The sequence below is a fragment of the Gadus morhua genome, chromosome 16 (assembly GCF_902167405.1).
Source record: "Gadus morhua chromosome 16, gadMor3.0, whole genome shotgun sequence".
Taxonomy (NCBI): domain Eukaryota; kingdom Metazoa; phylum Chordata; class Actinopteri; order Gadiformes; family Gadidae; genus Gadus; species Gadus morhua.
The window spans coordinates 33,739,064-33,883,242 of NC_044063.1; the positions used below are offsets into that span (position 1 = coordinate 33,739,064).

Genomic DNA, 144,179 nt, shown 5'->3' on the forward strand with positions numbered 1-144,179 from the left:
CACCATCCGCCCGGGCAAGCTGATTGGTAAACTGACGGACCTCGGTGTCCCGACTCCCACCTGTAACTGGATCCTAGATTTCCTGATTGAAAGACCACAGGTGGTGAGAGTGGGGAGGCGGGTGTCTGCTGAGCTCATAGTCAGTACAGGTTCACCACAGGGCTGCTGCCTCAGTCCCAAACTCTTCACCCTGTACACGCATGATTGTGCCTCTACACACGATAACACCATTGTCATCAAATACGCTGATGACACCACCATCCTGGGCCTCATCAAGGGGGGTGACGAGTCAGGCTACAGGAGTGTGATAGAGGATATTCTCATCTATGGAGAGGAGAATGACCTCATCCTCAACGTAGCCAAAACAAGAGAGGTGATAGCAGACTTCAGGAGGAGTCCTGCCCCCCTACAGCCCCTTACCATCCAAGGGACTGAGGTGGAGAGGGCGGAAAACCACCGATTCTTGGGACTGCAGGTGATGTCTGACCTGAGCTGGTCTCTTAACACTGCTGCCACAGTGAAAAAAGCCCAGCAGCGGCTGTATTTCATCAGACTGCTGAGGAAATCGGGACTAAACCAGCGTCCTCTCACCCTGGCCTACAGTGGACTTGTAGAGAGCATTCTCACTTCAGGTATCACTGTCTGGTACGGGAATACCACACAGGCAGAGAGGAGGGCACTCCAAAGGGTCATAAAGACTGCTGAAAGGATTACTGGGACCACACTTCCCTCCATGGACTTTATTTACAGTCAGCGCTGTCGGAAAAGGGCAGTGAGAATCATTAGAGACTCCCTCCACCCAGCTCACCCTCTACTCATTAACAAACACTGCAAATACAGACTCAGACACAGTAGAGCGGACAGTGTCATCACACACACAACAAGATTCTTCAATAGCTTCTTCCCTGCAACAGTGCGACTGATGGCATTAACAGAGAACATCTGAAAAATACAATGTGCAATATTGTATTTTACTTATTTATTTTATTTATTTATTTGAATATATATATACTCACCACCCTACCCCCACTTCCTACCTGCAATAACGCTGCTACATGTGGTTATACAGTATGGTTGCAATGCTGATTTCAATTTAATTTAATATGTATATATATTTTTAAATTTTTAAATTTTAAATTGTGGTGCTCTCTGCAATGCAATGCACAACATGCAATTTATCCTTATCTACATTTTTAAAAACTCTTTATACTTTTTTATTATTACTATTTATTGTGCTGCGCCCTCTCTCTCTCTCTCTCTCTCTCTCTCTCTCTCTCTCTCTCTCTCTCTCCCTCTCTCTCTCTCTCTCTCTCTCTCTCTCTCTCTCTCTCTCTCTCTCTCTCTCTCTCTTAATTGTATTAATACTGTACTTGACTTGGGAAGCCCTGCACAAGAATTCCAATGTGTTTGAACTGTTTGGTTTATGCACAAATGGCGAATAAAAACCTTTGAATTTGAAAAATCTTTGACTCATTGGTTTGCGAATTATCACAAAGATGCTCCCATAGGCAGATTGCTGCATGGCATGCACCGCTTATTCAAATTGAAGAGGTTGAAGCAGTCTTCCTTGTGGTCACTTGCCATAACAATGTCATGTGTTTTATGAAAACACCATCAGTAACATTTAAATTGAGTTAATGTGGACGGCTCTTTTTTTTGTCCGATTTCATCAGTGTTCAGTGCCTGTTTGTGAGATATGCATTGTTTGAAAGATAAGCCTTTGATTTTGTTTAATTTTAATATGCCTTTCATCAACAGTGGTTTGGGGTTTTATAACAACAATTAAAGTGCTTAACTACTGGTGAACGATGTTGCAGAACATATATGGTTTGTGTTGATTGCATGGAAAAGGGAATAACCAGTTACAACTTATATGGTAAGAGCCTGGTAATACCATGGAAACAAACTAGGCTTCCTTTTACAGTACAGTTTCAGCTTACTTACTGGGTAAATTGTCGTGTTTTACTTGGTAACGTTGCAGAACGTACATGGTACAAGTCTGTGTTGACTGCATGTAAAAGGGAATAATGTATTACAAATTATATGATAAGAACCTGGTAATACCAAGGAAATAAACGAGGCTTCCTTTTACAGTACAGTTTCAGCTTAATTACTGGGTAAATTGTCGTGTTTTACTTGGTAACGTCGCAGAACGTACATGGTACAAGTTTGTGTTGACTGCATGGAAAAGGGAATAATGTGTTACAAATTATATGGTAAGAACATGGTAATACCATGGAAACAAACGAGGCTTCCTTTTACAGTACAGTTTCAGCTTAATTACTGGGTAAATTGTAGTTTTTTACTTGGTAACGTCGCAGAACGTACATGGTACAAGTTTGTGTTCACTGCATGGATAATGGAATGTATCTGTTATAAATTATATGGTAAGAACCTGGTAATACCATGGAAACAAACGGCTTCGTACCCAGTATTTAAGAAGATGTACCATGACACTAGAGGAAAACAGATTCCTGCAGAGGTTGTTACCAGGTAAGTAATTCCATAGTGGTAAATCGAATAAACCCTTTCTAGATGGGTGTAGCTATGAATAATAACTAAGAAAAAGTATTTTATTGTAAAGTACTATGCTAATTTCTAAATTGTACATCATTAAATTTGGGCTGTTGCCAACATAAACCTTGGATAATAGGTGTTTCTAAGAATTGGTTGCCTAATTTCGTAGGAAGTACACAATATCGGAGTTATTACCAACCTAAAACAGTTACAACTACACGCTACTTAGTTGAGTTGATGGGTAATAGTGAAGGTTTTACTTGGTACATCAGCTGTAATTCCTCTGTATTTACCCTCTTATTACCAGTGGTAATTACACAGTAATACACTATAATTTACCGGATAATTCCTCTGTATTTACCTTCTTATTACCAGTGGTAATTACCCAGTAATACACTATGATTTACCATGTATTTACCGGGTAACTACCTCTGTATTTACCTTCTTATTACCAGTGGTAATTACCCAGTAATACACTATAATTTACCATGTATGTACCGGGTAAATACCTAGTAATTAGGGGACTGTAAAAGGAAGGGTTACCAATTTTTCATACAAAGGAAACTAAAATTTATCGTGAAGAAGTTTGATGACGTTAGGTTTTGTGTGAGGCCGCTTTGTGAACGTGCTGTGTTCCAATAGCCATATTATTCGCATTCACTATACTTAGTTTGAGTACGTAGGGCGTTCCAACTAAGATAGGGGCGAAAAGAAGTGTAATGAAAGGCAGTATTGGGAACGTTACTTTAAAAATGTAATTAGTTTTAGTTACTCACTACTTGTTCCAAAAGATAACTGAGTTAGTAACTGAATTACTCTATAATAAAAGTAACTACTTACCAGGGAAAGTAACTATTTGCGCTACTGTAAAAAAAAGGGGTTGCTATATGTTGAAGAATTTGGATTTTTCTGAGCAGTTTTCACTTGGCCTTAGTGTGTTAAATGGTTGAACTGCCCATTCAAGTCCCTGATATGCTACCAACTGAGGCCCCGTCCACACTAACCCGGGTAAATCTACAAACGCATAAATATTCATCCGTTTAGCCCTTCCGTCCACACTAAAACTGAGAATTCCGACTCTGAAAACGATAGTTATGATATTATAACTCTAGTTCTATGATTGTAGGCGTAGCCGTCTAGGCTTCGCCTTATGGGCTTCTCCCGTGCGCGTGCTTGCGCGCTGAAAATGTTAAACTATGCACCAATCAATGTGGGCAGTGGCACCGCCCAAATTCCCACGGCACCATGTATATAAGGCGGCGCAAACCGCCGCCCATCCTCCACGCTATTCTTTCAGCATTTGGAGGGTACAGCAGGTGGGAAACTAGACGGCTACGCCTACAATCACAGAACTAGAGTTATAATATCATAACTATCGTTCTATTTCATGTAGGCTACGCCGTCTAGGCTTCGCCTTATGGGCTAAGGTGAAGCTGCGATCGGAGCCCAATCAATGTACTCCGGCTGGACCCCAGTCAAGAAACTTAAGTCACCAGGGCACACAAGACTCAAAAAAGCCGAGGATGTGTAAAACACAACAGCTTTATAAAAAACGAATTCCTCAAGGAAGGCGATGATCAAGAGAGAAAATGAGTCTGCAAAGACTCCGGCCCCAATCCGTCCTTCATGGAATCCATGAAAGTGAAGGGAAAAACCAGAGTAATACGGTTTCCATTAGGTCCGCTACCACCGGGGGTGGAGCAATGGAGTTCGACTCTCCAATAAGGGGCTTCTCTCGTCCGTTTCTTATTTGAAAAAACGGTGGGATTGCTATACTGGCAGACAAAACCAACTTGTCAATTGGTGAGCCAATAGGAACCCCTCTAGTCCGTTTTTCATTTGAAAAATGGCAGGAGAGAAATACTGGCAGTCAAGTCGAACTCGCCAGTCGGCGAGAGGAATTTAAACGATGCCGCTTAAAAGAACATGCCTATATTCTTAAGCCGTAGAAGGGGCCCCGGTGAGCCCCTAGGCATGTCTAACATGTAAAAACGGACAAAGGGGCCGGGGGAAGACCAAGACGCAGCTGCGCAGATGTCTTCCACTGAATCGCCTCTGAGTAGAGCCGTTGAAGGGGCCACGCCCCATGTCGAGTGAGCTTTTTAACGCCCAATGGTGGCGCGAAGCCCTGCCGAGAGTAGGCTAAGCAAACACCCACACATATCCAGCGAGAAAACCGCTGTTTAGAGAGAGCGCGGCCCCTACTAGCGTCGCTATAACACACAAACAACTGTTATGTGGAGTGGAACGCGGCCGAGCATTTCACGTACAGAGCCAGCACCCGCACCGGGCACAGGAGATGCAACTCCGCCTCCGCCTAACTAGAATGAGGCGGGAGGTGAAAAGCCTTAAGCACAATATCTCTCGAACGGAAAGAACTATTAATGTTCTCTGGGAGGAACGCAGGATTAAGTCTGAGCAGCGCAAAGGAGCTGTCCTTGTTTAGCAACAAGCAGCTCGGGCCTGACAGACAGAGCGGTCAACTCACAGGGCTAACCCTCGACCGCCTTTTGGGGGAGAGCAGAGGAGCACACTCCCCCCTGTCTGTTTATGTATGCCGCCGCCGACACGCTGTCTGTCCTGATCAGAACGTGGCGGCCACGTACCAGGTGAAAGAAATGCAACAGCACTTTCCTCACAGCGGCGAGTTCCAGCACATTTATGTGAGCTGTGGGGGGCGTGCGCCACTCGCCTCCCACCGAGTGAGAGAGGCACGTCCCTCCCCAACCCGTCAACGAGGCGTCCGAGAAGACCACTACGTAGGACGCCACCCTGCCCAGGGGAACACCCCTGAGAAGGGTGGGGGGGTTTCCCCAATATTCCAGGTCTGGTGACACTGAACGGGGTACGAGGAGCACCCTGAGCTTGTGTCGCATGGGGTCCAACCGCTGGCGAGCAAACCACAGCTAGAGTCTGCACATAAAGAGCAGACCCAGGGGAACCACGGGATGGGCGGCCATGCCATCAGCCCTAACAGGTGCATGGTGACAGTGCGGCCACGTTTCTGCGAACGCGAAAGCGGGAGAGTGCCAACAGGATGGCGTCTCGCCCAGGAGGCGAGAGCATCGCTGTCATGGTGGCTGAGTCTATGCAAAGCCCCAAGTAGACTATCTGCCGGCTGGGAAGCGGGGAGCTCTTTTCCCATATGATGGCAAAACCTAGGAAAGAGAGATGGTTTATCACCGTCATGGTGTCCCTTCTCGCAGCTTCCTCTGAGTTGCTCAGAATAAGTAGGTCTTCGAGGTAGAAGAGAACCCTCTTTCCCTGACGCCTGAGCGGTCCCAACGCCGTCTTCACACACTTTCAGAAGGGAGTAGCCGAATGGCAGGCACTGGTACTCGTACGCCACCCCCATAAAGGCAAAACTGAGAAACTTTCTGTGCGCCTGCCGAACAGGGACGTGGAAGTAAGCATCCTTGAGATCCAGGGATGTGAACCAGTCGCCCTCTCTCACACATCGGTGCAGCGCTCTGATAGTAAGCATTGTCAATTTCCTCGCGGTAACGAATCTGTTGAACACGCGAAGATCCAGAATAGGTCTCTTCTCCCCTGACTTCTTGGAAACCAGGAAGTAGGCGTAAAACCCTAGGTGTGACTCGTGGGGGGGAACGGCAGTGATGGCCCCCTTCTCCAAGATACGGGCCACCTCTGCTGCCAGAGCCGTGCTTGGAGCTGGGTCCCGTAGCCTGGTCTCCACCAAACCCATCAAGGGTGGGGGACGGCGCTTGAACTGTATGGGATGGCCCCATCTTAACGTGTTGTCCAACAACGATGGTAGAACGCACCGCTCTTGCCAACACGCATAGCGGTCGCAGAGAGGACGAGCAATTTCCTCGTTACCGCGAGGAAATTGAGGCTGGCCCGCTCTCGTTCCGGCACCACAGTGTGAGAGAGCCATATGGCCCTCTGAATAATGGTGAACCATGACATATGCCGGCCGGCCGAAACGGCTATTGGCTGGCATAGCTGGAGGATGGCGCTGGAGAAGCGGGAAACCTTCAGCCATCTTGCGGCTTCCTCCGAGCCGCAAGCCTCCCTGCCAGCCGACAAGGAGACCAGGGCAGAGGAGAGCAGGGCGAGGTTGTTGACCGCCGTCGCAGATGTGAGGCACAGACGAACACTCTGTCCGTCAGGCCGGTAATCTGCTTCCAGTGGCGGCTGGTGGTTTTTAAAGTGAGGGAGGAAGGACTGCGCGCTTGGTTGCCATTGGCCTGCTTGCACTGTTGGTGTATGGTGGCATAAGAATGTGAGACTCAAGTTGTTTCAGGGTGTTTTGGTGAACTACAAAATAGCAGGGAGGGAGTTATGTGAAAAAATGTACACAAAGCCACCAGTGGCATCACTGTAATTTGAGAAGGAAAGGATGCAAAGCATATTAGTCAAATCAGGCCTACTATTGATTTGTAAAAGTAAATAAAAAAATCTGGGCCTATTATTGGGCCTATTTTTGCCCTCACTGACTGAAGTTATTTAGCTATGTTTATTTTCAGTTACAATTGCTTGTAATGCTACCAGTAAGTCATGCGTACCTAGCAAACCATGTAGCACTCACAACACTGACGTTGCCATTAGGCTACTTCTGATGACCTTGATTTTGGGAAGTGGTCTACCTCTTTCTGAATGAATGGAATGGTTTTTGTAATAAGACGTTAACAATGTCCTCCGTTTCCAATGTTTCCATTGTGCATTTAGGATCTCGCTATCGCAGATTTCACTTGCTCTGCGTCTCTCAGACTGAGCACCGCGGCAATGCAGACCGGGTTTGTTATCGACAGCGTTGCCAGATTGGGCAGATTTCCCGCCCAATGATAATTTTTCCAGCCTAACATGGTTAAAAGTAGCCCAATTGGGTGGGAAATCGGACCAATCTGGCAACACTGCTCAACATCCAGGGATCCTGCTTATTGGTTCATAGCGCAGACGGATAGATTTTTGCGCGAATCAGACCCCTTAAGGTCCCACCCACTCAGAGGAGGATTTTCCTCCTCTCTCCCATTGAAACCCATGTTATCCACCGGCCGCCAGTACTTTCGGGAAAATGAATGGGAGTCAACGGCGTCGGAGGGAGGACGTTCCTCCCTGAAGTAATTGTCAATAGGCGATAGGGGGTGCTAATGTCCCTTTACCTAGGGAAACGAACATTATATATTCAAAGGCAATAAAGTAGTCATATTTAAGGGCATTAATTCATTACAATAGTCGGGGCAATCTAAATTTTTTATTCTCAACAATGTTAGGGAGGATCTTCCTCCCTCTCCTCAATGGAGAAACCTCCACTGTCTGCTTCTGGAGGCGGTCGGGGGGCAGCGGCTTCTCGTTAGGACGCCATCCGGCGCCCGGACGGAGAAGCAGTGCCAGGGGAGGCTCCAGGCGAGGGATCCCCCTTGCCTGAGTATCAGCCCACCCCTCCACGTTAGTGAAGTCATTGAAGGCCTTCACCTGGGCCTTCAGGGTAGAAGGCCCTCCACCAGCAGCGGTGAAAAAGTCCTGAACCGGTGGGAACAAGGGGCACTGTCTTCCTCCCGGCGGGAGGAAGACAGGGTGCGAAAGCACTCGCCCTGCATGTCATCCGACATGGGGGCGAGAGGCGGGGCTGGCATAGGGATGCCCTTGATGGCCGCTGCCTCGCCCATGATCTCGCCGAAAAGATCGGCCATCCGGCGTGGTCTCTCCTTGGGGACGACAGTGGCGGTGGAAGCCCTGAAGCGGGAGAATCCAGACGCAGGGTCCGCAAAGACGTCGTCTAAGGAGGCGACGTCGTCCACCTCGATGTGGTCGTCATCGACGTCCTCGATGTCTGGAACTCCGGCCCTAAAGATGTCGATCGCCTCAGAGAGGTCCACCGACGGGGAAAAGAAGAGGTCCCTGGAGAGGATCCCCTCTTCAGGCAGCGAGCGGCAGGCGGTGCAGGAGGCGGGGGTAACCATGGCAGCCGCAGCGTGTTCTGCGCTGAGGCACCTAAAACACGCCAGGTGCCCGTCACCCGGCGCCAGGGAAGCGGGACAGGAGGCGCACTGAGGCCGTGTAGAGAGCCTAGCTCTCATAAATGCGCTCTCCAGTGGCCCTGAAAAGGGCCGTTGGTCCGTCGCTTCGCCCACGCCGCTGCCAGCGATTTGAAGGTTCAAAGTCATTCTTGTTTCTTCTTTTTCGTTTGATCAGTACAATTGCTGAAAGAAAAGGGAGGATGAGTGGCCCACGTTGATTGGTGCATAGTTGAAATTTTCCTTGAGCGCGAGCATGCGTACGGGACAAGCCCATAAAGCGAAGCCTAGATGAAATAGAAGCCTTATATTTATACTATATATATATATATTACTTATACTATTAATATCTATGAGCTCTGCCTAACGCCCCGTGCCCACTACCTCCGTCCGTTGCGTGATCCCCATTGACTTTGATGGGGACGGACGCGCAATGCATTGTGGATCCGTCCGTTCCGTTGGAGCCTTCGGCTCAGTCAAGAAGTTGAAAAATGCCTCTGCAAAGACTACTCCCCCATCAGTCAGCCACGCCTTCCCACGACCGTTGACTGAAGGAGGTAGTGGGCACGGGGCGTAACGCCCCGTGCCCACTACCTCCTTCAGTCAACGGAGGTGGGAAGGCGTGAGCCAATCAAATCGCTTCGCCGAGTTCTTCCCGCTACTTCCTGCTTGTTGCGATGCAAGATGACCCGCTTTCCCGCTTTCCAGTATCGTCAGAGCCGCGTCACAGTCAGAGTCGCGTCACAGTGCTTAAATTTGCAGACGCGATCTGATTGGATGACGGATCCGTCGCTGCCGAAAAAGTTGAACATTTTTCAACTTCTTGACTGAGCCGAAGGCTCCAACGGAACGGACGGATCCACAATGCATTGCGCGTCCGTCCCCATTAAGGTCAATGGGGATCAGTCAACGGACGCATGTAGTGGGCACGGGGCGTAACACAAAAGTCGGGTCGTGGAGAAAAGAGGCCGAACCTCTTAGGATTCATCGATTAGGATTTATAGACCAATGAAATCAGATTTTCATGCCAATCGTTTGACCGTTTATTGTGCAATTGTTCAGTTAAACGCTGTAGAGAAAACACAATGAGAAAGACTACACGTCTCGTATGTGACATCACGCTCCCTGCGACTGGCGTCAAGTTTGATTTTGAATTTTGATTTAGATCTAAGGATATTTTTCTGGAGTTATAACTGAGAATTAACGCAGTTGACTTAAATTATTCTGATTACATAGATTTAACGCATGATACGGGTTGAAATAAATTTACGAAGGGCGATGATGAAACATAATCGTTCTTCTCTACATTTCTTCTGTCTGACTTCAGTTCACCACAACACCGTCTGTGTTGCCAATTCTACTTTTCCTCCAAACCATGCGTACGCATGGGTCAGAGTTTGCTTAGGGCTGCACATTCTCCCGTCAAGTTAGTTTTTTATAGATCACAACCTTAGCGTGGAAAGTCGGGTACGCCAATTTCAGCCCCGTTTTGTGCGTACGCACATAAATTATACATAAATGAGACCCCAGGGGCCTCATGTACTAAGACTTGCGTGGATTTCATACTGAAACTTGGCGTACGCCAAAAACCAGAAACTGTCTTACGCACAAATAAATTCAGATGTATCAAAGTGTGCGAACGCATGGATCCAAGCACGTTTCTTTTGTACATCTCAATCAACGTGGAATTGAGCGCACATGCCGAGGTGCCAAACTCCTCCCTGTCCACACCCTCATTTAAATATGCAATTTAATTTAAATAGGCCTCTGGACCTGAGATTCACCTCTTAATCCGATCACCTGGCACCATGAACAGAGGCAAAAAACGAAACTTCACGGAGTCTGAGCTCGAGATTTTGCTCCACGAGGTAGAAATGCGCAAGCATATGCTATTTGGAACCCTGTCAACAGGGATAAATGCAAAACAAAAGAGAAGTGAGTGGGAGCGTGTTTGCGAGGCCGTCAATGCAGTGGGGTCTCAGCAGCGCACACACTCTGAAATTAAAAAAAAGTGGTCAGACCTCAAGGTGGAGGCGAAGCGGAGGGTTTCTGCCCACCGCCGAAGCGTGACCCCAACAGGAGGGGGGACGGGAGTGGGGGAACTCTCCCCCTTCGATTTGAGAGTGGCCGCTTTGATCGGTGACACCAGTGGCGTAGCCAGAAACTAGTGGTGTTCCTGTTTTTTTTTTTCAAATTTATTAAAGGCACCCAGTGCAACTTTATGTAAACATTCAATGAAAAATAAACATTCAATTTCTAGTCTTTTTTACACGTAGTAAGTTTCAATAACTCCATACCATTACATATCGACATTCAAGGAGCAAAGATGAGACGTAGTTGTGTGGTGAGAACTGATAGAAAATCGTAAACAACAACAATCGCCGGTGGGGAGAAGCCATTTTTCCATTGACTGGAAGCCTGCTTTATTTATTGTAGGTTACAAAAAATAAAGAAAATGGCGGCATTGTTGTTGTTAGCGATTTTGTATCAGTTCTCACCACACAACCGACGTCTCATCTTTGCTGCTTAAATGTCGGCATGTAATGGTATGGAGTTATTGAAACTTACTACGTGTAAAAAAGACTAGAAATTGAATGTTTATTTTTAAGCCTCGAAAGTTGCACTGGGTGCCTTTAACTCCAAAATAATACATTAACCATGTATTTTAACAGAGAACAAATGCAACCGCTGCAAAACATAAAGGGACGCAGTGCCCAGAGATGAAGAACACATAGAACGTGTGCGCATACTCATGGAGCCATACTATTACGCATGGTTAACAAACCCATTTAATCAGTATCTGAACAACACCGCTGCTGGGTTAAGAATGTAACGTATTTGCTGCTATATTTGCGCTGCAACTGAATTCACAGGGCGAGGCGGCGTGGCTCGGCTTTGAATGCATTAAATCAAATGCATCAAATGCATCAAATATGGTCGATAGTGTTTAATTGTGGTCGATAGTGTTTAAATGTGGTCGATAGGGTTTAAATGTGGTCGATAGGGTTTACATGTTTAAATGTGGTCGATAGTGTTTATATGTGGTCGATAGGGTTTAAATGTGGTCCATAGTGTTTAAATGTGGGCGATAGTGTTTAAATGTGGGCGATAGTGTTTACATGTGGTCGATAGGGTTTACATGTGGTCCATAGTGTTTAAATGTGGTCGATAGTGTTTACATGTGGTCGATATTGTTTAAATGTGATCGATAGTGTTAAATGTTCTTTTCCCTCACTCTCCACCTCATCCCTAACTCTCCACCTCAAGCTGGTGTGTAGTGAGCGTTCTGGCACCGATTGGCTGCCGTGCATCACCCAAGTGGGTGCTACATATTGGTGGTGGTTAGTGAGGTCCCCCTTCACTTTAGGCGTCTTTGAGTGTTATTAATTCTTCTTCTTCTTCATGTTTAACCTCTGTTTTCCTTTTATTCCTAGTCTGTTTTACATAGTTTTGAATGATGACTATATGCTCTGTAAGGTGACCTTGGGTGTCTTGAAAGGCGCCTCTAAATTAAATGTATTATTATTATTATTAATTATCTCATATTAATGCATTAATGCATATGAGGCCGGTCTGGACTCATATTAATCTCATATGATGATTCCGTCCCACACAGCTGGCATGGCTCGGCTCAGGGTGGACTGGCACACTCCTGACCGATCGGCCAGCTCCCGCTGGAAGGCCCCTGTTGCCAGGAACCCCAGCGTGGTCAGCACCTGTGTGGGCACGGACAACCCCTGGCTCCTGGCTGTGTGGCGCTCTAGGGCCGGCCGCAGCTCTGCGCACAGCTCCAGTAATACTGGCCTGGGGAAACGAAATCGGCTCATGAGCCAATCATCATCATTTGCGAGTAAGTCCTCGCGTTCCCTAAATATACGTTCCCTTCGGATTTGACCATTTGCGATGTCCTCTAACAACGCTAACGCAGCCATTTTTAAAACAATTTTCTTCATCCATTGCGCATGCTTTTATAGCCACCCATATAATTGCAAGGTGTGTTAATCGTTCATTCGTGTGTCTCTGATGTGCAAATCACTCTGATGAGTCATGGTTTTCACCTTTTTTCCCAGTTTCCCAGCGTCACCTCTAAGTGTCGCCAAAGGAACAATAGCTGTAGAAACGTGCGTACGACAGCTCTGGAGCTGGCGTGGGGACCGCACATTTTTACGGTCATTTCACGTTTTGTACATCTGAACGTGAGCGTGGAAAAGGACGTACGCCACGTTTTTGTGCGTACGCAACCTTAGTACATGAGGCCCCTAGGACCGTGAATACGCCTTTAAGAAGCTTCTGTCACGCGTAGGATTAAAAGGCGGATGTTGTATTGTTTACTTCCGTTATCGCATCGTCTCCAATGAAATCCTGGAGGAGAACGTCTAACCCGAATCATCTAACCTGACTCATTTTACCCGACTCATCCATTTCGACTCATCTCACCCAATCCATTGGTCTCACTCAGCGTTGCGTGGAGCATGTGTTCAGATTGAGGTCACGTGAAGGTAACCGTTAAACCGTCATCTAATTGATCTGCTGCGCGCGGGGTAAACAGTTCTGTAGGCCAACCTAACGTCTGGTTTAGTCCTGCCCCAGTAGGCCTACCTAGGAGTGGACTTATGTGGTCCACACAGACCTGTAGGCCGACCTAACTTCTGGTTTAGTCCTGCCTCGAGTCGGTATCTAGGAGCGTACTAATGTGGTCCACACAGACCTGTAGGCCGTCCTCACGTCTGGTTTAGTCCTGCCTCGGTGCCTAGGAGCGTACTAATGTGGTCCACACAGACCTGTAGGCCGACCTAACGTCTGGTTTAGTCCTGCCTCGGTGCCTAGGAGCGTACTCATGTGGTCCACACAGACCTGTAGGCCGACCTAACGTATTTGTTAGTCCTGCTTTGGTGCCTAGGAGCGGACTAATGTGGTCAACACAGACGGGCTGACCTAATTTCTGGTTTAATCCAGCCTCGGTACCCAGTAGCGGATTTACACTAAAACGGGATTCTTCTAGAATGTCGAATTGTTTAGATAATTCCTCCGTTGTTTGAAACAACCGTGTGAGTTTGGGGTTAGGTCCTGTTGGTTTAGTGTTGTTTGGGGTTAGGTCCTGTGGGTTTGGGGTTAGGTCCTGTGGGTTTGGGGTTAGGTCCTGTGGGTTTGGTGTTACGTCCTGTGGGTTTGGTGTTAGTTTGGGTTTGGGGTTAGGTCCTGTTGGTTTGGGATTAGTTTGGGGTTAGGTCCTGTGGGTTTTGGGGTTTGTTCCTGTGGGTTTGGGGTCGGGTAGGTCCTGTGGGTTTGGGGTTAGTTCAGTTTGGGGTTAGCTCCTGTGGGTTTGGGGTTAGCTCCTGTGTTGTTTACTGTGCGGTCCTGTGGCTTCAGGATCCTGGTCGGGGTCCAACATGGACGTGAGCATCGCGGTGTCGCTGATCCGGGGCCAGATGGGCACGGTGGTGGAGCAAGCGGTGAATGGGGCAGTTGAGACGGTCCTGGCTGAAATGCTGCGCATCGTGGGAGTGAAGTTCGAGGAGCTGAAGGCCCAGGTGGCCGCCCTGCAGCGGGACAAGGCGGCAGTGCAGCGGGAGAAGTCTCTGAAGGAGAAGGAAAACGACAAGATAAGGGCCATGCTGAGGTACACAGAGCTCAAGCTGAAGTACTACCGCCAGGGGGTTGAGGAAGAGATCCAACAAAGGGCCACTACCTCGTCTCACCCAAGCAGCCAGAATGCCTCTCCATCCTCCACGGCCCGGGGCCTGGAGCCGCCGCCCGGGGAGACGGGGCCCGGCTCCGGGCTGCTTGACCGGACCGCCTCGGAGAACAGCCAAGGTGACTCAACTCAAACAGACACAAGTAACTTAGCATAACTTCACACAATCTTTCTTATCCACCTGACCCTCTACATCAGTGGTCGCCTACCTTGAGGTCGGTACCCGATACCGGGTCGGGGCTCGTGTGGTAACGTGTTGGGAGGAAAGGACAAATAACAGTTTTGATAAATTGCTGCCTTTAATGGCGCAATTCCACCGGCGGGTAAGCTTCGGCCCAGCGCTTCGGCCCTCAGCCCAGGAGTGAAGGTGCTGTATAGCCCAGCTCAGTTACGGCTTGCGTTTCAACTGCCGACAGTACCCTTATTGTAGGGCGGGCTGATAAGCCGGTACTAGCCCTTTTGGAAATCTGTCCCTTATGACATCACAGGTGGGCGTGTCCACCTAGATGTGTGACGGATAGATGAGCAACGAGCAAATAAAGTTGCATGCCATGGGACCTTTTAAAGGTCCCATGGCATGCCACTTTATGGATGCTTATATATAGGTGTTCTTGGGCCCTTAACAGTATTTGCAGACGTTCAAGAAATTCAGCCTTGGTGCAGAATTACAGCCACTATGAGCCAGTCCTAGGACTGCAGGATATATCGGCTATGTACGATATCTCGATATAATTTTCCAAGGGGATACAAGATTTGACTATCGTTTATATCGATATATGCGTTAAAATGGTCAGTTTCCGCCTCAAGCGTCTGTATTTGCCTTGGAGACTGTGAGCGCGACCCCTCCCCCTCCAACTCTGTCTTTCCGAACGTGCCGTGTGCAAAGACGCCTCATTCCCGCTAGGGATGGGCGATATGGCCTAAAATCCATATTGCGATATACATTGCAACCTATTGCGATAACGATATATATCACGATATATAAATCATAGAACCATTTCAGAACAGGTTACATAGACTCTAAGGAAAGCTAAACTGCTAAATGTATAAAACAAAAGAAGAAAGAAACTTAGTATGTCGTTTTGAGAACATTTATTGTGCAAAACTGTAATCGTACAACATAACGTAGCTGCAGAGACTTTAACAAAGAAAAAAATCTTCTGTGTAATGACGTATACTTCTCTTAATGAAATGAATACTGGTGGTGTCTTGTTAATAAAGAAACGGATACTGTGAATTAGGGAAATACGTCCAGTATTATGGCTATTTTAAATAAAGAAAAATCTTCCAAGTGTGTGCACAGATACTTGACATTAAAACATAAAAGTGCTAAATGAACGCATACAATTTTGAAATGAACATGAAATGAGCGCAATCACCAGCTCCTCCGATTCGCTTTCAGCCATATTTACTTGGATGACGATGATGCGTTGAAGCCGGTTGCAGCTCATGGCTCTTTAAATTTCGCGGGTCGCGGGTGATGCGTTGCAGCCGGTTGCAGCTCGTGGCTCTTTAAATTTCGCGAGTCGTGGATGTTGCGTTGCAGCCGGTTGCAGCTCGTGGCTCTTTAAATTTCGCGAGTCGCGGATGATGCGTTGCAGCCGGTTGCAGCTCGTGGCTCTTTAAATTTCGCGAGTCGCGGACGATGCGTTGCAGACGGTTGCAGCTCGTGGCTCATTAAAATTTCGCGGGTCATGGATAGATCGCGTCAAACATGCATTATCACGATAGAGCAATGTAACTAAAATCTCTATCGTAGGCCACTTTTTATCGTTTATATCGTATATCGCTGATATCGCGCATTCCTGATTCCCGCCCCCGCAGCCCCCTCACAACACAACAAGCATGGAGGATACCCATAAAGAAAACGAGACGGCGGCGGCAGACGAAATTGTTTCAAAGAGGAGAAACGACTGCTCCATAATATGGAAATATTTCGGGTTTAAAAAAAACTGATGAGCAGCAGCTGCAGGTCATCTGTAGAGAGTGTAGCAAAAACGTTGCGGCTAAAAGTGGAAGCACGACAATCTGTTCCACCATTTACAGCAGCGGCACTAAGTGCAGTATGAGGAATGCGTAAAACTCTGTGGCTGTACAGCTGCATCACCGGCCGCGACAGTTTCTTCTGCCCCAAAACCAGGGCCGGCGCTCGGCAAAGGCGACCGCCTAGGGCGGCAAATGTGTTGGGGGCGTTCTTAATTAAAATATACGAAACAAGCGAAATGAAAACAAACATGTTCCCAAATGGAACGGGGAAGGGAGGGGACGGGGGATTAAAGTTGCGGCACACTGAAACCCTCACCGTAGTACGCAGGACAATGCGACGAAGCCAATGCTCTTAATGGTAGCTAATGTGTGTAACCTACAGCTTTATATTGTTTTGCACAGGTGATTTTCTTTTTGTTAAGAAGATGAAAAACGGTTCCCTTTTGTTTTTTAACATGTTCATTCAATTCTGTGGAAAATTACGATGTTGAAATCACATGTTGCAGACATGCTGACCTATGTTTTAAAAATACATCTAACCCTCTCTATAGAAAATATCAAGATATATATATATCGTATATCGCCATTCAGCCAAAAAATATCGGATGTCATATTTTGCCCATATCGTGCAGCCCTAGCCAGTCCCACAATGAACTTTCCACAAACGTGCCGTTTTTAGAAGCGGGTCAAGGTTGAGGGTGGGGATGTTGCCCTGAAAAAACGGCCAAAAGCACACAGCTTTTGGCCGTGTTCTGTAAATATTCTAGAACACTCCTGGTGCTCCGGTGAGTCCTGGAGCTCTATATCTAAATAATATCAGATTATACATAGATATCGATATCATATAATGTATAATTATCACGGCCAAAAGCTGTGTGTGCATTTTGAATCTCAAACGACTGCGTCGGGTTCTCCGACGTCTCTGGTTCTTCCACAGCAATCTGAAGTAGACTGAACCACGACATGAAGGAGAAAGGGATTGTTGTCCGCGATTGTCTCCCGCCGGAGCCCCACTGCCAAGGCACCACCTTCTCGGAAGCAGGCAGCGGAGCTGCGGCGGGAGAGATTTGCGGGCAACAATCACTTTCTCCTCCATGTCGCGGTTCATGTACTTCAGGGAGTCAATGCCAAAGTTCCTTTCCCCCCAATTCCTTCTCGACCATGGCTGAGTTAAGCCCCATTACGAGTCTTGTTGTGGAAATACCAGAGACGACAGAGAACCCGATGTTTTATGCGCCATAACACCAACAACAGAACGTTTATCCAAATAACAAAGAAGTGTACAACAGTTGTAGCTCATTGTCTCATTGGCAGGCCAAATTGTATGGGCGGGCAAAACAGAAGGGGAGGTAACCTCCCCTTCTCTATTTATTGACCCCATATGTCGTCATAAGGGGCCAAATTCGAAATAGGAGCTTCTCAGCTTTCATTTATCAAAGGCGGAGCAGGATACCTAATTCTCGTTTTACACCTAATGCCATTTCTAGCTGCTGGGGGACCATAGGCAGGCTAGGGGACGCATTTTAGTGTTCGAAAACCTAATAAAGTGACATTTTCAGGCCATGGGACCTTTTAAACACTAGGCTGGCCCCTTGTCTACTCCTTAACATGAAGTAGAAAGGCCGGCAGCTCTGCAAAGACCCACGCCCTCCCTTTGTATACATGCTGTACGCAGAAGTGTTAATTCAGCATACACAGGCTATAATACAACACATTAATTACACTGAATTTGTTTTCATCTGAAGAACCTTCTAGTTATTATATGAAATACATTTTGAGAACAATACATCCTTCGATGAGTCATGTCTGAACACTTTTAATTGATCTGTTTGCAGTAATCCCCGCCTCCCAGAGTGGCAGTCGGCCCATGGTCAGAGTTAGCCACCAATCAGATGAAGGATCTGAGGTTACTGAGCTGACCAACCAGACTGACCAATCAGATGCCCTGCCTGACGGGCTGCTGGGATATGGTGGCTCTGGCCAGGAACATGGCTCAGGTATACCCCTTGGGGTGCTACATGTGGGGACGTTATTCTTGACCTTCAGGAAAGTGATGCTAATTGTTGCATTTTTGTACCATTTCATTTAATACCAGTCTGTAGCGCCCTCCTGGGTGCTGCGTAGGATAAATTAGATTAATAACACATTTAAAGAACCCAGGAGAATAGGAAAATGTAAGCAGGAAAGCAACAAACTCCACAGCATGCATTATATGTGATGCTTCATGTCATTAAACAAAAACGTAGAGCCTATTAGAGACATGGTAGACGACAAAATGTCTGTAGTTACTGGTTAATCTGTTAGGCGGCCGCTGTAGGTCTGGACTGCCTGAAAACGTTTTAATAACAGGTAACCAGTGCCCTGTACTACAAACCTAGCTTAACATACACAGGCTTTCATGGGAAAACCTGGATCAACAGAGACGCAACTCGCAATCAGAGTTAAATGGTACTACGTAGCTCACATAGGATTCGATTTGTCAATCCCGGTTTTTCGCTTTAGGTTCAATGCGCGTTGCCGTGAAAGGAAAATTATTCGCGTCATTTTACTCACCTTTACAAAATGGATAGATCAAGAGCAATTTATTTCACTCAAGAGGAACAGATAGTCATAATGAACTCCTAATTCAATAATCAGATAACAGCTAGGGGCAACACAGTTGCACAGAAGTTAAGGAGGCCTGCTGGCAAAAACAGCCGATAATGTAAATTTGTAAGTGAAAAATGTCTGCATATTGTCTTAACTGCCAAATACAGAATTGTTCTCCATTAATCCAAATAGTGAAGATGATTTCAAAATGCAAAAGCAACGTCCAACCTGCCTAAGGCTGCGTCCACATCTAGCGTTTTTTGTAATATATAGAGCTGACCGTTTTTTCAACAAAAAGAAAAGCTGGCAGTGTTTTTTTGCCCTAAAAGCGCCGAGAGCGTTTTTTCTATCGCCTATAGCAACGAACCCATTCTAGACCCGACGTTACTCGTCTACTACGTGTCAAGGCTAGAGCCCATTAGACATGTTGTAGATCTCGACATGTTCTGTAATTACAACTATTAATCGCTCCAACGGCACTTTCCCGAGTGATTTGTCTGCCATTGTTTCTTGTTTTGACAGTTGAGAGTTTCCGTTCCGCTTGTGATTGGTCAGTTGCCAAAAAGACGCGTGACGTCGGCCGCTTTCTTCCTGAAAGTTTAACTTTTTTCAACGCTCCGTATGGCAGAAGAAACCGCTGGGAGAAGCCTTTAAAAAAATGGCCGTGACTTTTTTCAAAAACACTCTGCCCATAGGAATATAATGTAAAACCAGCGCTGGCAGATTTAAAAAAAAAAAAAAAAAAAAAAAAAACGCTAGATGTGAACACGACCTTATTCTATATTTTGGGGAATTCCCTTTAAATACACCCTATCTAAGACATGTATCGCATTTGTTTTCAACCGCTGAAATGTAGCGGCGTTGGCGTACTGGATTACTATAATGCCCGAAAGCCAGCGACTGGGGTTTCAAATATCGACAGTCCATCATCATGCCTTTTACCCCCAGAAATGTGGTGCCAGCACGGCTTTGAGAACATGGGTTCAAGTTCGAAATAAGCACAAAAATATAATTCCATAATCTTTAGTGAATAGGCATTCCGTATGACATAAGAAATGGGACTTTTTAAGCTTCACATAAATGCGCATTACTTGGGAGACAAACCCCACACAGAGAAATTCAAGACTGACGCGCTACCTCCACTCTACCACTCTCTCTCCCCAAAACTCACTGCGCATCAGTAGGAATTGTCTACATAAGGTCCAACAAGGATGATATAGCGAATGAGAACCTGTTACCCTCATAAAGAATATTCTCAGGCAATGCCAAGGGTTCTGTCCGAAAGACCCTCTGTCTGAGTGACCCTTTACGATACCGGCTCTGAAGTCCACCCACAAATGGATACGCCATTGTCAAAGGAGGGACTATGAAGCTGCGAACGCCAATCTAACCTGGTAGTCTTAGCTGAAAACCTGCTCCCATGATGATACAGCAACGCTTAAAGAGATTGACCTTCGTGTCACAGCTAACCCAGGCTTTGAGCGCAACATACCTCACTAACCCACTAATCGAGAAAATGTTTCCATAATAGTAATGGGGCTTATTGTCATTAATTAAACATAAATTAAGGTGTATTAAGGCTGTCTCGGAGGTGCAGGACCACCTGCAGGGGCCCTGAACATTATACTTCAGTATCAGGCCCCGTCCACACGGGCGAAAACGATCCGTTTTCACTTTATGCGGTTCAGGAATATCTCCGCAAAGACGGATGCATTGTGAAACCGCATCGAGCTGTAGAAACGCTGTAGTAAATATTCAAGGCGCTGGTTCGTCACAAAAAAAGGAGGAGCGCATCATGCCTGCGCGCATACAGCCTGCGCGCTGCATACAAACATTCAGTCACGAGGAGATTCAACCTTTTAAATTGAGCAGAAATACTTACTTCAGAAATATTTTTATTACAGTTCAAACAACATAAAATACAGTCTGTCACACTCATACAGTATGAATTACAATCTTGCATTACTGCAATGACGCAACACAACAAAAAAGAAACAAAAACAATACAAAAAAGTGCTTTACAAGGTTGAGTAAATATAACTCAATACTGTGTGCAAAATGTTTAAAAAAAAAAATATATATAATTCTGCTAGCCACATTTTCACAATTACCGGTACTCATTTTCTTGATCCTAAATCTTTAACATATTTCATGAACGGTCTCCAGATATTTTCAAATTGTTGCTGTTTAGCTTTCAATATGTATGTTATCCTTGCTAAAGGGAGGCATGACAACATCCGTCTGATCCATTCAGTTGTGTTTGGTTTATTAACCTTTTTCCATAACATTGCAATACATGTTTTGGCATACAGCAAGCCGGGGTCTATGAATACTCGTTCATTTTTACTATAGTTGTGTTTTTCTGGGTATAAACCTAACAGAAAAAGCTTAGGGTCTAGTAAAATTGGTTTTGAAATGATCTTCTCAAGTATATCTCCTACCTCTTCCCAGAAGGTTTAGATTTTCCTGCATTGCCATATACAACTTCGAATTCCTGACATTTTGTGCAAATGTCAGGGATGCTTTTGTTGTATCGATTTAAATCAACGGGGTCACTTATGTCCTCATTAACCATTTATACTGTATCAGTTTAAGACGTACATTTATAGACTTAGTGTGAGCACCAGCAAAAGCTACAATCTAATTTTGATCGGAAAGATGCAAATTTTCCCTCCAGGCATTCAACTTATACTGTGAACTTTCAGGTGAGTAAGATGTCATCAATTTGTAATACTCTGATCTAATACCCTCTTTCAAACTGTCTTTTGTCATAATTTTTTCCAAATTGAGTGTAGGGGTCTAGTAATTGCATTGCCTTGATTTACTTTAACAAAGCTTCTTAGTTTTAGGTACTTGAAAAAGTGTTTTCTATTAAGATTAAATTTAGACCTCAACTCATCAAAAGACATGACACCCGAATCTGTCAAATAAAGATGTTTAATCAATTTCCCTAATTTAAATGTAGCTTCCGATCTACCTGGTATAAAGAACTGGTTAGCCCATATTGGACTTTATAATGATAATGATTGTGGTTCTTTTAAATATTTTTGTTTACATCATACCATATCTTTATCATATGTTTTACAATTGGATTTTATTTTTTTTCTGTCGGTATATGTGTAAGGGAAGAGGTACTTTTAGACCTTCGGATTCCATTTCGCTCCAATGGGGGTTTCATTTGTTGAAAAATGGAACATAATACACCTCAGCTGCACAGCTCAGTAGTACCATAGTAAATATGGACATTTGAATCCCCCTCGTTCAAATGGTAAATATAACAAAGACAAACAAAGTCTCGCTATTGTTTCATATGAATCCAACAAATATTTTTTAATTTTTGAAAACAAGTCTGAAGGTGGTGGCAGAGGAATATTTGGAAATAAATAAAGGAATATTGGCATTATAGTCATTTTTAAAATATGAATTCTCCCAATTATAGAAACTGGTAGCGACGTCCATCTCTCAATCAACTCACTCATTTCAATCATTAACGGTTCATAATTTGCATTAACCGCATGTTCTAGCCTAGGCAATATCTGTACTCATAAGTATTTAAACTGTTCTACACTATTAAATTGGGTTACCTAAGAAGTTGGGTTCCTTCGGTCCTATTCATTAAGTAGTAATTTAGAAGATTTTGTATTATTCACTTTCTATCCCGAAATATCACCAAATGTTTAAATTAGCTCGGACAAGGCCGGAATGATTGGATTTAGTTTGGACATGAATAAAATAACATAACAATGAAATTCGATGTTGTATCAGCCCTATTCTTATTCCACAAGATTGAGGGTGTGAACGTACCGCTATTGCTAGAGGTTCGATTTTTTAATGTAAACGGAAGGGGACAAAGAGGACACCCTTGCCTGCAACCTTTACTGTTATTTATTTATATTTGTTAAGATTTCTGCTGCAGTATTTTTATATATCTGCACCCATTTTATGAAGCCAGTTCCACACCCAAATCTTTCTAGAATATTGAAAAGATAAGGCCATGTGACCCTATCAAAGGCCTTTTCAGCGTCTAATGTTAGAAGTGCTGTATCTGATATTTCTTTGTTAGCTTAAATTATATTCATTACTCTTCTTACGTTGTGGAAACCTTGCCTTCCTGTAGTAAAACCGTTTTGATCTTTATTAATGATATTTGGTAATAATGGCTGTAATCGTTTTGCTAAAAGCTTACATATTGTCGTCAGATCAGAGTTTAATAAACTGATGGGTCTCATGTTCTCACATTTGTTCGAGGCTTTGCGTTGTTTTGGCAGTAAAGTAATTACAGCACTGTTCATAGCTGGCGGAAGACTGCCATTCTGAAATGACTCTAGAAACATTTCAAGAAGTGGTGTTAGTAATTTGTTCTTAATTTTTTTTATTTAGCTCAATAGGAAGACCATCTGGTCGTGCACTCTGGTCGTGCACCATCGATAGCGTGCCCAATTTATTTTTGGTATAGCTAAGTCATATAAAAAACGATTAAAATTGTGTGCATTGGTTTCATTTATACGATTTATACAATTCTTTATAATCTCTAAAGGCATCATTAATTTCTACAGGATCGACCACAGTATGTCCGTTTAATATAATGGTGGTGATTGATGTTCTAGTTTGTAGTTGTTTAATCTGCCATGCTAATTTACCTGACTTATCGCCTTGTTCATGAAAAGATTGCTTCAGTCATAGAAGACTAGATGCAGCTCTGAAAGCAGACAACTTGTCATATTCAGCTCTCAAAATAAGCAGATCATTTTCCAACTGTGGGTCACGATTCTCCTAGATTTTTCCCTGAAGAATCTTTATTTTATGTTCCAATTGTAACCTCTCCTCACGCACCTTTTTGGATTTAGAGCCTGTATAACTTATAATATGCACCATGAGAAAAGCTTTAAATGCTTCCCATTTTATAGAGGCAGATGTTTGTGTAGTATTAATTTCAAAGAATTATTTTATCTGTTTTTCTATATATTTTACAAATCCATCATCTTGTAACCATTTCTGCAGAAAGTGCCATCTAGGTGTATCTTTTGCCATTTGTTTATCGACATACACTAAGAAACATGGTGCATGATCTGAAACCACTATATAACCATAGTAACGGTTATTCAATTATTATTGGACCGCAGTTCTGAAAAATAATCAATTTGAGAGTATGAAGTGTGTTAGAGTCACAAGAGTAGGCTTTAGCTTGTGATTTCAATTCTCTCCATATGTCTAGCAGATTCAATTCTTTAATACAACTGTTTATAACTGTTCTACACCTGTTGTGTGATTGATCTACTCCTGTGGATCTATCCACACTGGGGTTTAATGTGCTGTGAAGGTCTCCTGCTATTATGTGTTGTCCTGCAAAGGATGAGATAGAAAGGAACAGATCTACAGAAAGGACTGTACAGATTTACAAAATTTAGATTTACCGATAACGAAGAGCCTTGTACTATCAAATATCTTCCCCCTCTATCTGTGATTAAGTGTTTCACTTTAAATGGGACAGTATTATGGATAACAATCATCACTCCTCTAGCCTGGGATGAGTAAGAAGCTGTGAATGCGCTGCCTTGCCACCTCCTGATTTTTTTTTTTTAAATTGTCCTCTAGAAGATGGGTTTCTTGTAGAAATACAACTTTAGTGTCTATCCTTTAATCTATTCATGACTTGTTTCACTTTTTTAAGCTTTTGCAGACCTCTGCAGTTTCAAGAAACAAAATTAGGTTTTACTCCTGGAGACATTCACAAAAAAGAAACGGGTTACCTTGCAATATAAAAATAATTTACAGAGAAGCGTAACAAACCCGGACATTAGAACCCACATCTAACCAACTGAACATGAACAATTCCCCTCTACCCACTTTCGTGGAAGCCTCCCCCCCCCCCCAAGAAACATTCTGACTTCTGCTATCGCTGATGACCGTTCCACACCAAGTGAGAATCAGTCAGACCACTGTTTACTTTTCACTTACCAAACTATCTTTGCTTCTGCATATTTTGACCTCAATAAACACTAATCAGCAACGTCTAATAGGTTTGCTCTAATATGTAATTTTATGTTTTAAATTTATAAAACTTTTTTTTTTTAACTTTCTGTGCCATTTATAGTTTCACCAAAAAATCGGCTTTGTGTGCACGGGGCCTCAGAGCGTGATCGAATCCAGCTCGGGTCAGTTTTTTTTTCTATTAAGAAGACAAATAATTAACATGTTATAGGTGCCTTTATTGTAGTATTCTGTTAGACATAACCATTTCCAACAAGAATGAGGTATGACATATCAAAACTAAAGGGAATTTTGAAGAATATGCTCATGTGAGCTCTGGTTCACCTGGGCAAATATGCTTATTCCCGCCACATGAAGTTTACCCCAATAATGAGGCATGGGTCTGTCGTTAATCCAGGGTGTCCGCGCGGTAGTAAAAGGTAGTAAAAAAATTAATCTAAAATGAAGGCCCTTGAAAGGTAGTAAAAGGTAACAAACGCAATTTGACTTGGTAGTAAATTTTTTCACCACCACCGCAATATAAAATGAGTTTCCATTTTTTTGTTTACATGTTTTAACTTCATCTAGCCAAAAAAATACAGTATACGGTGCTGAAAGGACCTGAACTGAGTAGCCGTTAGAGTTGGCATCGCTGGTTGCTATAGCGACGCCGGTGTTCCACCGAATTCTGCGACCCACCGAAAAGTGTGACCCCAGGGGGCGCTGTTGCATATTTTCTGCAATATGCACGAGTTTGAAGCGTAGACAGGCATGACAAAAACATACATAAAACATAAGATCTCCTCCCAACCAATTACCTTTTTATTAAGCATATTAAGCATTTTACAGACCCATACAATGGATGGGGCGTTTAGTACGGCCCTTCACCGTTGCTTCTTTACCCATAAAAAGCTACAGTCATGGTAAAATTCCGCTGATTTACCTTTGAGCATTTCCTATTATAGGCTACTATGTAAAATGCTGTTTATAATTACTGTTAGTATCAAGAAAAGAGAGACCCACCGGAGATCTTATGTTTATTTATGTTTTTGTGTGCGAAAATGTGCAACAGCGCCCCCTGGGGCCACACTTTTCAATGGGTCGCAGAACTCCAATAGTATCTGCTCATTTAAAAATATGCTCTTGATTAGCTTAATCTTGATATGCTCTTGATTAGCTTAATCATAGCCTTACTTGAAACTGACATCCCTGAGTCATATGCATTTAAGAAAGAAGCCGTTTACAATGACATGTAATTCATATAGCAGTTTAACGTGGGGAACCTGCTTAAGTTTAGCCTACTTAATCCCTTTATACCTTTTAACAAAAAGCAGATTAATAATTCAAAGAATTAAAGACGGCAGATTAATAATTCAAATAATTGTATTGAATACATATTGTTATTGATCGCATGCTGCATGTTTTCAAGGTCCTGCATGAGATAGAAAACAATGAATTAAAATAATTATTACTGATAGAAACAAGACAAGAACAATGTCACTAACAGGAGGATAGTTATGAGAAAGCCTTCATATGATAGCGTTCAAATTACAAGCCCTCATTTTATATATATTTGCCGGTCTTGAATACATGGATTTCTCAGGTACGTCATCACTGTTGCACTGTGCAAACTCGGGGAAGGAAGAAGCAAGCAACATCTACTAGCCTGTACAGTATAGAGTATTTTGTGACTTTTCAGTGTGCATCTCAAACGTGTGAATCGAACTAACTTCACAGAGGTGGCGAAAGCTGGGGTTTCTTCCAACGTTAAAACAGTAGGCCTAAGCGTTCGAACATTTCGTAAAGAATTTCAAGCAGTATCACAACCATAAGTAGTCTGCCCTAGTTCTAGAGTTCATTAAGCTTGTAAAAACAAGAAAAATCATTCTTGTTAATCCACTTCTTTTTACTTACCGACATGAATATCCGAAGACCTGACTTCAAGGAAGATCTTGCGTGGACCGCGATTTAGAAAAGTACATGTTACGCCTCCTAGTATCAGTTACGCCTCCTACTACAAGTAACGCCCACTACAGGACGCAGACGGACCCTACTCCAGAATTCGGTGTAACACCAGCAACATTTTCCTCCTTTTCCCCTCAGAGTTCAGTACGGCTGAGTTTCTAGCTCTATGAGAGAATGGGTAAATGCAAATTTTCACAAACATGGGTTGACGACCCGACATTTAAAGACTGGCTGAAACCCGTGATGGGAAATGACGAGAACCTTTTTGCTCGTTGTGCAAAAAAACGATCAATGTGACATGGAACGGCATTAAAGCGATTAAATCAACGCTTCGAGTTTTCACCAGCAGCAGCTTCGTGCGAAGGGGGAGCAGATCTCTATTGGAGGTCTGCGCGGGACACAATATTCACTCCCGCTCCCGCCTTGTAGAGTGCCGCTCCTGCAAAGAGCTGTAATTTTTAATCCAGCTCCCGACCGCATCTATGATATTACATCCCGCTCCCGCCCGCAAGGATGGATGTTTACTTTCTGTCTCAGGAAAGGCCTGTCCATTGGCTTGGAAAAAAACAAGCGTGCACATAATTCATTAGGCTACCAGTATTGGTAACATATTTATTGGTAAGCCTGCATGTTTTCAATCATACAAAACATTTAATAGGCCTCAGTAACTGAAACAGGAAACAGTCACATATTAAAAAAATAAAAACTCTGCAGGTCGGTACCAGCACGTCAAAATGAAAGGCAAAAGAATCGGCTGCTGCTTCGACCATGAAGGAAAAGTTGTTGGAAAAGTAGGTTTTGCTTATTGATGAGGGCTTCATGATAATTTGTGTATTTTACTTTACCCTCATATTTGATTTGCAGGAGTGCAGTGTATCATCCCGCACCCGCAATTGCACCTCTATCATCCCGCCCGCACCCGCAATGAGCTTTAATTTTTTGTCCCGCGCTGCACTATTTTGCATCGCAAAATCTATTGTCCTTTATGTCGTTGTTTTGCGGTGCTAGCAGCAGCATTAGGGCTACAGGGATCGCGGCATTGTCACATTTATACCTTGTAGTAAGTGGTGCTTTGCATACCCCCCGCCCCGCTGCTTGATGTCGTGTTGGTAGTAAAAAAATTTGTGGAGGTAGTAAGAAAGGTAGTAAAAGGTAGTAAATTCATCTCTGCATATACCCTGTAATCCCATTGGGCGGTGCGGTTAGGTCCGGTAGATGTAGCACAGTTGGGTGCGGTTAGGTGCAGCTCAGTTACGGCTCGCATTTCCACCGCCGACAGTACCGTTATGGTAGGGCAAGGTTTAAGCCAAATGACGATTGCCGCGGCAGCTACGTAAGCATCGTGACATCATAGCAGCGAGACATAGTGTAGCCTGCTAATAAATACAATGAAAAAAAGATTGCAACACATTAAACAAAGCGAAACAAAGTAGGAGGTCCAAGAAGGAAGGCAAACTTTTGTGGGACATTTTCTTCAATAAAAAAAATCTTTAGTTTATTGAAGAAAGCTTTCGCCGTCCAGAAATACCTTGAGGGTACTGTTTGTCTGTTATTATCCCCCTGTCGCACGGAAGTGATGATTCTGTCGACCAATAAACGGACGACATGTGTAGGCCCAACTTCTTGGCACCCTTTCAGACCGCTTGGTGGCCCAACGGAGTATTGAGAGATAATTACGGCTAATCACAGCTAAGCCCACTTTTGTCGATCGAAACATGAACCGGACCGCACCTAATCATACTTAATCGCACCTAACCTTACCTCACTGCTTGGTGGAAACGCACCATTAGTAACTGAACCCAGGGTCTGCTGGTTGAATATGTTGTGCCACTCTCATGGAGGAGATCTAGTCAGTCTAGTGCCCTATGACTTCAGACCCACTGCTCATACCAGTATCATATGCAAGGAGATGGAAATGGTTATACTTGCGTCTTCCAGGGGTCAGCTAGACCACCGCCAATCAGAGAGGGACGGAGCGGCTGCATTAACACTACTGGCCACACATCCAGCGGCCCACGGTTCATTTCGTTACGTCATTTAGTCCCTAGAAGTGCAAAAGTCCCGTCATCAAAATAAGCCCTTTCCAATGGTGGCTGGCGGATTTCGGGGATTTGTCTTTAGGAACATAAGTGATTAAATCGTGAGGCAACATCACTGCATTGGGTGAATCTTTATCCAGGAAGCGACGTGTGCTTCCCTGTCAAATTGTATTTCAAATTGAATTGTATTAGAATAGATGGATAATATAAAGAACGACACCTTTTGACGTAAAGGATAATGTACTGAATAAAGGGTGAATGAAACCATTGTTACCGGCAATGACCCCTTCAGCAGATCTTAAGTGACCACAGGGAGTTCAACCTCCACTGAATGCCTTAGTGTGTCTGTTGTTGTGCATTGGGGAGAGGGATGAACATGCCAGCCAGTGTAAATATAATCCACAGGCCTAACTTGTGTGGAAATCCATGTATGCTATCCATGTTGGCTCATCTCTCCACCTTCCCATCCCACATCTCCGCATTGAAACAGAGGACCTGCATTATTCTGGGGATGGACATGCTTCTGTTCATGAAAAAGAGGAGGAGGAGGACGGGGATTGGATAATCAGCCTGCAGTCAGGTATGCAGAGCGCGGCTCCATCTGCTGGCCATGCCCCCTTCCCAGCAGACAGCTCAACCCTGCCCTGCTCCACCCCACCTGTTCAGGTAAATACAATGACAGGCCTCCCGTACAGGTTAATAACAAAACACACCTGTACAGATAATACCATAACACACCTTTCCTGTACAGGTAAATACCATGGCAATTAATTTTAGTGTTCTTGTATGGTTCAGGTGAAGGAGGAGTTTCCTACCTTTCAGGAGGTGTTGTCCATAAAGGAGGAGCCGGAGGAAGAACAGGTGGGCACTCTGCTGCTGGACTGCCAGGGTAGACCAGCTCACCTGCTGGGGCAAGAGGTGAGGGGCAAGGGTCGCCGTATCTAAGCCTTACTAGGCATTGTGATTGACTTAAAGCAAAACCATGCGCTTTAGAAACTTGCTTTAGATGACAAGTGATGTAAAGTCAATCAAGCACTCCCGCTACACCGCCAACTGACGGTAGCAAGTGTAGACGGCAAAAGCCTGAACGACAAAATATAACCCTAAATGAAAAAAGGGTCTCCCTAAAATCGTCGTAAATGCATTTTCTGTAAAAGACGAACTAGGTATAAGCATAAAAAAATTAGGGTTGTCCCGATACCACTTTTTCACTTCCGATACCGCAGCTTTGGCTATCTGCCGGTAGCAATATCAGTCTAATACTTTGTTTTACTCTCGCATACCTGCCAACCTTTACGCATTATTCGTAACAGATACGCATTTCGACATCAAACTACCCTGCCACGATTTGTCACTTCAAAATACGCGAAAAGCCATGGATGGATTTGAGGTCAGCATTTGTCTGTACCTTCGCCGCGCACTAGGCAACTCGCACGCTGGGTGTAAGCGCATTGGGCAGCAACCTGTTGGGAAAAGAAGACTTCGACCAATCATAGCGCTTGTTTTAAAATCTTCAAATATGCTACAAGCGGAGAGCCGGTGAGCCATCGAAGCCGTTCCATCTTCGTAGGCTACTCGGTGTCTGATTTTAAAACATAGGACGGTTCTGAACACGTTCTGTTGTAAAGGTAAATCGGTAGGGTATTGGAATTGGGAATTTTGTCCATTTTAATAAGCCTTCCAACTTCTGGAAAATAAAGCAAGGACAACCGTCCTAACGTGATCTCTAAAACCTAATGTTCCGCCTTATCCAGAGGAAATATTTGTTCCAGCTTGGCCGACACAATTAAAGTAAAGAAAATGTCTCACACTAGTAATGACACATTTACGTTTGTACCATGAAAGCATGCCTTTATCAAACAAATATAAGGCATTTTGGAATTATCAAACGATCAGCGCAACAAGCCCGCGTAAACCGCGAGCACAAGTGGCTCAATCATAACTTCATAAATTCACAAAAAAGTGCATGTGTGCGTGCTGTGTGTCACATGTGTGGAATGTGTGCGATGCACGCCTTGCACGCGTGTTCCTTTGTCATAAGAAGAAGATTGGGGAATGTGCATGCAAGAATGTGCGTGTGTTTTTTTTAACTGTCCGTGCAGATGTATCCGAGCCCGATGCGGACCCGAGCATAATCATTTCAAAATATTTGTCTGGTTTCCATGCTCTTGTGTGGAAGGCTTATAAGAAAAACGCGATGATGTGTGTTTGTGTGCGTGTGTGTGCCTTGCAGTTAATAATACAAATGACGTCTGAGGATACTGACAAGGAGAGAGAATCAGAATCAGAAAGGATTTAATTGCCAAGAAGGGTTTTACACCAACCAGGAATTTGGCTTGGTGAATAAGGTGCACTGCATGCATTAAGACAATAATAATGAACAAAGAGTGATATATGCAGTGATGTTGCTAGGTACGCGTCCTGCGTCCCTGACGCATTAAAATCTGAAAGGACGCACTAAACTCACTATCCATGCGTCCCGGGGACGCATCTAATTTTCCCCATGAAAAACGATACATAGTGAACATTAAACAACTCGTGTTTAATCACAGTAACTGGCCAAACAAACCTTCATGTGAGCAGATCGGACAAGCGCTGTTTCAACCCTCTGCGCTCTACTCGGCGCAGACGTGATCCCCTGTACAAAGTATCGCGACATGCTAATTTAGCCGCTACCAAAACAACTAGCTCGTCACCGCTGATTTCATTTCAACAATTAAAAATACGAACTTCATAGTAAATAAACCCACGTTTCCACTCCTCGATGCTGTGCTCATTCGTGTCGAATGAGCAAATCAAACAGGATTTTTTTGCAATCCTTCTGATTGAATATATGTACATTTATGACAAATCGTGAGGACTAGGCTTGTGACACACACACACGCACACACAAATGTGGCGCTCGCGCTGTAATAGCTCATTGGCGCCACCTAGTGATCATTATGTGCAAATGCACAGCCTCATTAAAATGACTTAGGGGTCATTTGACCCCTCTTGCGGCGCTAGGAGTAAGTAAAAATGGCCTGGCGTTTCTAGTGTTAAACATGAACGGTTGAGTACTCCAGCTCTAACCATATCATACCACCATCAAGGAGTTTAACACTATTAATTTAATTTAAGAAATAGAATAATAATAAAAAATAAACACATTTTTTAAACTGGGGAGTCGGGACCCATTGAATTTCTCAGGGACCCACCCAACTCGCCACCTGTGGGTCCCGGGGACTCACTACATTGAAAACCTATCAACATCACTGTATATGTATAACACAATATAAACAAGCAGGGACATAAATGATCAATTAAAAATAGGATAAAATAGAATAAATTAAAAACTAAAGTAAAAGATACTTAAAAATGTGTAAGAATTTACAAATTGGTGATGGGTATCAGTGCCAGAGTCAGTATCAGTCAGTGGGGGTGGTGGTCCTGGGACCTGTTAAGGAACCCAACTGAAGAGGGGAAGAAACTGTTCAAGTGGCGGGAGGTTTTGGTTCTGATGGACCGCAGCCTCCTGCCAGAGGGGGGAGTTCCAAATAGACAATAGAAATGTGACCAAGATGGGAGGGGTCGGCCATAATCCTGCCTGCCCGCCTCAGAGCCCTGGAGCTGTGCAGGGTCGTGGAGGGATGGAAGGTTGCAGCCAATCACCTTCTCCGCAGAGCGTATGATACGCTGTAGTCTGCTCTTGTCCTTAGCCGTAGCAGCAGTGTACCAGACAGTGATGGATGAGGTGAGGATAGACTCAATGATGGCAGTGTAGAAGTGCACCAACATAATCTTTGGCAGGTTGAACTTCTTCAGCTGGCGCAAGAAGAACATCCTCTGCTGGCCTTTTTTGGTGAGGGACCTGATGTTGAGCTCCCATTTTAGGTCCTGGGTGATGATGGTGCCCAGGAAGCGACAGGACTCCACAGAGTCGACTGGGGAGCCACACAGGATGATGGGGGTGGATGGGGCAGGGTTCTTCCTGTAATCCACAATAATCTCCACTGTTTTTAAAGCGTTAAACTCCAGGTTGTTCTGGCTGCACCAGGTCACCAGATGGTCAATCTCCCACGTGTAGGCGGACTCATTCCCGCCAGAGATGAGCCCAATGAGCGTGGTGTCGTCCGCGAACTTCAGGAGCTTGACAGACTGGTGACTGGAGGTGCAGCTGTTTGTGTACAGGGAGAAGAGCAGAGGGGATAGAACACAGCCTTAGGGGGATCCGGTGCTGATGGTCTGGGATTCAGATAAATGTTTCCCAAGCTTCACACGCCACTTCCTGTCAGACAGGAAGTCTGTGATCCACCTGCAGGTGGAATCGGGCACTTGGAGCTGGGAGAGCCTGACCCGAAGCAGAGCTGGGAGGATCATATTAAAGGCAGAGCTGAAGTCCACAAACAGGATTCTGGCATATGTTCCTGGGGAGTCCAGATGCTGGAGGGTGTAGTGCAGAGCCATGTTTACTGCATCGTCTACAGACCTGTTGGCTCTGTAGGCGAACTGCAGGGGGTTCAGGAGTGGGACGGTTATGGCTTTCAGGTGGGGCAGCACAAGGCGCTCAATGACTTCATGACCACAGAGGTCAGGGCAACGGGTCTGTAGTCATTGAGTCCTGTGGTCCTTGGTTTTTTGGGGATGGGGATGATGGTGGAGGCTTTGAAGCAGGCTGGCACGTGACGGGTCTCCAGCGAGGAGTTGAAGATGTCTGTTAGGGCTGCAACAACGAATCGATGAAATCTATAAAAATCTATTGCTAAATGCGTTGGCAACGAATTTGGTCGTCGATTCGTTGTGTCGCGCGATTAATAAGTTACCCGTTGGCGCAGCACTGTTTACAGTGGCGTCATCCCTATATGTTCCCCGGGTCCTATGTTCCCCGGGTTCTATGTTCCCCGTTTTTCCCAAAAAGGGTCCTATGTTCCCCTGTAGCCATACATACCGGGGAGCATAGGACCCTTTTTGGGAAAATCAACCAATCTTTAAAAATATTTAAACTTTGACGCGACATTCGCGTGATGACAGCCAATCGGCGTTCAACAGCGTGGCCACTGAGTGACATGTGTAACGTAACAGCCAATCAGCGTTCAACCGGCCAACTCAGTGCAGCGCAGTCCGGGGTGAACGGCAGCATGGAGGAGAAAGTGATTGTTGCCGTTTGCGACTCCCGGAGCTCTTTATATAATAGTATATATTATAATTGTATAATAATATCACGGCCAATAATACCATGGGAGCTATCTTAGGGCTTGGGCTTCTCGGGTTTTGTTTACCGGCATATGAATAGACTGCGTCTGGTTCTCCGACGTCTCTCCCTCTTCCCCAAAAGGTAAAGACATCCAATGGTTTTTATCTCGGCCGGAATTTGGCAGTAATGGTGGAAAAAGTAACAGACCGGGGAACATAGAACCCTTTTTTTGGAAAAAGGGTCCTATGTTCCCCGGTCACATATCGGGGAACATAGGACCCTTTTTGGGAAAAGCGGGGAAAATAGGATCCTGTTTTAAAAAAAGGGTCCCATGTTCCCAAGTCTCGTACAAAGAGGGGAACATAGGACCCGGGGAACATAGGACCCGGGGAACATAGGACCCGGGGAACATAGGACCCGGGGAACATAGACACGCTCCCTTCACAGCCAGCCGCCGACAGGTTGGATCATGGTTCATGCATGCCCACATCGAGCTTTAGTGTGAGCGACCACGGCTTGTATTTTGGTCATATCTTGTTGCCGTCTGCGACTCCCGGAGCTCTTTATATAATAGTATATATTATAATTGTATAATAATATCACGGCCAATAATACCATGGGAGCTATCTTAGGGCTTGGGCTTCTCGGGGTTTGTTTACCGGCATATGAATAGACTGCGTCAGGTTCTCCGACGTCTCTCCCTCTTCCACAAAAGGTAAAGACATCCAATGGTATTTATCTCGGCCGGAATTTGGCAGTAATGGTGGAAAAAGTAACAGACCGGGGAACATAGAACCCTTTTTTTTGGAAAAAGGGTCCTATGTTCCCCGGTCACATATCGGGGAACATAGGACCCTTTTTGGGAAAAGCGGGGAAAATAGGACCCTTTTTTAAAAAAAGGGTCCTATGTTCCCAAGTCTCGTACAAAGAGGGGAACATAGGACCCGGGGAACATAGGACCCGGGGAACATAGGACCCGGGGAACATAGACACGCTCCCTTTACAGCCAGCCGCCGACAGGTTGGATCATGGTTCATACACGCCCACATCGAGCTTTAGTGTGAGCGACCACGGCTTGTATTTTGGTCATATCTTAACACTGGACTGTAGGCCTACATAAAAGTGTTGTACCTTCACTGTCTTTGGGTTAAAAAAAACTCCTTAAACTCAGTATCCGTCTAGTAGTCCAACCGAAAACTGTCAGCTGCTGCTGCTGCAGACGTTGTGCAGTCATTCAAAGCAGCGGTAGTAATCACTAGGGCTGTAACGATACGCGTATCAAACCGAAAATCGCGATACTCAAAGCCACGAACCTGTCTCGCGGTGTGAGAAGGCAGAAGCGCGATATGCCCTTTCTAACTCTTCGGTCAAATTGTCAGATTGAAATTTGCTAATAATTTGTCTAAATAATAGTCTGCTGACAGCGCCCCCTCCTATCGATGCCGTAAATATGTGACGAGATGCCCTCTCTGTGATCACAGCTCTCCGTGGCTACAGAGGATTGCATTTCTCCACAAACGTCGAAGTCCTCATATGCGATATGAACGACATTTATCCAGAGTGGGCCAAGCGCGAAAAAAATTGCCTGTGTGATCCTGTCTCTATTGTTTTGTGTGATTTGACTGGCAGTTTGTCTGCTTATAGGTCGGAATGAAGCGGCCACCGATTATTGACAGGATGGGTACTTTATTCTACCGGACTCGTTCGCTTCTTCACTAGACACACGCGCTACCGCTCGCTCTCCTCGCTCGTCCACTCACTCGCTGACGTCACTCACACACGCATACGCACACTGCCATTCTCGCGAACACACATATGCTACTCGTAACACTATGCCTCGTTATTGCGACGTTCATGTTTTTCCTCATCTATTGAAAGTTAGGCTATTAAACATGTTGCATTCTATACGGCCTGATTATGTCATTATTTAAGCTACATAGCCTAATAAGAAGCGCTAATAAGGATATTTGAATAAACCAACCAAACAGTTAAAGGGGCCCTATTATGCCTACCAGCAAAAAGCATCCTCCAACTGCAATCTTTGGTTATTTCTTTATTAATTTAGCTATACTTTAATAGTATTCTTTCGGTTCAAATCTGTTCAGTGTTCCAAATTATTTCTTATTAAATGTTACATTAAGATAATTGGTATTTAAGTGTTGTTTAAATAAAATGCTTTTTAAATTTAAAAGAATCGTGGGATGTATCGAACCGTGGGTCAAAAATCGTGATACAAACCGAATCGTGAATTTGTGTATCGTTACAGCCCTAGTAATCACACAACCGGACGGTGTAGAAAGTCCCGTCAGTTAAAAATAGTAATGCAGTTTTTAAATCCATGTTAAAATTGGCAGGATATAGAGCTAGTTAGCTAAAAAAAAAAAAACTGACCAATGGTCACAAATAGTGTCAAATGTGATGTGTTCAGGTCGGCTCAGTAAATGCAACAGAAAAAAGATAATAACAATTGAGATTTTGGTGAAAACTTGTTTTCCCAGTAATATAAAATAGATAGTAAAGATAGAATTATGACCTGTTTAATGTCCTATCTTGAACTATCATCATCTTATCAGCAATTAAAGCAATATTACAAGTTCTATTTCAAGGAGTCTCAAAAATGGTATCAATAGGTTTGACCGGTTAACCATGGACATCCCTTATATACATATAAGAGTATATCATACATTGTATGTTTTTTTTTTGTGTTATCCCAGTTATGTTTTTTTAATTGTTTTATTATTTAATATTACTTTTAATAGTTCCGGGACGTTGGAGTAATGTTACTGTGAATTTGGAGTAATGTTGAGTTTTTGAATAAAGATGCAGCAATTACAAATGTTTCTTTTTTTCATCCGATTCATCGATGAATCGAAAAAATAATCAACCGATTAATCGATTATTAAAATAATCGTTAGTTGCAGCCCTAATGTCCGTGAACACTGGTGACAGCTTGTCGGCGCAGTGCTTCAGGGTGGATGGAGAGACAGAGTCTGGGCCGGCTGCTTTGCGGGGGTTCTTACTCTTAAAGAGCCTGTGGACGTCCCACTCCTGCAGGCAGAGAGTCGTCACTGTGGTGGGGGAGGTGGGGGACACAGAGGTATGAAGGTGTGGAGGTCCTGTAGAGCTGGTGGTGGGGAAGTCAGTGGGATGAGGCTGGAAGAAGGTGTCGCGGGGGATGGTGTCGGGTCTGTCCATTTGTCGATCAAAGTGACAGTAGAACACATTTAGCTCATTTGCAAGGCGTAGGTTGTTGATGTAGTGAGGGGGGGTTGGTTTATAGTTGGTGATCTGCTTGAGCCCCTTCCAAACAGATCTAGACTCTTTGGCTGAGAACTGATGTTGGAGCTTCTCAGAGTACTGACGTTTAGCTTCACGCACCGCCTTGCTAAACGCGTACTTTAACTCTGTAAACCTTTCTCTGTCCACACTCCTACACGCCTCCTCCTTCTGCTGCCGTAGCTTCCTGAGTTTGGCTGTGAACCAGGTTTTGTCGTTGTTATAACTCACCCTGGTGCGTGATGGAATACAAGAGAGGGAAGCAAATGTAAAAAGAAGCAGGTCTATGCCCCTCAGAAGTCTTTGACCAAGTATCAAGATCAATGGCCATGCCTCCGCCCCTCTAAACTGCCTAATCATGCATTATGATTTTGATGTAAGCCATCAAGCAGCTGCAGGTAATAATATTGCTAACAAAGAAATGCTTTCATTTCTATACATAGGTCATTCTTTTTTATTTCTTTTTAATTAGGCCATTATGTGTGCCTATATTCGCTGCTGCTGCTGCTGCTTTTCATAAATGACAAGACAGTGCTTTCCAACACAACACATAGGTGTTGTTTTTATACTGCAACATAGCCTATGTTTCTGTGAAACATAGGCTATATGAATGTAATATAAAGGCAATTTTATATGATAGGCCATCCTATTATTGAACAATTTACAGTAAGTGTAGTTCATAGTCTACTTGTATGTTGAATAACTAGATATGGTGGTGAGTGCGAACTATGTGCTTAGTAATAAGTTGTGATGAGTGAGCATGTGAACCTAAAGCCTAAAGCAGACCAATAAGACCCTGACAGAGCATGAAGACCTTTTTTGTTAGCATACGGTTGACAACGCTGGAATTGCCTCAGCTTGGACTTGGTGATGGGCAAACAAACTTTCATGATCGTACGTCAAAAGGCCGTCAAAAAGAGGACTTATGAGTCTTTAAAGTTTTCAATTGATCGCTTTAGCGTCCCCTTTATTCCTATTTTGATTAGATTTAGCCTGGTTAACCTTGACCTATGCTTCTTTAAGTTCACCAAGTTTGGAGCTGATTGACTCAAGTTAACCCCACCTTTAGTTACCTAACAAAGCTTGTAAGTTGCATGCTTCCGTTTTTGGTATATGGATTCTCTATGATAGATTTCTCATAATGCATTTGACGACCAAATGAAAAAGATTTTCTGGTCCCGTTTAAATTGTTTCATGAATGTCAACATATGTTATCTGTGAATTTCTTATATAATTTTTCGCGCAAAGAATGCTGCTATTTAGCGGGTAGAAGTTTGATACGGTTAGGTTTTGTGTGGGAGCGCTTTGAGGACTACAACTCTTCGCTGCTCTCGACACGTATGATATACTTCACCACTCGCACACGGATCCCGTTCAGAACATTCGGGTACAAAACACACAGGCATCTTGATCTGATGTTACCTATGGATGGCTCCGAAGATAGTGGCAGATGATGCAGCATAAGCACTTTGAGTTGAGAAGTGGAGAGAATGTGTTATGAGGTGACCTCACTTAGGTGACATGTAGTCTTTCTCGTTACGTCTTTTCCACAGCCGTAAGAATCATACAATATACTGTCAAACTCTTGACATGAAAAATTATTATTTAGACCCACAGAAAACGTGTAATCCAAGGCATTTAATGACGCGACTAGAAAATAATAAATTACTTTAAATTGACTCCCATTCTAATTTCCATAGCCTAGAGGTCAGATGGGGGTCTAGCGGAAGGGGCGTGACTTGCAAGCTCTATTGTTTGGGCTAATTTAGAATCCAGCCTCCATTTTGTTACAGGTTCTGGGTTTTCTAGGAACATTTGCTAAACATGAGAAGAAACAAATGTCGACACGATTTCTTGACTGTCGGTGAAAGGGTTCAGGAAATATGACCGTCCAAAGTCAGCATTTTCAGTTCATCTTGATGTCGATGTAAGCATTTAAGTCTTTACGTGTTTTAAACCATTCTTTTCAGAATTCAATGGCTTTTGGGGGCTTTTTTTTTTTTTTTCATTGTACAAGCTTTGCTTTATGTCAGATTGAAGACATTGGTCCATATATGATATGTGCTAAAGGGATTTTGTCTAAGTCAAACAACCTAGGATCCTTTGGGAATTTAAGGTTTTTGACAAAACGACTTGACTAAATTGCGGAAAATGTATCCAGGCGGATCATAGGTTCTAGAGGCAGTTTGGTTCATCTTGAAGATATTAGGGATATTAGAAATGAAAATTCTTGGCCGAAACCGAAAACCGAAATTGAGGAAAACCAAGGCCGAAAACCGAAACACCGAAAGAAATTGTTACGCCAATTATTAGTACCATTTAGGGTTGCTGCGGTATACGGTATTACCGGTGTTACCGGTGTTGAGGCCAACAGAGTTATTTTCTTATTTTTTTTCCAGTAATAAAAAAAAAATCGTCTTCATCTTTAGGCCTATTTGATTCAAAAAATAAGTTTGCCAGTTTGTCTTTGCACTGTTTTATTTTTGATGTGTTTTTTCTAATAGATAGGCTACCTAATAATGCGTTGGAACGCAGTAGACCGGTAACCATAGCAACGCTGGTAAACATACCCTGCGAAGCCCAATCCCTACGAGAGCTCCCCGCGCTACGGCCATCCGGAGGCGCACAGAGCTTTTGGCCGTGATATTATGTATAAAATCATATTATACTATCATATTTAGAACGTTATAAGAAACTGTCACCGAGAATTGACCCGCTGCCAGACGCTGTCACCGAGTGTGAGAGGAGAGTTGACCTAGTTTCAAAGTTTATACCGTTTATACTCGGTGTAATACCGTTGTTGACACGAGTGTATTACTCGTTGTGAAGATGTCCACACCGCGGCAACCCTAGTACCATTGCATTTATGGCTATGACTGTGTACAAAGTTCATTCAAATCAAGGCATTGCAATTTTTGCAAATCGCTCTGTGTGGGTCTTTCTCAGCAACATTAAAAAACGTCCACACCGCAGACATATTGGCGCTTATCCAGACAAGCGTGTGCTGGCCGCGCTTTTTGTTTGCGTCATCACATATTTCTGTTTCGGCCGTGTTTCGGTGATAAAAGTATTTCGGCCGAAAACCGAAAATGCGCTTTTGGGCCATTTTCGGACGAATTCATCCCTAGAAGATATGCATGTGTGGGAAAGGTTTCATGACTGTAAGTCAAAGGCGTCACGAGATATGCTCGTTCAAAGTATGCCATGGTTGGAATAATGCTATAGCATCACCTTTGGGCTAATCTGTGTAATATTTAATCTCTATTAATCTTCAGGCTTCCTCTTCAGCTGTAGAAAGTTTCATAAAAAGGCTGCGTGTGTTTTGGCTGTGTAAGTCAAACGTGGCGGAATAATCAGTGTGCGAAATACGGGGCTCGACCACCTGAAAGCCTCAAAAGCGAAATTTGAGGTGGGTCTCAAATTTTGTCCAAAATATATTAGAAAAAAAAATGTCACTAATGGTGGTAACTTACATTTTTTTAAGCTCACCATGTTGAGCATTAAGAATTCAAAACATTTATTCACAAATATGTTATTTTTTGCTAAACCAGAGTGTATCAGTCACACACTTTGGGTATATTCTAACTTATGGTTATCTTTTACATCTCTTTTTCGTCAGTCACTTTGCACTGACTGAATTGTGATGATAGAACTGATTGCTCATTTGCAAGGCTATACCTGGCATTTATTCAGTTGTTGATTGCTCTTCTAAGTGTGCCAGATTGGTGCCAATTATTGTCGTGTTTGCATTGGTATGCACAACTTTGCCTCTTGTTATAAAACAACGTGCATCCAAACAACCTTTGCCTTTGCAGCCTCCTATGTCAGTACTGACATAAAGTGTTGCTTTACGAATACGCTACTATAGCATATCGAATTATCAAAAATTGTGTTTGTGTGCATGTTGTCATGTAGGCTATAGACTGATTTCTTGCATCCATGAAATACTGTAATGTTATAGGCCTACTGCATAGTCAGAAAATTTAGATCGGCATTGCGCAACATTCGGGGGATGGAAACCCCCCCCGAATATTGACGAGAATTTCGCACACTGGGAATAATAATGATAAAACTAACAATAGGTTGCCTCGTATCTTGTGCTTGGACCCCTAATAATAAAATAAATGGAAGCACTTTGCTCATGATTGCCAATAACAAAGCTGCAAACTTGTTGCTTTTCGGCGACAATCGCCGTTTTCTTGGTCAATTTGGTCATTCATGTGAATCATGTAGAACCGGAGAGTTTTGTTTTGGGGGGGGGGGGGGGGGGGGGGTGGGTCCAGAATTGCGAAAAATTATTGGATCATTCTTATAATTGACATTTCTCTGGGCCAATCGGAATCTCAGCACTTGCTTCAGAATCTTTCTTATAATTGACATTTCTCTGGGCCAATCGGAATCTTGAAGCACACAGCGCCAACTGAACTCGCCATTGGATGAGACGGTCGCCTGGCTACCGCGCATATGCATGCGGCCAAACAACGCAAGAGAGCTTGCGAAACACTTGTCCAGAGGGGTGTTCCACGAACGGAGGTTTAACAAACACTGAGTTAACGCTGAACTCTAGGTTGATTTACCCTTTGCTGACTAACCCAGAGTTTTCGGTTCCACAGCAGCGGTTATGCATTAGTTCAATCAACTCGGGGTTGGTTAACACAGGGTTGTGCACGTCCACGCCAAACCTAAAAAGACGTGATGCATGGATCATGGAAACCCTGATCGAAATGGCGAAACGGGCCGCTTATTTCAATGAAATGGAACTTCAGGTTCTCCTGGAGAGCTATGACGAGGAGGACATTATCACAAGAAAAGGGAACGCTAAAGCCTCTGCAACCCGGAAAACCAAAGCCTGGCAGCGGATCGCTGACCGCGTAAATGCGTTAGTTACACGTCAAAAGCATGATCCTTAATATTTGAGCCATGAATATATAAATATCCCAGTTAAGCATTCCTAAAGATCCCACCACATAACCCCTTTCTTCTAAAAAAAATATGTACTCCGATGGCTTCCAAGCGGTCAGCGGATCAAGTATAAAAATGAAGTATAAAAAACATACAAACTGGTAAGCTTTTCCCACCATCGTATTGGTATAAATAAGCCATTTTTTTAAGCCAATCGTGAAGAGGCCGACAGTCGACAGACTGGATCTGGCCCTCAAATTGTCTTGACGCCGGTGGAGGAGCTGTTAATAAACATAAATTCAGGGCGCCCTGGCATGGAGGGGGTACCTGGAGGTACCTACCTCCTCAGAGAGTCAGGGGCTATACCCCACTGGTTGAATGTAGGTCTTTGTGTTTTCTTGTATTTTAGATTTTTTTGCCTTCGAAGTAATGCATGCAAACCATGTGCTTGCTACAGCGCATACTATTCCAAATGTTCCTTTTTTTGGTAACTGGGTAGAAAACCTAAAAGTGACAATTCATCAACTTCACAGATCAAGATGGGATTGGTGCGTGTAACGATCAAACATTCTCCAGTGGATGCAAGTCCACTGGAGACTATAGTATAAAAGAGAGACTATGGTATAAAATAGTCCTCCACTGAGGACTATTTTATACTTTGTGCTGTAAGTGCCTCTCGGCATAGTACTCGGACAATATTGCTCTTTGCATGATAGGAGGCCGATACAAATCTTGGATGGGTCATCTGAAAGGACTGAGATGTGCTCAGCATCCCCAACATTATAGCCTAGATAAAACTACCATTTGCAAAAAACGGAGGGCTACGCAAATAGTCTGGAGTGAACTGAGGCCAGGTCCTCGATTGGTAGTGTTGGCTATGTGAGGCTATTTAAATATATTAAAGATTTGCGCGAGAATCTATAGGCCTATCTCTCCACTCCAGCAAAAAGTCATTTGATCTGACAAGATGTCGAGCCGTGGTCTTATCAATCGCTCCCGGTGGAGCGCACGTATAATTTGCACTCCGATATCAGCAGTTCTCTCATCAAAAGGGCATGCCATTGTGAACACATGAAATCTGCGGTGAACGCAGGTTTTAATTCCCAAAACCGGGTTATGTTTCAAACTTAACCTGCGCAAAACCTGCTCCGACCATGTTTGATTCAAAGCATATGTTTCTATAGCAACTAACATACCGTGATCCTTTTGGAACGGAAAACCTAGGGTTACAGCAAACCCTGGGTTAACTTACCCGGTTATGTGATAAAACCGGCTTTGTGGAACACCCCACAGGCTAAGAGACAAAAAAATAAAATTGTGACAGTTGTCAATAAAATATTTTTTATAAGCCTCAAGGATGTTTTGACATTGATTTTTGATAAAGTATGCTGAGTTTTGTTAAGTCACACTCAGACTAGTGTCATTTGCATATTACAATAAAAAAAAAATCCCCCCCGTGACACTGCCACCTTTTTTTCTCTGAGGAGTTTGCAGGTCTGCAATAAGCCCCCTAAAACCACGTCACTAAAGAAAAGTTAAATGGCTTGTGTTAAATGGCTGTGTCATCATTTGTAGTACCCAGGAAAAGTGTTATTGACATTATTCTTTCGATCTAGTTAATCGTGATAAGCTCACAAAATGATAAGGCTTGTACGGTTGGACTCCTTGGAGTCTCTTTTATATGGCATATTGTTTGTGTAGATAGCAGGACTTGAAAAAGATTGTTTAAGTTAGCATTCCGCTTCTACCGGAAGTATATCAGATATGTAAGAAGCACCTAGCCTCTAGCCATATAAACGGGGGTCCCCGCACGCAAACATCCGATGTATAATAATCGTATTTCCAATCAATTAATCATTTTAATTTATTGGACGTCCGCAATGTCCAAAATGGTTAGCTTGTGGCGATCACAAAGGGGAACCGAATCAGATCCGCTCTAGCCCAAGCTTGAGGGGGTGACCTTGAGAATGCGTTACGCGCTCGGCGACAGCCAAATTTTGCATCAGGATGTTTCTCTTTTTTCTTCTTTAAAGGTGCCATGGCATTAAAATCTCACTTTATGAGGTTTTCTAACATAAAAATGAGTTCCCCTAGCCTGCCTATGGTCCCCAAGTGGCTAAAACTTGCGTTCGGTGTAAAACGAGAACTAAGTGTTCTGCATGCCTTTTGAAAAAAACGGAGGCTCAAGCGCGCTGATTTGGAATGTGGTTTCCTATGTCGTCACCATGCAGTAAACTCCTCCTTACTCTGCCTGGCCCGCCCATAGACTTGGCCCGCCAATGAGGTGTGTGTGTGTGTGTGTGTGTGTGTGTGTGTGTGTGTGTGTGTGTTGCTGGAATGCAAGTGTTTCTTGTCGGTTCTTTGACGTCTCTTGTATTTCCCCAACGAGACTGTAGTGGGGGTTATCTCAGCCATGGTTGAGAAGGAATTGGGGGAAAGGAACTTTGGCTTTGATTCCCTGAAGTACATGAACTGCGACATGCCGCCGGTTGCCGCGAGGCACCACCGCCGCGAAGCACCACCACCGGGCAGCAGGCAGAGCGCGGTTCAGTCTACTTCAGATTGATGTGAAAATGGAAGAACCAGAGACGTCGCAGAACCCACAAAGTCGTTTGTGATTCATAATATCGTCTGGAGGCGCACACAGCTTTTGGACGTGATAATATGTATTATATGATATAGATATCTATGTATTATATGATATTATTTAGATATACTGTAACGCAAGTGTTGTACACTTCCTTGTTATTTGGATAACCGTTCTGCTTTTGGTGTTATGGCGCATAATACGTCACTCTCGTCTCTGGTATTTCTACAACGAGACTCGTAGTGGGGGTTATCTCAGCCATGGTTGAGAATGAATTGGGGGGGAAAGGAACTTTGACTTTGACTCCCTCAAGAACATGAACCACGACATGGAGGAGAAAGCGATTGTTGGCGGCGAACCCTCTTGAGCCCCGCTTCCCGCTGCCGAGGGACCACCGCCTCGGCGCTGCAGGAGGCGGGGGTGCCTAAGCACTGCCCGGCAACAATCCCCTTCTCCTTGTCGCGGTTCAGTCTACTTCACATTGATGTGGACGTGGAAGAACCAGGAACGTCGGAGAACCCAACGAGATTCATAATATCGGCTCACACAGCTTTTGGCCGTGATAATGTATATTATATGATATAGATATCTATGTATAATATGATATTATTTAGATATAGAGCTCCAGGACTCCTGTGTGTTCTAGAATATTTACAGAACACTGCTAAAGGCTGTGTGCGCCTCGCCATTACGATACATCCACTGTAAACGGAGCGCATGGTACCGTGGCTGCAAGCTGCTCAGGGCCACACCCCCACCCTCCTCCTTGAGCCGCCTCACTCCTCATTTTCATTTTAGCTACAGACACCAAAACAGCGCATTTGGGGGAAGCTCAATGTGCGACTGGCTCAGAGTGGCTGTATCTGCACCACGGCTGAATTTCGGGAACGTCTTTGAATACTGTTAGTGGCCCACTAATATATTAAAGCATGCATAAAATAGCATGTCATGGCACCAATAAGGTTGAAATACTGCACTACATGCCCTCCTATATATGATCCAGCGTACTTGGCCATTATCGGCCTGATACCATTGCCGTGGATCGGATCGGGACATCCCTAATTAGAACAGAACAAGATGCACGACAGGCTTCTTAATGACCTGGATCTGCATTCAGATTCTCTTAGGATTAGGGTTTGTTACATTTAATTGTTTTGCAACATCATTTTGACCGGTTTTCAATATTAGCGAAACGGGTCTCTTGTTTATGCTTCTGTTGCACAAGTAAACATAAATGGGCTATACCCAAATATTCTACAACTTTTCTGTTGTAGTTTTGTCTTTGACTTTAGGATCTTTGGTCTAAGGGACTATTGCAGTCAACAACCTTTCTCAGTATTTAGCGAGAATGAAAGAGGGGATCCAGGAAACGGGCTACCATGTTATCCTGTTATCCTGTTCTATGTTAGCCCGTCAATAAACGTCCTCCAAATGGGCTTTTTTTGTTTTTGTTACTGCCATGCTCTAGGGATGGGCCAATAGTCGATTCTATCGACTATCGACGATGGATGGATTTAATCGTTGGTCGTCTGAAGTTGCCGATAAAAAGGCGCTAATTTTTTTTTTTTTTACTTTTTTTACTTTTTTTTTAAACAGCGCTGTGGTAGCTATTTTTACAACTTAAAAAACCCCGCAAATTGTAATTGAAATGAACAGGTGGAAAACATACTATGTAGCGCTGACCTGCCGTATTCATTCACTGCTGCGAAAGGAGAGGGGAGGGGCTCGAAACCTACCGGTCTGCTCGCAAGGCAAAATGACATCACACCTCGCTGCACCATTTCCGGGTCACAGCTGTGGTACATGAGCTGTGTTCGAAATCGTTCCCTATTCACTCACTCACTCACTATTCCCTATAGTATTCATGATATAGTGCACTACATAGGGAACGAACAAACGAGAATTCGGACACTACGCTGAACATCTCTAAACGTAATTTGCGTCAGTAAATGCGCCGGGTATTTGTGTGACGCAGACAGATGCGCCCACATCATGTAAACAAACCGGGCACTCTCGAGGAAAGCTCGAGGTTGTATTGATGTTGAATGTTACATTTCCTTGAACAAGGTTTTTCTCATTCATTTTGAATGTTACATTTTCTATGTTAAATCCCAAATAAATTGTTGACATTTCTAAACGAAAGCCGGAGACTCCATCATTAAATGTATTCGTTTTCGCGGTTATTCAGCTACTTCTCCGCCGGAAAAACACGACCGCATTGCATTGTGGTATACAGGAGTAACACGTAGGGAACATCATATGTACACTCAAATTTGGGGTATTTTATATACTAGTGCATGAAATTAACCAGTGAGATTTCGAACAACACTACAAAATGGCGAGTGCACTATATCCGTGATGGGGAACGATTTCGAACACAGCTACGAGCTGTGTGTCATCTGCGTGTGTCATCATGACAGCGCCGCCGGCACCGAAGTATCGAAACTTAAATCAGGAAGACCAATGCAAGGGATGAGCATCCCTTGCATTGTGTCTGACTGAGTCCCTACGTCTTTGGTTTTCCAGGGTCAGCCGTCAGAATTCTCTGGAAGCTCGATGATGCAGAGGAACCTCCCTGGCCACATGGCTCATGGTTTTAACTTACCAGGGTCCAATCGTTATCATTTTTAAGAAAAAAATAGAAAAATAAAAACGCGTGTTTTTTTTTTTAATAGTGATAAATTATTTTAAATTATTATTATTATAGAATTATTATAAAGTTGCCCCCCCCGATAGTATCTCCACTTCCCAGCGCTCACTTATGATTTTTATTATTGGTTAAAGACTTTCAAATTTTATGGCAAATTGTTTAACAGTTAAAAACTGGTAACCGGGTCTCTGTTGATTAGCATCCCTTGCATTGTCTCTGACTCTGAGTCCCTGTCTTTGGTTTTCCAGGGTCAGCAGTCAGAATTCTCTGGAGGCTCGATGATGCAGAGGAACCTTCCTGGCCACATGTCTCATGGTTTTAACTTCCCAGGGTCCACTTCCTGTGAGTACCAGTGTCCTCATGTGTTTCTATACCATTGAAATATTATGAAGAGGGGAATTAGCTTCATGATTTCATGAAGTTTGTTATCATGGTTTCCATGATGAATCCTCCATTTTAAACCAATCCTACAACCATAAGAATCTGGCGTAATTTATTCTGCTTTTATTCCTTTTTGCTTTTGTAGATAAAAATATCAATCAATCGGATATCTGGTATTGATATCTGTACAACTATAATATGATTCCCTGCCATGTCTTACTAAAATATTATGATTTTGAACTACATTACTATTTTACACTACTAATTTAAAATAGGGCCAAACAAAAATGCTGACATTAATTAAGAGTGCTGCGGAGATTCCCTGGTCTCCAAATTTCCCCCGATGTAAGAAAACGTAAAGACCCCAGCAAATGATTTCATGTCTTTTCCCACCAATAGTAAATCATAATTACTCACGTCAGGTCCAACTAATGTCATTTTGGCTCATGGTTCAAGAGGAAAAAAAGGTACAGAAAGGTTGATGTAGATGTCAAATAAGACTCAGATACCAAGTTTCAAACGGGCTGGGTGGTTGGTTGTTTAACATTGAACCCGAGTTACAGCGCCCCCCTGTGGTCAAAGTGGTACCTAATTTTCTGGAGACCTGCTAAAGCGCAGTTTCCATATATGGGCTAAATTTGACCACTCCAGCTGTTCACATTTGTATTGGTTGATTTTAGAGTTTTGGTGCCCAGTTGAATTTTGATCTTAAATTATAATATTCTAAACATTGAACACAATGTGTACACTGTAAAATTAGACGCTCTGCAATACATTTTTGGTAGTGGTTTGATATTGATTCCTCAAACTGTAGGAGGAAATAGTTACGGAAATATTCTCAAATCATAGTAAATGCCAAAAGCCAAAATAACAATAGGTGATAGGATAGGTTGTACCCCCTTTCCCTATAATGAAACCTCCTCATAAACCCGGTTAATCTTCGTTTTCATGAGCTTAACACTTTTTTGGTAGAAAACGTGTTTTTGAGCAGCTGCTGACCGACTAAGCAGTTAGTGTGTGCTGATGCTAGTACATGAAGCACTCAAACGTTATGGAGGTTATAGAACGTTTTTTAAATGCACCTCGGAATGACGAAGAGATGCAGTAGCTAGCTAGCTAGCTGAAATAAAGAATGGCGAAGAAGTAAGTAAAGCATTTAATTCCTTAAATTGTCTTTCTGTGTCCCTTGGCATTTAAGAGAGAAACTAGATAGGATGATATTAGCTAGCAAACAGTACAACGTGTGATACGGTTGGGCGGCACATCTAGGTTAACTGTATGCAGTGCTAATCGGATCCTTGCTGTCCGGTTTACCCCACAATGTTCCAACCACAGGACAGTTTCCAAAGATCAACCAGCAGATAATAGGCTGTACTGCATGTGAATCAGACCCAAATGGAGCTAGAGACTACACATTCAGCCTTCCAGGGCCTCTAATATATACACATGTAGCCTGTTAAATATTACCAATACTCATTTAACCTTTTTATTTGTTTTTAGTGACAGCATACAAACACTGATTGGTCCATGTGCATTTTTGTTTTTCTTGCAGGTAATGACAACAATCTGGTGGTCAGTAGATTGTCAGCCCAAGCAGAGATGTTTTTAGCCTCTGAGCAGAAAGTAAGTGATATTAAAACCAACATGCTCTTACAAGGAGCAGTTATCCTGTTTAACAAGAGTATTAACTGATCGCTGTCTTTCGTACTTCTATCTAGCAGTTTGGGGAGCATCAAGGTGTTTCTGAAGACCCGATCCTGGGAATGGGAGAGAACCTTCTCCCCTTCAGCCTGAAGTTGGACCAGGGGGGGGTTCCTTCTCTAGAAGACCCTCTCAAAGGCTTCCTCAGTACCACGCCAGAGACCACCCAGGACCAGGACAAAACCCAATACCAAACCAGCATCCATGAGAGAAAGAACTTCTGCCTGGTGTGCGGGAAGCCTCAGGTCAAGCTGGCGCGCCACCTGAAGGTCCACAAAGGACACCCAGAGATTGCCCTGGTGCTCGGCCTCAAACCGTCGTGTCAGAAACGGAAGGTGCTGCTGGAGCAGCTGAGGAATCGGGGCAACTTCTTGCACAACAGTAGGGTGGTAGCCGGGGGCGCGGGGCTGCTGAAAGTCAAGCGGAGACCAAAGGAAGGCCGGACCAGGAGCTACGGCTGCTGTCGGTTCTGCCACGGCTCCTTCGTCAGTACGGACCTCTGGCGCCATCTGATGAGGTGTCCCTGTAGGAAGAACACTTGACATGAGCTCTGACGCTCATCTCCAAATGACGAAATAGTCAAAAATATTGTGGTGCCAAAGCTAGATGAACCTAGCCATGAGACCATCCTGATCACGTGACATCCCATGAGCTATGCTACACAGACCAATCTGGACTTCCGCCCACATTGATTTCCTGAAACCACAATGTAATCGGGCCGATCAAGGTGTCGTATAGGGTGGTTTGAACCAAATTCGGTAGTCTAGTTCAAAAAAAAGAAATGCCTTTCGCAGGTGCATTTATTTATTTATTTTTAATGTGTGCTAACAAAAGCGATTTCCATCCTTCTGCTTAGCCTAGAAAGCTTTTGTCACATCATGCCTGATGAACAATAAACTTTTCACACCTTAAAGTTAACGTCAGCCGCGATGCGAATGTGCAGCGTATTGCCACTGCATAAGTGAAAAGATGGCACACTCGACCTATAAACTATACTTTTATAGGTTGCTGGTATAACCTATATACCTGCCTATAGCCTTGTGAAGACGGGCTTTATATCTGAATATCGGATTTAATTAGACGGTTGAATTTTACTGGGAGATTTACTTTTATTTAATAATTTTAATTCCAACGTAACATAGTGTAGTGAATGGATTCATGGATAAGGGGGATTATGATGAGTGCATTCTTTAATTTATCCATGCTTTGAGACGTTTTTTGACCCTAACCCTAAAGACACAGCTAACCATTGCGGACATCGTGGACCCTAAACAACATCAATATACAACACCTAGAAACACCATGCCAAGCCTAAAGGGTTACGTTATATTTTAAAATTATTAATCGTTTGAAATACGATTGTTGTATATCGGGCATTTATCTGTGGGGACTCCCGTTTATATGGCTAGAGGCTAGTTACTTTCTACATATCCAGGTGTACTCCAGGTAGAAGCTAAATGCGAAAAACAATGCTTGCCTGTCCAATAGTAATTAGGGGCGACGGAGGGCCAACAGATCTGTCACTCAAACCTCTACCACCTAAACAGTTTGATATGCCCGGCTCGCGGAAGGTTACCGTAAGCCGTCCACGAGCCGGGCATATCAAACTGTTTATTGCCCTGCCTCTCGGTGATTATTCCTTACTTGTAGTTCTACATAAATGTAAGATCATTTTATGAATGAATATTTTGAGGATTGTTTTAGCTCATGTACCAAACATGCATTGTCTGTGGCTGTGTCACACACACGCACGCACACACGCACTCTATTTAACATTTCTTTACATCTATGTGGCTTTACTAAAACATATTTTCAACCTCACTTTGCGCTACAGCCAACGCACATTCTGCAGGAAATGCATTTTTTAGTTTCCATTGATCTAACTATCAGATAACACAAATAGAAAACATTGTATTTAGAGTTTTTTTTATTTGACTGTGTATAAAGGACATGGCAAGACATTGGAACTACATTACACCAAACTACTTTTGATACTTAAGTACATTTGAGCCTAGTACTTTTATACTTTTACTCAAGTCCTTCCACTTTTACTGGAGTAATATTTTATACTAGGTATTTCAACTTTTACTTAAAGGTTGGGTATGGGATTTGCGAAACGGCAGCAGATTTTGAAATCGCACAACTCAAATGGTCCTACCCCCTCTCCTTCAACGCTGACTCTGACTCCACCCATTCCAAGTACATGGAAGCGCAATCATCAACGAGCGCGAACACAGATGCGCGAGAGCGAGCCAGGCTAGTTAGGTTGGAGTTTAGGGTTGTCTTCTAGGTCCAAATGTGGATTACCTAGTTAGCTAGCTCCAGTAGCTACCGCAGGATAACAACAAACAGAAGCTTGCTCTGGGTCATGAGCTTTGAGTACGTGCACAAAGGGGTCACACGTGGGGAGGGGGAGTGCAGTACGACCGTTTGATTGCCGTACTACTGTCCAATGCCAATCGGTGGTTCTGGAAATCATTGGCTGAAGTTTTTTGAGCCCTGCCCGTTCCACAGATGATTGACTTGTTTAATTTTCATGTCAGTACTTCTAACTCAGTGGCTGCAAGTGGGTTATGATAGGGATTTCCAGTAATTTTGCAAAAATGGCCAAAAAAGAGAATTCCATACCCAACCTTTCAGTACGTGGTCTGAGTACTTCGTCCACCATTGTGTGTTAATACCTAAGATAAATTCTCTGGCTAGAGTCGTTAAATATCGTATGCTATTTTTGCAAAACATATCACGTTGTATGTGTACAGTCCCATTCAACTCAATGATTTATTTTGTGGGAAAAAATCACAATGAACAATCGTGTGAACAAGTCGTCACCATGGACAACAAGGCTAATTATGACGCCATGGTATATAATACCAATTTGTGCCTTATATGATTATTTACTTCGCAAGAAAGAAATGTTTATCGGTAGAATGCCCTTTTAGTGGCAGAACATTTTACAACCACATGCCGATAGTGGCATTGGCAATTCATAAGCCTCTGTTCAAAGTGTTTAGCTGCATAGTAAATATAATAATGGGCTCAATATAAGAATTACAAATAATAAGAAATTAAAGTTGGAATGGGATTATAGTGGTAGATTGACAGCTCTAGTGTTGTAGTTGATGACGTATCCGAATGTGGTTGATCATGTAAAATACTAGCCAAACAGTGATGGTGTCTCCAGAAGCAACATGCAGTAACGTTATCATTAATAGAGTAAAGCTACAAGGGCAGTGATGTTTGGATGATCGTCTGATGGGGGATGTGGGTGGAGGTCCAGGCTGATCCGTGTGGGTGAACTGAACTGTGAAGACAAGTGATGAGGATGGGCCCCACGCTAAGATTAACCTGACTAAGTTAAATCTATCTCTATTTAGCCATAGTCAAATGAGAAGCATTGAACCAGCAGTTAGTTAGCCAAGATCCATGAAAGCTGAGATTGACTAATCAGTAAAGTAAGGGCGATGGGCTATTTGAGAAAGGCACGGTACTTCCTGTTGACTGGGTAAACTGAAAGCCAGAGCACTCCTTTAAGCTCAGAAAGCTCCTGTGACAATTTGAAATGGTTTGGAATTTGTTCCAGCCATTTCCACTGTTCATAAACATGAATAAATAATTACTTTTGTATCTTGTGTTTCGTGTCATAAAATATCATCAGAATATGTTCTCTCACCTTGTGGTCTTCAGTAAGACACTGGGATCCTTGGGTTAGGGAGACTTTTGAACTTGTTCAGCGGGTAAAGGTTTGTCTTCAGCATTTGTGAGAACTGAGACCACCATCATTGCAGAGCGGGTGTCTTGTTTGAAGAAATATACTCTTTGATCTATAGCAGGGCTGTACCCTAAACGTCGAATGAGTGAATCGTTGTTTAGAGAGCCGGGAGTCTAATCAAATTCTTTCAGTTCAACAATCAAAGGTTTTCCATTACATATTAATCATGGAAAAGAGAAAATAATGATTACACGATAACTAATGCTTCATGAGGAGACAGGGGCTTATTTCATGTTTTTATGAGAGACCAACAAATATATCAAAGAAAAACCTTGATGGGTAAGTGCTGTCACAGGGAAAACATTATCTGGACCATTATTGTAAATAGCTCTGGTTGGCCTAATCACCATACATTTACTCTGATTTGTATGCAATTGATTGCGGTGATTGTGTGCAGAACAAGGACATAAATCAACAGAACTTTAAGTCATGGACTGTAATGATCTTGTCAAACAGTTAATTTTGACAAGAACTCAGTTAATTTGATATTCACACTATTAAATTGATCTTAAAGCGAGGAACTAATAGGACAAGAAATGATCTTCAGTTAGCTGAACCTGAAAAGCCCGAACTATGGTGTTAAAGTACGGAAAAAGAGAGGTGATCCCCAGTCAGGCTCTGGCTGTTAGCTCCGCTAGACCCCAGGTTAGATCCTAGGTTAGACCCTAGACCCCATGTTAGACCCTAGATCTCAGGTTAGAAACCAGATTAGACCCAAGAGCGGTATTTCATCAAAGTTGCTAATGCTTAGTTGATTAAGCCCAATTAGAACTAATGCCAACTTCCATTTGAGGCTAAAGCCCTTCCATCAACGCAATTCAGCCTTGTTCAGGTTAGTTCAAATCAGGCTAACGTTATCGTGTCCTACGCACGCTCATGAGATATGTAACCGGCCCAGAACCGTGAATGTCAAATCATTGATCAAATGTCCGAAAAGGACAGAGCGGGATCTTTTCTAGCGGCTAAAAGAAACTGCTTACAGAGGTCTATGAGGAGTACAAGTAGCTTGGCTCCGCCCGCCTGAGTACTTCCGCTCAATTTTATTTTCCCTTCAGTACTACTTTTGGGTCTGTGGTATATTTGTGGGTTGTCCAAATTTTGTGCGTCCAATCAGTAAACAGAGGGTGAGTGGCTGAGAACAATGACGTTAAAGTCAGCTCTCGTTGACGGACATCTTCATGCACAGTGTTTGGTTTGTTTACAGCCTGCGTGCAATGTGATCCCCAGCCAAACGTTAGCGATTTGTTATGGCAGATCCAGAGTGCCATTCGGCAGATCCAATAGTTTTAAACTTCAACAGACACCCGCCTTCAAGTGAATTGACGTTTGTCAATTGATTAGGTCCAGACTCTCTGTGCAAATGAAATGAAGTACGAGAGTCTGGTAGGACCAGGCTAGAGTAAAAGCATATAATAACTCAAAAAGGGAACACCGTAACCATTAATAAAAACAGGGAGGCCGCCTGGCAAAAAAAATCGCAGATCTGTTGAATGTATGTGTTGAAAGTATTAAGCGTTATATATTTTAATTGAATATTGACCATGGTTTTGTAATCGGGAAGATAATCAAGGTAACGTGTCGGACTTGCACCTGTTCATCCGGGGTTCAATCCCCACGCAATCAGTAATTTAGGAAGGATTACTGGTGAAACAAAGAACTTTTCATGCCATTTATTTTCCATTTCTTTGAAGAGATAGGGCTGGTAAATGCACCAAGAAAATAATATTCTTAATCGACTAACCATAGGATTTATCTCAACAGAAGTGGTCTCGGATGCCTGCCTTCACACCTAAGCACCCACATCTATTGGCTCTGTCTTTAAAAGGGCATGCCATTCTTGCAGATGTTTGTTTGCTCTTACAGGGACATAAGTGGTGCTGCTTATATACCATAGACCTCTTGGAAGGCTCATCCTACCAATAAATTCATACATTCACCTATTAATAAACTCGCCTGGATGGAATTTATGTGGCTGACAATTTCCCATGCAGCAGTGTGCCCTATCAGGAACATTAATAAAATTAACTTTACCATGTTTTTTTTAAGTTATATTTGGGTACTGGGGAAATTGTAAGACATATAATTATTATATAAAAAGTAAATTGATAGGCCTACCTTCTCTGACACAGAGAATTACAAAAATAAGCCAATGCCAGAAATTCTATGACATTCTCGGGGCGCGAACTCGGGCCGCCCGCACCACAGTGTTAGACCACTCACCCAACTGATGGTTCCAGGAATGCGGTAGTACACATAGATTAGTATGAAATCTTGTTGAGAAAATATCCACGATAACATGCAATTCATTTAATTTTATCTGCAATTATTTAATCGTAATTTAATCGGCTGTTTGTACTTCATATGTAAATTTGACCGATTGTGGTCTTTTACTTGTCAAAATCGTGAGGGCTTGGCGGAGCCTTCTGATGGTACACTTGTTCCCGACAGATGGACTCTCTGAAACACCGCTCAAATAAGCCCGGCAGTTAGCCTGCTACTGACCAGGGGTCTCATTTATAACCGTTGCGTACGCACAAAACGGGGCTGAAAGTTGCGTACGTGACTTTTCACGCCAAGGTTGTGATCTATAAAAAACCAACTTGACGGGAAAATGTGCGCAGCCCTAAGCAAACTCTGAGCCATGCGTACGCATGGTTTGGAGGAAAAGGAGAATTGGCGACACAGACGGTGTGGTGGTGAACTGAAGTCAGACCGAAGAATTGCAGAGTGAGAAGAACAATTATGTTTTATCATCGCCCTTCATAAATTTAATTTCAACCCGTATAATGCGTTAAATCCTAATCTGAATAATTTAAATCCACTGCGTTATTTCTCAGTTATAACTCCAGAAATATCTCCTTTAGAATAGAAATAAAAAGAAATTCTCTATATTTAATCCCGTCACTCCATACTGTCCACTGACGGCGCGACTGCATGGAATAAAGCATCTGTCCAACATGTGTCAATAACATAATATTTTTATGTGACACTGTAACGGTGCGGCTGCCCGTTACCACAGGCAATGGACACAAACAGGACTGACACCGGGATTTACAAGTACCCTTTTATTAAACGCACACAGTTAAACATTCAAACACTTTCATGACGCCACCTGCAACACACAAAAAACATACGTTAGGAGGAAGCCGGTCAGGGGACATGGCACAAACAAACAAGGACATCGTAAAAAAACACTCACGTTACGGTTGCGCTGGCTTCCGGGTGTCGGGGGCTGCGGGAGGACCCGACGTGAAGTCCGGAAGAACATTTGTGCGGTGCGGGGGTGATGTCAGACGGGCGAGACCAAGTGTGTGGGGAGAGAGGGTGTGTTGGGGTACTTGAGGAATATTTTAGGTGTCAGGGAAGTAGGGGGTAAGGATGGGGTTTAGACAAATAGGTCGGTAGTAAGGGGTGTAACTAGGGGTGGGGATAGGTAAATCAGAAATGTGTAGGGGAGGGTTAATTGAATTAAGAGTGGGATGGGTCTGGCCAGGTAGGATATATTCAGGTCCAAATCAAGTAGGTGGGGCAGAAGGGTCGGAGGTGAGCTGGTGACAACACCTGGCCCTTAGGCCAGCCAAGGGCTTCATTAGTGCCGAGGGGAAGACGGTTTTTGGATTATTGAATGTTTAGATGTTGAGTTATTTTGAATTCTTGATTTCGGTTTTTGTTCATTCATTTTTGCCTCCATACGGACCATTTCTTTGTACCTGAATAAATTCAGGCCAACGGCCTTGCTCACATCCCACCACTGCCTCCAATCCTTCCAACGCCGCAAGGCTCATCCTGGTAACAATTGGTGTCAGAAGAAACCGGAGTGCCTCAACAGGGGGCAGTGTGGAAGATGGGACCAAGAGCCAAGCCGGCCAAAGAGGGCGATGCACGTAACCAGCAGGAAGAGGAACCGGCTGGAAGAGTACTACCTGCGCAAACAGACATGGCTGACCAACTAACAGAAGAGCAGATTGCTGAGTTCAAGGAGGCCTTCTCCCTCTTCGATAAGGACGGCGATGGCACCATCACCACCAAGGAGCTGGGCACCGTGATGCACTCTCTGGGCCAGAACGACACGGAGGCCGAGCTGCAGGACATGATCAACGAGGTGGACGGCAACGGCACTATCGACTTCCCAGAGTTCCTGACCATGAGGGCGAGGAAGCTGAAGGAAACAGACGGCGAGGAGGAGATCAGGGAGGCCTTCCGAGGGTTTGACAAGAACGGTGGCGGCGGCGATAGCGGTAAACGGCGAGCGGTGAACGGCAGCGGTAAACAGTAGCGGTTAGCGGTAAACAGTAGCGGTTAGCGGTAGCGGTAAACAGTAGCGGTTGCGGAAATGGCAGCGGTAGCGGTTGCGGAAACGGTAAACAGTAGCGGTTGCAGTAGCGGTTGCGGAAACGGTAGCGGTAGCGGTAAACGGCAGCGGTAGCGGTAACGGTAAACGGTAGCAGCAAGCGGTAGCGGCAAACGCTAGCGGCAAACGCTAGCGGCAAGCAGGTAGCGGTAGCGGCAAACGCTAGCGGTAGCGGTAGCAGCTCTGGCTCCTCAGAGGGAAAGGAGGCGTGGCACTAACTCCCGGGTCACCAGGTGGTACCTGTCTCTCCAGCCATACGGGTTCACCGTGACCTACCGGCCGGGGGATACGAACAGAGTGGCGGATTTCCTTTCCTGCATCCCCGAAGTGGCGGGGGAAGGAGTGAGCATGGAGCCCGGCTTGGAAGGGCCTTTTCCTTGCCTGGGACGACAGGAGTCGTCTGTACGGGAGGGGGGTAATGTAAAGGTGCGGCTGCCCGTTACCACAGGCAATGGACACAAACAGGACTGACACCGGGATTTAGAAGTACCCTTTTATTAAACACACACAGTTAAACATTCAAACACTTTCATGACGCCACCTGCAACACACAAAAAACATACGTTAGGAGGAAGCCGGTCAGGGGACATGGCACAAACAAGGACATCGTAAAAAAACACTCGCGTTACGGTTGCGCTGGCTTCCGGGTGTCGGGGGCTGCGGGAGGACCCGACGTGAAGTCCGGAAGAACATTTGTGCGGTGTGGGGGTGACGTCAGACGGGCGAGACCAAGTGTGTGGGGAGCGAGGGTGTGTTTGGGTACTTGAGGAATATTTTAGGTGTCAGGGAAGTAGGGGGTAAGGATGGGGTTTAGACAAATAGGTCGGTAGTAAGGGGTGTAACTAGGGGTGGGGATAGGTAAATCAGAAATGTGTAGGGGAGGGTTAATTGAATTAAGAGTGGGATGGTTTGGGCCAGGTAGGATATATTCGGGTGCAAATCATGTAGGTGGGGCAGAAGGGTCTGAGGTGAGCTGGTGACAACACCTGGCCCTTAGGCCAGCCAAGGGCTTCATTAGAGCCGAGGGGAAGACGGTTTTTGGATTATTGAATGTTTAGATGTTGAGTTATTTTGAATTATTGATTTCGGTTTTTGTTCATTCATTTTTGCCTCCATACGGACCATTTCTTTGTACCTGAATAAATTCAGGCCAACGGCCTTGCTCACATCCCACCACTGCCTCCAATCCTTCCAACGCCGCAAGGCTCATCCTGGTAACAGACACTGTAAACACCTGTAATCCTTAGCCCAAGTGAAGGAGTTCAAGTAGGCTACCTCGGGGTCTTGTTCGGGAGTGAGGGTATGGAGCATGAGATTGGCCGGAGAACCGGAGCAGCGGGGGCGGTATTGCGTTCGCTTTACCGCACCGTTGTAACGAAAAGAGAGCTGAGCCGCAAGGCAAAGCTCTCGATCTACCGGTCGATCTTCGTTCCTATCCTCACCTATGGTCATGACTCATGAGGGCTGGGTGATGACCGAAAGGACGAGATCACAGGTACAAGCGGCCGAGATGAGTTCTCTCAGAAGGGTGGCTGGCGTCTCCCTTAGGGATAGGGTGAGAAGCTCAGCCATCCGTGAGGAACTTGGATTAGAGCCGCTGCTCCTTTTCTTAGAAGTCGGGAACGCCTCGGGATCCCCCCGTCAGAGCTGGTCAATGTGGCCCGGGAAGGGGAAGTCTGGGGCCCCCTGCTTGAGCTGCCCCCCCGCGACCCGACCCCGGATAAACGGACGAAAATGAGATGAGATGAGACTGTAAACACATAATCAAATGTCAATTAAATCCCAAGTGTGAAAAACCAAGCCACACTCCTCATCACAATCGTTGTCCGTTACTCTTGATGCTTTTCATGACAAATCAGCCATTAAAAAGGGGTTATGTTCAAGAACATTTTACATGGGTGATTACAAACTGATTATCCTAGGCGTTCTCGTCAGTCTTATTACCGTAACCCTATAAATACAGAGGTGAGCGCCGGGGTAATGCTGCACCATGGCACTTCTGGCGGACCATGCAAATGGCAGGATTCGGAGGGAGAGGGTATTTAGGGACCATAACGATTTATTGGTAGGCTAGATAAAAATATGTATATGTCAGACCACTTCTTTTTTTTAATTCTGGGACAGTGCGCTCCGTGCTACTGACAGAGTTCACTGCTGCAGCAACATGTTGCCACTCACTCTGCTTTTTGTTGTTGGCGATCCCAATCCCGTGACCGCCGAACAAAACTACCTTTCGGGCCTCCATCTCACCCACAAGTGTCTCCACTTCAACCTCCGTGAAATTTCGCTTTTTTGATTTTCTCAGTACTTCTACCATTGTTTCCAACAAGACATAATACCGGCATCTGAGTCTGTTTTATATGCAGACCGCATTCATGAGGTCATTTGCATTGACCATTTATGGTTAAAAAGGGGCGTGTAGAGGGCGGAACGTGAAGCTGATTCAGCTGCGCACAATTGTAGTCAGTATGTGATTTATAAAGCAAAGATTGCGTACAGGTGTGCGTACGCAGTGTTTTATAAATCCGAATATTTTTTGGAGCACGCAAAACTTGGCTTCTGGGCGTACGCACATTTTTAGTAACGATCCCACGCACAGTTTTATAAATGAGACCCCAGGTTAGTTTGGTCGGATATATTCCAATGGTTACTTAGCGGAGAGTCCCTTAAATGACGTTAATGGAACAGGGGCCGTATTCACAAAGCATTTTATCTTACCACTAGGAGTGCTCCTAAAGGCCGATATATGCTCAGTTTTAGACGTAACGCGTAAGCACGTAAGATACATAACCCCCCCTTGCGCGGTAAAATATCCCCCCTTACGTGCTTAAGTGCGTCGGCCCAAATTCCTGACTATGCGACTAAAACACTACGGCCCTACGCAGCTCGCAAAGACTGTGATTGGCCAGCTAACCACATCCTTTCAGGGGTCTCACATTTCCGGTTTTACAGCATAATAGCGCCATTTTTAAAAGGCCGTGACAGAAGCGAATGAAGAATTTTGAAGAAGGAGAAGAAGAAAACACAAGAACGAATTATGATAATTATAAACAGTACCGCGGGAAGTAGGGGTGCTGGGGGTGCTGCCGCACCCCCTGTCTGAGGCCCTGTCTTATCACAGAAAACGATTATTTCTAAAAACTCCGGCCAAAGTGGAGATTTCTGAAAACGCCGGTTATGTGTTGTGTCAACGGGGAGAAACGGGATTTTAGGTTATGAAGCGTCACATTATGCACCAGGAAATGCTTAACGTCATGTGGGCGCCCGCTGTACCGTATTGTTCCGAATATAAACACAAACCCGACCTATGTTTGGAAAAAAGATTTGAAGACCAGATCTTGTTTTTATAAATAAATAAATTGTATTCATTGAAATAATATACGAAAATTAAAAGGCATAGAATAAAACACTGCATTGCCACTAAACAGTAGTGCAAATAGGCCGTACTGATGTGTACACAAAAGACTATTCCTGACACTCCTCTGCCCCGCTGTGTTCGCTCTGGCTGTGGTCGCTCCGCAATGTTTCGGCCCGTGGCAAAGCGGGTCATCGTCGCTGCTGTCCAAGGCATTTTGAGACGCAGCATTTATTTAATGCTGATATGACCTAGTGCTGAAAAAAAGTTATATGAAAAAGTGTGAGGGGAGCGGTGGCGCGCTAAACTTGTTCTGTGAGCAGCTGGATGTGAACCATGGTGTAAACACAACGATCGATTTTCGACTGTGCGCGCATGCACTGGTGTAATTGAGCTGCTATATATCTTTTTTATCAATGTAGCGAGTTGCGAGTTTAGTCCAGGCTGAGGTTTTTTTTCCAGCACCCCCTGCTGAGAATACGTTTCCGCGGCTATGATTATAAATATAAACAAGGCAGCGATCTCCACTTCCACGCCCACAGATTCGTTCGTTGCTCCCCCTACTGTTCTGGCGGAGAATCCCCTTGCAACACGCGCAGTCCTTAAGGAACCTTACGGGAACCGTAAATCAAAACTTGTCTAAAACAAGTCCCTTGTGTAAATTACGTGCTTACGTCTCTGCGTCTAAAACGACCCTAAATAGGCCTTAACTCGCGCTAAAACATTTTACGTAGGAGTTTTTTCTTTACGTAAAAGTTATTCACAAAGACGCTGAGTCCTACTCTTACTAAGGATGAATCACTAAGAGTGAACTAAGAGTGACGCGCTGTTGCTATGGATTACGTTGATTCTCGTGCACGAGTTTAGAGGCGGTCAGTGCGGTGATTGGTTGTTCAGATGAGCCCACTAAATCACCGAAAAACCAGGAAATAGCCTAGGCTAGAAATGAATTCCTATTAAGTAGTTTTCGTGCAGTTAGCAGAATACACGGGTGATGACAAGTTTGTGTAGACTACGATAATGACGTTGTAGCTTGCACGTTCAAGTGTTGTGCCAAGGTGTTTACCTAAAATGTGTATTCACAAAGTGATCCCTAAATGCCAGTCCACTCGGTTCCACACGGCCAAATTCATTGTCATGGTGATCGCTATCATCATCATCGTGGTCATCGTCCTCTTCATCATCGTCATCATCATCATCGTCTGGCTGTGGAATGTTTCTCCGCTTGCAGAGGTTGTGTAGAATGGCACATACAGTGATGACTGTGCTTGCCGTCTCTGGGGTGAGGCGTATTTCGCCGTGGAGGACACGAAACCGACGTTTCATCTGCCCAATTCCTCTCTCCACAACATTTCGAAGACGAACACGTCCTCATCTTTTGATGGCACGATTTTTTTTATGTGCGTCCCGTCAAAAGCACCGACCACACCGGGCATACCTGCAATTGCCAGCCATTTTACGATTCTTTGTGAATAGGTCTTACTGAGTTAGGATTCCTCTTGAGGACTTTTAAGCTCTTCTAGACTTAGGTGCTACTTTTAGGCCTAAAATACTTTGTGAATTGCTCTTAGTGAAAAAAGTTAGGAGTCCTAAATTTAAGAGTGACACACCCATTATTTTTAGGCGAATTTTCCTAAATTCGCCAGTTAGGACCTACTTTTAGCCCTACGATCCTTTGTGAATACGGCCCCAGAACTCTAACTGAAAGTTGCAAGCTGTGGCGAAATAAGCTCAGCTTTGCGTTTAGCTTGGTTGATAGATAAGATCCCTAACCCTTTTGTTGACTTTATGGTTGGATTCAGCCTTTAAACATGTAACCACGTTGCTTCCACTTCAGTTACCCAGTAACAGTACTGGCGGTACCACTCGGTTAAAACTGGCCAATCGAGTGGCCAGTGGAACATTGTACCCATAAACCTGTGGTGAGGTCAAGTCTTTCCTCTGTTGTTGGATTACTTCCTGTGTCAATTATGACAACTTTCTGTCTCTCCAGACAGTGTTGCCGGCTCCTCCCTGCCAGTACTGCTTGCCCACGTTCCTCCGCGCCAGGCAGTGCGGCCCTGGCCTAAAGACCTCAGACTCTATGAAGAGTACAAACTGCGCAGGAACGAGCTGCAGCGCCGCAGCATCGACCGCCGCCGTGAGCGGGAGAAGAGCCTGCCCCAGCCACTGCTGGCCGACCTGGTGAGAACATCTCAAAGGCCTGCTGTTTCATATCATATTAAGTTTGTATAATGTTGCATATGAGAAATTCTTTCACGTCCTGAAATATTATCTCCAGGTTGGAGCACAGGTGTTGGTTTGTGTGTTGTCGCAGGTAAAAGTGCAGGTGTCTGTGTTTGTCTCCCAGTGAGATTTTGTGTGTCCGTGTCCGTGTCCCAGGTAAAAGTGCAGGGGTCTGTGTTTGTCTCCAGGTGAGAGAGCGAAGAGAGAAGACCAGACTGAGAGTTGCCCGATGGAGAGCCAAGAGAAAACTACAAGCTGGCCTCAACCAGGCACAGGTACTTTTACTTCTACTATTGCTGCTACTATTCATGCTACTGATGCTGCTACTACTGATGCTAGTACTACTGATGCTGCTACTACTACTACTTCTACTAGTGGTACTGCTGCTGCTGCTGCTGCTGATGCTGCTGCTGCTGCTGCTGCTGCTACTGCTGCTACTACTGATAAGGCTACCACTAGTACTGCTGCTGCTGCTAGTACTACTACTTCTACTAGTGGTACTACTGCTGCTACTACTACTATTGCTAATATTACTGCTACTACTACTACTACAACTACAACTATTAGTACTAGTGACGATTTTTTACATTCTCCATTGATGCAATCATAAATCGGTTGCCATATTAACAAGGCAGAGGTTACTATTACGACCACTGTCACAAATACTATAGCTCGTATAACTTTTACTACTACAACAGCAATACTAGTATTCTTAGTAGACTACTGCTTGACAATATGAAAAGATAAATTGCTACAGACTAAACAGAATAGGCCAAATTGAAGAGGTGAGTGAAGAAGAGATCTTGGCATAAAGCCATGAAAAACCAGTAAAGCAGCTGATACTGCTGCTCAGCGCTCCGGACGAACCAGAGCAGGAGACTCACTAGTCCTACACCTTCTACCATGGTAGACGGGGCAGAAGGTTTGGACTGTTGATACACTGTTGAATGTGTGGTCTACTGGAACGTCTCCACTCAGACACTGTCTGGTCCAGCATACACAATGTTGACTCTATGGTCTCCTACTAGAACTTCTCTACTCAGACACTCAAGAAAATCGAATTATTGGCTTAGTCCAACTATGATTGGATTATTAAGATGCATGTTTACACCTTAGTCAGACTATCGAATCGAGTTACTCATAGTCGAATTAACACACCTAGATTATTCGATTCTTGGTCGAATTAAGCGTGCATGTTCAAGATTTTTCCCGCGGGCCGTGATCCGGAAGTATAAGGAGATGATAGTCATGTTGTCGCCGTCGGAAAACGAGAGACGGCAATTTATTTAAAAAGGTGGCGAAGAAGATGGAGGAAGCCGGTGTCGTGCCAATGTAGTTACCCCCTATAAGAAGTGTATCATCATCAACATTTATTCAGTACACGCTACGCTTCTGTTACGTGAGTAGCGTATGTGTGTGCGCGAGAATGGCAGTGTGTGTGTGAGTGACCTCAGCGAGTGAGTGGACAAGCAAGGAGAGCGAGCGGTTGCGGGTGTCAGTTTAGTGAATGAACGAGTCAGTTTGTGTCTGTGCAAACGTGTACTGTTAAGTTAGTGGAACTACGGATGAAGTACCCAGCCTGTCAATAATCGGTGGCCACTTCCTTCCGACCTATAAGCAGACCCACTGCCGGTCAAAGTGAAGGGTGTTACCCCCGAGAGAACATCGGCCCTGAAGGGAAGGTCTCTCCTGTGCTCCTCGACTACAGTCTGGGAGCCGACAGCAGGAAAGGTGTAACACTTCGATTTCACCCAAGGCTGAAATAAAAGTACATACGTTTCTAAACGTTGGTCATCAACGAGGCTGTAAAGTAGTAACTTCGGGCACATCTGTCAAAATAAATGTTTTTTTACAATATTTATTCATTCATTGCGCCGCGGCCGAACTGATGGGGATATTCTCTGATATTATGAATCTTAAAGACTGCGTCAAGTTCTCAGACTCTCTGGTACTTCAGCAACTAGTAAAGACTCGTAGTGAGGGTTATCTCGGCCATGGTGGAGAAGGAATTGGGGTAAAGGAACATTGGCTTTGACTCTCTGAAGTCCATATTGAAACGCGACATAGAGGAGAAATAATAATAATAATAATAATAATTCATTTTATTTGTTGAGCACTCTTCATTCTAGCAGAATCTCAGAGTGCTAGTATACAATTTTTAAAAAGTAGGAAATGCCTTTATGAATAAAAAGGTTTTTAGGCCAGTCTTAAAACAGGCTAGTGTTTGTGTTGCCCTTAAGTGGTCCGGGAGGCTGTTCCACAGTCGAGGGGCTGCAGCGGCGAAGGCCCGGTCGCCCATGGTGCGTAGCCTGTTGTTTGGGATCTGCAGGGACAGACTGTTATTGGATCTGAGGGGGCGGGTTGATGTTTGGGGAGTGATGAGTTCTTGCAGGTAAGGGGGGGCATGACCGTTTATGCATTGGTAGGTGAGTAGGAGGACTTTGTAGTTGACGCGGGATGAGACAGGGAGCCAGTGCAGTGAGTGTAAAATGGGGGTTATATGGTTGTATTTCCTGACTCTCATCAGGATCCTGGCAGCGCTGTTCTGGATGTACTGCAGCTTTTGGATGTTCCTGCCAGTGATCCCAGTGAACAGTGAATTGCAGTAGTCCAGTCTTGAGGAGATGAAGGCGTGGACGAGCTTCTCAGCATCTGGCAGGGTTAAAGTGGGGCGGAGCTTGGCGATGTTTTTGAGATGGTAGAAGGATATTTTGCACAGATGCTTTATATGATCGTTGAAGGTGAGGTGAGGGTCAAACCTAACTCCTAGATTTGTTACTGTGGTGGAGAGGGGTATGACCTGACTGTCGAAAGTGAGATGAGTTATGGAGGATGACTGAACTTGGTGTGGAGTGCCAACAAGAAGGGCCTCGGTTTTGCTGCTGTTTAGCTGGAGAAAGTTGTTTCTCATCCATGCCTTTATCTCCCCAAGACAGGCAGTGAGACATGACATGGCAGCAGAGGGGTTTGGGGCAGTTTTGATGTACAGCTGTGTGTCATCGGCATAGCAGTGGAAGGACATCCCATGTCTGCTGACAACACAGCCGAGGGGGAGCATGTAGATAATGAAGAGGATGGGGCCGAGGACAGACCCTTGTGGAACACCACAGGAGACAGGGAGCTGTCTGGAATTGCATCTTCCCAGTGAGACATACTCAGTTCTGCCAGATAGATATGACTGGAACCACTTGAGTGCAGAGCCTGACAGTCCAATGGTGGTGTGGAGGCGCTCTAGGAGGGTTGTGTGATCCACTGTGTCGAATGCAGCAGTCAGATCCAGGAGGATGAGGAGTGCGGGTGATCCTGCATCGGCTGTCATCAGCAGGTCATTCGTCACCCTGAGCAAGGCGGTTTCAGTGCTGTGGGCTAAACGGAATCCTGACTGGAATTTTTCAAACAGGTTGTTGTGTTTGAGGTGGTCCTGAAGTTGAGAAGCAACTACCTTCTCTAGCACTTTGGACAGGAAGGCAAGGTTGGAGATAGGCCGGTAGTTGGCTAGGACCTCCGGGTCCAGGGTGGGCTTCTTGAGAAGGGGACGGATGACAGCGACCTTGAGAGCCGGCGAGACACAGCCTGACTGAAGGGAAAGGTTGACAATTTTGGTGATGAGAGGACTGAGAGTGGGGATGTGTGACTTGAGCAGAGCAGTGGGAATGGGGTCCAGGGTACAGGTACAGGGTTTCATTTTCCTGATGATTTCCTCAACATGGCTCTCCTGAACCTCAGCAAGATGCAGGGGAGACAACACACTTGCAGATAGGGTGTTGGCGTCAGAGGGAAGCAGAGATGGAGAGCTGGACATCTCAGAGCGAATGCTGTCGACCTTTGATCTAAAAAAGTCGATGAAGCTGTTACATTGCTCTTCTGTAGCTTCAGTTGAGGAGGATGGTTGTGGTTTCAGGAGATGCTTTATGGTGGAAAAAAGCTGTTTAGAGTTTCCAGGGTTTTCATTTATTAGGCTGGAGTAGAACTGTGAGCGAGCATCTTTAAGGGAATTTGAGTATGGCTTTTGATGCTCACGGAAGGCCAGCTTATGGACTGTGAGCCCAGAGTGCCTGCATCGCCGTTCCAAGACACGCCCAGCTGTTTTCATTTTCCTCAGTTCATGAGTGAACCATGGAGCAGACCGTGAGAAATTAACAATACGTGATTTGACCGGGGCATGGAGATCAAAAACACTGCTCAGTGAGGTATTATAGATCTCCACTAATTCATCCGCTGAGGCAGATGCTGGGCAGGTGATGAGCTGGAGATCCATGCTCATAGTGGCTGCGTCAATTTTTTTCCAGTTGCGAAAAGACATTTGACGCCTAAGTGTAGTGGTTGGCAGCATAAAAGTAAAGGCCATTGAGACACCTTGTGGTCAGATACACCAAGATCGTAGACCTGTATGTTATTTATTAGGGCAGTGTCAGTAATGAGCAGATCCAGAGTGTGCCCCTTGGTGTGAGTAGGGACCTCAACATGCTGCTGCAGGCCAAGACACTCAAGCACATTCAGGAAATCTGCTGCAAACAGACAGGAGGGGTTGTCGACATGGATATTAAGATCACCAACAATGACAATGTTTGTTGAGATACTGCAGAGTGAGGTCAGCAGATCACTTATCTCTGGTATAAACGATGAGTTTGGCTTTGGAGGACGGTAAATGAGAAGCACTGTCATGGGGTATGGATGTTTGCATTTGAAGGCCAGACATTCCATAGAGGAAAGGTCAGGCATTTGCAGAGGAGATAGTTTTAGTTCCGCCCGGTGTATGATGGCCAGTCCACCACCACGACCAGAGCTGCGGGCTTTCTCCATGTAGTTGTATCCAGGTGGGCATGCTTCATTGAGCACGTAGTAGTCCGCTGGTTTATGCCAGGTTTCAGTTAGGCACATGAAGTCAAGCCTTTTCTCTATAATATGGTCATTTATGAGGAGGGATTTATTTGTGAGGGATTGTGCATTAAACAGCTCCATGGTGATAGGAGACAGAGCTGAGGGTAGAAGTCTCTGCAAGCTCCTTAATACGCGGCGATGCACTCCATATTTTCCACTTTGCCTAGTCTTGGGTATTTTTCTATTTGTTGTCAATGCCGGAATGGGCCAGCAGAGGGCGCTAGATGCTGTAAGCTGCAGGGGGATCGTAGTTTCCACAGGAGAGGAGCGGAAGTCAGAGGCAGGAAGTCATTTCTGTGCATGGCGACTGCATCTGGATGTGTCTATGCATGTCATGGTATAGTGGATATTTGCAGCCAGTAGGCGTGAGCCTTTCGCGTTTGGGTGTAATCCATCCCTCAAGTAGAGTGATTGTCTGTTCCAGAAAACATCGAAATTTTCAATAAAGCCCACGTTGGTTTCCCCGCAGGTGTCCCGAAGCCAAGTGTTAAGGCTCAAAAGTCTACTGAAACGCTCGTTCCCGCATCCAATGGTAGGAATTGGACCCGAGACAAATACAGATTTATCACACTGCTTAAGGTAGCTAATGAGAACACTGAAGTCAGTTTTTGTGAGCTCTGACTGACAACGGGCAGAGTCATCTGACCCGACATGGACGATAATCCTCCGAATTGTGGATGGGAGAGTTGGTAGCATATCACGGAGCTCAGCCAGGACATCAGTAACCAAGGCGCCTGGCATACAACGCGTGATAACGTTGAAGAAGCGCAAATGTCTAGTGATGGAGTCGCCGATAATCAGAGTGGATGGTGGGAACAGTGGCTGAATGACTGAAATGGATTGTTGCCGTATGCGGGGACAGCTGTCAGTTCACTTCGGGTCCATTTCTCAGACGCTCCATTGTTCCTTCCTCTCGGTCATAAGTGGACTCCTCCAGCTTGACTCCTCCCGCTGCTCCGCTGCCCGAGGAGTCCGCATACGACGAGAGGTCGGAACAATGGAGCGTCTCTGAAATTACCCGAAGTGAACTGACGGCTGTCTACTGAAAACATCTATCGAATGCTGCGGCCGGCTGAGTTTGTTGTTGCTAGTGACGTAAAGAGGTCAACCGGTGGCTTTATTACCACTAGTTGAAATGGGCATAGTGCCACCTATCGTACCGGGGTAAGAAATGCTCCGGCCAATGAATCGATTTTCTCACCGCCATGGATACTCTGACAATTGCAGTTGTCCCATTGAGGAGCATAGTCGAACTATGGCCTTAATCGGATTAAGCTGTGCATGTAAACGTACTGACTGTCTGGTCCACCATACACGCTGTTGACTCAATGGTAGTATTACTACTACTGTAACAAAGTACTACTGTATTGGTAGTAATACTGATACTGTAACAGAGTACTACTGTCCTTGTAGTATTACTACTGCTCGAACAGTACTACCGTTCTGGTAGTAATACTACTACTGTAACAGAGTACTACCGTACTGCTAGTAATACTGCTACTGGAACAGAGTACTACTTTACCGGTAGAATTCCTGTAACTCAGTACTCCTGTAACTCAATACTATAGTACTAGTAGTACTCCTGTGCTTATACTACTCCTGTAACTCAGTACTCCTTTAACTCAATACTATAGTTCTAGTAGAACTCCTGGACCTCACTACTTTAGTACTTGTAGTACTCCTGTACTAGTAGTAACCAGGGATGGAAATTAACACCCGCCACACGCCATTTGCGGGTGGATTTGTATGGTGGCGGGTGAATTGTGTCACTTCACCCGCCACTGTGTCGGGTAGACTTTCCAATCAGGTCCGATCAAATTTGCATATTTAATACATTCGTTATACGGCGCTGCACAGTTCCACAACCATTACCGTCAACATCCGGCCCCCTTCTTCTTCTACGCCTCTTTTGCTGTATTGCGACTGTCGGAATCCGGGATAATGTATCAGTAACAGGGCTCTCAAGTCTCACGCATTCGGCGTGAGACACACAAAATTCAACCCATTCACACGCCACACTTCGCATTTCTCAAGCAGAGAAATTACCAATTTGGGCCGCTATTTAACAGTGTTACAGGTAGGGATCAAATCGGTTTCCCATACGTAGGGTAACCAGACGTCCTCTTTTGCCCGGACATGCCCTCTTTTTGAGACACTTTTAAAAAATGTGTGGCGGAATTTCAAAATCGTCCGGGATTTTATTAAAGCCTCATACATGTTGAATTGAATTTGCGTTACGTTTCTCTGGGTCGTTCACAAACTAGTTAGGCTACGCCCTCCCCTACTCAGTTCTGTTCGCTTTGCATTGGTGGAAGTGAGTAGAGGGAGTGGTTAGGTAGAGCCTTCGGATTGGACGGCTTGACTTACACAGTTACCGTCGTGTTTTGTATTTATTATTTTACCATTATTGTTTTATAGGGACAAACATTAACAAATTTCTCCTAGAGGGGATTGATAAAGTTCTATCTATTGAACAGAAAGAAACACTTGGTCATACTTTACACACTTTACCACAGCATTGGCCTACTGAATGCCACAGATATATTTTCAGCATTGGACTGAATGCCACATAAATATAGTTTGCACGTTTGCAACGTTTAAAAGTATAAAGTTCAAGTATATGCCTCTACTTGTATTGCTTAAGCCAATAGCCTTTTGAGGCAGTGTTTTTTTCTGAATATTAGTGTTAAGGGCCAATTATGCTTACTATCATACGTTAGTTACCATGTCTGTGGACACATTTGTATGCAGTCACATTATAAAAAAACAAATGATCCTTCCGACTTATGATGGTGTAGCCATGCATGTTGTTTTATTGTTAATATGTCAATTTGTTTTTTAATGAAAATACTTTGTATAGATGAATTATCCCCAAACTTGTCATTGTAACACCAACTGATGTGTATGAAAAACACTTTTCTTATCTATTGTTAGCATTATATTGTTTAAAATGTACGCATATATTAAAAAAATATATAGCGTATAAAAAGTGGCTGGTAAAAAAGATGAATGGCTGGTAGATTTTTAAATCTACCTGCCACAGTGGCTGGTGGGCAAAAAAGTTAATTTCCATCTCTGGTAGTAACCTGTATCTCAGTACTATAGTACTAGTGGTACTGCTGTACTAGTAGTATCCTGTCACTCAGTACTAGTAGTTCTCCTTTACTATTAGTATCCTGTAACTCAGTACTAATAGTACTCAGTGCTTTACCGTCCCCAGGCTCTAGGGGATGCCGCTCCTGGGTTCTCCCAGCAGAACGTCCGCAGCCGCCACCCTCAGCAACACCCGGGCCGGCCCTCTGGTAAGACACCAGCACTCTGAACCACCACCTTCAGGACAATAACACAGTGTTTTGATGGTGTAGATGGTAACACATAGTGGGCCCTATCTTGCACCAAGTGCATTTGACTTTCTACACCGACGCATGTATCGCTGCTAGTTTGCACCCGGCGCAAAGCTCGTGCCACTTAACTTGCGCCCTGAGAGGCATGTCTGCAAAAAGCAGAGGCGTTTTCCGGCGCAAATGATACATGGTGCTATCTTACAAATCGATAAAGCAGTTGCGCAACTGACGGAAAAAATCCTGGTTAAAGTGCCCTAGCGGATAGCGCAGTTGGTGTTGCTATTTTGACGTGCCTAGGCAGGTCGGAACTGTAACATAAGCTTACACACACTTAGGCAATACACAGCACAAACATGCCACAATTAGCCTAATTTAAATATTATGATGTCAAAGATTGTCCATATGTTTGAAACATACATATGAACATATGACATAGAAATACATGTGGATTGTGGAAACATTTTTTTTCCATAGGGGCTGCATGAATGAACACTGTAGTAGGCTATGCCATGTGTTAAAATAATAATAATAACAACAATAAACTCGAGCAAAGTATTTCCCAGCCTTCCAAAACAAAATCTCGTTTTAGGGTAATTGATAAAGTTGGTTAAATTATTTGGGAAAGAACAGCTGATAGAGTGGTAATAAGTTGTACTTTTATCGGGAGAAAACATATAGTTTTACTGCAAGTGAAAAAAATTAATGAATGCGGGTAGGGCTGCAACAACGAATCGATAAAAATCTATTACTAAAAGTGTTGGCAACGTATTTGGTCATCGATTCGTTGAGTCGCGCGATTAATACGTCACTCGTAGGCGTGACACTGTTTACAGCCAGCCGCCGACAGGTTGCGCCCACAGCGAGCTTTAGTGTGAGCTAACACAGCTTGTCTTTTGGTCATATCTTTACCCTGGACTGGAGGCCTACATAAAAGTGTTGTACCATCACTGTCTTTGGGTTAAAAAAACTTCTTCAACTCAGGAACCGTCTAGTCCCACCAAAAAATCTGTCAGCTGCTGCAGACGGTGTGCAGACGGGCTCGGAGTCGGCGCCACGTGCATCAACAGTCATTCAAAACAGCGGTAGTAATCACACAACCGGACAGTGTAGAAAGTCCCGTCAGTTAAAAATGGATTTAAACACACAAAAAAAAGTGTTTAAATCCATGTTAAAATCGGCAGGATATAGAGTAGAGCCCGACCGATATATCGGCAGGCCGATATTATCAGCCGATATTAGGCATTTTTCAAACTATTCGGTATCGGCATTTATAATGGCAGATAAATGAATATTAAAAAAAAAAAAACCGAGCGCCCTCCAGCAGAGGGCGCTCTAACGCCCAAACCCGGTGATTCAGCCAGAGTTAGGCAGAGTGAATGACGGTGATCATCGGTGTTGTTCATGGTAAGTTGGCAAATGTCATGAGACATACATTGCTTGAATAACAATTAAAAGAACATCCCCATCAATTCTCTAAAGTCGATAAGCATGACTTTATTCATGACTACCATGTCCAGTTTTGCTGTTGTTACGTGTTAGCTGAGAGTGAAAAAGGATTTAAAGGATAACTACAAATAACCAATGTTAGGGAAATGTGTTTGTTTTGTTGCGCGTTTCTGGATTTTTTTTTAATATATATTAGGGCTGTCAAGCGCTTAAAATATTTAATCGTGATTAATCGCGATTAATCGCAAATCTTTTTCTATGCTAAATATCCCTTGATTTCTTTGTCCCATTAATTGTTCTCATTTTAATGCTCTTATCGACATGGAGAAGTGCATCGGCTTGCCTTGTGCAAATGTTTTTTTATTGATTTCAACATTGGCATATACTGATCAAAGCAGGAAGATGCAAAAAAAAGCCTATAGTGCAATTAAACGATGAACATACAAACATACTGCCTTGAACATAGCAGTCAGGCTACTGCTTTTGTTTTTGAGAAAAAAAAAAAAAAAAAAAAAATTCAAATATGAATTTGCGTTAATCGCGCGATAAAAAGATTAACGTCGTTAAAATTGGTTTGCGTTAACGCCATTAATAACGCGTTTAACTGACAGCCCTAATATATATATATATCGGCCGATATATCGGCATATCGGTTTTTTAAATCACAAAATATTCGTATCGGTATCGGCCTTAAAAATTCTATATCGGTCGGGCTCTAGTATAGAGCTAGTTAGCTTTAAAAAGAAAATGTAGCAAACGGTGTCAAATGTGATGTGTTCAGGTCGGCTCAGTAATATAATTCATGTGCTCAAATGCAACACAAAAAAAAGAGATTTGAGATTTTGGCGAAAACATATTTTCCCAGCAATATAAAATAGATAGTAACGATGGAATTATGACGTTGTTTAACGTCCTATCTTGAGCTATGATCATCTTATCTGCAATTAAAGCAATAATACAAGTTCTATTTCAACAAAATAATAGTAAAGCATCAATAGTGGTATCAATAAAGACTTGGAGTTAAGGAGTCTCAAATGGTATCAATTTCAATAAAAATTAACGATCTGTCATCTGAGGGAAATTAAGATGATTTATTTTCTTTTTAACCGTTAATATTTATCGGTTAAAGATCTTTTCGGTTAACCGGTTAACCATGGCCATCCCTTATATAATATATAAATGTTATCATACCTTGTATGTTTTTTTTGTGTTATCCCAGTTTCGTTTTTTTTTTATCATTTAATATATTACGGGACATTGGAGCAATAACCAGGTGTTTTAACACAGTTTGCCCTGTGAATTTTAAGTGATGTTCAGTTTTTTAATAAAGATGCGGCAATTACAAAGGTTTCTTTTTTTTATCCGATTCATCGATTAATCGAAAAAATGATCGGCCGATTAATCGATTATTAAAATCGTTAGTTGCAGCCCTAAGATGCGCCCACAAAGCCACTTCCGTTTTAGACCCTTAAAATATGGCCCAGTATGTCGATGGTAACACACAGTGTTTCGATGGTAAAACACATTGTGTCGATGGTAACGCACAGTATGTTGATGGTGTAGAATGTAGATAACACACTGTGTTGATGATGTAGATGGTAACACACAGCAGGGCTCCAGACTAACATTTTTCAGTAGGAGCACTGTGGCCTTCAACTGAACATTTTAGGGGAACAACCAGAAATGTTTGGGGCACACACCTTAAGTCAACATATATGCCAAACAAATATTCACATTTCTACTAATTTTCACTGTAAATATTTTAATAATAGATGGAGAAAATACAATGTGCTGTTTCAAATTCTGTTTCACATTTTATTTTGATTCCCCCCCTATCCGAACGGTTTCCACGTGTGCGTGCATGCGTTCGACGAGCACGGAACGACAGTTTCAGTTCAGTTCAGTTTAACTTTATTGCCCCAAAAAGGGAAACTTGTCTTGCAGTCAGGTACACTTAAAAAACACAATATACACAAGGACACACGACAAAGAGATAGACACAGCCTAATATAAGTTAAAAAACGGTCATACTTAGCTAGTCATCAGATGCATTTACAGGTATGTGCAAAGAATTATGCAAATTAAGCAAACGAATTGCGCTAGGGATAAAAGAGTTCTTTGTCCTATTGGACTTAGAAAGAGGGACTCTTAGTCGCCGTCGCTGACTTCTACAGTCATTAGTGTAGATGATATACAGTAGAGGGGAAAGTACACAACCCTGGGGAGAGCCAGTGGAAGAGACGCACCTTTCCGAGAGACAACCATTTACCTTTACTCGTTGTGTTCTGTTAGTTAAGAAATCCATATTCCAGCTCACAAGATTGCTCTCAATATTAAATTCTGATAGTAGTTTACTGACTAAAACATGTGGCTGGATAGTATTAAAAGCAGAAGAAAAATCTAAAAACCAAAGCCTGGCGTGTGTGCCCGGAGCATCTAGATGACTGTACAGGGGTTTTAGAAGTGTAATCTGGGCATCCTCCACCCCTCTTTTAGTCCTGTATGCAAATTGCCTTGGGTCCAGGGCCTCACCCACCCAAATACATTTGATTGATTTGATTAGCATTTTACAGACGCATACAATGGATAGGGCGTTTAGTACAGTCCTTCACCGTTGCTTCTTTACCCATAAAAAGCTACAGTCATGGTAAAATTCCGCTGATTTACCTTTGAGCCTTTCATATTATAGGCTACTGTGTGAAATGCTGTTTATAATTACTGTTAGTATCAAGAAAAGAAAGACCCACCGGAGATCTTATGTTTTATTTATGTTTTTTGTTATAATGCACACGTGCATGTTGCAGAAAATGTGCAACTGCGCCCCCTGGGGCCACACTTTTCGGTGGGTCGCAGAATTCGGTGTAACACCAGCAACATTTTCTGCCTTTTCCCCTCAGAGTTCTGTACGGCTGAGTTTCTAGCTCTATGAGAGAATGGGTAAATGCAAGTTTTCGCAAACATGGGTTGACGACCCGACATTTAAAGACTGGCTGAAACCCGTGATGGGAAATGACCGAGAAGCTTTTTGCTCGTTGTGCAAAAAAAACGATCAATGTGACATGGGACGGCATTAAAGCGATTAAATCACACAACGCTTCGAGCATTAACCAGCAGCGGCTTTGTGCGAAGGGGGAGCAGCTCTCTATTAGAGGTCGGCGCGGGACACAAAATTCACTCCCGCTCCCGCCTTGTACAGTGCTGCTCCCACTGCTGCTGCTCCCACCCGCTCCTTCAAAGGGCTGTAATTTTTTGTCCCGCTCCCGCCCGCATCTGATATTATATCCCGCTCCCGCCTGCAAATGCCCGCAAGGATGGATGTTTACTTTCTGTCTCAGGAAAGGCCTGTCCATTGGCTTGGAAAAAACAAGTGCGCACATAATTCATTAGGCTACCAGTATTGGTAACATATTTATTGGTAAGCCTGCATGTTTTCAACCATACAAAACATTAAATAGGCCTCAGTAACTGAAACACGAAAGTCACATATTAAAAAAATAAAAACTCTACAGGTCAGTACCAGCACATCTAAATGAAAAATGAAAGGTAAAAGAATCAGCTGCTGCTTCGACCATGAAGGAAAAGTAGGTTTTGCTTATTGATGAGGGCTTCATGATAATTTGTATGTTTTACTTTACCCTCATATTTGATTTGCGGGGGTGCAGTGTATCATCCCGCACCCGCAAATTCACCTCTATCATCCCACCCGCCCCTGCAATGAGCTTTAATTATTTGTCCCGCGCTGCACTATTTTGCGTCGCGTTCCTCTACTCTCTATATCGTTGTTTTGCGGTGCTAACAGCAGCAGCACTAGGGCTACAGGGATCGCGGCAGTGTCACATTTATACCTTATACAGGGTTTCCGCGGGGTTGTTAAAGGTATTAAAAGGTAGTAAATTTAATTAGCCCAAATTAAGGCAATTAAAAAGTATTAAAAAGTAATAAACGTCATATGACGAGGAATTACATTTCCAACAAGGCCTATGAGTTTTTCAATTGGTGTTATTCAGGCCTATCTCCTAAAATTTCTAAAACTTGCTTGGATTTATTTTTATGTTGCGATTAGGACCTGAGAGATATCAATGATGTCACGTGGTGCGTGCACTGAAACAAACTTATACCCACTTCGCGAGTTCGCTTCTGTTAGTTCAAAGTAATTTGAAAGAATGGGGAAATGCAAATTTTCGGACCTCTGATGGAGGAATCGATCTTTAAAGAATGATCGCAAAAAGAACATTTGTTTGACCGGTTGCCACGGTTGTCTCCGTGTGGTTAATTTGCAGTTGCGGTGTTAATAAGCAATGTTGTCAGCTTACTGTTACATTAAACTGTAATCAGAAAACGCGGTTATATGCTATAGACCCTATAGTATCTGTGGTATAAAGGCTGGGACGAATTTCGAATTATAAATGTAACGTTAGCTCTCTAGCTCAGCTGACCAAAATACCTCCCAAGTCGTAGCTAAGGTCCGTCCTATTTATGTGAAAAACTTCAGTGCTTCCCACAGATCAAGGACCAATGTGTGGTGCGCGGGGGGGGGGGGGGGGGGGGGGGGGTATAAAGGCTGGGCCGCGGCGGCGGCGCGGCGGCGGCACAGCGACGGCACAGCGACGGCACAGCGACGCGGCCGTCAGTGAGTGTGCATGTAACTCCGCGTTTACATGCGGACACATCTGATTCGCATAGATGTGGAAGAACAGCTCAATCGGAATGGACAAGTATCATATATATATATATGCCTCAATCGGTTCGGAATAGAATTCTATGCGGAATAGAATAGGTGGTGTAGTCCGCTATAAATACTTATTCCGATTAGTTTGGGGTTTAACTTGGAGCAGCTGCAGTAGTTCGCAATTGGTCCACTCTGTCTCTACTTTAATGCACACCGAACTTTACCGCTGTCAAGGAAATTGGATTTATTGCCTGATTCACGTCTTTGTTATTATCACTCCGTAGTAGTTACAGTAGTCCGGTAACTTATCAACCCCAGCGTGTCCGGTTGTTAAGCGACGGGTGACGGGTGGTGTGTGTGTGTGTGTGTGTGTGTGTGTGTGTGTGTGTGTGTGTGTGTGTGTGTGTGTGTGTGTGTGTGTGTGTGTGTGTGTGTGTGTGTGTGTGTGTGTGTGTGTGTGTGTGTGTGTGTGTGTCAGGGAGAACGAGTGCTATGCAGAGATGAATGGACGGAACGATTTTTAGATTTCCAAATCGCGTTATTGAAAAAAAAAAAAAATGACAATCAATTCCTGGCGCTCGATGTTGATTCTGTGGCGCCGCGCCACACAATGGTCTATGTATGGGAAACACTGAACTTTATATTTGGATTGTAAAACGCATGAAAATATAAATTAATGATCTTAATTCCTTTTCTTTGGCAAGTGACCGGTATAAGCGGGATAATGCCCTTTGAGGTGTTTGATCGATCGTAATTAAAGTCCAGACCAACAACGGTTGTGTGCGAGAGATATACAAACGTAAGCTTACCACTTTTGTAAATGCCATAGGCCTATATACAGTACATTCTGATTGCATGATAGGAATAAATCTATTCCGATTAGAAATCGAATCGGATCAGAAGTGTCCATGTTAACGCGGCTAGTGTTGTGTGTACCACAGTACTACGCGGTACTATTTCATGCAAAACCTTAACACTGTGATAACAATATAAACAAGGTAATTATAACTTAACTTCAACACTGGACACAAAAACACTCTCTCTGACACTCTGTCTATGTCTACTTTGTGACATATTGATTATATACTAGGGCCCAAGTCCCGTTGGGACATCTTGATTAATCCAACTCCTATGGTCTCTCTCTTGAAGTCGTGCTGGTATTAAAAAATATTGTGGAGGTAGTAAAAGGTGGTAAATTCATCTCTATGATTCCTGCATATACCCTGCATTGGTCTGAAGTCATTTAAACTCTTTGTAGTGTTGCTCTTTGCCACTGGAACAATAATGGACGCCTTTGGGACCCTTCTCTGTTCCAAGGACATCTCAAGAATATCAGCGAACACCCCGCAGAGCTGTTCTGAAAAGAACTTTAACAATCTCCCAGTAATACCATCTGGACCCAGACTTTTATTGACCTTATTTTCTTAAATACTGACCCAACATCTTCTTGTGTATTTAAGAATGGCGTGGACTTTACCAGAGCTTGCCCCTCAGTTAATTTCTTATGTTCATCTGAAAAGTCCTGAATATCAAAACGTGAAAAAAAAGTGTTCAATGCCTCGGATATTCGCTATCACTCTTATACATTGGGTTATGGACTGGCTTGTTTTGTGTTTTATTTTAACACCATCCCATGCTGCCTTCAAGTTGTTACTTCCCAGCCTCTCCTCTATCTTGTTTTTATATTGAAATTTAGCCCCTCTTGATTTCTGCTCTGACCTCCTTAGTTGCCTCTCTATTTTCATCCTCATCCCCTTTGTGAAAAGCATGTGATGTTGCTGCACCACCGCTGGTTAATGTATACGCACACATCACCACCCTGAGATTTCCCCGTAGATTTGACGTCCCTGTCCAGCCTGACAGGCGCCCCAAAGCCGCTGATCGATAAATCTGCATCGGAGTCTCTGGACGACAGCCACGTCTCACTGAAGGCCATAATACAGGCGTTGCTGTATTCATGTAAATAGTTCGAATTTGCTTGTAGTTCATCGGTCTTGTTTCTGAGCGACTGGACGTTTGCGAGTATTATGGATGGGAGCGGAATACGGCGCAATCTTGGTTTCACGGGCGTGCGCCCGCCTGCGTCATGCCACTTGACATGACGCTGCGCCTCATCTCTGCCCGCTCGCATCTCCATTGAGGATGCATTAGCAGGCATGACAAACGGCTCCCATGTGAAAAGTCCTTTATGGCACCTGAAGCAGAGTCCTGCACGGGTAACGATAACACAGTAGGCATACTCCTGGTTGAAAATAATAAAAATAAGTCACATTTATTTTGTTAATGTTAATTTACAAAAATATAGGCCTATATTAAAAACAAAAGAACTAGCCTAAACAAATGCTCAGCTAATGAGATGGCTGATGTTGCTTTGCAGACGTTAATTTCTGTATGTCAGGTTCCAGTGATGACAGCCTCAATCTGAGATCTGGTTGAATATTAAGTCTGTTCCGATATTTTGTCTTCAACATGACCAGGGATGAAAATCCTGAGTCACAGAGGTTAGTGGTTGGTAAAGGCACAAGCAGCTTCAGGGCTTTGTCGGAAAGTTCGGGGTATTCCTTGGCAACTTTCAGCCAAAAAGCAGGCATGCATCCCTCAGAAAAGTCCATTTTCAAAGCACTGTCACAGGACAGTTCGGCCAGGCTGACTTGCTCTCTGGAGGTGAGGTTTGTCAGGGTGTATCATCATGGGTGGCGAACGGATTTCTTATCCAGTTCGCTGTTTGGTCTAACCCATCTTTGGTCTAACCCATCTTCTTGATTGTTGCTTCGACTTTATCTTGAGTATGAAAAAGAGTAACGCTCTTCCCCTCTAGACTCCTATTTAGTCCATTCAATTGCTCAAAAATGTCAGACAGATATGCCAACTAGGCAAGCCAGTCTGCATCATTAAATCGGCCAGAGAGGTCGAACTTGCTCTCCAGTAGGAACAGTCGCACCTTATCTTGTAACTCGTAATGACGTGCAAGCCCCTTCCCTCTTGACAGCCACCGGACCTCGGTATGGAGCAGCAATTGTCGGTGCTCACTGCCCATCTCGTCGCATAAATCTTGAATTCAGTGGACGGGCCTTGATGAAATTGACAGTTTTCACTGCTTCATCCAGAATAGTTTTGATATCAGGAGCCATTCTTTTGGCTGCGAGGGCCTATCTGAGTGGATAGATTTTGCTTGCGGAGCAACTTCTTGCACACATTTAGCAAGGCCGCTGTGTTGGCCTATCATCGCTGCTGCCCCGTCTGTGCTTATTCCCACGTATCTTGTCCAATAAATTCCATGTTCTGTGATGAAACCGTTCAACATGTCAAAAAGGGCCTCTGCGGTTGTGCGTGTCTGCAAAAGGTTTACAAAAGAGAAAGTCCTCCTATTTCTCCGTTGTGTTCCTACCTTATGTAGGCGAGCAGGTGGGCATGGTTAGCTATATCGGTTGACTCGTCTAACTGACGAACAAAAAATCGACTGGCTTTGATCCGCAATATTAGTTGTTCGTTCACATTGATGGCCATCTCCTCTCCTCCTCCCTTCTGCGCTGCAGTGTTTGTTTGACAACGGAATCAAGTCCATTTGTTTTATGGCTTTGTCACCCAGCATTACAATCACACTCTCTTTAATTGCTGGCAACATCACTTCCTCCCCGAGTGTATGTGGCATGCCTCTTTCCGCAATGAGTCGGGACAACCGGTACGAGACTTCCACTGCTTTAGCAGTCGCACCGCCAGTAGATGTCGATTGCATTACCTTCTTGCTTGTGCGGTATTCCTGGAGCTTGCTTTTAAAAAAAAACCACTGGCTTGGACTTAAATTCCCCATGCTTGGTTTCAAGATGCCGGCAAAGATTTGCAGGTTTCATGCTCTCATTAGCCTCGTAGCAACAAACGCAAATGGGCAATGGCTGGTCTTTTGGGCCGGTGTAGGTGAATCCTAATTCTAAGTAGCTTTCACAGTATTTTCTTTTCCCCCTCCTTTTCTTTGTTCCCTTGTGAGGAATCTGGCTTGTAGATGCCTCCGACTCACTATCAATCTCTTCAATGTTGGTAACCTCTCCCTCTTTTCTCTTCAGAGAACCTTTTGCCATCCACCGATCCATCTTGTGGTTCTTAGCACTGAATGTCAAAGTTACCTCCTACTAGGGATGGGAATTGATAAGAATCTCACGATTCCGATTCTGCTTATCGATCCGATTCCTTATCGATTCTCTTATCGATTCTCATTGGGTGAGAAAATAAGTACAAATGTGTTTGTTTGTATTAAATCTCCTTAATATCTGATCAGAAGTGCGTATAGTAGTAGTAGTAGTATTAGGAAATTGTACATTTTCAAATCAATTGGTCTAGACAAAAAAATATATGTTTGGCTTTTTAAGCCAAAATGCCATCATTATGTGCCATAAAACTAAAAACACAGACTGAAAACAGTCAAGTAAGAACTTGTGCCTTTTGCAATGCTAACAGTGCTCATTTGCATTAAACTTGTAACAAAATTCAACTGACATAAACAAAATGAAGTATTGATTAGACAGAGATTTATTAGATGGGCCTACCTAATAAACCGTTCGAACGCACAAGACCGGAAACCATAGCAACGCCGGTAAACAAACCCCGAGAAGCCCAATCCCTATGAGAGCTCCCCACGCTACGGCCATCCGGAGGGCGCACAGAGCTGTTGGCCGTGATATTATATATACAATTATATTATATTATATATAGAGCTCTGGGAGACGCAAACTGCAACAATAACTTTCTATTCTGGAACGTGCTAATCCTTGCACTAGCCTATTTTAGTAATCAAACAATACCTTCAATTTGATTTAAATTGTATTTCATATATACATATTTGTATAAAAAAAAAAAAAAATTATGAAAAATATTATTTTATATTTTAGTTTGCTTTTCGCCAGACCACCTGCAGTACCGTGGCGGACCACAGTTTGAAAATCACTGGTGTAGATGATAACACAGTGTTAGATCAGTGGTTCTCTTTTTAACTTTTTATACCGGGTACCACCTCAGAAAATATTGGTCTCCCCATGTGCCACCATTATGACCGTTACAGTAAAGATGGTAGTGTGTGGATGGTTTAGAATAGATGTTAACATACAGTGTGTTTATGGTGTAGAGATGGTAACACTGTGTGTGTGTGTGTGTGTGTGTGTGTGTGTGTGTGTGTGTGTGTGTGTGTGTGTGTGTGTGTGTGTGTGTGTGTGTGTGTGTGTGTGTGCCTCCCTGTAGTGTGCCTCCCTGTAGTGTGTTTATGTTGTGTGTGAGGACCTCCAGGAAGTGTTTATGCTTTGTGTGGACTTGCCTGTCGTGTGTTTATGGTGTTTGAGGACCTCCCTGTTGTGTGTTTATGGTGTGTGAGGACCTCCCTGTAGTGTGTTTATGGTGTGTGAGGACCTCCCTGTAGTGTGATTTTATGGTGTGTGAGGACCTCCCTGTAGTGTGATTTTATGGTGTGTGAGGACTAGGGATGGGCATTTGAAGAAATTTCCTTGATCGAGCATCGCTAGAGTTATCGATCAATTATCGATTAATCATTAACTTTTTTCTATAGGCTATATTGAAATTCCCGACAATACAAAATGCAGCATGTTTTTATCAATGAAATCTTTATTCCAACAATAATGTATGGGCCAACATTAATACAATACAGTTAACTTGGACTAACTTAAAATAATAAATACAGGCATTATAGGCCTATGAGGCGCTCGTAAAGTCCGAACAATGCGCCTACAGGGGCTCTTAGGTTTGGAAACGATTCAACAAGACTAAATCTGTAGCCTATTCCAATTACAATAAGTAGCCAACTTATCGGATAACAATATTCAAACAAAGGCAGTAGGCTAAAAGTGGGCATTAAACTGTATAACTGTTTTGAAAAAAAGGCAGACATATAATGCCTATAGGCTGCAGCCGGCGCGCGGAAAAGGCTCGCAACAAAAAGATGAGCCACCCATTTACAAACAATTGCATGAACTAGTCTATCTAAAAGAAATACCTTATTGAACACATATAAGGCTGAACTTGTTGCTAAAATATCACAGTTTTGGCAAAATGTAACGACTCCAAGAGGCACCAAGCCGAAAGAAAAGCGGAGCGAGAGACAACACGTTAAGAAAAAATAGAGCGACTCACATACGGTGGTGACTGTCCCTACTGTCCATAGCATACAGTAACTCCAGCCTACATATTTTTGTTTAGGAATATAAGCATGCTCGGGGGTCAGACGCGAACGCAGCCTTGTAACTGTCAGTCCAGCAGCAGAAAACACCCGCTCTGACGGGACCGAAGTTGCGGGGATGCAGAGGTATTGTCGCGCTAACTTTGACAGCCTGGGGAACCTTCTTCCATTCACTTTCCACCAGTCGGCAGGGTTATATTCAATTAAATACTTCAAGACTCACAGTATGCAACACAACGTCCTTTTGATCGATAACAATATAAATTGATCGACGCATTTCTTAACGATCAATTATCGAGCATCGATTAATTATGCCCATCCCTAGTGAGGACCTCCCTGTCGTGTGTTTATGGTGTGTGAGGACATCCCTGTCGTGTGTTCATGTGTGTGACCTTGTGTGCCCTACAGGAGGAGTTGTTCCCTCAATCCGAGCCTTGCCCTGCGAAGCCACCAGCTTCCTTCAGAGCAATATGATGCCTGGCAACAACAACATGATGCCAAGCAACAGCAGCATGCCAAGAAACATGATGCCTTGCAACAATATGCTGCCTAGCAACCGTTTCCCTGCCTACATCTCTTCCTCTTCCTCCGTCTTTGTGGGGCCAGACAATACTGGTGCCCAGCATGCAGTGACATCAACCTCGCCAAACGTCCCCTCTGGCCAATCACAGCACCTCAGCTCTCTGATGGACAGCCACCTCTTCCATTGAAACGTCGGGATGGCAAAGTTTTATACATGACTAGTTAGGGGTCCGAGCAGCGAAGCTGCTTGGCCCATATTGTTTCTGTAAAGTTTTCTTTTTTTTCAAATTCTGTAAAAGTCATACTGCAGCCTATACCGTAAGTCGAAAACTCTTAAATTTTCAAGTATGGTTACCAATAACCCCCTCTACCCATAAACCTACATTTGTGTTACTGCACCCAAAGGTGGCTCTATTGTAAAAAAAAATCTGGATTTAGGTTTATTTCTCCTCACCAGATTGACCTGGACTCAAAATTCTTTCAGAATATTAATCTCTAGAATCAGACGCATTTTTAGCTCTTATGTCCTAAAAATGTATGCTTTTCCCACAATTTCATATTAAAGCTAAACATGAAAAAAAAGATTCACGGCTACAAAAATAATCCAAAATTCACCAAAATCGCCACATAAAATCTTAAAACCAAGCCTCACAAAAATTATCAGCTTGCTTAGTTCCATTTGAGAAATATTGGCCAATAAAGTTGGAGCAGTAAGCCCATTTTTATGACCATTTTGTTATTGTATAAAAAAATTATATTTCTTCTGTTAGAGTTCTTGACAACAAATTTTTATTTCCACAGAATCTCATAGATTTTTCAGGTATTTGCTTTTAAGAAAGCCCTTAATTCATTTGAGAAATGTTTGCTTGGAGTTTTCTGGATGTTGAATGCTTATCGATAGACATTTTCAGCATGTGAATGAAGCTACATTTCAGGTTTGTCAGTGGCTCAATGGGATAATGCCTTGTACTGGTGATCAATAGTTTGAATCCCGATTAGACAATTATCAACAAGCTGATCATGATATTGCCATTGCTCTGCAGCCCAGTCACCTGAAAGCAGAGGCACAGTATGGCATTAAGGGGAATATCAACATCTTTCCTTTATTATTATGTCATATTTATACATCTTCCATTACTGTTCTTGACTTTTCATTTTGCTCGGACCCCATTAATCACCGCTTGCGGTTATATTTATTCTTGTGATTCTGTGCTTATTTAATGTATTAAAGATGTAGAATCCTAGAAGCTGGTCATAGGAGGCAAAGTCTGTTGTTTTAAACAAGACATGACGTCAAAATACATTTTCACTAAGATAGGAAAAATGTGTGATTCTGATTTCCTATATGGATTAAATAATGTACATGTTCCATGTTTCTACCAAGTGAGCGGAGCATACAATATGTGGGCAGTCAGTATGTCAATCATACCACGCTTTGTCCAAAGATGAGGGCGGACCTACCATGGAGACGAGGGTTGGAGAGACAAGTCATCACGAAGATCACTCACCGAGGAGACAGATGGCCAACCCAATGCTCAGTTTAGCTAGTAAACATGGACTTAATAAATTGATTGACTTGAACATTTCAATAATTTGTTTGTAGGTAGACTGATTCATATTCTAAACTTTTCTAATAATAATTTGAACAACTTCTAACAAACTCCACTAACTCATTATGGACAAGAGAGACCTGATTCCTTGTTAACCTGGATAGATCTAGGATTTCACTGAAGCAATTCAAATTAAAAAACATTTTCTACCCCTGTTCTTTCTGGTTGTTGGAGTACAATTCTTTATCAGGTCTTTATTTATTACCATGCAAGAAATATGGGTAATGGATTAATAAAGAACCAAGGTGTTGCATTTGTTTATAGATATATAGCCAGTGGCGGTCTTAACATAGAGGCATAGGTAAGCGGACGCTTGCCCCCCAACCCCCAACCAACCTCACTCAATCATTCTTTTTTATCATGAGCGCTTCAAAAGAATGGTAAATATTAATGTTCTGAATAATACGATGAATCGTTTAAGTTGTAGTTAAAACTAGGGATCGACCGATACGGATTTTTAAGGGCCGATACGATACCGATATTTTTTCATCAGCCTTAGCCGATACGCCGATACCGATATTTAGAGCCGATACTACTTTTTTTTTTTTTTTTTTTTTTTTTTTTGCTCCCTCAATCATAAAAATTACACTGATAACAAATGTTACAAGTCTCAATTAAAAAAAAGGAACATTTATTGAACTTCAATATAAAAAACTATATTTAACAAATAGTAAAAACAGGTGAGGTAGAACAAGTAAAAAAAAAAAAAAATCGGCGAAAATCGGCCGCGTATCGGCCGATACCGATACACGTAAAAAACGCGAATATCGGCCGATAATATCGGCCGACCGATATATCGGTCGATCCCTAGTTAAAACGTCCAGTACATGGTTATGTCCCTGCACAAACACTCCCTACTTTCACAATGAAATGGAGTAGTCCGCGACGGTGCGCGGCGCGAAAGTCAAATACAGTGACAGGAGGACTGGGAGGTACACAAACAGACGAAGCAAGACTAGCCTAAATGCGAAATGAATGAAAGGGTTTGTAAATAAAGTGCCCAAATAAAAGAAAGCGAAAAGACGTCGACAAGTATTTGCCCGCGCTGCTAAAGACACACTTTTTTACGGAGCTGTTGGGGATACAGACAGGAACAACAACGTCCAAAGCGTTGAACATGGCCCGGTTTCACGATAACGTTCACTTTTAGCGCGCTGCGAAGACTCCTATGTTTAGACTTATCAAAGTTGTTTACCTCTATAGGCGTGGTTCCCGAACGGGAAACACTCCTGTGGGAAGTGTGGGAAACACTCCTTACATCGTTCATAAACGGCGCTTTCCAGAAAGAATGTGCTGAGATAGAGTTTCCCTTTCATGCGCAGGCGCATGACAGCATTCTAAAAAATATTGCAGTCTTTGCGAATAAAACATTGCTCGAAATCCTTCTAGTAGGCCTAAACGTTTATTTAACCATAGGCGAACATAGCATAGCCTACACCGATTTAAACAAAATATATAGAAAAGTAGACATTTTGAAATGAAAACTAAATTGTGAATTGTGATTATTTAGCTTATTATATAATACTGTTTATGCTGAAACTTGAAGTTGCGAGCTTTTGAAATAATTTGATGACCTCGCCTTGCTGTAATCACAGCCCAAAAAAAGAACAGCCGAGACAACATCCTTAATTCAAACATGCCGTTTCATTTGGCCTCAATTGGCTACGGATGCGAACTGTTTCCCGAAACTTTGTTAAAGCCTTCTTAACGCTACGTCATTCGTAACCTCTTCTCTAAGTTCTTTGCGGGTTTCCTGAAACGTTCTTTGCTACGTTCTTTGCTACGAATCTCTTTCATAAGTCATTTGTTGGTAAGGTTGGTCTGAAGCGCTTGTAGAACCTTCTTGGCGCTACCATAGTGATGGTTCAGCTCCTGACGCCACTGTACCTTTAGAAATCCCTGTTGCGCATGGAACTGCCACATTGACAGTACCCGCGTTTACATGAACACTTCTGATCCGATTAGATTTCTAATCTTAATAGATCTATTCCTATCATGCAATCCTAATGTTGGCTATATGGCATTTACAAAAGTGAAGTTAAGTGGACTTATATGATATATGTAAGGGATAATGTTGTAGGATGCTGGTCATTATTGGGAAAATAAGCCCCGACAGGGCGAAGCAAGACGCCTCCGCTTTGCGTCGGGGTCCGGTTTGCCCTGAAGGGTATTGTTTTCGATAATGACCGGCGACGTTCTAAACATTATCCCGCTTATTACACGGCTGCTTTCCAAAACGAAACAATATCTTCACACAGTGTGTCTTTTTACAATTACCATTCGTAGTGTTGATCAGCAGAGAAAAAGTCTGCCTAAGACGTTGAAGTCGCTTAGCAACCGGACACGCTGCGGCTGATAAGTTACCGGACTACTTACGGCGTGATAACAACAATACATTTTGTCTCCAACAATACATTTTGTCTGACAAGTAGGTTGTGTCATATCTGGCTGTAGGTGAGTTTGGTAACTAAGATTCCTAGTGTTTAGAATTCCGATTGTTGTTCTAACTTTCCATCTGTTACTACTGTGTGATTTAGGCCTATTTAGTCTGCCTATTTAGCAGAGTGATCAGTTAAGAGGCCACTCTGTCTAGTTTCTGTCACTTAAGGTGAAACAAAAGGCTTGATAGCTGGGCGGAGCTAATTCTGCCTGAACTACCATGCCCATTTATGGGCTAGCTATTGTTAGCGTCAGGACCCAGCAAACGAAGACCCGGGAAACAAAGACTAAGGTAGTCTCTCTGCGGGATTCAAGACCCGGGAAACAAAGACTAAGGGATTCTCTCTGCGGGAGTCAAGACCCGGGAAACAAAGTCTTCGGGAGTCTCCCTGCGGAAGTCCCTCGAGGAAGCCCGGGGAGGCCACTTGCCCTATTGTAGCTATGTGTCGAATTCAATCATTGTCAGGATTTCCACCCGTAGACGGCGTTACCATAGCTCCTCTGCTCGGCGCAGTCACCCGTCCATTCTTTGCCATCCACCTACCCTTGCTTACACTGACCTTGAGGTGATGGGAGGACTCTGGAACTGCCAATCGGCAGTTAAGAAGGCAGACTCGATTTCAGCCTACGCGTCCCTCATGACCCTTCACTTCCTGGCCCTGACAGAGACCTGGATCACTCCAGAGAACTGCTACTCCTGCTGCCCTCTCCACGTCTACTCATTCTCGCACACCCCTAGACCATCCGGGCGAGGAGGGGGGACCGGACTCCTCATCTCGCCCATGTGGTCCTACCAGGTCCTTCCACTAGAACACTTGGCCAGATCTGCGTTTGAACTCCATGCTGTCACGGTCACCATTCCTATCAAGCTCTCCATTGTGGGGATCTACCGTCCTCCAGGTCCCTTCCGTGACTTCTACGACGAGATGGATGCCCTCCTCAGCTGCTTTCCTAAGGATGGCAACCCACTCGTTATCCTCAGCGACTTCAACATCCTGCCAGAGAAGTTGCACTCACCTGAACTAACCAACTTTTTCGCCACCTTTGACTTAACACTATCCCCTTCTCCTCCCACACACAGGGCCGGGAACCAGCTTGACCTAATATTCACCAGGTCCTGCGGCACCTCTGCTCTCTCCGTTACCCCCCTCCCTGTGTCTGACCATCACTTTGTTGATTTTTCTCTCCCCTTGAAATCCTCTCCCTCCCTCCTCTCTAGTTCCCACATTGACACCAGTCGCCGTAAACTCAAATCCCTCTCTCCCTCTACGTTTGCCTCTATTGTTCTGTCTTCACTACCTTCTATCGAACGATTCTCTCAACTATCTACAAATGACACTGCTATCCTCCCTCTCCTCTTCCTTGGATTCCCTCTGTCCCTTCCACTCCAGACCAGCGCGATCCTTACCACCCCCGCCTTGGCTGTCCCATCCTCTGTGGACTTGTAGAACAAAGTTGCGAGCAGTTGAGAGGAAATGGAAGAGATCAGACTGTCCTAATGATCTATCTCACTATCTTCTCCTTCCTTCAGATTTCACCTCTTGTGTGTCAACAACCAAATCTGCCTTCTACCGGAACAAAATCAACTCCTCTGCCTCAAACCCCAGGAAACAGTTTTCCCTGTTCTCGTCCCTCCTCAACCCTCCCTCAGCCCCACCTCCTTCCTGCCTCACTGCTGATGACTTTGTTAACTACTTTACCCAGAAAGTGAAGGACATTAGCTCCTCTTTTATCCCTGCCTCCATTCTCCCTCCTCCCCTCCCCTCCTCTGTCTTTACCCAATTTAGCCCTCTCACCTCTGACGAGGTCAACAGAATAATAACATCTAACCATGCCACCACCTTCCCCCTTCACGCTATCCCCTCCTCTCTCCTCCAGGATGTCTCAAGCGAGATCCTGCCATTTCTCACCTCAATTATCAACTCCTCCCTCACTTCAGGCATTGTTCCAGCGTCTTTCAAGACTGCCAGATTAAAGCCTCTCCTCTAAAAAACAACTCTTAATACCACCGACATCCAGAACTACAGACCTCTTCTTTCATTTCTGTCTAAAACACTGGAACGTGCCGTTGCTAACCAAATGTCCTCCTATCTCTCATCTAACAACCTCCTTGACCCTCACCAGTCAGGTTTTAAGAAGGCACACTCCACTGAGACGGCTCTCCTCGCGGTGACTGAGTCCCTCCGTGCTGCCAGAGCCTCGTCCCTCTCATCGGTTCTCATTCTCCTCGACCTGTCCGCAGCATTTGTTTTCAATAGGGTCTAAAGGTGTCAACACTGTTTCTGAATGTGATACAGGGATGGAAAAACCTTATTATGTGTATGTAAGGGTAAATGAGAAACGGTTAAAAATTTCACGGTCATTTCAGAACAACTGTACAAGCGTAGGTTTAAGAGAGCAAAGCTAATGCCTACAAATTGTGTGCTAAGAACCTACAGTAAACACTCACTTAGCGTGAGAGGGAGTATTTCTTTTAAGGTAAAGTGTAATGGGAACATTTGCTGAAAAGCTGAAAAAGCTGCAAAGCAGGTTATTGGCAGAGTTAAATGACAGCCACTGGGGCATGGTGAAAATGAAGTCTCTCTCCAGAAGCTTATTTTGGTGGCCTACACTTGATGAGGATATTGAAAGTGAGGTAAATAAGTGTGACATATGTAAGCAGCAGCGTAGCATGCCTGCCACAGCACCTGTGCATACATGGAGATGGGCCTCAGGTCCATGGGAGAGAATACACCTTGACTTTGCAGAAGTCAAAAAGGAAATGTTTCTTGTGGTTATGGATGCATATGCTCGCTGGCCTGAAATAATACACATGCAAACCACTACAGCCAGCAAAACTATTGAAGCATTAAGAAACCTTTTTGCAGCATACGGTTTACCAAAAGAGGTGGTGTCAGATAATGAACCTCAATTGACTTCAGGTGAATTTGAGACATTCCTTAAAATGAATGCTGTTAAGCACATTAAAACTCCAGCTTATCATCCAGCCTCAAACGGATTGGCTGAAAGACTGTTCCAAAACTTTAAAAGGTCTTTAGCCAAGAACAGAGCAGTGGGTGGCATGACGCTGCAGCATTGTATCGCTAACTTCTTGTATGGCTACAGGAACATGCCACATACAACAACTAAGAAAACACCAGTAGAGCTGTTTCTTAAAAGACAGGTCCGGACTAGACTTGCGATAGTGAAACCAGAAATGTCTCCATCGTTCCACACAGGTAGTTTTCCAAAACAGTCAGAGATAAAAAGGAGAGTCAGATCTTTCTCTATGGGTCAGGCTGTGCTTGTTAAAAACTACAGGGGAGGAGAGAAGTGGTTGGATGGTGCAATAACTGATGTTTTGGGTCCTGTAACTTACTTGGTGTCTGTAAATCGGACATGTGTAAAAAGACATGTAAATCAGATGCTGGATGCAAAGAAAAATAATGCCATTCCAGAAAAGACTATGAGTAACACTGAAGGAAACTGGGATTACCCCATTGATCCTGGAGATGACATGAGTGACATTGACACTGTTCCTGCTGTCTGTGAGCAGATGCATGAGAACCACCAATGCTAAAGGGAGACTGAACGAGCTTGCGAAAACACTTCAAGTTCAGGATGCACGGAGCGCCCCAAAAGGAATGTGCGCCCTCCTCAATGTTTGGACTTATAAAAAGAAAGAGACTTTTAAAAAGAAAAGTCATGTTATAGAAATGCATTATCAATTGATACACAGGGGAAGTTGTTCTAAATACCTGTTAGGTGTGTGCATTTATTTTTCTTTGGTATTATTTGTACCAGGATAATTGTTGTTCAAAATAAGGGTAAAAAAGAAAAAAAAAATTTTAAGTTTAAAGCTACAGGGGAGGAGCTGTGGTGTTTGAATGGAAAACATGTTATATCCTGTTATGCCTGTAGGGGGCGCGGTAGAATCTAAGTAACTGTGTAACCCTGAGTTGCCAGAAGAAGCCAGTCTGTAAGAGGAACAGACATGTTCATGTTGCTGTTCGCCTGCTATTAAAGTAGCCACGTTTCTATGTATTTTCCTCTCTGTCGTTCTTCATCTCTAGTATCCACACAGTCTGTAGAGACACAACAGTACCCTTCGGCGTCTTCTGCAGACGGAAAGGGGTTGCTCCAGCAGCCCATTCACTCCTGTATTAACCCGACTACGTCTCTAATAGACGCTGTGAGCATCTTTCCTATTGGATCATTTTTAGGATATTTTTCTGTGAAAATGGCGGACATACTTTTTATTAGGGCCCGACCGATATGTTTTTTTCAGGGCCGATACCGATACCGATATTTATGAAAATGGGAGGCCGATAACCGATATGTGCAACCGATAAATAGAAGAAAAAAATTCTTTACTAAATTAAAAATGGCACACACTGACTCGAACTTCCATTAAGTGTTTTTAATGTAGAAGCAAGTACATATAAATTTATATGTACAAGTACATATGTACATATAAATTGTAAATAATTTATAGTATGTCTCTATATAAAAATAGTCAAAATCATATAGATAAGCCTGTATATTTCTGTAAATATACAGCACTAGTAGTTTACTTAAAGTAAAAAAAAAAAAATGCAAACTACAGCGCGTATAACCACCTCCTGATTCAAGAGTTTATTTTACGTCTAGTGGCTGTGCTGGGCTGCTTGTCTGCCTCTGGGTGGCGAGGTGAAACGAAAACATTTAGGTATAATGTTTTCACGTCACAAATAAAGGCGAATTACAAAGAAGTATTTGGATCATTGTACCTAGCGCACATCAAATGCCAGCACTTTGAGTCGCGTAGTGTTCATGAAGTTGTTTACCTAACACCAAGTTAGTTAGCGCAAGCCAAAATTAGCTACCAGAGATGCTGTCGTATCTCTGTAGCTACTTGCTGCTAGCTACTGCAAGCCTGTCTGTCTACCCGTAACAAGATGCAGGCATGCAAACTAGTCACCTTTCGGCGAAATTCGCCGTTTTGAAGACAAAATTGACCACTTGTGTGATTCGTGGAGATCCGTTGAGAAAACATTTTTGGGGGGGGGGTCTGATGGCCAGCCATGGAGTACTTGTAGCGCCTGCTAATACATTCTCAATGGAAAGGCGAGCGGACAGAGAGAAGGCGCAGCATTCTGTCAGGCGGCACGACAAGTGGGCGCACTCCCGTGGAACTGTCGCTTCGGTGCTCGTCGGACGCATGCGCGCGCTCGTGAAGCCGCGTGGCCAACCGACAGCGCGAGCGGAAAGTCGCCTACCATCTGAAACGGCCAAGCGTGAGCCCACCGGAGCCTTTAAATGCCTCGTTTCCACCGAGCGTTTCCACCGCCGACAGTACCCTCATGGTAGGCCGGATGTCGATCGCCGCGGCAGCTACGTAAACATCCCGAAGGTGAACGACGAGAACTGATTCCCAAAACAAACATGACAAAAGTATGGTCACGTAAATAAAATATACAAACGAACAGAGCTTCGTCTCCCCGCGACCTTATATTATCTAAAACGTTCTCATCGATTCAGCCAATGAGAGTGCAATCGCGTTGCCATGGCAACGCGAGGGTAAACAAATGATAAGGCACCACCACACAAGTTAAGTAACGATCGCTGTAGGCTTCAATATCATGCAAGCACTTTGTTTTCTTTTTATTTTGTTCTACATCACAATTGCATGCTTTAATAAAGTATTGTCCTCTTCGATAGGTCCATGCTCCACCTCCTTGTTCGCCCAAGCTAACGTTTTACGCGACACGTCCATTGTCCAGAATAATGCCTTGCGGTTTGTTTTTATCCCCATGTCACGGCCACTTTTGGCGGTGGAAACGCGAACCGTGCCGCAACTTTGCGAACCGAACCGAACGCACCCTCCGGTGGAAACGCGCCAAAAGAGAATTTTTCAGCGGGTCACCAGTTGTGTTGATACATACTAGATATTGCCGAGAGAAGTCGCTGTTTTGCATGCTGCAAAACAGCGAAAGCGGGCCCTTGAGACACTGGTCCAGGCCAAGAAGAAAAATAAATAATGGCATACTCCTATAGACGGGTTTCTTGTGTACAAACAATACTAGGTGCGCGCGCAGCCAGGGGGCAAAAGCCTGCTTCGGAGTGAACTGATATCAATGTAGATGCCGTATTGCTTGTAAGTTCTCCCTGACACAGTTGCAATAAAATGTAATTTTACTGAAAAATCGCTTTGTTTTTCATTGCATCACAAATCATAAAAACACTTACTGAAATGTCCATGAATTTCACTCAACTTACCAGGTTTTGACGGTTGTTTTAGATGTTTCCATTATCAGGAGCACGGTCGTAATGTTAGTTAACGCTAACAAAGTTAAAGTAAAAATGTTTACGGCGAGGCTACTTTACGGCCTGCCAACATTTAAAAAACGCCAATGTCACTGTAAATATAGTTTTACACTACAGGTCTGACAGCTTGTTAGCTAGGTCTTGACAGAGATGGCTCAGACTAATTACATCAACAGCCTCAGCAGCTCAGAGTGCACCGATTACCTTAACAAACTGGTCCTCAGCACTGGTGAGAAATTACCAGACCCATATAGTATTCCGAGTGAGGAATGGATTGCAGATATGTCCAAATGGCCAGCTATAACATGGCCCGATATATACAGTTATCTGATTGAGAAGCCTAGTGTGTACACTAAGGACAGTTTGCGTGCATACAAATCTTTGGACGCATATAATTATGTTCTTTGAGGTCATGTGCAAAACTTAAAATGTTTTGACACAAGTTCAGGGTTTTGCGCTTTGAGGGCAGGTGTCCTGCCCAGTCAGAGACAGGGACTAAAGGCAAAACCTTATGATGCCTGGGTGTACGTGCACAGGGATCTAGGGTACATCCTGACAGCTAACTGCACATGCATGGCAGGGTAAGTCTCACACAGCAGATATTGTGAGCTTCTGAATTCACTTACTTTTACTAATAGATCTATCCATCGCACCAGTCTTGCTTCTTGTTGCAGCCATGCTGCAGCCATCATGTGCCAGGTTGAGTTAACAGGGCGCAGACGCACCGAGGAGGAGGTCGCCTGCACTTCCCAACCAAACAAGTGGAAGGACATGTCCCGCAAAAGGGTTGAGCCACAAAAGTTGAAAAACATCAACTTCAGCCGACCAAAGCGACACCTGACTGAGCTGCCTGAAGTTCATCATACACCAACACCCCAAAACATACCAGGTAGCCTATGAGAGTGAACGCGCTGATACATGTGAACTATTACGCACAACCGTCCGCAGTGGATTGAATCTTCAGGAGAGTGACGGCTATTAGCCTATTATATATTGGAATAATTTAGGCAGTGTGCGAAATACCCCCCCCCCCCCCAAAAAAAAAAAAAAAGGCGATTACAGAGGATAAGACAAAAGCCGACATACGTAATGTGTGTGGGCAACAAAGTCACTGTTACCAAAATCAACATCTGTCTTCAAAATAAAGTTTGTGAGGTGTGTGATTGGAGCAGCTGCTGACAGATGTGCTGCTGACAGTGACAGTTTCACATACATTCACAGACATACTCGCTCGCTCTCGATCCGCATATAAAAAATAAAAACTAGTGAGGAAGAAATAGGCCTACAAACCCCCCGAATATTGACGAGTATTTCGCACACTGAATTTATGTAATAATGCACAAATAATTTCAATTTTTTTTCTGCAGGGATAAATTAAACGCAATATTTACAGATCAAGCATTTTAATAAAATCATAGCCTAAATCTTATTTTATATGTTATTTTTTAAATTGCTCCCTCTTATGTGACAATCCTTACAAATACATTTCCTCCTTCACTCAGCAATTACAACGGAAGATCTTCAGGCCCTCAAAAACATTTGTACAGAAGCTGCTTTATTCACATCCATCAACACAGCTGCAGACTCGGACACAGACACAGCATCAGAATCAGGATGTGAACTTCCTGAGCCCCTGACAGCCATGTTTGACCCATCTGCTAGGGACCTGTCGACAGCTGACCTCCAGGAGAAGTGTAAAAAGATCTTTGAGAAAATGAGAGGGCAATGCACAACTGACAGACTAGAGCACCTACAGGATGTTACGAAAGAGCAGGCAAAGTGCACAACCTGGGGACTCCATAGAGTGGGCCGCGTAACTGGCAGCAATTTTCACAGAATTATTAAATGCAAAGACAGCTCAGCTGACAGTGTAATGAAACTGATCATGCAATATGATGCCACAGATCTTACTGTACCCGCTGTCATGTGGGGAAAGCAAATGGAGGACACAGCACGTAAAAATTATGAAACAGAAATGAAGAAAATACACATGAACTTTAATGTAAAAGCAGTGGGTCTAACAGTGAGAGCAGATGAGCCGTACCTGGCTGCTTCTCCTGATGGGGTATTCTCCTGTGACTGCTGTGGAACAGGCCTGCTAGAGATAAAGTGTCCATACAAGTACAGGGAGGGACTAGAGGGGTCAGAGACTGATGCATCCTTTTGCCTTGATGGAAACTATGACCTGCGACCCACCCACCCATATTACTCACAGATCCAGTTACAAATGTATGTTTCTCAAATGGACATGTGTGACTTCATGGTGTGGACGAAGACAAGCAGCATCATTTGCCGGCTACGGAGAGATGAGCCCTTTCTACAAGAAACTCTTCCCAAGGCTGAATCTTTCTTCATGGACCACCTCCTCCCAGAACTTGTCTGCCGCTGCAAAGACCCTGACCTGGCAGAAGAGATCAAATGTCTGTACTGCAAAAAGCCAAGCTTTGGCAAAATGATCAAGTGCACAGACTGCTGCCAACACTTTCACTATCCATGTGTGAACATTACCAGATACTCCAAAAAATGGAAATGTGGATGCAAATAGATACATCCAACAATGGTAAATACTGGATGCTGGACAACAGCATTTAAGAAAAAACTGATGTAATGAGCAAAGATGGATAGGTACACCTGACAAAATCGAAGTGACTTCATTACTGTCAACACAACAACAAACAAACAACACATCTGACTCTTTAAGTGTTCATTTATTTTTTTCTGAATGTACATTTACGTAAAATCAAACAGCACTGATATATATTGTTCATCGCCAGAAAGAAGCGGGTTTGAGTTCGGCAGACAATGATAATACTCAAAACTTAGTTGAAAGCTAGAAAAAAAAAAAAAAAATCGAGGTATAAATGTTAAATGAGTTCATATAGTATTAATTATGTACACTCATTCATTGTTGAGATGTACATTTAATTTTAATTGCATTGCCTTCAATATATTGCATTTACAACATTCAGTTCATGTTCAATATTTGCCATGTCAGCTTTAAACGCAGTTTCTCCATTATCATAAATAAATGAAATAGTTCTGCGTGCGTGGTTCTCAACCTTTTTGTACTCTGAATGATCCTGTCTGATCAAATTTAGTTATTCATAACTGTTATTAATTTTATAGTCAGAGAGAAAGAGAGTGATGAGTAAGTGAGAGAGACAGTGAGAGCAAGTAGTAAGTGAGCACCATTGCCCTCATTAGCCCTTAAAAGCCTGACACAATCATGGAAAATAATGTACACCTCCTTGACTCTGAACACAGTTATCGCCGGGCCACCACAGCCCCCCTAAGGTTCGTAAGACCAGCACATATGGTCAAAATGTCATCTAGCATATCGACTTGGCTGATGGGTATGACAGTGTTCAGTATCTTAAAGGTTTTAAGCTGACCAATAACTTGTTCCACATGTATGCGGACTCTTGACAACTGACGTGAAGTGTCAACACAAGAACCTGGCAACTGAGATTTCCCCTTCGTGAAACTTGGTATTCTTAATGTTGCTCCTACACTGGCCAAATCCTCTCTAACAAGGAAACCTCTATCTGCAAGGATCTCGTCACCATGCTCAAGTTTACCCAAAAAGCCAGAATCTAAAGTTATTACCTTGTCAGAGGCACGACCTCCCCACCCACTAGACAAAAAAGATATAGCTCCTGCTGGTGTGATTCCTATTAGATATTTCATTGTGTTTTGGTGCTTATAATTTGACCAGGTTTCAGCCCTTGCTTTAAGATTGTGTGTTCTTTCTATAAAGATATCAGTACAGTCTATAATACAACGACAATTCCTAAATTTGGGTTTAAAACACTTTGGCATGTTTGCTCTCACTGCATCCTTACTAGGCCACATTATCAAAGGTTTCACTATTGAGGACAACATGGGTATCCAGTCTCTTAGTATTTTTGATACAGTTGAGAATGGAAGCCCAAATCTGTAGGCAAGGTCTCTGTTGGTGAGTCCAAGTCTTACTTTCATTAGAACCAAAAGGAGGTGGTTCTCCCAACTTAACCCACCCTTAAGCACAAGTGTGCTTCTTTTTACAATATCCAGCAGCCACATAACCATTTGTAATGATTGTAAACCAGTAAAAAAAAATATTTTAGCGTTTGTGTCTTTTATGGAATCAAACCCAAACTTGGACTGCTTCAGTTGCTCCTTCAGATGTTTATTTTCTTCCTGTGTGGCATACAGTTCTCTTTTCAGAGCTTCATAGTCATCACGGAGCTGGTTGTACTGCAGGTTGAGTTGGTGCATCTCTTTTCTGGACACAAACTTACATTCATCTACAACACAAAAAGGAGATAAATTAACTCATGTGCAACACATCAGCTTTCATACACAGACACACACACACACACACACACACACACACACACACACACACACACAGACTATCTGTCTGGTTCTCTGTCACTCTACTCACCTGACCACCAACCAACCAATCAACCAACCAACCAACACAAACACACACTTAATAGTATGACTTGTGCATACCTTCAGAAGAATCTACAGTATCTGCTTCAGGCTGGCTTGTGGGGCAGGTAGCAGGGGCCTTATCTTCATCTCTTATTCTCTTTCTTTCATATCTAGGACAAACAGAGTAGAGTTAAGTTAAAAACCCAAAATAATCAACACATTAAGAGATAATACAATAACATAATAAAGAAAGACACATAAGAATATCTTATTTGCTCAGATAATTAACAAGCTACCAAGAAATTAGAAAATTTCAAATACATGACATGACACTGACCTTGCCACCTTTCCCGAGATGTCTCCGTTGCTGCTGTGTGAAAAAACGGATGGAACAAAATCTGGACTATCACAATCCATGGACGGTGACCCTGAGAAAAAGAATGAGATTAGCTATGCTTATTTTCACCTTTTTTAACCTATTTGCTAATTTACGAGCTCAGTCATAATGAGCACCAATAGCACAAGCATTTAAGTTACGGGTTCAGAGTTAAAGAAAATCGTACACTGTAACATTAGCTGTGTGAACTGTGAAGACACTTTCTTGTATGACTTTCAGTCTGAAGCAACCTACAAGAAACCTACACCAGCCGTGCAGCTAATGTTGGTACTTACAGTAACAACAAAAGCTAAACTTATAGGTTACGACCGCGAGCCAACGTTAAACTTTACAAACTCAGTAGAAGACGGACAAATTTGTTGGCCAGTTAGTCAGTAAATCACACTAATATATCCTCATTAAGTATGGTAAAATCACACGCAGTCCTACTCATTATCCAGCTCATATATGTTGGAAAAGACAAACATACCAGAAACGAAGTGGGCGCTGCACAGACTCTCGCCGCCTTTAGATCCTTCGGGACCCCAATCCGCCCTTTTAATGGCCTGGAGCCACAATCTTCTTCTTCTCTTGGCAAAAGGATGAGATCCTCTCGGGATATTAAACAGTTTCCATCCATCCTTTTGCCGATTCGTGCAGTTTACAGCACAACAGCTCCTTGTCATTTTCGTTCTCCGCTGACTCCGCTGGTAAACAAATGACAAATGTCCCGCTTTCTGCCCCCTGGCTGCGCGCGCACATCTGCGATGACGTTGCACAGAAACCCGTCTATTGCCCTGTCCTCCCACCTCTTTTTATTCTTCTCAATATTCTTTCTTAATTTTGTAATAAGTTATGTACCTATTGGGGCTGCCCTTGCACATAATAAATTAATGCTTTGTTCCTAATTGTGCGCAGTCCTGTAATTTTTTTTTTTTTAGCTTGTGACTAACCCTAATACATTAAAAAATGTAAAAGAAAACTCCCCGGAGTATAAACCTGGAACCCTATAGTGGGTCTGTGTTTTTCTCAGCTCACGCATCATTCTCCCCTTTTTCACCCCGAGCCAGTTTGCATGCCTGAAGATGTTATACCAGTTTGAAACGCAGCGACGGCCAAAACTTAATTCTATTTAACTTAATTTGAGGGACATTGCGACCAATCACCGTTGGTTCTACCGTGCTGGGTAACTTGTTAGGGAACAATGCTCTCACCAGAGCCGTAGATGGGAATGTATATAATGCCGCTTTTCCACTGCATGGTACCAGCTCGACACGACTTAGCTCGCCTTTTTTGCGTTTCCACCGCGAAAACATGGTATCTGGTACCTGAAGTGGCTGCTTTTTCTAGTACCGCCTCGCTCTAGGTTCCAAGCGGCTGAGCCGATGCTAAAAGGTGACGTCGGCAGACGGCCGGCCACTGATTGGCCAGAGAGTGTGACGAAGTCACGAGAGCGACATGGCAACCATGCTGGTAACAGGCCCCCAGGATAGGCATATACTTCCGCAATCCACCCGTGCTCAGAGGCCAAACCTGGTATTGCAGCTGTTTTAGCTGGGAGTGGACGGGGGTCCGTCATTTCATGTGGCCCAGAAGTAGATATCGCCGTCCACTCCAATACAAGTGGGGAACAGGATTGTGTCTCCGCAAAAAATGTCTGGATATCAATCAAAGGCTCATAATTATCTTTCTACCCTGTTCTAAAAAAATGTAAGTTTTTTCTTTTCAAAACGCCTCCTCAAGCGTTTTATTAGCAGTTGATGTTGGGTGGGCAGCTGAAAGGAGCCGTACTGAAACAAACGGCTCCTTGCTATGGACCTATTTTGAAGTGCACGGCTCCATTAACTTCCGAATTAAATTAAATTCCGAATTAACTTCCATTAACTCAATGTGACAATGTGGTATTGGCATATATATTCCAGAATTTGAAAAAGGATATGGATATAGAGTGGGTGACTTTATCAGTATACTCAATCGAGATGGCCACAATAATAACCGCTCTTAGATGGGTTGTAGATACTAAGTTTTATAACAAATAATTCAATACGTGAAGATTTGGTGATAGAGGTAAAGCATCTTCTTTTAAATATTATAAGCCTTGGTTTAGTTATTCAGTTCTGTTGGATTCCAGCCCACCATGGAATATATGGCAATGAAATTGCTGATAAATTAGCTAAAAGATACTAACCTAATTAGAAGAATTTAACCTTAAGTATATATATATTTTTATTTTATTTATTCATTTATTTTGTTAGTTTGTTTTATTTTGTTTATTTTGTTTCGTTAGTTTGGTTTTTTCTTTGAATTTATGATTTAAAGTATGATTTGCCAACGTCCTTGTCCTTGTCAACGTCCTTGTCACAAACTCCTGTGTAGTAGTCCAGTAGGTCGCGGTATATGGGGAAAAACTATGATCCGCCACTAAACTAGAAGAAGAAGAAGATCTCTGCATCCGGTACGTCACGGAATAGGTCACGTGTCTTGGCCACATAACGCGGAAGCAAATCGCTCCTGTATGTTACCCTGCGCCACTGAGCAGGTTTGCATAGGAATGAATGGGCGGCCATTTTCCAGTCCGTGGTCCATCCTTTATTATGTCCATGGCTGGTAACAGCCATAGCAGCGCCGCAGCCAACATATTCCACTTCTTCAACATGCCAGCTAATAATACGAACACGAATACCATCGCATCGATGTTCTCCATTGTTGTTATGTGGGTTCTGTCCATGTGTGGGTTACGTAGGTGTTGTTTGCGTCGCGTACAAAAATACGTCACGGCCCTTTCGCGCAACCGACCCCGCCCACGTCCCGGAGGTACTATTTGCGGTGGAAAAGGACCCGCGCTGCTACCGTGTCGAGTCGTGTCGTGTCGAGTCGAGCTACATGTGCGGTGGAAAAGCGGCAAAGGCTCTGGCTGCAGATACTCGACCCTTTATGCTGGCTCTTACTCAGGCAGGCTATAAAGTAGCTAACAGGCTATCAAGTAGCTAGCAGGCTCTAAATGGTTCGTCTCGGGAACAAACACAAACACGTTTTATTTGGTCTTCATTGACCATGGCTTTCAGTCCACCTTTCGTGTAGAACTACAGACACGTTCACGTTTCCATGTTGGGTTTTAACAATAACTGTAGTAGGACTATACACCATGTTGAGACTGCTCTATGGACAACCTTTTCAGTGAGGAGTATTCGCTGTCCTTCTGGTTGTCCTTGCGTGAGCTAAGGTTTGTGTTGTTATTACACAGATCAAATGGATCGGTTTCACAAATTAATAAACACCTTGTGGTGCCGTGCTTCTGCAACGTTGGTGTGTTTGTGACATATTGCAGGGGATATTGCTTCGTATATGCTTACCTCGAAGGAAATGTGTTTTCTCTGCTTTAAGTTGTATTCGCAGCACCGTCCTTAGCCCCACTTGGCCGTCTAGAAACCGCTCACGAGTCACAGGGAGCGTGAAGGCACCCCGCCCCGCTTGCAGCCTTGCGTGTTGATTGGTTGTACTCCGTGTGCCCAACAAATCAGATGCTGTGACGGGCGGGGCAACTTGGCAAGGCTCATGAATTCCAAGTGGCAAGAGCGGAAGGCGCGTTCAGAACGAAACGGCTGCAAAATTGGTTGTGAAAATTATATGAACTTATCGGTGGGAATTTATGGAAAGTATGGCCGATACCGATATCCCCAAAATGTTAAATATCGGCCCGATATATTGATGCGGCCGATAATCGGTCGGGCCCTACTTTTTATTCTGGGTGGAAAATATGCTATTTTAGCATAGTTACGCCATTAAAAGTGTTTATGTAAACATTTTTAGCGAGAAATGTGCATCTTACTTTCATAATCTTCGCTCGGTGAATGTGAAGGATGTTTGGTTTGATAGTTATGACAAAGAATATTTCAGGTCTCCACATAATTATAATAACATGGTTGCTATGGACGCATAAACCAGCAGCTCGCATGCCGTTTAAATCATGGCTATAAAACCATTGTCTTTGCTGATTATGTAAGGGATAATGCATAGAACGCCGGCCATTATCACGAAAATAAGCCCCGACAGGACACCTCCGCTGCGCGTCGGTGTCCTGTTGGGACTTATTTTCGATAATGACCGGCGACGTTCTATACATTAACCCGCTTATTACACGGATACTTGCCAAAACGAAATACTAACTTCACATGGTTTTGTGAATTTATTTGTTACCAGCATTCGTAGTATTGATCAGCAGAGAAATAGTCTGCCAAAGACGTAGATGTCGCTTAGCAACCGAGTACGCTGGGGTTGACAAGTTCCCAGACTATTTGCGGAGTGATACCGAAGACGTCATTCGAGGCAAAAAATATTTTGTTTACCTTGACAGCGGTCAATTATACTTGGCAATGGTGAATTATCAAATATAATTCACGCCGGAAGTTGTGAAGGGCCCATGCAAGTGAACCGAGCGTTCCACGGCATTGAGAAGACCCGTGTAATAAGTTATTTTATGTAACCGTGTAATAATGTTCCCCTATTGAACCCCATTATGGCGTCTTCTTTCTTGGGATTTCCGGGTGTGCGGCTGCTCCAGTCACTCTTAAATAACCCAACATCGGCTCCAATAGACGCTATCTGTCCTAGTGGATAGTTATAAGAAAGATGTTTATGGCTAGACAGATGTTTCAATGACGTCAGGGTTGCTAGGGGCGGGCTGAAAGACGCCGTGGGCACCTGTCCCATTGGAAGACAGAGGACCTATCCCGGTACTAGTGTAATGTCCGTTTTTAGGTTTTTACCCTAACGATGATTTTAAAATGATATCTGTGACGTTTTCTTGCACCTGACACAGCATTGTATCCTTGTTCATTACACAAGCCAATGTTACGTACATCTGTTTCCGGGTTTTCCGACCGGCGTCCTTGGCGGAAGTTGCAGTTTTTCCTTTACCTCAGGTAAGAGCATAGATATATATATTAACTAGATGCCTCGTCCGCGGTGCTGGCCAATGGAGTCGAACGTCACCACTGGCGGCCATCTTACCACAGTAAGCTGCTCACCGATAACATTGTGTTGGACCCCGGTTGGTTACTAGCTGTAGCGTTAGTGTAGTCTGATTCACTAAAGTGCCGGCTACAAACAAACGTGCTACCTTGTTTTATTTAAAAGTTTGGCCCTTCATCCCGGCGAACCGCTTGAATCCACTTCTTCCTTAGACTCAATTCAGTCGGGAATCCATGAAAACTTAAGTAGGGTTGGTGTTGTTTGTTAGATGTACAAAGTGGAACAGAGCAGTGACATCTAACCTTTGTTTCAGCCATTGTTGAAGTGCGCCGGAAGTGTTCATTCACAACGAAGACAAATCCCGCCAATGGAACCCGGAAGCGTGATAATCCCCTATAGCCGCGGCTATTATTCCGTACGGATTCCGTTCGGAATAACTGCCAAACCGCACGGATTCCGCACGGATTCTAGGGCCAGTTAGTGGCCTTCTTGGCTTTCCATACACCACTAGCTAGTGGAAAATACATTTGTGTCTAGTACAGTGTTATGTTAGGCTATAATTGTGATGGCAGTGTGTGAAGTAGCCGTCAATATTCGGGGGTGTCCTCCACATCCCCCGATTGTTGCGTGTCCCCTGATCCAAATGTTCTCAATATGACGTTACAATATTATATATATATTCCGTTGCATGGCTGTCCTGGGAGAGCCGTACGCATTTTAAAAACACCTGTAATCAGCGTGACTATGAATTTCCCAGCCGATCCAGGGGGGCTCTTCAATCATTTATTTAGGAGGATTTTCTACCGTCATCCTCCAGTTTATCGCAAACATCTGGAGATAAGTCGGTTTAATTAAATACTGTATAAGTGAAAAGTGAAATACAAGTAGGTACCTCCAAATTGCGCTTATTGTACAGTACTTCAGTAAGGGCATTTACAATCCATCACTAAAGATTTTATAGAGTATTCAGATTCAGCGGATTTAATATTAGTTTGTATAGGCCTAATCTTCACAACTCGCAGCAATGCAATGTTAATTTATCATCTTGGGAAATGAGTATTCTGATTCAGCGCATTTAATATGTATTTGTATAATCTTCACAACTCACAGCAATAACTCACAGTTAATTTGTCATCATGGGAAATAGCATATAAACAAGCTTCATAAAAAAGTAAAGTTTCTAAGCAGTAGGCCTACTACATATTTCTCAACGGAAACTTTGGAAGCATATATGTAGCAAAATTCAAATGGCAATGCAATTTGAAATTTGCAATTAAATAAGTCATTACATTATGCAATTGACAATTCATTATGCAATTTTATAATGTAATTTGTAAATAAGTTATTCAAAGTGTATTTTAATATGCAAAAAGTGACAATGCAATCCTCAATTAAATTTGCAAAAGTTATAACAATAAAAATAGAATAACATTTTGTCAAATTCTTTGAGTTCCTTTATTCAAATTGAAAAGCTATAGCGTCCCCGTTATTGCAATCCACTTCGCCATGCTCCGTGTGTTGCGATTTTCAAATGACATTTCAATCCGCAAAACGCTTTGCAAAAGATTTCGTAAAACGTTTTTCAAAACGTTTTCCAAAACGTAATCCAAAACGTATGTTGCGCAGAGGTTGCCAATTTGTTGTTCTATTTCATCCTTACTGACCGGTGCTTCAAGCACTGGATTTATCCGTCTCGCGCATGCGCAGTTCGAGTACCTAATATCAACAAAGTCACCTGTGACCCCTGATGAGCTCCGGACAGCCTATATCTTCCGGTGACATCAGAGGATCTGTTCCTTTTCATCTTCTCGCTTCGCAGGTATCGTATCACCTTGCTAATCTAAAAACGAATTGGCTATTATTATCATTGATCGTTCGTTGCTGGTGGCCTTGCGACATATTGTCGGAGCCGTGAGCTGCTCACTCTCCAAAGGCCGCAACGGACCCGCCGAGAGGTTCGGACTGCGTGGAACGCATCTCCCTCGGCTGGATAAGTTTACTTTGTGGTTATAATTTCGTGTTTCGGTGAAGGCAGTGTACCCGCTCCCTCTCCCGGCGTTTGTACTGCGCTTATCATTTAATTTCTCCCGGCGTTTGTATTGCGCTTATCACTTAATTTCAAGTTCTGTATCGTTGCTATTGGTGACTGCAGTGTGTGCGCTCCCGCTCCCGGCTTAGGTACATTTTACCTCGGTGCCAACTCGGTTGTGCCCGCTTTGTGTTAACTGGTGAAGGCAGTGTTTTTCGCTCCCGCTCCCAGCATTTATAGTTATATTTAGCCTTGTAGTTAGTAGCAGTGCTCCCGCTGAGGCTAACTGTCTGGGCTGTTATCCCGGCAACATTTGTCGGTGAAGGCTGTGCTTTCGCACCCTCTCCCGGCATTTATACTGCACTTATTATTATCTACGTTTCGTTCTGACCGCTACCCTCAACTGGTGAAGGCAGTGCTCTCGCTCCCGCTCCCAGCAGAGGTGTGACTGTAGTTGGTAGCAGCGTTTCCGCTGAGGCTAACTTGTCTGGGGTTTTTTCTGTTCATATATTCATTGGTGAAGGTTGTGTTTTTGCCCCCTCTCTCAGTGTCTATTGTTTCTTGCTTTATACAGTGTTATTTTTTCTGGTTGTCAACATGGTTGGCGACCACTCATGCTCGGCCTGTAGATTGAGGATGGCCATAATTTGTGTCCCTCATGCCTTGGCCTCGGGCATCTGAAGGAGGGTCTTTCAGATGATCCCTGCATGAACTGCAGTTTTATGCCTCGGGCAGTTAGAGTTGCTAGATTAGCTGAGGTGGAACAACGGTTAGGCCTCGTTTCGTCCCCCGAACTGTTGCCCCCAGCCCAGCGACGTAATCCAGCCCAGGATGGTCGCTCCAAACGTCGGGCTGCGGTGACCGCAGGCCCCACTTCTAGGAAGAAGGTTAGGGAGTCCGGGCTTGCCTCCAAGGTAGGCCAATTGACAGCAGAGCTCGAAAGTATGAAGTGCCTCTTCCTAGCCTTTCAGGCTGGGACTGGTGCAGGGGGGCCAGGTGCGCTTGCTCCTCCGGCAGCCACCTTGGAGCCGGAGGAAGACGTGCTTTCTCTGGCAGCGTCAGCTGCCGAGTTTGCTGAATACGAGCCGGATGGGGTCCTACAGGACGCAGCCTCCCGTGCCTCCGCAGCGTGCTCCCGTCCTTTGACCCGCAGCTCTACTAGTGCTTCTGAGAAAAAAACTCAATGGGAGCCATCATTCGTATGGCCCTGGCCAGTCTGCAGCTAGACGTGCCGCAAGCGCAGCCGGCTCCGGCCAGTGCTTTCTTCAGGCGTGGCCCAGCCCCCGCCAGCTTTACCGTGCCTCCATCGGAGGAGTATCTGAGGGAGTTGCATGCATGCTGGAGGGATCCTAGAGCCCTCTCTCATGCAACATCCGACGGTCGGTCCCTGGCAGCCATGCTGGATGCACCCAAGTTTGGCTTGGACCTCATGCAAGCAGTTGAGCCGACCATAGCCGCTCTAATTGTCTCGCCTGATGAGGCTCTAAGACCGGATGCGAGGTGTCCTCGTCCCCAGTGTCGGGTTACGGATGACCTGCTCTCCAAAGCCTATGACGCAGCGGCACGCATGTGACGCATAGGCAATTCTATGTCCCACCTGATGCTCGCTCTGTCAGCATCCCTGCAGGAGGTTGCAGTGGGTGCTCCGGCCCACGATTTCAGTGACGCTTCTCTGCAGGCGTTCGCACTGATGTCCAGAGAGTTGGGGCGGGTGATGTCCACTCTCGTCCAGGTTCGCCGCCAGGTTTGGTTTGCACAGTCTCCTCTCACTGAGGCGTGCAGGAGAACCCTCCGCAGTGTTCCAGTGGAACCTGGGGAGCTTTTTGGCTCTGCAGCTCTAGAGGTGCTTGAGCGAACACTCCAGGCCAGGAAGACTCGCGAGCATCTATCTGTGCTTCAAAGGAGTGTGCCTCCTCCTAGCAGGCCTAGAGGTTCTTCAGCTGCCCCACAGCGCAGCTATCACCCACAGGCTCACCCCAGTGGCTACCTTAGGTCTCAGCGCCCACGTCCACAGCCTGCTCAGCAGCAGGCACAGGCCTTTCAGGCCCCTGAGCGGCTGCCCTCGGGGCAGCCTCAGGTCCCATATGCTGCCCGTCGTTCCCCCAGGACCTTTACAGGTCGGGGGACCCGGCGCTGAGGGTCAGGGGCCGGTCGTCAAATGTTTTTCCCAGCAGCAACTCAGCTATTGGGCTGCTTCCACCAGGGACCCGTGGGTGCTTTCCACCTTGACCCATGGGTACAAACTTCAGTTCCGATGCCGGCCCCCAGCCTGTGGCCGGGTCAAGATGACTATCATACACGACCCGGCCAAAGCCCAAGCCCTCACCCAGGAGCTTTCCGCCCTCCTGGACAAGGGTGCCATCGAGCCAGTAGATCCCCTGTTGCAACCCGGGGGGTTCTACTCGACTTATTTTCTGGTAGCAAAGAAAGACGGCGGACTCCGTCCTATCCTCGACTTGAGGGGTCTAAACAGGTTCCTGAAGATCCTGAGGTTCCACATGCTAAGCACCGCAGAGGTTCTGCGTACTGTTGCCAGGGGGGAGTGGTTTACATAGTAAACCTGAAGGATGCCTACTTTCACGTTCCCATAGCACCACACCACAGACAGTTTCTGCGGTTTGCTTTCCAGGGGCGTCGTTTTCAGTTCAGGGTGCTCCCGTTTGGCCTCTCCCTTTCCCCACGGGTGTTCACCAGGTGTGTGGCGGCAGCCCTCTCACCCCTACAGTCGCGGGGCATGAAGATCCTGCCATATCTGGACGACTGGCTCATCTGTGCACCATCCCAGTCTCAGGTGGCCCTGGACTCGACACTTCTTCTCTCCCATGTGGCCCGCCTGGGTCTCCGGGTGAATCTCACGAGGAGTTGCCTGGTGCCATCGCAGAGCATAGTCTTTCTCGGTGTGTCTCTCGACGCAGTCGCCATGAAGGCCTGTCCGTCGCCACAGCGGGTGGACGGCATCCTCCGCCTCCTTCTCCTGTTTTGGGAAGGCAGGCTGTTGCGCTATGTGGAGTTTTTGAGCCTCCTAGGGAAACTGACGGCTGCCGCTACAGTGGTTCCTCTAGGACTGCTGTCGCTACGCCCCCTCCAGAGGGTCAGGTGGCACCGGCACAGGGGACTCAGGGTGTCACGCTGCTGCCTACTTGCTCTGGCTCCGTGGAGGGACAGATCGTTTCTTCTCCAGGGCATGCCCATGGGTTCCATTGCATCCCGTCGGGAAACCGTCACAACAGATGCCTCCCTCGCGGGGTGGGGTGCTGTGTGGCAGAACCGGACAGCTCAGGGGCTGTGGCCTGCTCAGGTCCGCTCGAAGCATATCAATGTTCTGGAGCTGCGGGCTGTGCACAGGGCACTGCAGTCATTTCTTCCCTTCCTGGGCGGCCGGCATGTGCTCGTGCGGTCGGACAATGTCTCGGCCGTCTCTCACATAAACCACCAGGGAGGCACCAGGTCTGCACGGCTGTTGCAGGCATCCCGGGACCTCCTGTTGTGGGCAGCACCACGCCTGGCCAGCCTGAGAGCAATGTATTTGCCTGGGGTACAGAATCAGGCTGCAGACTCACTCTCCCGTTGCAAGCCACCGCCGGGGGAGTGGCGGCTTCATCCGGAGGTCATCCTCAACATCTGGGACGTCTTCGGCAGGGCAGAGGTGGATCTCTTTGCCACAAAGGAGTCGACCCATTGCCCCCTGTGGTTCTCCTGGACAGTGAAGAGCAGCCCTCTGGGTCAGGATGCTCTCGCCCACGATTGGCCAGAGGGTCCCCTCTATGCCTTTCCACCAATCCCTCAGATTTTTCCGACGCTATAGAGGGTCCTCCAGCAGGGTCACAGACTGCTGTTGGTAGCCCCCTTCTGGCCAGGGAGAACATGGTTTCCACTGCTGCGCAGGCTCTGCAGCAGTTCACCACAGCGCCTTCCCGATAGGAAGGATCTCCTGTCACAGTTACAGGGCAAGATCTGGCATCCCGACCCTCGTTGCCTACAGCTATGGGTCTGGCCGCTGCAGGGCCCAACCCGCTGCTGGCGGAGTGCTCAGACGATGTCTGCAATACCATACTGAACGCCAGGGCGCCTTCTACCCGGGCGCAGTAGGAGAATAGGTGGCAGCTATTTACGGCATGGTGTTCAGACAGGGCTGAGGACCCTGTGCATTGTTCAGTTCCAAAGATTTTGGAGTTCTTCCAGTCACTCCTGGATGGCGGCCGGGCCCCAGCTACTCTGAGGGTATACGTGGCAGCCATCTCCTCGAGACATGCTCGGGTGGATAATGACACAGTGGGGGGCCACAGATTGGTGTCCCTTTTTCTGAAGGGGGCGTTGCGGTTACGACCCCCACGAGCACAGCGTGCCCCAGCATGGGATCTGCACCTGGTGCTCGATGCTTTATGCTTGCCTCCTTTTGAACCCCTGGCTCAGGCGGAGCTGAGGTGGGTCTCCACTAAAACTGCCTTTCTCCTCGCTATCGCGTCAGCGAAGCGCACCGGGGAGCTTCATGCTCTGTCCGTGAGTGACTCATGTCTGAGGTGGAACTCGGATGGCTCAGGGGTTACCCTGTGGCCGAATCCAGCTTTCCTCCCGAAGGTTCTGTCATTGTCGAACCTCAACTGACCTGTCCGCCTGGCACAATTTATCGCCTCGGAAGGGGAGGACAGGTTCAAACTGCTGTGTCCTGTGCGAGCTCTGAGAGCGTACGTAGCTGCGACCGCAGGCATTAGACGCTCGGACCAGCTCTTCCTCTGCTATGGTGGTCCTAGGAGGGGCTGTGCTCTCTCCAAGCAGCGATTGTCTCATTGGGTTGTGGACGTCATCACCCATGCCTATAAAGGAGGTGGTCACCCCCTGCCATCCGGGGTCAGGTGCCACTCTACCAGGGCTGTCTCGACGTCATGGGCTGCCCTGCGGGGCGTGCCCCTGGAAGACATCTGCGATGCAGCATCATGGACATCACCATGTACCTTCTCCAGGTTCTACCGGGTGAACGTTGCCACTCCCCATCCGTTGGCCGTGGTCCTGTTGCCCGACTCTGCTGTTCCCTCTCAATGAGGTAGGTGTTGGAGTTCCTCGTGACCTTGTTGGTATGAGCCATCCAGTGCTTGAAGCACCGCCTCTGGCGGTCAGTAAGGATGAAATAGAATGATAGTTACGTATGTAACTACGGTTCTATGAATCCTGGATGACCGCCAGAGCACTCTGTCACTTATGCCGCTTTTCCACTGCATGGTACCAGCTCGACACGACTCGACTCGACTCAGCTCGCATTTTTTGCGTTTCCACCGCGAAAACATGGTATCTGGTACCTGAAGTGGCTGCTTTTTCTAGTACCGCCTCGCTCTAGGTTCCATGCGGCTGAGCCGATGCTAAAAGGTGACGTCGGCAGACGGCCGGCCACTGATTGGCCAGAGAGTGTGACGAAGTCACGAGAGCGACATGGCAACCATGCTGGTAACAGCCATAGCAGCGCCGCAGCCAACATATTCCACTTCTTCAACTTCTTCAACATGCCAGCTAATAATAGTAATGTTATCGATGTCCTCCATTGTTGTTATGTGGGTTCTGTCCATGTGTGGGTAGCGTAGGTGTTGTTTGCGTCGCGTACAAAAATACGTCACGGCCCTTTCGCGCAGCCGACCCCGCCCACGTCCAGGAGGTACTATTTGCGGTGGAAAACGACCCGTGCTGCTACCGTGTCGAGTCGTGTCGAGTTGTGTCGAGTCGAGTCGAGTCGAGCTACATGTGCGGTGGAAAAGCGGCATTAGAATCCTTGTGTACTCGCGAGAAGATTCTGCAGGAACAGATCCTCTGATGTCACCGGAAGATATAGGCTGTCCGGAGCTCATCAGGGGTCACAGGTGACTTTGTTGATATTAGGTACTCGAACTACGCATGCGCGAGACGGATAAATCCAGTGCTTGAAGCACCGTCATCCATGATTCATAGAACCGTAGTTACATACGTAACTATCGATATTTTCATATAGTGTTGTGCATGCATTCATTTAAAATAACTAGTTCCAATTATTTATGAACAGTGAAGGTAACAAACTCTTAAAAAAGAATGTGAACTTGAACAAGTGAAAAATGAACAACTATGAACATAAATATATTGAACTAAACTTGAAGTAACATCTATCAAGTGAAAACATGCACAACACAAAATGTCAGTAAGGGAACTTAACACGCGTTTGTGAGGCCACAGAATAGGCTACAATTCATTTTAATCAATGGGAGCCCTGTGCTTGTTTCCCTGCAACAAGAGGGTTCCATCTGGGGGTGATGGAAGACAGTGACACCCTTAGCGTGTTTGAAATGTCCAATCGATTGCACAATTTTGTTTTAGTTGCAGTCATTGCCGAAAACCCGGCCTCGCATAGGTACGTGGTGGGAAATGGAAGCAACGTTTTCAGCGCTTTTACGGATATCTCGGGATACTCCGCTTTGGTTTTGATCAAAAAACCGTCAGAGAGGTTTGCTCAAACACACTGTAAAGACCACCATCATAAGCTATTTCGATCATTTGATCTTCCTCCTGCACTGACAAGTGATTCGGGACATTGACCAATGGGTTGCGGATCCACTCATTCGTTCGCTGTGGATCTTTGGAGGATGGGAAGTAACGTTCAAATTCATTTGAAAGCGCAACAAGGTGATCGCGTACCAGCTGCGAGAGAACTAAACCCACTAATGTTTGGAACATATCGAATACTCCCCTGTCCACTCGTCGTCCCCACAAATCAAGCTTGGCTTTAAATGCAGCAACTTTATCTGCCAGTTTAAAGAAAGTCGTCATTCTCCCCTCTGGAGTGTCAGGTTGAGCTGAGCTCATAGTGTGACACTACTGTTGAACTGAACAAGTGAAGTGAGCTTAGGCTGCACGCGCAGCCGCTGAAGCCAATACGTGTTGAGGATGGGACAGGCAGACAGTTATGCCTAAGAAAATAAGTTAAGACCTTGCCAAAAATGCAAACATGTTATATGCAATCTAACAACTGCATATAGACTTATGGCATGTAAAAGAGTGACAGTATTGCGAAGTAAATTGAGTTTATTAAGTGTGCATGCATTTTGCATGAATTTTTTAATTTCTTTTTTCCAGTCATGTCGTAACCCAACCACCGGTCCGCGGCCCGGTGGTTGGGGGCCGCTGGTCTATCCTATCTCCCAGAACACGCACTCTATCTACTGCATCTGTGTCTTCAACACGATTGTTGTCCACATCATCGGCCAAACTTCGGAGCGTATCAATAATCTCCTCCATTGGTGACCATGGACCTGACACATACAAACGTTTTTATTTATTTATTCATTTTTTAATACATTTTATTGACAATTAGCAGCCAGGGGCTACAGTAATGGCAAACATATAAAATACAGACACAAAAAATACAAAATCCAGCATTAAATTAAATAAAAATATTATAAAGAGCACACACACTAGGTGTTTTAATAGCTTTCCCATTTCTAGAACATAGAATTTTCCCCATGTATTGCCTGGTTTCATTCTCAAACACAACAAAAAGCGGTTTCTGATTCGAGTATTTACATTTATGAATATGCCATTTAGCAAATAAAATAATAAGGTTTATAATAAAATATTGGTTTGCTTGACTAGAGGTGTAATTGAAAAAACCAAACAATACATGTTCAATAAAACAAACAATACATGTTCAATACAAAAAAAATACATGTTCAATACAAGACACATACGAACATGAACAAGGAAATTACGAGCCAGTGACGTAGTTCACGCCCAGACACTGATTGGCTGATACGTTTGCCACTTTGCATATTTACTTTTTGGAAAAAGTTTTGCAAAACATTTTGCCAAATCTTTTGCAAAGCGTTTTGCGGATTGAAATGTCATTTGAATATCGCAACACACGGAGCGTGGCGAAGTGGATTGCAATCACGGGGACGCTATAGCTTTTCAATTTGAATAAAGGAACTCAAGAATTTGACAAACTGTTATTCTATTTTTATTGTAATAACTTTTGCAAATTGAATTGAGGATTGCATTGTCCCTTTGCATATTAAAATACACTTTGTATAACGTATTTACAAATTACATTATAAAATTGCATTATGAATTGTCTATTGCATAATGTAATTGCAAATTGCTGCCATTTGAATTTTGCTACATATATGCTTCCATAGTAAACATCATGACCATAAGCTATTGTAGCCGGTCTGGCTCTGCGTTGTGTGTTGTGGTATGGAGTAGGACATAGGGACTCAGTGTTTCACTTTAGCCGAACTGTGGCGACAGTGACGTATTTATTTCTGCATGAAATAAATGCACAAATAATGCAGCTCTTGCAAAGCAAATGCATAGGAACACATGAGGAACATTATCAAGTACAGAATCACATTACAACCTTATTTCGCCGTTTACACTGGTTATTTTCTCTTTAACAACTTTAGAACAGAAAGCTGCACAGAGCAGAGGAAAAACACTCAACTCCTCACAGCATCAAAACAACAATTGAGGAATGGCGAGCGCAACGCAGGAAGATTACGTCACAACCGAGACTTCAAAATAAAATAACAAAAGCTCCCAAACAAACTATTTACAGAAAAGATCACCAAATAAAAGTAATAAATAAAATGAATGAATGAGGGAATTTTGGTGGAATGCATACATATATCTTATATACCTGCTACATTCACCCCTCCTGAATCACACCAAAATCCTGAGCGGCTGTCAGGACATAACACTTACAGGGACAACCAATACTGGCTTACTGGCACGGGCTCACATAAAGATCTAATCTTCACATCCAGCTCAAAAGCTACCTGGGAAACAGGTTCAGAGAAATCAAAGGGCGTACAGGCCTTAGTCCCTCCTAGAATTGTCTGGTGCCGTGTACACCAAACCACTCGGCCTACCAAAGTCCCAAACCATAGTCGTAAGCATACATAAGAACACCATCTTAGTGAGACACAGTGTAAAGCAAATGCTCAAAACAACAGTGGAAAAGAAACAAATCAACCCCTTTGAACAGAACAGGGCAAAAAGAGTCCTTGATCTCTAACCAAATGAGGTAGTCATGTCAAACGGCTTTTGAGCCATCGTTTCAGACGGTTGACTTTCCCAACAACCCTGCCAACACGTGTCCTGACCACACCGTCTTCCTGCATAGGTGGTGCCTGGCCTACTCTGCCCCATTCTCCAATGGGGCAGAATGGGGCATTCCCCATTGCGTCAGGGATAACTGTTGGGACATGGCCTGCGGCAACCATCGGCGCTGTGTCTGATGTGTCAACTGCTGGCACTGTGACTGGGTGAAACGACTGGACACTGCTCGCGTCAATCACTGACGCTGTATCTGGTGCAGCCGACTGGTCCGACCCCGCATCAGACGGATCATGCCCTGCATCAGCTTCGCCATAGGACCGGAGGCTGGCAGCTTCCTCCGCCCCCCTAAGAACCCATGCGCTTGCCCTATCCATCGAACCCTCCTCATCCAAAGAATCGATGAGATCCTCCATGTGGGACTCGTCCTCAGAATCACCAAGACTGTCCTCCGATCCTGCCAATCCTCCATCAGCAGACTCCACAGGTAGGAAGCTGATATCCAGGATAAGGTTGCGATGTACCACCTTTGCGTTCCCCTTGTCATCTCCCAACTTGTAGATATGAGTCTGCGGTTTGCTGTCCTTGACAGTATAAACAGTCGGTTCCCACTTATCCGCAAGTTTCTTCTTTCCCCTTTCGCCCTTATTGGCGAGCAGTACTTGATCTCCCACGTTCAGGTAAGTCCCCTTGACCCTTCGATTGTAACCTCTCGCTTGCTTGTCTTGTTCCTTGATGGCATGCCTTTGAGCGATGCCTGCTGTCTCATGGAGGTGAGACATAAGCGATTTCACATAGCTGCCGTAGTCAACAACCACTGGGTCGTGCAGGACCTGTTTGAACATCACATCAACGGGGAGTCTTGGGACTCGACCAAACATGAGGTGAAAAGGCGCGTACCCTGTTGTCTCATGCACCGTCGCATTGTATGCAAATGGATACCTTAATCGCAAACTGGATACCATTGTGGTGAAGTTGGACCGGGCTTAAACGGACCACGAATTTTCGGCTAATTTGGCTTCTTGGTTTTTGGATTCTGGAAATGGAAGACTACAGAGAGTATCAGAGAGACTCTAAGGTTGGCAAAAAATTGCAGAGTCGGCCTGACCCAAAGCAATCGTTATCTACATTCGGCTCCCCCACTTCGGCCTTGGAAGGCTGATATCTCTCCTCTCCCTGGTTGTTATGCAGACGGATGCCCTGCCACCCTTCCCCCCAAAGTTCCCCCTCCACCTCCTGTGAACTTTGTCTCTGGTCGGAACTCTTCGAGGTCGTCTCCACGGCGACGGTCGTGTCCTCGTCACCAGCATCAGACGGGAGAGACACTGTTGGGTCCATTGGAGATGGAGTCCTTGAGCTCACACACACACGCACACAAGACTGATTACACACACAGCCCCTGGACTCACCGCCTACTGGACTCCCTCCCCCTCCCCTTCCCTCGTTGCAGCAAAGTATGCCGTGAGTGCTGTGATGCGCCTGTTGGCTGCGTCCGCCTCCCGGTGTCTGAGTTGTGACACCTCCCCTCCCCAACTCCGTTACCCCCTCCCATATGCGTTTGTGATGTTTTTGATGTGATGCTTATGTGTTGAGGTGTTTTTTTTTTTGCTAATCCCTACACTGTGCCCCCTTAAAGGAGCATAGTTTGGGGTATTGACAATTTTTTTTTCCCCCTCGTCACCCTCTTGTCTTAGCTCTTGAAACTTTCTTATATAATGCGGGCCGCATGGTTCTTCGTGAACAAGCGCCTGACAGTCTCTCCGTCCTGTCTCCCCACACTGTCTTCTATGTTTCTTGGACGGAATGTTACTGGGAATTTCGTTGCTCTGTTGCTTTGTAACATGTGTAATGACAACAAATAAACTATACTAAATGTCAGGGTCTGGATTTGCCCAGAGTCCTGTTAAATCTCTCAGTTCCTCCGTTCCCCATGGGCTGATAAGCTGTAGTGTGCCACTTGGAGACTCCCGATAGCCGAAGCAGCTCTGCAACGAGCTCACTCTCAAAGTTGGCTCCTTGATCTGTGTGGATGCGCCCTGGAAACCCATACACACAGAAAACATTGTCCCATAACTTCTTAGCAACCTGCTTCGCCTGTTGGTTTGCGCAGGGAAAGGCTTGGGCCAACTTTGTGAAGTGATCTGTCTGGACAAGAACATCCACTGAGCGCTGCTTGCTATCTTCTGCACTCCAGAAATCCAAACACACCAGTTCCATAGGATTGGATGTCCTGATACTTTCAAGCGGAGCTCTGGCAGAAGGATCTGGTGCCTTGGCCAGGATGCACCTCTGACAGCACTTGACATAGCCTTTAATCTGACGCTCCATTCCAGGCCAAAAGAAGCGCTGTCTCGCGAGGTGAATTGTTCTCGCCTGCCCCTGATGACCGGCCAAGTCATGCACACCACGCAAGGCCTTCTCCACCAGGCTCCGGGGCAAGACAAACTGGTGTCTCCTCTGCTTGCTCATGGAATCCTTAGCGACTCTGTAGAGCACTCCATCAACGACTTTAAGTCTCTCCCACTGTCTGATAAGGACCAAGGCATTTGAGTCCAAACCGTCCCTCTCCCGCCTTGAGGGCCTCCTCTGCCGATTCAGAAATGGCATACCCGTAGAGATGCCAGGGTCAAGCTCTTGGTTTCGCTTAGAGCTGGGTTTCGATTCAAATTTCAAGAATCGATTTGATTCCGATTTTTACGTTTCAGAATCGATTTTTTTCGATTTTCTCAGATTCCATCCGATTCGATCCGATTTCGATTCGATCCGGGGGTTAATGTTATTTAAAATGAAAAATGTATTTGAACCGTTTCCTTCACTTCATGACTGTGTAGAGAAGCAACATATTAAAACTAGTATTATATCAATATTAAACAGTAAATCTTACAAGTATTGGTAGTTACTGATGGCTGGAAGACTGATGAAAAGGTTAAGGGTCAATCTACCTTCAAGAAAGATAATTCAGGACAATAAATGGAGGACATCATTGAGGTGACTATATCTGCAACAGTGGATTCCTACTGGGACACTAACCAGTGCATTATTATTATGCTTGAAAATAATTAAGAATTCACCCAAAAGCGGTTGCTACCAAAAGCATTTTTATTTTAAAACTGCTCACACTTAATAAACTGAGAAGTACTGAAACTGGAAGGATAAAATGTAAACGTTGAGCATTTTTCTTTAAAGTGCGAACATAAGAACAGAACATTTTAAACTGTAAAAGCACTGAATGGCGTCTATATGAGCATGTTCAAATCTGTTCTAAAACCACACTCAAGATTTGTTTTCAAGAATATGCAGCACCCTAAGTGTTCAGGGGAATCCCATGAATATACATTTTTAACTTATAAAATTAAAAAAAAAAAAATTAAATTAAAAAAATCGATCTTTGGACGTACCAATCGATAATCGGTCATTAATATGCGAATCGATTAAAAATCGGAAAATCTATTTTTTCAACACAGCTCTAGTTTCGCTGGAGCTCTTCTACGGAGAAGGCAGGCAGCAGGTCTTTCCCTGGTGGAAGGAAGTGCTGAACAGACTGGATCAACCCTGTCCCCCTGGACCCTGCAGCCGCATCCCAGTTATTGTGAGAATCAAGGACAGCTTCTACAATGCTGTCACAGAGAGGTGGGGGACAACGGGACTGAGTCGCAGTACCTTGTTTCGTCCCCATCGCCTGATACTGGACTTTTAAACTAAAGACATTCTGAACTCCATCTTCTCCAACCCCATCAGATTCGGCAAGCAGATCGTTGTAGGACTCTGAGAGAAGTCTACGCCCAGCAGTCTTCGCAAACGGGTCCCGGCTGAGAGCGTCAGCCACTATGTTCTTGGTTCCCGCAATGTGCTTTAGACTAAATGTGTAGGGAGCGAGCTTCGCAACCCATCGCTGTTCGCAGGCGTCGAGTTTTGGCTTGGTCATTATATATGTGAGTGGATTGTTGTCCGTCCATACTGTGAAGGAATTGCCCTTCAGCCAATGGCTGAATTTGTCACAGACACTCCACTTTAATGCCAGAAACTCGAGCCGATGAGTTGGGTAGTTCTTCTGGGAGCTGCTTAGCAGAGGTGGGGGTAAGTCATTCATGTGCAAGTCACAAGCAAGTCTCAAGTCATAACCTTCAAGTCTCAAGCAAGTCCCAAGTCACTGTGGTGAGAATCAAGCAAGTCACAAGTCAAGTCATTGCTCAGGTCAAGCAAGTCAAGTCAAGTCATACAAAAATCTGATGATCTAACCCAGTTTCCACATTTAAAAATCGGTAAAGAGAGTGGTTCATAAGTTGAGTTTCAACATTAACAATAACAATGTCTTAACAATAACAATAACTCACACTATTCAAAACATTCCAAAACCATTATGTGCATAGTTTGAAAATGTTTTTTATGATCATTACCTCCAACCTATGAACAGAATCAAATAGAACCTCTAGGTAGCTGTATACGACAACAGTTCAAGTCAATCACTCAATCTCCCTACATGTTGTAGAATATTATTTGCAACACATGGCATCAGACATGAAAAAAAGAATATTTCAAAAGTAATATCACATACACATACTGTAGGAAGGGGAAATAGTAATACACAAGCCTGAAAGCTGGTAGCAATCTTGCTGCCTCGCAACATACATCGACTTACAATGCATTGCATTTGCAAAAAAAATAATTTGACAGTACTTTGTCACTGAGTTCTGAATGATGCGGTCACATTATCACCCCACCATGGCTGAACACACGTTCAAGAGGTGCACTTGATGCAGGGACTGCTATAACTCGTACCTCCAACTTGAACAAAAAGACACTTAAAACCACTGAGTTAGAAGTAGCCTACTGACATGAAAATTAAACAAGTTAATCATCTGTGGAACGGGCAGGGCTCGAAAAACTCCAGCCAATTATTTTCAGAAACACCGAGTGGCATTGGACAGTAAGTACGTCAATCAAACGGTTGTACTGCACTCCCCCTCCCCCCGCGCGTGACCTCTTCGTGCACGTGCACGTACTCAAAGCTCGTGCCAAAGCAAGCTTCGGTTTGTTGTTATCCTGCGGTAGCTACTGGAGCTAGTTTACTTGCTAATCCACATTTGGACCTAGTGCCAGAATACAACCCTAAACTCCAACCTAGCTAGCCTGCCCTGGCCCACTTTCACGCATCTGTGTTCGCGCTCTTGTGTGATTGCGCGTCCATGTACTTGGAATGGGTGGAGTCAGAGTCAGCGTTGAAGGAGAGGGGGTAGGACCATTTGAGTTGCGTCTTTTCAAAATCTGCTGGCGTATCGCAAATCACACATCCACCCTATAATCTAACTTTAGAAAATTCATTTCGAGTCATCTGTCTCAAGTCTAAGTCAAGTCTCAAGTCATGAAGACCAAGTCAAAGTCAAGTCGAGTCTTTTATCAGAGTTAGTCAAGCAAGTCTCAAGTCCTCAAATTTGCGACTCGAGTCTGACTCGAGTCAAGTCATGTGACTCGAGTCCCCCATGTCTGCTGCTTAGGGTCTTACTCGCAAACGCTATGGGTCGTGCTTTACTTTCACCAGCAGGGACTTGTGACAACACTGCACCGAGCCCATCCAAGGAGGCATCAGTCGAGAGGATCAGAGGACGTGAGAAGTCAGGATGTGCAAGGACCGCACAGTCCAGCAGACTTTCTTTAAGACCGGCAAAGGTAATGTCACACTCTGGAGTCCAGTCATCAGGCTTGAGTTTCCTGAATGTTCCTGCCTTCACATTCACTTTCTTCCTTCCTCTTTTCTTCTGCCCAGCAGTCAGAGCAAAGAGCAAAGCTGCAAACTTGTCGCTTTTCGGCGACAATCGCCGTTTTCTTGGTCAATTTGGTCATTCACGTGAATCGTGTAGAACCGGAGAGTTTTTTTTTTTTTTTGGGGGGGGGGGGGGGGGGTCCAGAATTGCAAACAATTATTGGATCATTCTAATAATTGACATTTCTCTGGGCCAATCGGAATCTCAGCACTTGCTTCAGAATCTTTCTTATAATTGACATTTCTCTGGGCCAATCGGAATCTTGAAGCACACAGTGCCAACTGAGCTCGCCATTGGATGAGGCGGTCGCCTGGCTACCGCGCATGCGCATGCATGCGGCCATACAACGCAAGAGAGCTTGCGAAACACTCGCCTAGAGGGGTGTTCCACGAACGGAGGTTTAACAAACACTGAGTTAACGCTGAACTCTAGCTTGATTTACCCAGTGCCGACTAACCCAGAGTTTTCGGTTCCACAGCAGCGGTTATGCATTAGTTCAACCAACTCGGGGTTGGTTAACACAGGGTTGTGCGCGTCACCGCCAAACCCAAAAAGACGTGATGTATGGATCATGGAAACCCTGATTGAAATGGCGAAACGGGCCGCTTATTTCAATGAAATGGAACTTCAGGTTCTCCTGGGGAGCTATGACGAGGAGAAGGACATTATCACAAGAAAAGGGAACGCTAAAGCCTCTGCAACCCGGAGAACTAAAGCCTGGCAGCGGATCGCTGACTGCGTAAATGCTTTAGTTACACGTCAAAAGCATGATCGTTAATATTTGAGCCATGAATATATAAATATCCCTGTTAAGCATTCTTAAAGATCCTACCACATAACCCCTTTCTTCTAAAAAAATATGTACTCCGATGGCTTCCAAGCGGTCAGCGGATCAAGTGTAAAAATGTATAAGTATAGTATAAAAAACATACAAACTGGTAAGCTTTTCCCACCATCGTATTGGTATAAATTTAAATAAGCAATTTTTTTAAGCCAATCGTGAAAAGGCCGACAGTCGGCAGACTGGATCTGGCCCTCAAATTGTCTTGACCCCGGTGGAGGAGCTGTTAATAAACATAAATTCAGGGCGCCCTGGCATGGAGGGGGTACCTGGAGGTACCTACCTCCTCAGAGAGTCAGGGGCCATACCCCACTGGTTGAATGTCGAAGTAACACATGCAAACCATGTGCTTGCCACAGCGCATACTATTCCAAGTGTTTCTTTTTTTGGTAACTGGGTAGAAAACCTAAAAGTGACAATTCATCAACTTCACAGAATAATAATTGTTTTTTGTCTCTCCAATAATAAGTAAAAATAATAATAATAAAAAAATTGTATTTTTTTTAAAAATATTTTTTATAAGCCTCAAGGATGTTTTGACATTGATTTTTGATAAAGTATGCTGAGTTTAGTTAAGTCGCGCTCAGACTAGTGTCATTTGTATATTACAATAAAAAAAAAATCCCCCCGCGACACTGTCACCTTTTTTCCTCTGAGGAGTTTGCAGGTCTTAAAGAGTGGCTTGGCAATGGAAGAGCAGTTGGGGATGAAGTGCTGGTAGAAGAAAACCATTTAGGACTCAACTTCTTAGGACTCAACTTAAGGTTGTTCTCTCGCAGGCGCTGGAACACGACCTCCAGTCTCCGTAGGGTAAGGTGACCAGACGTCCCCGATTTCCGGGGACAGTCCCCGTTTTCGGTGATCTGTCCCCGGTCAAAGCTGTCCCCGGAAATGTCCCAGATTTTGACACTGAATGGGGGGGAAAAAAAATGCACGCAGACTCAAACACCAGTTATTACGGTAGTCATTTAACGCAACACCAGAGGAGACGTCGTATGACGTACAGACGTTAACAGGACCAGGGTCGGACTGGGAACGATTTTCGGCCCTGGCATTTTTCCATGTACACCGGCCCCTTATGGACCGACTGACCGACCCCCCCCCCCCCCCCCCCCCCCTTTAGCGCAAATGAGCCGAACCAACTTCAGCGAACCTACTTAAGAAAGACCTGTGAGCCGAAGTCAACATGTCGCGGTGGGCACAATTAAAAACCAAACGGCCTACCTTGACGCTGTCTTGATCGCGGGGCGTCTTGCAAGTTGCAATTTTTCCACATTAATCCACACGGTTTAAAATACCCGGACAGTCCTGCTAGCAAGCAATGGATTATGTTTGCGTTAAGGAAGTAAAAGCGGAAACGGGTCAAAAACTTGTCTATAGGAAGTCGAGACCATTCACGCACTTCATTACCACTAGTGGTCAGTAGATGGACACTGTGCACTGCAAATAACAGCGTTAGCCACTTACTTACTTATGAATAGACTTGGAGGGGCGAGCCCTCCCGGAAGCCATAGAGAATGCATTGAGAGCTCTGTTTTGTGAAGTAAACGCATTTAACATGGGAGTCAATGGGAGAGGTCTGGGGCGATTATCATTTCGCCCCTGGAGCCCAATGACCAAAATACTATGACTAGGCTATACATGTTAAAATATTCAGAGACTATTCACATAGTTCAAAGAAATCAGAAAGCTTTGGGCCTAAACCAACTACTGCCATAGTTATTTATTTGAGGGGCATATCCTGAAGGAGAAGCAAAGACAGAAATGTAAGTTTTTCAAAACTATTTATTAAAATGCAAGACTCAAGAGGGTATGTTGTATGTTGTCTTCTTATCTTAACCTGCAGTAAATAAGAAAAAAAAAAATGGAATTTAGCTTGACAAATACTGACACTCCATGTTAAAGTGGATGTGTGTGGGTTGCATGAATAAGATTCTTCATGAACAGGTCAAACTACATGTATTTACAGAACTTCTCATTTTCTTCTCTAAGAAATAAGAATAAGAAAAAAAAAAAAAATGGTATTGAGCTTAAGATATACTGACACCCTGTGTGTAGTGTGTGTGTGTAGTGTGTGTGTGTGTGTGTGTTTACTTTATCTTACCTTACAGGAGATAGTCTCAGGGATGGCCATGTACATGTTAGGCGATGAGTAGACGTCTCATTAGGCTGCTCTTCTTGGCCACCATGTCAACAACTTCGTCAGTATCCAAGGACATCAAAATGTCTTTTTCACATGACATTAGCATGAATGCCTCCAGGTGATCCTGGGCTGTAGTGCTCCGTAATCGGTTTTTGATGAACTTCAGTGTAGAGAAGCTGCGTTCACATGCCACTTGGGTGACAGACAAGGTGAGAATTTGTATCCCAGTCCAATAAGGTGGTAAGCATCCGTTAACAATTTGTAGCGAGAAAGGATGTGATAACAGCACACTGGACAGTTTTTGCATGATGTGCAGGCCTTGGTCTACACTTGGAATTCCCCTTTACATTGGTCCTCCTGTCCATAGTCATCATCGTCATTCTCAGTGCTGGTTCTCACCGTATATTCCTCCGAAACTGACAACTTCAGTCTGTCCCAATGACAAGCCAGACTTTCCAGCTCTACCTTAAGGGCATCTGCAGTAGCACAGCTGTCATATCTGAGAAGCTGTTTACTCAGCTCCTGGAGCTGAGCTGCCTGCACACCTTTAGACTGTATTTCCACAAAGGAGCGTGGGTCAAGAAGGCACAATTCAGCATACAGTTTACCATTTTTTTCAAACCGCCGGCTTATGCTCTCTGTTACTGTGTCCAGGATGACATTATGGACTTTGTTTTGGTAGGTGGTGTTGCTGTCAGATGTGGTCTCATCCTCAACCATCTCATCAAACATTCTCTTTTTCTTTCTCTGTCTTTTCCATCGCAGTGCATCTTCAACTTCTTCTTCACAGTCCTTCTCTTTTTGAAGCTTGTCATTTGCCCACGCGACGAAGACATCTGCTGACCTCTTAACAGATTCAAAATCCCTTGCATACTTTCTGAGGTTCTCCTGAGTGCCGGTGACGAGGCGATGAGCTGTGACAAGATTCATTCCCGATGTCTGCAGGTATTTGGACAGAGCAGATGTCTGTCCAAAGATGCGCAGGAAGATGTGTGCTGTCAATATTGTTTTATATTTCAGCAAATTCTCCACATAGCCTTTTGCCTTTGTGCGCACAGTGGTTGCCATGTGGGTGTTGTCTCTGATGGCAGTGAGAGTTAAGACAACACTGACATATGCACAATTCTCAGGGACACCATACGCTCCCAATAGTTTGGTAAGGGCGACGTCCTTGGCCCACCACCTTGTCTGCCCGCTGAGTGTGAGGCGCTTCAGGTGAGTACCTCTTCCCAAACACCCATTCTTTGGTGGGATTCTCTGAGGAACACGGCAATGTCGTTTAATAGAGAGAACAGGGAAGCACTCTCTATGACCACACCTGTTGTGTCTGCAAGCACCAGGTTCAGGATATGGGCGTAGCACCAGACGTGCACTTGCCCTGGGGCATGAGATGAAAGCAGAGTTGAAAATCCTCTATACTCCCCTTGCATGTTTGCTGCCCCATCTGTCGCGTTACCCGCACACAGCTTCAGGTCGATGCCCATTTGTCCGAGGAGATTTTGGATTAAGTCAACGAAGTACTGACCAGTGGAAGCCTTGCAATTGATCACACCGATCAGTCTCTCATGAATAGAATCAGTTACATACCGAATGACAACGGAGCACTGGTCATGTGAAGATGTGTCCTGTGTTGTGTCAATTTGAATGGAGAACATCTCTCTTGTCTCACCTCAGCAGCAACCTTATCTTGAATGAGGCGACCAATAACCCCTATCATTGAGTTGACAGTTGTCTTGGACAGGAAAGTGACCAGTGACCCTCTACCCCTCACAGTACTACCTGAGCTGTGTAGCTTTTTGCTGGATTCAATGCATTCATGCACATGTTTTTGCAAGCAGGGGTCAAACTTACTCAGCAACATCACAAGCTCCAGAAACGTTCCGTGGTCCATTGTGGCATCGTCAAGGCTGTATGCTGCCTCGGATATCCCTCCTCCTCGAAAGCTGAGCCCACGCTTCCCAATGACTTTCACAATCTCCACGAGTCGTTCCATCACTTGTCGGCGCTGTTTCACTTGTTCGTGTCTTGCGGACACCTGCTGCTGACACAACAAGGATGCGATGTCCCTCCTACTGGTCCATAGCAGATACCCGTCAGCGACTTCTCGGTGCTGCACACTTCGCTCATGTTCCTCAATGCGCTGTTTGATATGACGCCAGTCCCCCATACCTTTTGTGAACGGATTGCCTTCAGAGGAAAAGGCTAAGCAGAGTGAACAAAATGCTGTGCGTGTGATGTCGTTGTAAGTTAGCCAGGAACGTTCAGTACCATTCCTGCAACACAGCCACTTATTCAGGATTTTTTTTGTGTTCGGTGTTGGGTGCTTTTCAAAAAACAAAGGCAGCTCATTTTGGGTAGGGCGGGTGAAATAATGCATTGCTGGCTCGGCCTCAGACGTAGCTGAAGGGACGTTGACAGTAGAAGCACTAGAACGATGTAATTCAGGTTCTTCTGACATCTCATGCGCTTCATTTCCCAAGCCCTGCTCACTGGACAGGGAATCCTCCAATTCCGACCCAACATAGACATCATCATCAATTGGCTTGGAGCCTGGACTAACCTCTCCAGTAAAGTCCTCAGTTTCGTCGGTTGAAGTTGCATTTTCGCCGGATGTAGCAGCAGGGACGTCGGGGGCACTAGCAGCAACGGTTGAAGCACTGGCCACAGCAAACAAGCGATCTATTTTAAAACATCCAGACGCCTCAACTTGTAGAGATTTCTGCCTTTTGTCCCGAATCTTCTCCGCTCCCCCTTTCTTCTTTTTGCCAACTCTTTCCATGATTTTTAGCCCATCCACTGAAATTAAAATATAAGCGAAGCAACATCCGCAGCATCCATGGACCGTTAACGTTCGCTGTTAGATGTATAATCCCATCGTGCACCGCAACATATTTTTGCAAAATATTCGAACATAAATTCGCCAAATATAAGAAGAAAATCGTAGTTTAGTTTAAAGAAAGCATTTTAGTTTTATTTTAATTTAGTTTGTTGCAATGATTGTACAGTTTGAAGAAACAGGATTTTACAGTTTGAAGAAATAGAAAATTATACCATATACCAACCGTCACATAGATGTGCATGACAAGGAAGCGCTATATATACTGGATGCATCATTGCAACAATTTGACGTTAGGTTCTTTCTTGGGCTCTTTGAGTTATCCGTATTGTCAGGTAAGTAAGGCGGTCGTATAATCAGTATTGGGGCCGGTATGATTGAAGGAGGGCCGGCCCTCGCACGCCGAAATGTGGACCGGCCCTTCTGGCAAATGCCCGGTATCACAGATTACCAGTCCGAGCCTGAACAGGACGTACATCCAGACGCAGCAGCGTCAACAACAAAAATCTAGATGCGGCAAAAAGGAAAAAGAGAAGATCAGCGGTCATAAATGCGGTATGTGTATGAACTTATTTATTTTGTGTGAATTAGCAGTAGACTTGGCTGTGTGTGTGTGTGTGTGTGTGTGTGTGTGTGTGTGTGTGTGTGTGTGTGTGTGTGTGTGTGTGTGTGTGTGTGTGTGTGTGTGTGAGAGAGAAGTGATGTAACGTTAAAATAAGTATGATTGTTTATCTGAACTGAAGACCTAACCTATAAAAGTCAGTGAACGTTAACATTATGACAATGTTTTAATATCTGTCATTAGTGAAGCTGTAATGTTAACGTTAGCATGAGATTACCAGGTGATGACATTGTATGTGGCCCTGTTTTGGAAGAGGGGGAGGTGGAAGACTGCTTTGGTAGCATATGATTTTCCTGTAGGCATAGGGACCTGAGACTATTAAAATAATAATAATGATGTTATTATTAATTAATAATAAGTCAATGGTTGATGGTTGTGTGTTTTAGGCTGCTGTTTTTTGTGTCGGGCTGTGTGGGTAACCGATGACTGTAGTAGTTATAAATGCATTTGATTAGCTGATGCCCTGAGTCACTGTTTTATATGTTACTGTTTTTTAGTAAAGGTATAATAAAGAAATAAAGAAGTAAACAACAGAGTGAAGGAGACAGGAGGAAAAGAGCAGGAGAATAGTGTGGAAAGGCAGAAATAAAGAAGTAAACAACAGAGTGAAGGAGAGAAGAGGAAAAGAGCAGGAGAATAGTGTGGAAAGGCAGAAATAAAAAAGTAAGCAACAGAGGGAAGCTAAGGAGAGAAGAAAGAAGGGTGAAGAAAAGAAAAGCATTGAAGGAGAAGAGAACAGACGAGAGGAAAAAAGAGTAGAGGAGAGATGGCTCTTTCAAAGAAGCGCAAATGCCATTTTACTGAAAAAATCCAGCAAGAATTCCCATTCATACGCCCCTGTCGCCCAGGCCAAGACGACACAGTGGTCCACTGCACCCTTTGCCAGTCTTCTTTTTCAATTGCCAGTGGGGGGAGATTTTCTGTGGTGGAGCATCAGCAGACAAAAAACATAAAAAAGGTCTGACTGCCAATGCTGTTACGCCCTCTATCACCACATTCCATAAGAAGACAGAGCCTTCCCAAAAGGAGTTTGAGTTAGCTGTGCAGGAGAGCATCTTGACGTACCACACTATGAGACACAATCATAGTTACCGATCTATGGACTGCACAGCACAACTGACAAAGAAGCTTTATGAGCCAAAGTTTTCATGTGCCCGGACCAAAGGTGAAGCCATAGTGAATAACGTCCTCGCACCATGGGCAACCAATATGGTAAGACAGGACCTAGAGCAGGTTGAATTTGTTTCCCTGTCCATTGATTCATCCAATCATGGACATGTAAAGCTGCTGCCATTAATGGTCAGGTATAGCAAAGCAAATGATGGCAGCAGCATGTCCATAGAAACAAAATTGCTTGATTTTGTTGAACTTAAAGGAGAGAACGCAGTGGAACTTGTAGCTGAGATCATGGTGGTGATTGAAAAATTCTCCCTGGAAAATAAAGTAGTGGCATTCTCTGCCGACAATACAAACACCAACTTTGGCGGGCTGAATAGGGTGGGGAGAGTCAATGTCCACACCAAAGTGAAAAATGCACTGCAGCGGGAGGTGATTGGCCTGGGTTGTCCTGCCCACATCCTCCATAATGCAACCAGAACAGCTATGGATACCCTTCCCATTGATGTAGAGTACCTGCTCACAAAGATTTTCGGGTATTTTCATATTTACACTGTTAGAGTGGAAAGATTGAAGAGCTTTTGTGAATTTGTTGGCCAAGAGTATCAAAACATCTTAGGACACAGCAACGTTCGCTGGCTGTCCATGCTCCCTGCTCTAGAAAGAGTGCTTAAAATGTATGCACCACTTAAAGGGACTCTTACCTTTGTTGCATTTTTACACTTTTTTTGGATAAGGTTAAACTGAAACTGCACCATTCAGTCCGATTAGGGGACTCATCTCGGACTCAGACTAACAGAGTTACCCTCCTCTGGAGCCTCAGGAAGACCTCCAGACTGTTGGCCACCAACTGCACCATTCAGTCCGACAAGGGGACCCGATTCGGCCTCAGAAGCCAAGTGGTCCCGCTCCCCTGGATGATTCTCAGGACCTCCAGACCGTTGGCAACCAACCGCACCACTTAGTCCGATTAGGGGACCCGTTTCGGACTCAGACGCAAAGTTGTCCCGCTACTCTGGAGCTCCGGGAAGACCTCCAGACCGTTGGCACCCAACCGCACCACTCAGTCCGATTACGGGACCCATTTCGGACTCAGACGCGACGTTGTCCCGCTACTCTGGAGCTACAGGAAGACCTCCAGACCGTTGGCACCCAACCGCACCACTCAGTCCGATTACGGGACCCATTTCGGACTCAGACGCGACGTTGTCCCGCTACTCTGGAGCTACAGGAAGACCTCCAGACCGTTGGCACCCAACCGCACCACTCAGTCCGATTACGGGACCCATTTCGGACTCAGACGCGACGTTGTCCCGCTACTCTGGAGCTACAGGAAGACCTCCAGACCGTTGGCACCCAACCGCACCATTCAGTCCGATTAGGGGACCCATTTCGGCCTCAGACGCTACGTTGTCCCGCTACTCTGTTTGTAATGCTCATACACCTTTCTTATACTCAGTGGGACCACTGTCCTTCAACAAGGGGCCTCAAAACGGTATCACACGAAGCCCATAAAATTACAGTGAGCCACCTGCTAAATTTCTGGTTTACTAGACCCCTGGTAGATATTATGACCCCTGGGAGTCTAAACATAACCCATGGGAGTCTAAACATAACCCATGGGAGTCTAGAACTTTTGTACTGTAGCGACCCTGGGACAGTTAAATAGTTTGTGTGTTATGTGTTACATTATATTTCGTTGTCCGCTATGCCAGTTGTTCTATGTGCATGTATTGTAATGTTCTTCTTGTCAATCAGTGTGGGGGCGAATCATTAGGTCAGCTGGGGGAGGGCCTTGGAAGAACAGGAGGGTGGGGGCCTGCACGCGAGTGACACCGTGTTGGGGGTTGCCGGGGTAACCGGGGTTTGTTTTGTGTCGGTTTTCTGCCGTTGGTTACAATGTTACGGGTTTCAGTGACCTGGTTTTGGTTCATTAAAACTACATTCAACTACTAATGACTCGACATCATTATGTCACCGGCGAGGTCGTTACAGTACTCACGCTTAGGGGGTGGGGGCATTGGAGGAAGGCGGGATGATTTGAATGTGCTGTAATTCTCAAATGCAACAAAGGTGAGAGTCCCTTTAAAGCCTTTTTTCTTTCTGAAGAGAAATACCCTGTTGTCTTGCGAAGAATGTTTGAAGATCCACTGACTGAACTGTGGCTTGCCTTTGCCCATGGAAACCTGGCCATATTTAGTGAAACAATCAAGAAGCTTGAAGGCCAGGACCGCTGTGCTGTGGAGTCAGCTGCAATCCTGAGAGAAGTGGAGGTAAAATTGACAGCAAGACGTGACGACAGCTTCATTCCAGTACTGGCCAGAGGACTGCTGGGAGAGCTCGTGGAAGATGCAGCAATTACGAGACAAAACGTTCTCAATACAACTGAGTCTTTCTTCACAACGGCTGTGAACTACTTGCAAGCTTGGGGAAAGCATACAGACAATTTAAATGACTTGCACTGTCTCCTTTTAACAAAGAAACCTCTGCGCGAAGAGATCCAAAAGGCAACAGCCACACTGCAGGAAAAGTGCCCCAATGTGAAAATCAAAGAAGATGATTTGTTTGATGAGGTTTCTGCCCTGCAAGAGTTCCTGAAGGGGGAATCACTCTTGAAATGGAGAGAATTTGAGACGCCACTCAGCGATGGAGCACAGTATTTACTAATTTCAAAGACATCCCGCACACTAACCTGGCAAGATTAGTGTCTGTTGTCATGTGCTTACCCGTCAGTAATGCACCAGTAGAGAGGGTGTTCTCTCAAATGAATGATATATGGACAGACAGCAGAAATAGGTTCACTGTTCCTTCCATCAAGGCCATACTCATTGTAAAAACCAACATCAACCTCCCTTGTGATGAGTTTATGGAGATGCTGGCCAAAGACAGAGCCATCCAGAAGAAAATACATTCTTCTGAGAAATATGCAAATCAGGTAAGGAGAGGGAGGGAGAGAAAGTGGGAAAGAGGGAGAGTGAGAGACAGAGAGACATAGTCAGAGAGGAGAGGAGATAGAAGGAGAAACAGATAATATATGAGCCCAATTTCTATACTGGAACTGTCCCCCTGATGAGTGACTTTTGTGGGTGCACTTTATAAATGTAGGTTTTGATTTTAATACAGTAGCCTATTACTATTGGCTCTGTCCTTGCAGTTTTTCTCATGTTCTCTGCTCTTATTCTACCCAGGCTCCTGAGGCGGATGAATGAGGGGATCACGGTAATGTCACCCATTTTTTTGATTGCCACCTTTTGTGTCATAAATATCAGTTCAGTATTCAGTTGGGGGTAGAAACTTTAGACCAAAAAATCCATCCTAACTCAAGCTAACAGGACTAAGATATTTTTGTCTTCCTCAGTGGATTGATGGTTGGTGATGTCACCCATTTGTTCTTTGTTTGATTGCAACCTTTTGTGTACAGCCTTCTTACCGCCGCAGGTGATCCATTCTGCAGGACACGCCAGGTTCTAATTGATGAGTCGCGGTGAGGAGTTTGTCCACCAGCGCTTGATAACCTAAACACTGAGGAATCTGAACAGACAACGCTATCTACACGATGACTTCCCAACTGGAGAGCGCCATGGAAGGCCTGATCAAAGTGTTCCACTCCAGGGGGATGTGTTCCATTATATGATCCACTTACATCTTATCATATGTTCTTGATTTGATTTGATTTATTTGGAATAAAGACCAAGGGATAAAAGAAAAACATGACAAAGTGCAAGCACTTATTTCCATCATGGTCCCTGATGTTACAAGACAGGACATATATCCACATAAAACAAAACATTAAATATCATAAAAAAACAGACTGAACTAAACATATAAAATAATCTTCCCTAACCCTTACTTTCTGTATTAAAGTGCAAAGTGCATACATAGACAAACACCAACAGACAACAACTCGCATGGAGGAAGACATTTTAGTCTTATTAATGATTTAAATTCACCATGAGCAAGGATTCTACCTTTTTTCTGAAACAATGATAGATGTCTATGCTCTTAATATCCAAAGGTAATTTATTCCAGTTCACCACTCCACTATATTTGAGAGTACACTTACCAATGTTTGTTTTGAACTTAGGCAAGTACAAGTCAGCATTACTAGATCTGGTGTGGTAAGCATGGGCATCCCTAGTCGTTATGAAGTGATTTTTAAGGTATGCCGGTGACTTCTGATTGCAAACATTATGGACCACCCTGAGCTGGAGCTGAACTGCCCTAGCCTCCAAGGGGAGCTAGCCCATCTGTTGGAACTGGAGCTTCCAACATATGGTAATTATTATTAATTACAGGGGCTCCACCAGGGATGTTGGGCCCCATGAAAATATATCACACTGGGTCCCACCATCACACACAGGCAACGCCAACCATGTACCGTTTCTGTAACCACACCTCTACCTGTGAAGGCTTCAATTATCTTATAGTCCGATACTAACTTTACAATATCTACTGAAACTGAGCTGTGATAATATAACACTGTGAAGACATGCAGGAGACATTCTGCATACTGATATAAATTTGATTTTCTATTAAAATCCATTAAAGGTTGGGTATGTGATTTGCGAAACGCCAGCAGATTTTGAAAACACACAACTCAAATGGTCCTACCCCCTCTCCTTCAACGCTGACTCTGACTCCACCCATTCCAAGTACCTGGACGCGCAATCATGCACGAGCGCGAACAGAGATGCACGAGAGCGAGCCAGGCTAGCGTAGGTTTTCGTTTAACAACATGGCACTACATTCAGCTGTAAGTTGCACCCAGTACCGCGGGAAGTAGGGGTGCTGGGGGTGCTGCAACACCCCCTGTCCGAGGCCCTGTCTTATCACAGAAAACGATCATTTCTAAAAACTCCGGCCAAAGTGGAGATTTCTGAAAACGCCGGTTATGTGTTGTCGTGTCAACGGGGAGAAACGGGATTTTAGATTCTGAAGCGTCACATTATGCACCAGGAAATGCTTAACGTCATGTGAGCGCCCGCTGTACCGTATTGGTCCGAATATAAACACAAACCCCATTGTAAGACGACCTATATTTGGAAAAAAGATTTGAAGACCAGATCTTGTTTTTATGAATAAATAAATTGTATTCATTGAAATAATATACAAACATAAAAAGGCATAAAATAAAACACTGCCACTAAACAGTAGTGCAAATAGGCCATACTGATGTGTACACCAAAGACTATTCCTGACACTCCTCTGCCCCGCTGTGGTCGCTCTGAACTGTTTCGGCCCGTGGCAAAGCGAGTCATCCTCTCTGCTGTCCAAGGCATTTTGAGACGCAGCATTTATTTAATGCTCATATGACCTAGTGCTGAAAAAAGGTTATATGAAAAAGTGTGAGGGTAGCGGTGGTGCGCTAAACTTGTTCTAGCTGGATGTGAACCATGGTGTGAAGGAAGTGAACACAACGATCGATTTTCAACTGTGCGCGCATGCACTGGTGTAATTGAGCTGCGCTGCTATATATCTTTTTTATCAATGTAACGAGTTGCGAGTCTAGTGCAGGCTGTTTTTTTTTTCCAGCACCCCCTGCTGAGAATACGTTCTCGCGGCTATGGTTGCACCAGATGTTATAAACATTAAACGGTCACATAAATCATTACTATTTTTGGAAAATGTATGTTTGTTTCATATAATTGTATTGGAAGTCCTGGTTTTCACTAGGGTTGCCGCGGTGTGGACATTTTCACACCGAGTAATACACTCGTCTCAACACCGGTATTACGAGTATAAACGGTATAAACTTTGAAACTAGGTCAACCGCCACACAAGCATCGGTTTTTAGACCCTTCTCGTCCTTCAGTTGCCGCCAACGTTCGAAAGCAGCGCCTAGGATTATTCTTCATTTCAGTTTTTCTCTTTCAGCGTTTTTATTATCAATTACTCTCTGAAAAAGAGTTTTCCTTTTCTTTGCTGGTGGTGGTGGTGGGGATGGTGGCGTCTTGTCTGCCATGGAAATTGTCTTCTACTGCTAGGTCCAAATGTGGATTAACTAGTTCCAGTAGCTACCGCAGGATAACAACAAACAGGAGCTTGCTCTGGGTCACGAGCTCTGGTTCACGATTACTGCACGAAGGGGTCGCGCGCGGGGCGCGGGGGAGGGGGAGTGCAGTACGACCGTTTGATTGACGTACTTACTGTCCAATGCAACTCGGTGGCAATGGAAATGATTGGCTGGAGTTTTTCGAGCCCTGCCCGTTCCACAGATGATTGACTTGTTTAATTTTCATGTCAGTACTTCTATCTCAGTGGCTGTAAGCGGGCTATGATAAGGATTACAAGTAATTTTGCAAAAATGGCCAAAAAAGCGAATTCCATACCCAACCTTTAATGAAGTTTTTTTATTAACATAACTAATGTTCTAATATTTTTTCAGGGCCCCTGTCATTCACGGGCCCTCAGAATTGTCCTAATTTTTCGCCCCCTAATGGCGCCTCTGACCTTTTGTGTAATAAAAGCTGGTTGAAATACATGAAAAAGTGCTTGTCCCCATTTTTTATTTCATAATGATAGTATGTAATGATTATTCACCGCCGCGTTGAAAATGTCCCCGGTTTTCATTTCAGAAATCTGGTCACCTTACCGTAGGGCCTTCTCTTCAGTCGATGCGAAGACGAGCAAATCGTCTAAATAGCATAACAGTCTGCTGAAGTTCAAATCCCCAAATATACTCAGCATCATGCACATAAATGAGGCCGGACTATTGCACAGTCCCTGCGGCATCCTATTATACTCATGCAGGCCTAGCGGTGTGGTGAAGGCAGTGTATTTTTTGTCCTCTTCAGCCATGGGAATGTTATAGAAACCGGACGTTAAATCCATTGTGCTGAAGTAGGTGTTCCCTCCCAAGGCAGCCAAGCAGTCCGACTGGTGTGGAAGGGGATGGGCGTCCTTGAGTGTTCTCGCATTCAACCACCGGAAATCGATGCAGATCCTCAAGTTTCCATCCTTTTTCCATACCATCATTAGCGGTGAGGCATAATCACTCACAGACTTCCGAATTATCCCTTGCTCCTCCATGTCTGTCAACACTGGACGTAGCTTCTGGTAGTGAGCAGGGGTTACTCTCTGGTAGGGGAGGCGGAATGGAAGATCATCTGTTAGTCGAATGCGGTGGACAAAGCCCTTTGCCTCACCGCATTCCATTTCGTGCTTGGAAAAGACATTGTTGTAGCATTCGAGCAGCTGGACAGTGTTATGTGAAAGTGTGCAGTTCAGCACCGGCTGGTGTGAATATAATAGCAAAGAACACACACAGAGTTAAGCCATATGATGAGCTATTCTATGCTCCAGTCGATGTGAATAATATGTTCCAGATGCAAGGAATGCTTGATTCGGGTTCCATGGCCTGTACTTTCAGTGGAGAAGCAGAGGAGAGGATGCTGAGTGAGAAAGTGCTGTCAGGACCAAGACCGATGACACAGGAAGTGGTTTTAGTGGGCTGTGGAGGGAAGCTCACTAAACCGAAGTGTATGTATGAGGTTGAACTGAAGGTGTATGGGTTGAGCTGTATCGTTCCAGTTCTGGTGGTGCCAGGCCAGCGAGATGATCTCATCATCGGCACGAATGTGATCAAGTTTCTCATGCGCCAGTTGTAGAACAGTGATGATTACTGGCGGCTTATCTCTGTTCGCAGTCCTTCCTCATCCCCTGAGTGTGAACAGTTCTTGGACCTCAAGGCGAACACGTCTCGTTGGAGGGGTGAGAAGCTACCGGACAAGATTGGCACAGTCAAGCTCAAACAGTAAGTTACTCTTCTAGCGATGCAAGAGCACCTGGTCTGGGGTAGACCAGGTGCGCCCATGTCACCGGGAAGCACTGTGCTGGTTGAACCAACCTCATCCAAGTCCATAAAATACAACATACCTGCAAGAAATAAATGCACAAATAATGCAGCAGCATTACTACACAGGACACTGCAGCACGTCAGTCTGAAATGGCAGGAAACCAACAATGAACAGGCTGCAGTCACTGTGTGTGTATCCTCACAAGTGCTGCTAAACAGTGCGCTAGGTAAATAGTTCGCTAAAACACTCAAAACTCTTGCAAAGCAAATGCATAGGAACTGTGCTGTCAGTTAAACGCCTTATTAACGGCGTTAATGCAAACCAATTTTAACGGCGTTAATTTTTTTATCACGCGATTAACGCAAATTATTATTTTTAAAAATACGTTTTTTTTTTTTTCTTTTCTTTGGCTCAAAACAAAGAAGCTGCTACGTTCAAGACAGAAAACATCACAAAATAAAAGTAATAAATAAAACATGAGGGAATTTTGGTGGAATGCATACATATGTATATCTTATATACCTGCTACACTATGGCAAAGTTTTCACAAGACTGTTTGCAGCTTGAATGAACAAATTCACAAATGAAAAATATTTACTATTTCATTTGTGAACCTAGGCATACCTGTAAATACAGCACTGCATAGGGAATTATAGTGAACCAATGCCTAGATTGTGACAGAACCAGCATAACACATTTTATATTTTTTTGGAAGAATGACACATTGATTTATTAGTGCACACTTAGGGTTAAACAAGGACTTTTGAACATTTCTATTGTGATCTGAGAAATGCAACATAAACCAACATAAAACATAACCTACATTTCTCTGCTGAGATGAATAAAGTATATCTTATACTAAGGACGACAAAAGATTGGCACATGTCAGGCAGTGTAAAATTCCTTTTAATGTTCGCATGCGGTCGTTCTTACAAGTTATCTCTCATGTACTAACAGATGGAGATACGAGTCTCACCCTGGGGGCGGTTTTGGCGTTTGCCACGGGCCTCAAGAGGATTCCTGCTGTGGGTTTTCCCATCGGACCCCGGCTTGAATTCCTCCTTGAGGAAGATGGACCGGCCCTTTTCCCCACGGCCAATACCTGTTCCCTGGTCCTCAGGCTACCAGTGTATCCGGTGTACCATGGATTTAAGCAGGCCATGGAAGAAGGAATAACCTGTGGCAGTACCTTTGGCGTGGCCTAATTTGGTGCCCAAACCCGTGGAAGGACGCTCGGAGTGCCCCACACACACACACACACACACACACACACACACACACACACACAGGGAAGGACGCTTGGAGTGCCCCACACACACACAGGGAAGGACGCTTGGAGTGCCCCGCACACACACACATGGACACGGACGCGGAAGGACGCTTGGAGTGCCCCCCCCCCACACACACACACCTTTTTTCCCACACATGACCTGCACCTTGACGTGGTGAGTGGGTTTTCCACCAAGCCAGGTCAACTATTGTGTTCCAGCCTCACTATGGCCGTTTCTCAATTCCTAGCACGCGTACTACGGACCCGATGACTTGCAAGTACGTACTTGGCAAGTCCGTACTTCAAGCACAGACTTGAAGGCACGCGAGTACGTACCTGCAATTGGAACAGCAGCGGACTCGATGACGTCACCACCTCTGCTCGTCCGTTAACTGTGCTACGGCCTCATTTAGGCATATACTACTGAACAATATAAACAAATGATATAAAACAAAATCGCAGCCTCTTTCATTTTGAAATAGTATGTAAATATTCTGAATGAATAAAAATGTAAAAGATATGCGTGTCCTGTCATGTCCTGTCCATTCCACTGTCATAGGTGACCTTGGGTGTCTTGAAAGGCGCCTCTAAATTAAATGTATTATTATTATTATTATTATTATGTGTATAAGCTATACACACACGACTTTATATATATATATATATATATATATATATATATATATATATTATCTTATATTAATATTCTTATTCTTATTATTATATTATATATTATCTAAATATATATATATAAGTTAAGAGTAACTTAAGCTACAAATATATGACTGAGCTTACAGTTATGCGTCTTCTCCATATTGTCCGCCATCGTACTGCTGCGAGTGCGAAATGCATCCTGGGATTTATAGCGGTTGCAAGTACACACGAGCCATCTACGATCCATGCTCGGTGAAACGGCGAGATCGAGCACGCATCAAGAACACTTCCGGGTTTTACGAAAGTACTCGCTTGATGCGTACTTCGAATTGGAACAGTGCTCGGGCAACGACTGATGACGTTTCACGAGTCCACGAGCACACGAGCACGCACAAGTACGCGAATTGAGAAACGGCTTATGTTAAAGGTAAACAAAAAAAAAAGTCTGACCGCAACAACGTGCTCTTTCTCTGTAAAGTGCAATGGGGAATTAGAAAAGTCCTACATGGTTGACTGCATCTTCCAAATGTTGCAGCCACAGACAGACTTCTCAGTGGTAATAAGAAGTAGAGACCTCCATCTTCATCTGCCTGGAAGCTGCCTTCTCCGGGTCAACTTCATCCTGGATGGGCTTCCTTCCAAATGGGCCCTGCTCCTCACATTAAGCATAGCCCAGCTTTACCCAAGACTCATATGTTTTTTTCACTGTTATCCCTCAATAAAGTTTCTTTGATGTGTTGTTAATTATGTATGACTGCGGCCACACCAAACGCATCACTCGCGTTTAGGGGCGTCACGCCTCGTGCCCACTCCCTCCGTCCGTTGACTGATCCCCATTGACTTTGAATGGGGACAGATGCGCAATGCATTGTGGATCCGTGCGCTGAAGGCTCCGTCAAAAAGTTGAAAAACGTTCAACTTTTTCGGCAGCAACGGATCCGTCATCCAATCAGATCACGTATGCAAATTTAAGCACTGTGACACTACTCGGGCTCTTACGAACCTGGAATCCTCCCCTATCCGTCAGCCACGCCTTCTGAGTCCTTTGACTGACGGTGCAGTGGGCACGAGGCGTTAAGGTACGGCCACACCAACCGCGTTACTCGCGTTTGGGGCGTCGAAAATCTGCATTTTTGCATAGGGAACCATTGGTATAGGCGCGTAGACGCGTTACACGCGTTGAAGCCTCGCGTTAGGGGCGTTAGATGCGGCAGACGCACGTAATTACGCACGTAAACGCAGTAACACGCCCAATGCACCAACGCCCGGAGTTCAAAAAATTGAACTTTCAACGCTCGAACGCGTGATGCTTAGCCGCGATAGCCAATCAGTAGGGGTGTGACGAGATCTCGTGCCACGAGATCTCGCGAGATTAAACTCTACGATATTACCCGTCGCGTTAAAAATCTGTCCCGCGAGATTTCTGAGCTATACAAACTTCTATTTGTGGCCTGTAGGGGCAGTAATGCGCCTTTGATACGTCTAGCCTGCCAGAACCTTACGAAGGAGAAGGAAAAAAAGAAGAGGAGGAGAAGGAGGGGAAGCAGGGGAAGCAGCCATAGGCAGCCAGAATGACGTCGGAAAATACCCGTATTACCGTCGAAGATGCCCCCGCCACTTTTAAATGATTTGTTTTGCAGCATTTTGGGTACCCGGCGGAAATTATGAATGGCAGTAGAGTGACTGATAAGACACGGACAATACCAAGTTGTCAGTGACATACTTGGTCAGACTCTGTTTGCACTATTTGCACTCTGTATTGATGGAGTAACCTTGATTTGGTTTTGAACATAATATTGTTTGCACTTGAAAAAAAAGAGAATTATTTAATTTAATTTATTTTACTTCAACTTTTATAAATTTTAGTTTTAGTTTCAATTTCATGAATGTTAAGAGTTATAATAAAACATTTCAAAATGCATGTGCAACTCGGTTAAATAAAAGTCTGTTGGTCCAGTCATATATTTTGTCATTGTAGTTTTCTTAAAATCTCGTCTCGTCTCGATCTCGTGAACCGAATATCGTGTCTCGTCTCGTCTCGTGAGCTGAGTGTATCGTCACACCCCTACCAATCAGCGTGGAGCTTGACCCGACGTCACTGGCAGAGAGTAGTGACGCTTGCACAGAAGCATACGGCCGACATCTTTCTTTATTCTGGGTGGAAATAGTAACATAGTTACGCCATTAAATGCATTTATGTAAAAAATTTTAGCGAGAAATGTGCATTTTACTTTCATAATGTTCGCTCGGTGAATGTGAAGGATGATTGATTTGATAGTTATGACGAAGAGGGAACACTCCATTCACTTGCATGGACAGCGTCTCTGGTTGCTAAACAACCTCAACGTCTTGGCGGACTATATCTCTGCTGATTGGGGCCTGCCCGTAATTCCGACAACACATTGATCCAACGTCTCAATGGTCCGAAATATTTCCCATTCGATCGACATGCCAATATGCCGACGGTTCAATGTTCCGAAAACGGAACCCATTGGTCCGTTTGTCAGACTTTTCAAAAAGGAGGCGCATTAGGCCGACGGTTCAATATGCCGAATAGGCCTACATATAAAGAGTTTTATACCTCGCTCGCGCTCTCTCTCGCTCTCTCTCGCTCTCTCTCATTCTCTCTCCAAAATATAACATAGGCCTACATATCACGTTCGAGTATTGGAGAGCAAAGTGACAACGCTTCACTTCATTTCGACACGATGTTTCAGCCCCATGGACAGAGAGCGTATAGGTCTAATTCTCAACACGGGCACGAACACACACACACACACACACACACACACACACACACACACACACACACACACACACACACACACACACACACACACACACGACTAAGTACATGGTATGAGGTATAAGTTTGACTAAATCAATACCAGCGAAATTATTTAGGCTAAAAGCCCACTGTAAACACAGTAAACAACACATATAGGCCCACACACAGCTACTAAAGATAAAAATTGTATTTGTTTTTCACTCACCGTTTGACTTCTTTACGGGAAAAGTATTAGTCCTTGTATAACGTGCGCTTCATAAATTCACCTCTTGTGACCGTTCAAGCCCACAGCAACAGTCTGGCTTGGTGATGTGCACTGCTGGAACTTAGCTTACATCGTCTTTTATTTTTGGTTTCATAATCACACAAGTGGAATTGCCTCCTTTTTGAAAAGTCGGACAAAAGGACCTTCGGACCAATGGGTTCCGTTTTCGGAACATTGAACCGTCAGCATAGCAGCATGTCGATCTAATGGGAAATATTTCGGACCATTGAGATGTCGGATCAATGTGTTGTCGGAATTACGGGCAGGCCCCGATCAGCAGAGATATAATCCGCCAAGACGTTGAGGTTGCTTAGCAACCAGAGACGCTGTCCATGCAAGTGAATGGAGCGTTCCCTCTTCGTCATAACTATCAAACCAAACATCATTCACATTCACCGAGCGAACATTATGAAAGTAAAATGCACATTTCTCGCAATTTTTTTTTACATAAACGCTTTTAATGGCGTAACTATGTTACGATTTCCACCCAGAATAAAGAAAGATGTCGGCCGTATGCTTCTGTGCAAGCATCACTACTCTCTGCCAGTGACGTCGGGTCAAGCTCCACGCTGATTGGCTATCGCGGCTAAGCATCACGGTACGGCCACACCAAACGCGTTACTCGCGTTAGGGGCGTCCAAACTCGGCATTTTTGCATAGGGAACCATTGGTATAGGCGCGTAGACGCGTTACATGCGTTGAAGCGTCGCGTTAGGGGCGTTAGGCTCGTCAGACGCACGTAATTACGCACGTAAACGCAGTAACGCGCCCAACGCACCAACGCCCGGAGTTCAGAAATGTGAACTTTCAACGCTCCAACGCGTGGCGCTTAGCCGCGATAGCCAATCAGCGTGGAGCTTGACCCGACGTCACTGGCAGAGAGTAGTGAGCTTGGACAGAAGCATACGGCCGACATCTTTCTTTATTCTGGGTGGAAATAGTAACATAGTTACGCTATTAAATGCGTTTATGGAAACATTTTTAGCGAGAAATGTGCATTTTACTTTCATAATGTTCGCTCGGTGAATGTGAAGGATGTTTGGTTTGATAGTTATGACGAAGAGGGAACGCTCCGTTCACTTGCATGGACAGAGTCTCTGGATGCTAAGCAACCTCAATGTCTTGGCGGACTATTTCTCTGCTGATCAACACTACGAATGCTGGAAACACACCAGACACACCATGTGAAGTTATTTAACCCGATTATTGTTATTTATATCAGAGATTATTTAATCTAACCCGATCTTCACCCTGCTACCCTCTGGCAGGCGCTACCGGGCCACTACAGCCCGCACCTCCAGCCTGCAGAACAGTTTCATCCCCAGGGCCATCACAGAACTTAATAATCACACTACACTCCTACCCTCCACCCAGCACAACTGCACTTTTGTTAGTGGTTGCACAAACAAATTTCGTTGTGTATCCAATGCACAATGACAAATAAAGTCTATTCTATTCTATTCTATTCTAAACTCTTCACCCAAACACGGCGGCGTTTGGGTTTCCTACCTCGGACTCCAGCGCAGCCACGGCCGACAACTATCTTTATTCTGGGTGGAAATAGTAACATTGTTACGCCATTAAATGCGTTTATGGAAACATTTTTAGCGAGAAATGTGCATTTTACTTTCATAATGTTCGCTCGGTGAATGTGAAGGATGTTTGGTTTGATAGTTATGACGAAGAGGGAACGCTCCGTTCACTTGCATGGACAGAGTGTCTGGATGCTAAGCAACCTCAACGTCTTGGCGGACTATATCTCTGCTGATCAACACTACGAATGCTGGAAACACACCAGACACACCATGTGAAGTTATTTAACCCGATTATTGTTATTTATATCAGAGATCATTTAATTAAACCCGATCTAAGCTCTATCACCCAAACACGGCGGCGTTTGGGTTTCCTACCTCGGACTCCAACGCAGCCACGGCCGACAACTATCTTTATTCTGGGTGGAAATAGTAACATAGTTACGCCATTAAATGCGTTTATGGAAACATTTTTAGCGAGAAATGTGCATTTTACTTTCATAATGTTCGCTCGGTGAATGTGAAGGATGTTTGGTTTGATAGTTATGACGAAGAGGGAACGCTCCGTTCACTTGCATGGACAGAGTCTCTGGATGCTAAGCAACCTCAACGTCTTGGCGGACTATTTCTCTGCTGATCAACACTACGAATGCTGGAAACACACCAGACACACCATGTGAAGTTATTTAACCCGATTATTGTTATTTATATCAGAGATTATTTAATCTAACCCGATCTAAACTCTATCACCCAAACACGGCGGCGTTTGGGTTTCCTACCTCGGACTCCAGCGCAGCCACGGCCGACAACTATCTTTATTCTGGGTGGAAATAGTAACATAGTTACGCCATTAAATGCATTTATGGAAACATTTTTAGCGAGAAATGTGCATTTTACTTTCATAATGTTCGCTCGGTGAATGTGAAGGATGTTTGGTTTGATAGTTATGACGAAGAGGGAACGCTCCGTTCACTTGCATGGACATGGACTCATCTAGCTGCGTTGGCGCGTTGACGCGTTGGAAGCGTTGAACCGAGTAACCACCACACAATGATCAAGCGTCAGGTTAGGCGCGTTACTCGCGTTATCCAACGTGAGTAACGCGTTTGGTGTGGCCGCACCGTCACGCGTTGGAGCGTTGAAAGTTCAATTTTTTGAACTCCGGGCGTTGGTGTGTTGGGCGCGTTAGTGCGTTTACGTGCGTAA

General features: G+C 44.4%; 3 protein-coding genes across 8 annotated transcripts; 2 read left to right on the forward strand and 1 right to left on the reverse strand.

Annotated features, from left to right (window-relative positions):
- The first annotated feature begins 12,803 nt into the window (after positions 1-12,803).
- On the forward strand, positions 12,804-85,920 carry si:ch211-67e16.4 (uncharacterized). 6 transcript variants are annotated; one of them, XR_003979868.1, is made up of 10 exons: positions 12,808-12,997; positions 13,869-14,312; positions 18,015-18,176; positions 29,233-29,408; positions 29,538-29,660; positions 47,579-47,672; positions 62,881-63,071; positions 63,302-63,388; positions 71,198-71,296; positions 84,040-84,105. XR_003979868.1 is itself a non-coding variant. In XM_030380707.1 (10 exons), the coding sequence occupies exons 2-10, from the start codon at positions 13,889-13,891 to the stop codon at positions 84,339-84,341; spliced, it is 1,641 nt and encodes a 546-aa protein (XP_030236567.1). In that variant the 5' UTR covers positions 12,810-12,997; positions 13,869-13,888; the 3' UTR covers positions 84,342-85,920. The 6 variants fall into 6 exon arrangements, 5 of the variants coding, with proteins under 5 accessions (XP_030236570.1, XP_030236569.1, XP_030236572.1 ...); XM_030380707.1 differs by having other exon boundaries at positions 12,810-12,997; positions 71,215-71,296; positions 84,040-85,920; XM_030380712.1 differs by lacking the exon at positions 71,198-71,296 and having other exon boundaries at positions 84,040-85,920.
- Positions 56,138-58,705, forward strand: LOC115560981 (calmodulin-alpha-like). Its single transcript, XM_030380714.1, has one exon. The coding sequence runs from the start codon at positions 57,026-57,028 to the stop codon at positions 57,455-57,457; it is 432 nt and encodes a 143-aa protein (XP_030236574.1). The 5' UTR covers positions 56,138-57,025; the 3' UTR covers positions 57,458-58,705.
- An 11,256-nt stretch (positions 85,921-97,176) lies between the features above and the next one.
- LOC115528806 (uncharacterized) lies at positions 97,177-100,067 on the reverse strand. Its single transcript, XM_030337122.1, has 4 exons — positions 99,773-100,067; positions 99,244-99,334; positions 98,985-99,076; positions 97,177-98,773 (listed from the first exon to the last, which is right to left on the reverse strand). Exons 1-4 carry the CDS (start codon positions 99,966-99,968, stop codon positions 97,752-97,754), a joined length of 1,401 nt encoding a protein of 466 aa, XP_030192982.1. The 5' UTR covers positions 99,969-100,067; the 3' UTR covers positions 97,177-97,751.
- Positions 100,068-144,179: the final 44,112 nt, after the last annotated feature.

What these genes read in the sequence shown, in the direction of transcription:
- LOC115528806 (XM_030337122.1), bottom strand. Translation starts at nt 99,968, where the DNA reads ATGACAAGGAGCTGTTGTGCTGTAAACTGCACGAATCGGCAAAAGGAT. An exon ending in CAGCGCCCACTTCGTTTCTG is followed by an intron (nt 99,335 to 99,772) that starts GTATGTTTGTCT and finishes TCTTTTTCTCAG; the next exon opens with GGTCACCGTCCATGGATTGT. An exon ending in ATCTCGGGAAAGGTGGCAAG is followed by an intron (nt 99,077 to 99,243) that starts GTCAGTGTCATG and finishes TGTTTGTCCTAG; the next exon opens with ATATGAAAGAAAGAGAATAA.
- LOC115560981 (XM_030380714.1), top strand. Translation starts at nt 57,026, where the DNA reads ATGGGACCAAGAGCCAAGCCGGCCAAAGAGGGCGATGCACGTAACCAG.
- si:ch211-67e16.4 (XM_030380707.1), top strand. Translation starts at nt 13,889, where the DNA reads ATGGACGTGAGCATCGCGGTGTCGCTGATCCGGGGCCAGATGGGCACG. An exon ending in CTCACCTGCTGGGGCAAGAG is followed by an intron (nt 29,661 to 47,578) that starts GTGAGGGGCAAG and finishes TTGGTTTTCCAG; the next exon opens with GGTCAGCAGTCAGAATTCTC. An exon ending in CTGGCCTCAACCAGGCACAG is followed by an intron (nt 63,389 to 71,214) that starts GTACTTTTACTT and finishes TACCGTCCCCAG; the next exon opens with GCTCTAGGGGATGCCGCTCC.